Source organism: Grampus griseus, assembly GCF_964374135.1.
Source record: "Grampus griseus genome assembly, chromosome: 14".
Classification (NCBI taxonomy): Eukaryota; Metazoa; Chordata; class Mammalia; order Artiodactyla; family Delphinidae; genus Grampus; species Grampus griseus.
Window position 1 is genome coordinate 55167149 of NC_139008.1, and position 116085 is coordinate 55283233.

Below are 116085 nucleotides of genomic sequence, written 5' to 3' on the forward strand. Positions count from 1 at the left end.
TCTCTCCCAGCAGCCTCAGAAGCAGCGGATTAAAGCTCCACAATCAACTTGATATACCCTGCATCTGTGGAATACCTGAATAGACAACCAATCATCCCAAATTAAGGAAGTGGACTTTAGGAGCAAGATCTATGATTTTTTCCCCTTTCCTCTTTTTGTGAATGTATGTGTATGCTTCTGTGTGAGATCATGTCTGTATAGTCTTGCTTCCACCATTTGTCCTAGGGTTTCATCCGTCCATTTTTTTTTTAATTTTTTTCTTAATAATTAATTTTAATAACGTTATTATACTTTACCTTCGTTCTTTCTTTCTTTCTTTCTTTCCTTCCTTCCTTCCTTCCCTCCTTTAGACAACGAATCATCCCAAATTGAGGAGGTGGTCTCTGACAGCAAGATTTATGATTTTTCCCCATTTAACTCTTTTAGTGAGGGTGTATGTGTATGCTTCTGTGTAAGATTTTGTCAGTATAGCTTTGCTTCCAACATTTGTCCTAAGGTTCTATCCGTCCCTTTTTTTTTTTCTAAATAAGAATTTTTTAATTCAATAACTTTATTATACTTTATTTTATTTTTACTGTATCTTCTTTCTTTCTGTCTTTTTTCCTTCTTTCCCTCCTTCCTTCCTTCCTCCCTCCCTCCCTCCCTCCTTTCTTTCCTTCTTGCCTTCTTTCCTTCTTTGCTTCTTTCTTTCTTTCTTCCTTCCTTCCTACCCTCCTTTCCTTCTTTCTTTCCTCATACTTCTACTAATTCCCTCTACTTTTTCTCCCTTTTATCCTGAGCCGTGTGGATGAAAAGCTCTTGGTGCTCCAGCCAGGAGGCAGGGCTCTGCCTCTGAGGTAGGAGAGCCAACTTCAGGACACTGGTCAACAAGAGACCTCCCAGTTCCACATAATATCAAACGGCGAAAATCTCCCAGAGACCTCCATCCTAACACCAGCACCCAGCTTCACTCAACGACCAGCAAGCCACAGTGCTGGAAAACCTATGCCAAACAACTAGCAAAACAGGAACACAACCCCACCCATTAGCAGAGAGGCTGCCTAAAATCATAATAAGGCCACAGACACCCCAAAACACACCACCAGACGTGAACCTGCCCACTAGAGAGACAAGATCCAGCCTCATCCACCACAACACAGGCACTAGTCCCCTCCACCAGGAAGCCTACACAACCCACTGAACCAACCTTAGCCACTGGAGACAGACATCAAAAACAGGAGGAACTACGAACCTGCAGCCTGCAAAAAGGAGACCCCAAACACAGTAAGATAAGCAAAATGAGAAGACAGAAAAACACACAGCAGATAAAGGAGCAAGATAAAAATGCACCAGACCTAACAAATGAAGAGGAAATAGGCAGTCTACCTGAAAAAGAATTCAGAATAATGATAGTAAGGTTGATTCGAAATCTTGGAGATAGAATGGACAATAGAATGGACAAAATGCAAGAATCAGTTAACAAGGACCTAGAAGAACTAAAGATGAAACAAGCAATGAAGAACAACACAATAAATGAAATTAAAAGTACTCTAGATGGGATCAATAGCAGAATAACTGAGGCAGAAGAACGGATAAGTGACCTGGAAGATAAAATAGTGGAAATAACTACTGCAGAGCGAATAAAGAAAAAAGAATGAAAAGAACTGAGGACAGTCTCAGAGACCTCTGGGACAACATTAAACACACCAACATTCGAATTATAGGGGTTCCAGAAGAAGAAGAGAAAAAGAAAGGGACTGAGAAAATATTTGAAGAGATTATAGTTGAAAACTTCCCTAATATGGGAAAGGAAATAGTTAATCAAGTCCAGGAAGCACAGAGAGTCCCATACAGGATAAATACAAGGAGAAATACGCCAAGACACATATTAATCAAACTGTCAAAAATTAAATACAAAGAAAGCATATTAAAAGCAGCAAGGGAAAAACAACAAATAACACATAAGGGAATCCCCATAAGGTTAACAGCTGATCTCTCAGCAGAAACCCTACAAGCCAGGAGGGAGTGACAGGACATACTGAAAGTGATGAAGGAGAAAAACCTGCAGCCAAGACTACTCTACCCAGCAAGGATCTCATTCAGATTTGATGGAGAAATTAAAACCTTTACAGAAGAAATGAAGACAGCCTAAGAGACCTCTGGGACAACATTAAATGCAACAACATTCACATTATAGGGGTCCCAGAAGGAGAAGAGAGAGAGAAAGGGCCAGAGAAAATATTTGAACAGAGTATACTTGAAAACTTCCCTAACATGGGAAAGGAAATAGCCACCCAAGTCCAGGAAGCACAGCGAGTCCCATACAGCATAAACCCAAGGAGAAACATGCCAAGACACATAGTAATCAAATTGGCAAAAATTAAAGACAAAGAACAATTATTGAAAGCAGCAAGGGAAAAATGACAAATAACATACAAGGGAACTCCCATAAGGTTAACAGCTGATTTCTCAGCAGAAACTCTACAAGCCAGAAGGGAGTGGCATGATATACTTAAAGTGATGAAAAGGAAGAACCTACAACCAAGATCACTCTACCCGGCAAGGATCTCATTCAGATTCTATGGGGAAATCAAAAGCTTTACAGACAAGCAAAAGCTAAGAGAATTCAGCACCACAAAACCAGCTCTACAACAAATGCTAAAGGAACTTCTCTAAGTGGGAAAAACAAGAGAAGAAAAGGACCTACATAAACAAACCCATAGGGCTTCCCTGGTGGTGCAGTGGTTGAGAGTCTGCCTGCCGATGCAGGGGACACATGTTCATGCCCCGGTCTGGGAAGATCCCACATGCCACGGAGCGGCTAGGCCTGTGAGCAATGGCCACTGAGCCTGCGCGTCTGGAGCCTGTGCTCCACAATAGAAGAGGCCACAACAGTGAGAGGCCCGTGTACTGGGGAAAAAAAAAAAAACCATAACAATTAAGAAAATGGTCATAGGAACATACATATTGATAATTACCTTAAACTTAAATGGATTAAATGCTCCCACCAAAAGACACAGACTTGCTGAATGGATACAAAAACAAGACCCATATATATGCTGTCTACAAGAGTCCCACTTCAGATCTAGGGACACATACAGACTGAAAGTGAGGGGATGGAAAAAGATATGCCATGCAAATGGAAATCAAAAGAAAGCTGCAGTAGCAATACTCATATCAGATAAAATAGACTTTAAAATAAAGAATGTTACAAGAGACAAGGAAGAACACTACATAATGATGAAGAGATCAATCCAAGAAGAAGATATAACAATTATAAATATATAAGCACTCAACATAGGAACACCTCAATACATAAGGCAACTGCTAACAGCTATAAAAGAGGAAATTGACAGTAACACAATAATACTGGGGGACTTTAACACCCCCAACTTATACCAATGGACAGATGATCCAAGCAGAAAATTAATAAGGAAACACAAGCTTTAAACACAATAGACCAGAGATATTTAATTGATATATATATAGAACATTCCATCTGAAAACAGCAGATTGCATCTTCTTTTCAAGTGTGCATGGAACATTCTCCAGGCTAGATCACATCTTGGGTCACAAATCAAGCCTCAGTAAATTTAAGAAAATTGAAATCATATCAAGCATCTCTTCTGACCACAAGGCTATGATATTAGAAATCAATTACAGGGGATAAGTTGTAAAAAACACAAACACATGGAGGCTAAACAATACATTACTAAATAACCAAGAGATCATTGAAGAAATCAAAGAGGAAATCAAAAAATACCTAGAAACAAATGACAATGAAAACATGACAATCCAAAACATATGGGATGCAGCAAAAGCAGTTCTAAGAGGGAAGTTTATAGCTATACAAGCCTACCTCTACCAAGAAACAAGAAAAACCTCAAATAAACAATCTAACCTTACACCTAAAACAACTAGAGAAAGAAGAACAAACAAAACCCAAAGTTACCAGAAGGAAGAAATCATAAATATCAGAGCAGAAATAAATTAAATAGAAACAAAGAAAACAATAGCAAACATCAATAAAAATAAAAGCTGGTTCTTTGAGAAGATAAACAAAATTGATAAACCATTAGCCAGACTCATCAAGAAAAAGAGAGAAAGGACTCAAATCAATAAAATTAGAAATGAAAAAGGAGAGGTTACAACAGACACCGCAGAAATACAAAGCATCATAAGAGACTACTACAAGCAACTCTATGCCAATAAATTGGACAACCTGGAAGAAATGGACAAATTCTTAGAAAGGTATAACCTTCAAAGACTGAACAAGAAGAAATAGAAAATATGAATAGACCAATCACAAGCCCTGAAATTGAAACTGTGATTAAAAGTCTTCCAACAAACAAAAGTCCAGGACCAGATGGATGCACAGGTGAATTCTATCAAACATTTAGAGAAGAGCTAACACCCATCCTTCTCAAACTCTTCCAAAAAATTGCAGAGGAAGGAACACTCCCAAACTCATTCAATGAGGCCACAATCACCCTGATACCAAAACCAGACAAAGATACCACAAAAAAAGAAAATTACAGACCAATATCACTGATGAATATAGATACAAAAATCCTCAACAAAATACTAGCAAACTGAATCCAACAACATATTAAAAGAATCAAAACATTAAAAGAATCATGATCAAGTGGGATTTATCCCAGGGATGCAAGGATTCTTCAATATATTCAAATCAATCAATGTGACACACCATATTAACATATTGAAGAAGAAAAATCATATGATCATCTCAATAGAAGCAGAAATAGCTTTTGACAAAATTCAACACCCATTTATGATAAAGACTCTCCAGAAAGTGGTCATAGAGGGAACCTACCTCAACATAATAAAGGCCATATATTACAAACCCAGAGCAAAGATCATTCTCAATAGTGAAAAACTGAAGCCATTTCCTCCAAGATCAGGAACAAGACAAGGATGTCCACTCTCACCACTATTATTCAACATAGTTTTGGAAGTCCTAGCCACGGAAATCAGAGAATAAAAACAAATAAAAGGAATACAAATTGGAAAAGAAGAAGTAAAACTGTCACTGTTTGCAGATGACATGATACCATACATTGAGAATCCTAAAGATGCCACCAGGAAACTACTAGAGCTAATCAATGAATTTGGTAAAGTAGTAGGATACAAAATTAATGGACAGAAATCTCTTGCATTCCTATACACTAATGATGAAAAATCAGAAAGAGAAATTAAGGACACACTCCCATTTACACTGCAACAAAAAGAATAAAATACCTAGGAATAAACCTACCTAGGGAGACAAAACAACTGTATGCAGAAAACTATAAGACACTGATGAAAGAAATTAAAGATGATACCAACAGATGGAGAGATATACCATGTTCTTGGATTGGAAGAATCAATATTGTGAAAATGACTATACTACCCAAAGCAATCTACAGATTCAATGCAATTCCTATCAAATTACCAATGGCATTTTTTACAGAACTAGAACAAAAAATCTTAAAACTTGTATGGAGACAAAAAAGACCCTGAATAGCCAAAGCAGTCTTGAGGGGAAAAGAACGGAGCTGGAGGAATTAGACTCCCTGACTTCAGACTATACTACAGAGCTACAGTAACCAAGATAATATGGTACTGGCACAAAAACAGAAACATAAATAGATGGAACATATAGAAAGCCCAGAGATAAACCCACATACCTATGGTCAACTAATCTATGACAAAGGAGGCAAGGATATACAATGGAGAAAAGACAATCTCTTCAATAAGTGGTGCTGGGAAAACTGAACAGCTACATGTAAAAGGATAAAATTAGAACACTCCCTAACATCATACACAAAAATAAACTCAAAATGTATTAGAGACCTAAATGTAAAACCAGACACTGCAAAACTCTTAGAGGAAAACATAGGAAGAACACTCTTTGACATAAATCACAGCAAGACCTTTTTTGATCCACCTGCTAGAGTAATGGAAATAAAAACACAAAAATAAACAAATGGCACCTAATGAAACTTAAAAGCTTTTACAAAACAAAGGAAACCATAAAAAAGATGAAAAGGCAACCCTCAGAATGGGAGAAAATATTTGCAAATGAATCAATGGACAAAGGATTAATCTCCAAAATATATAAACAGTTCATGTAGCTCAATATTAAACAAACAAACAACCCAATTCAAAAATGGGCTGAAGACCTAAATAGACATTTCACCAAGGAAGACATACAGATGGCCAAGAGGCACATGAAAAGCTGATCAACATCACTAATTATTAGAGAAATGCAAATCAAAACTACAATTGAGGTATCACCTCACACCAGTTAGAATAGGCATCATCGGAAAATCTACAAACAGCAAATGCTGGAGAGGGTGTAGAGATAAGGGAAGCCTCTTGCACTGTTGGTGGGAATGTAAATTGATACAGCCACTATGGAAAACCGTATGAAGGTTCCTTAAAAAACTAAAAATAGAATTACCATATGACCCAGCAATCCCACTACTGGGCATATACCCAGAGAAAACCATAATTCAAAAAGACACATGTACCCCAATGTTCATTGCAGCACTGTTTATAACAGCCAGGTCATGGAAGCAACCTAAATGCCCATCGACAGACAAATGGATAAAGAAGATGTGGTACATATATACAATGGAGTGTTACTCAGCCATAAAAAAGGGATGAAATTGGGTCATTTGTAGAAAAGTGGATGGATCTAGAGGCTGTCATACAGAATGAAGCAAGTCAGAAAGAGAAAAACAAATATCGTATATTAACGCATATGTGTGGAACCTAGAAAAATGGTACAGATGAACCAGTTTTCAGGGCAGAAATGGAGACACAGATGTAGAGAACAAACATATGGACACCAAGAGGGGGAAGCGGCATGGGGGAGGGGGGAGGGGGTGTGATGAATTGGGACATTGGTATTGACATGTTTACACTGATGTGTATAAAACTGATGACTAATAAGAACCTGCTGTATAAAAAAATAAATTAAAAAAATATGGACCTAAATATACATATATATATACATATATATACATTATATATATGTATATATATATACATGTGTGTGTGTGTGTGTGTGTGTGTGTGTGTGTGTGTGTGTGTGTGTAAAAGAATCCTACTGCCAATGCAGGGGACATGGGTTCGAGCCCTGGTCCCAGAAGATCCCACATGCCGTGGAGCAACTCAGCCCCTGCTCCACAACTACTGAGCCTCCATGCCAGATCTACTGAAGCCCATGCGCCTAGAGCCTCTGCTCCGCAACAAGAGAAGTCACTGCCATGAGAAGCCTGTGGACCGCACTGAAGAGAAGCCCCCACTCACCGCAACTAGAGAAAGCCCATGAACAGCAACAAAGACACAATGCAGCCAAAAATAAATAAATAAATTTATTGTTTTTAAAAGTCCCTCGGCAAGTAGCATAGTAGGGCCAGGTAGTAAACAAATATCCATTGACTAATAATATTTAATGGGAAAAATACATTAATACGTAATGTATTATACATTAATCCTTTATATGGTAGAGGCAGTTTATAAAACTCTATATATGAACCTTATTATTATCAAAAATATTTTTCTGTATATTTTTCTATATAGAGACAGAAAAAAATGACTAAAGAAACTTACATCCAAATATTAACAAGTTTATCATTTCTGGAGAGTGGCTTATGGATAACATTTTGTGTGTTTCTGGGATTTTAACTAATAGACTTCCAGAGTTATATGCACCCCAATGTTCATAGCAGCATTATTTATAATAACCAACGTATGGAAGCAACCTAAGTGCCCATCAACAGATGATGCATAAAGAAGATGTGGTATTAATACACAGTGGAATACTACTCAACCATAAAAAAATTCCTTTGCAGCAACATGGATGAACCTGGACAGTATTATGCTAAGTGAAAAATGTCAGACAGAGAAAGACAAATATACTGTATGTTTTCACTAATATGTGGAATCTAAAAAAATTTTAATGGATGAATATAACAGACTGACAGATATAGAGAACAAACTAGTGTTTACCAGTGGGGAGAGGGGCAAGATTGGAGTAGGGGATTAAGTACAAACTACTATGTATAAAATAAATAAGCTACCAGGATGTATTATACATCACAAAGAATATAGCCATTATTTTATAATAACTATAAATGGAGTGTAACCTCTAAAAACTGAATCACTGTGCTGTACACCTGAAACTAACATAATATTGTAAATCAACTATACTTTAGTAAAAATAAATAAATGAAATTATAAAGAGACTTCCAAAGACTCAGCAGCTGGCAGGTGTGATGTGCTATGTTCTCTCACTTCCATCCTCCCCACTGCTACCTGATCACCTCAATGGCAAATAGATGGAGGGAACCTTCTCAAACCCAGAATCTCGACTTGTTAATGTCCCTGGTGTGGCCATCTGTCTCAAGTTCTCCCAGCTGGGTCCCAAGCAGCTGGACTGAAGGCACCACTTACCAGCGGTGCCATAAAATTCCCTCTTATTGCCCTTTGGTGTCTCCTCAGTAAAGGACTGTCAGAGGAACATAGGAACAGCTTGGCTTTCATTCAGGAACTCTCCCAAAAAGAGTGTGGAAGAACTCAGGTGATCCTTTGAGGAGGAGAGAGTGAGGTTCCCCGTGGGGCTCTCCATTCTACATCTTCTACCACTGATGTGCATCTTAGAATCGAGAAAAATGCATTTTAAAAAGCATTATAACGTATGTTGAAAACATACTGAAATAAGTTTTTTGTCTGAGTCCTGCCAAGCTTCACAATGCTGAGAATGATTTTCCTAGCATTTATTTTTGCTCTTTGGGAGTCCTTAAAGTGCAATCATCTTTGAATTGTCTATTCTGAATTCTTTTGTCTATATTTCCTCTCAGTTTCCTGGGATGGTTTTTTTTATCTCTACAATGGAGATAGAACACCTACAGAAATCTGTAAAAATATTACTTAAGGTCGTCCCTAATTTCTTTTTGTTTAAGTATTGTCTTCATTTTTTTAAAGTATTGTCCTTAAATATTTCAAAGGGTCTCTGAGGTGGAGTGTCTGAAGGCCAGCACCAACAAGGTGCTCTGGGTGACCATGACAGCCTTCACCAAGTGACCCTGCTCAGAACGAAGCGTCCTCCTTTCTCTCACAGGAGCCAGTCGTTTTTCTTCTGTGGACTTCTGATTTTCTGCAGTTTGCACTTCCCACACTATAATTGGCTTTTGTTTTATGAAATGGTGGGTGGCTTTTTCTTTTGTGTATGTATGCAGGATTCTGCTGGCCTTCCTCTTTCTGCCATACTGGCATTCCATTCCTTGTGGCCATCCTCACTGTTGCCTGTTTGGGTTCTGGTGTGCTTTGACTGTCAGAGTACCTCCAGGCTCCTCACATGCACATCTTTTGGATTACCTCAGGTTGAGTTTTTCCACATGTGCATGTACATCTAGCATTCTGCCTGCAATTCAGACAGAAGTCACAAAAAGGCCTTTAAGTCACCAAAGGTAAATATCTGTATCTGTTAGTACATTTTATACATAGACCTCAGTTGAGATGTATACTTAGCAAAATTATTTTTAAACTGAAATACACAGTAAATAATATAAAGTGCCCCTTGGCTCTTGCTTCCCATGTAACTCTATTGTATTATTACACTTGTTATAATTTTAACTATTAAATCATAAAAGTCCAATTGTTTCATATAGCCAGTTTGGGATGAGCTCCCATTCTAGTTATGCTGTATATAGTTTGAATTACATGGAAATTGTTCCTTCTTCCGGCCACCCCTGCCCATCTTAGTATTTTGCAAGGTTTAATTAGTTGTATACCCGGTACCCTTTACTTGCTACAGTTATTATAATTTGATGGTACCCTTTACTTGCTACAGTTATTATAATTTGATGGTACCCTTTACTTGCTGCAGTTATTATAATTTGATGGCAAAATAGACCTCTCATCATTGAAGGAGAGAGAAAAGATGTGTGTCTAATTGGTCCCAAGATTTTTTGAGCTGTGCCATTCATGGTACTCTTTGCCTATGCATCTCCTGTCAGGAATTTTTTTCGGTCTTACTATTTTTATCATTTCTATAGAGAAGAGGCTTGTGACCAGTACGAATCTTGAGTACAGTTTTATCTATATTCTTTGTGATGTATAATACATCCTGGTAGCTTATTTATTTTATACATAGTAGTTTGTACTTAATCCCTACTCCAATCTTGCCCCTCTCCCCACTGGTAAACACTAGTTTGTTTACCTAATTTACTCCACAAGTAAATTAATGTCTGCTCTTAAATAAATATCTACTTACACTTTCTTGGGGGAAAAAAATCAAATGTCAGTACTAGCAAATGTTGCATGTAAATCGTTAGCAAGTAATGACTACAACTCAGATAATCAAGAATTCTGTAACAGAAAGCTCTGCTATGTTTTAATTTTTATATACAATTATGATAATTAGCATATTGTAAGAATATAAAACTTTGCTTTGTAAAGTTTAGTTTTACTATTTCTTTATCACTGTTTATTGTATCACCATTGGTTTCATAATGTAAATACTATATATTGAGCAAATTAAATGTCAAATTTTTTATTACCATAGTTCATGTTACTAGTGGGGCTTTCAGGTGTTTAGAGCTTTTTTTGGTTAACATTCAGTGCAAAAGTTATAGATGCTGTATAATGCTAGAGTTGAATTTTAAGGGATTCCCTAATATGTATACTATCTTTTTATCTGAAGTAATAAATAAACTATGATCTTGAAAGTGCCGGAATCAGAAAAAAAAAATATTTCAAAGGGTCAAACTCAGGGTCAAACTTTTTATCATTTAGCACATATTTGTTTGGTGCCTTCTCTGTGACAAGTCCTGGGAAAAAGTGATGAATTAAAATATACACTCTTCTTGCCCTCCAGGAGCTTAGAGTCTAGTGGACTTCAATCTCACTCACCTCAGGAAGTGATGTTCCTTTTCTCCAATCCAGTCATCTGTCTATGCTATATGCTCTGTAAATTTCCCAAAATCAAAGTTTTCCGTACACACTAAACAGAGAGAGGTACAAGAGGAAAAGGAATTACGACAAAAGGAGAAGTTGCCTCACATATTGTCTTCCTAGTTATTGGTTTAACATCTACCTTTACAACAATATTGCAAACTCCATGAGGGCAGAGACCATATCTTCTTATTCATTGCTTTATCTCCACCACCTAGAACATTGTCTGAAATGGAGGAGGCACTCAACAAATACTGATTGATTTATTGAATGAATGACTGAATAAATGAACAAACTGAAGAACATTGCCTAACGGGGAATTCCCTGGCAGTCCAGTGGTTAAGACTCGGTGCCTTCACTGCCATGGACCTGGGTTCACTCCCTGGCCAGGGAACTAAGCTCCCACAAGGTGTGCAGTGTGACCAAAAAATGAAAAAAAGAAAAAAAAAGAATATTGCCTGACAAACGTAGGTGCTCATTTATGGATAGTTAGGTGAACAGGTGGTAGAGTAGATGAGTGGATAAACATATAGATCAGTTAACAGTGATGAGAAGGGTGCGTAGGTCAAGGAGTGGATGGATGGGTGGGTAAACAGATAAATTATTTATTGGTTGGTGCATATGTGGGTGGGTGATTTTAAAAATGGAAAATTTCAGTATAGTTATCAAGATCCTTGTGATAATGTTCAATTTGTAAAGAGGTTTGAATTTGCTCCAATCAGGAAGAACTCACAGAAACACCACCAGGGTGTGGACCAACCCAAGGAAGTGGCCTGAACATTCCTAAATCACTCCTCCACCCCCACCCCAGGTCATGAGGCTCCAGCAGCACACATGGGTTCATACCAGGTACATATCCTTATTTTGCTGCCCTCACCCATTCTCCCTACTGCCGGCAACAGTATCTATTTACTTATTGAAGAACCGCCCCCCCCCCCAAATATGATCTCATGAGTGTGCACATTACATAAGCTGGGATACTCAGATGTTTGCTCCTTGGAGTTTGAACCTGGAGCAGAAAAACATTGTATTTGTTTCCTAGGGCTGCCATAACAAAGTACCACAAACTGAATGGCTTAAAACAACAGAAATTTTTTGTCTCACAATTCTGGAGTGTAGAATTTTGAAATCAAGTTGTTGACAGGGCCATGCTCTCTCTGAAATCTGTAGGGGAGGATCCATCCTTGCCTCTTCTATCTTCTGGTGTTTGCTGGCAATCCTTGGCATTCCTTGGGTTTTAGATGTGTCACTCCAATCTCTACCTCCATTGTCAATGGCCATCTTCTCCCCACATGTCTCTGTCACTTCTCCTCTAATAAGGGGACCAGACATATTGGATTGGCCACACTACTCCAGTATGACTTTGTCTTAACTTGAGTACATCTGCAAAGACCCTACTTCCCAATAAGATCACATTTGCAGGTATTGGGTGCTAGGACTTCAACATATATTTTGGCGGGATACAATTCAACCCCTAACAGACACAAAGCCTGAAACTATATGGAGCCCATTCGTCTGAAGAGAGAAGCCTAAAGGGACTCCCTAGATCCATGATCTGCCATGGTTTCTGTGCTTTCCGAAGTCTAATGGGAGCTTTTTCCTGATTCTGTGAACTATACGTACCTAACCATATCTTTCAATTTTATTTGTTTACCCTTTTAAGACAGAATTGGTTTATGTTGCCTACAGCCAAAGTATCCTAACAGCTAGATGTAGTCTTCCAAGACAAATGGATTGAGTGTGGTGCACACACCCACACACACACACCTACACACACACACACAATCAGTCATCTCTCCCATCTCCCTTCCCCTTCGACCTCCATGAGTGAGATTGGCAAGAAGAGGCCAAAGGTTCCTTTGTCAACTCAAATGAAAACAAAAGACCTTTTATTTAAGGAGGGTGCCTCTCTCCCTCTGTATTTTAGTTCAAGAAGTTTGAATGGTTCACCAGCTGGATTATGTGGAATCCTTGCCTAAACTTATCACAGGGATATTGTGAAAACTAAGTAGGGGGAAGAGATTTGATAGCAATACATGACCTACGAAGTGTTATGCAATAGTGAAGGCCATATCTTTAATCGACGAGTATAGAGAGTAAACTTTAGATCCAGAAGACCCCTGTTAATAGTCAATCTCTTGCCCTGCTTTATTTTCCTTTGTAAACACTTTTATTACCTGAAATTGTTTTATTTGTATTTATTTATTTACTCACCTATAGTCGGTCTTCTCCACTAGAAGACAAGTCCCACAAAGGTGGGGTTTGGTTTCACTGGCTTCAGTCTCCACAGTGCCTGAAGGAGTGAGTGAGTGAACAAATGAATGACTGAAAGAAGCTGCATTGTCAGGACTGAAGACAAATCACTTAACTTGAGGTTTTTGTTATTTGTTAGATTATCACAGGAATTAAGATAAACAAAGACTAGTTATTCACAATGTAGTTTTGAGACCAGTGGCATCAGCAACATCTGGGAGTTTGCTGGAATGCAGGTTCTCAGGCCCCAACTCAGACCCACTGAGTCAGAATTTGCATCTTAACAAGATACCCAAATGGGGGAGGGGTGTTCTGAAGATGGCGGAAGAGTAAGACGCGGAGATCACCTTCCTCCCCACAGATACACCAGAAATACATCTACACGTGGAACAACTCCTACAGAACACCTACTGAATGCTGGCAGAAGACCTCAGGCCTCCCAAAAGGCAAGAAACTCCCCACATACCTGGGTAGGGCAAAAGAAAAAACGAAAAAACAGAGACAAAAGAATAGGGACGGCACCTGCACCAGTGGGAGGGAGCTGTGAAGGAGGAAAAGTTTCCACACACTAGGAAGCCCCTTCACAGGCGGAGACTGCGGGTGGCAGAGGGGGAAACTTCGGAGCCGCGGAGGAGAGCACAACAACAGGGGTGCGGAGGGCAAAGCGGGGAGATTCCCTCACAGAGGATCAGTGCCGACCGGCACTCACCAGCCCGAGAGGCTTGTCTGCTCTCCCGCCAGGGCAGGCGGATCTGCGAGCTGAGGCTCGGGCTTTGGTCGGAGCGCAGGGAGAGGACTGGGGTTGGCTGCGTGAACACAGCCTGAAAGGGTTACTGCACCACGGCTAGCCGGGAGGGAGTCCGGGAAAAGGTCTGGAGCTGCCGAAGAGGCAAGAGACTTTTTCGTCCCTCTTTGTTTCCTGGTGCGCGAGGAGAGGGGATTAAGGGCGCTGCTTAAAGGAACGCCAGAAACGGGCGCAAGCCGCGGCTAAAAGCACGAACCCCAGAGATGGGCGTGAGCCGCGGCAAAAAGCGCGGACCTCAGAGACGGGCGGGAGATGCCAAGGCTGCTGCTGCTGCCACCAAGGGGCCTGTGTGCGAGCACAGGTCACTATCCACACCCCTCTTCCGGGGAGCCTGTGCAGCCAGCCACTGCCAGGTTCCTGGGATCCAGGGACAACTTACCTGGGAGAACACACGGCGGGCCTCGGGCTGGTGCAATGTCATGCCGGCCTCTGCCGCCGCAGGCTTGATCCGCAATCCGCGCCCCTCCCTCCCCCCGGCCTGAGTGAGCCAGAGCCCCCGAATCAGCGGCTCCTGTAACCCCTTCATGTCTGAGCAAAAAACAGACGCCCTCCAGCGACCTACACGCAGAGGCGGGGCCAAATTCAAAGCTGAGCCCCTGGGAGCTGTGAGAACAAAGAAGAGAAAGGGAAATCTCTCCCAGCAGCCTCAGAAGCAGCGGATTAAAGCTCCACAATCAACTTGGTGTACCCTGCATCTGTGGATACATGAATAGACATGAATAGACAATGAATCATCCCAAATTGAGGAGGTGGACTTTGGAAGCAAGATTTATGATTTTTTCCCCTTTTCCTCTTTTTGTGAGTGTGTATGTGTATGCTTCTGTGTGAGATTTTATAGCTTTGCTTTCACCATTTGTCCTAGGGTTCTATCCGTCCGTTTTTTTTTTTTAATTTTTTTCTTAATAGTTAATTTTAATAACTTTATTTTATTTTACTTTATCTTCTTTCTTTCTTTCCTTCCTTCCCTCCTTTAGACAACGAATCATCCCAAATTGAGGAGAGCAAGATTTATGATTTTTTCCCCTTTTCCTCTTTTTCTGAGTGTGTATGTTTATGCTTCTGTGTGAGATTTTGTCTGTATAGTTTTGCTTCCACCATTTGTCCTAAGGTTCTATCTGTCCGGTTTTTTTTTTTTTAATTTTTTTTCTTAATAATTATTTTTTAATTTAATAACCTTATTATATTTTAATTTATTTTATTTTACATTCTTTCTTTTTTCCTTCCTTCCCTTCTTCCTTCCTTCCTTCCTCCCACCATCCCTCCCTCCCTCCCTCCCTCCTTTCTTTCTTTCTTTCTTTCCTTCTTTCCTTCTTTTCTTCTTTGTTTCTTTCTTTCTTCCTTCCTTCCTTCCTTCCCTCCTTTCTTTCTTTCTTTCATTCTTTCTTCCTACTTCTACTAATTCTTTCTCTCTACTTTTTCTCCGTTTTATTCTGAGCCATGTGGATGAAAGGCTCTTGGTGCTGCAGCCAAGAGTCAGTGTTGTGCCTCTGAGGTGGGAGAGTCAACTTCAGGACACTGGTCAACAAGAGACCTCCCAGCTCCACATAATATCAAAAGGTGAAAATCTCCCAGATATCTCCATCTCAACACCAGCACCCAGCTTCACTCAATGACCAGCAAGCTACAGTGCTGGACACCCTATGCCAAACAACTAGCAAAACAGGAACACAACCCCACCCATTAGCAGAGAGGCTGCATAAAATCATAATAAGTCCACAGACACCTCAAAACACACCCCCAGACGTGGACCTGCCCACCAGAAAGACAAAATCAAGCCTCATCCACCAGAACACAGACACTAGTCCCCTCCACCAGGAAGCCTACACAACCCACTGAACCAACCTTAGCCACTGGGGACAGATATCAAGAACAATGGAAACTACGAACGTGCAGCCTGCAAAAAGGAAACCCCAAACACAGTAAGATAAGCAAAATGAGAAGACAGAAAAACACAGCAGATGAAGGAGCAAGACAAAAACACACCAGACCTAACAAATGAAGAGGAAATAGGCAGTCTACCTGAAAAAGAATTCAGAATAATCAAAGTAAAGAGGATCCAAAATCTTGGAAATAGAATAGACAAATTGCAAGAAACATTTAACAAGGACCTAGAAGAACTAAAGATGAAACAAACAATGATGAACAACACAATAAATGAAATGAAAAATACTCTAGATGGGATCAATAGCAGAATAACTGTGGTAGAAGAACGGATAAGTGACCTGGAAGATAAAATAGTGGAAATAACTACTGCAGAGCAGAATAAAGAAAAAAGAATGAAAAGAACTGAAGACAGTCTCAGAGACCTCTGGGACAACATTAAATGCACCAACATTCGAATTATAAGGGTTCCAGAAGAAGAAGAGAAAAAGAAAGGGACGGAGAAAATATTTGAAGAGATTATAGTTGAAAACTTCCCTAATATGGGAAAAGAAATAGTTAATCAAGTTCAGGAAGCACAGAGAGTCCCATACAGGATAAATCCAAGGAGAAATATGCCAAGACACATAGTAATCACTCTGTCAAAAGTTAAATACAAAGAAAGCATCTTAAAAGCAGCAAGGGAAAAACAACAAATAACACACAAGGGAATCCCCATAAGGTTAATAACTGATCTCTCAGCAGAAACTCTGCAAGCCAGAAGGAACTGGCAGGACATACTGAAAGTGATGAAGGAGAAAAACCTGCAACCAAGAATACTCTACCCAGCAAGGATCTCATTCAGATTTGATGGAGAAATTAAAACCTTTACAGACAAGCAAAAGCTGAGAGAGTTCAGCACCATCAAACCACCTTTACAACAAATGCTAAAGGAACTTCTCCAGGCAAGAAACACAAGAGAAGGAAAAGATCTACAATAACGAACTCAAAACAATGTAGAAAATGGGAATAGGAACATACATATCGATAATTACCTTAAATGTAAATGGACTAAATGCTCCCACCAAAAGACCCAGATTGGCTGAATGGATACAAGAACAAGACCCATATATATGCTGTCTACAAGAGACCCACTTCAGACCTAGAGACACATACAGACTGAAAGTAAGGGGGTGGAAAAAGATATTCCATGCAAATGGAAACCAAAAGAAAGCTGGAGTAGCAATTCTCATATCAGACAAAGTAGACTTTAAAATAAAGACTATTACAAGAGACAAAGAACGACAGTACATAATGATCAAGGGATCGATCCAAGAAGAAGATATAACAATTGTAAATATTTATGCACCCAACATAGGAGCACCTCAATACATAAGGCAAATACTAACAGCCATAAAAGGGGAAATCGACAGTAACACATTCATAGTAGGGGACTTTAACACCTCACTTTCACCAATGGACAGATGATCCAAAATGAAAATAAATAAGAAAACACCAGCTTTAAATGGTACATTAAACAAGATGGACTTAATCGATATCTATAGGACATTCTATCCTAAAACAACAGAATACATATTTTTCTCAAGTGCTCATGGAACATTCTCCAGGATAGATCATATCTTGGGTCACAAATCAAGCCTTGGAAAATTTTAAAAAATTGAAATTGTATCAATTATCTTTTCTGAAAACAATGCCATAAGACTAGATATCAATTACAGGAAAAGAACTGTAAAAAATACAAACACATGGAGGCTAAACAATACACTACTTAATAACGAAGTGATCACTGAAGAAATCAAAGAGGAAATCAAAAAATACCTAGAAACAAATGACAATGGAGACACGATGACCCATAACCTATGGGATGCAGCAAAAACAGTTCTAAGAGGGAAGTTTATAGCAATACAAGCCCACCTTAAGAAACAGGAAACATCTCAAATAAACAACCTCACCTTGCACCTAAAACAATTAGAGAAAGAAGAATCAAAAAAACCCAAAGTTAGCAAAAGGAAAGAAATCATAAAAATCAGATCAGAAATAAATGAAAAAGAAATGAAGGAAACAATAGCAAAGATCAATAAAACTAAAAGCTGGTTCTTTGAGAAGATAAACAAAATAGACAAACCATTCGCCAGACTCATCAAGAAAAAAAGGGAGAAGACTCAAATCAATAGAATTAGAAATGAAAAAGGAGAAGTAACAAGAGACACTGCAGAAATAGAAAAGATCATGAGAGATTACTACAAGCAAGTCTATGCCAATAAAATGGACAACCCAGACGAAATGAACAAATTCTTAGAAATGCACAATGTGCCAACACTGAATCCAGAAGAAATAGAAAATATGAACAGAACAATCACAAGCACTAAAATTGAAACTGTGATTAAAAATCTTCCAACAAACAAAAGCCCAGGACCAGATGGCTTCACAGGCGAATTCTATCAAACATTTAGAGAATAGCTAACACCTATCCTTCTCAAACTCTTCCAAAATATAGCAGAGGGAGGAACACTCCCAAATTCATTCTACAAGGCCACCATCACCTTGATACCAAAACTAGACAAGGATGTCACAAAGAAAGAAAACTACAGGCCAATATCACTGATGAACATAGATGCAAAAATCCTCAAGAAAATACTAGCAAACAGAATCCAACAGCACATTAAAAGGATCATACACCATGATCAAGTGGGGTTTATACCAGAAATGCAAGGATTCTTCAATATACGCAAATCAATCAATGTGATAAACCATATTAACAAATTGAAAGAGACAAACCATATGATCATCTCAATAGATGCAGAGAAAGCTTTTGACAAAATTCAACACCAATTTATGGTAAAAACCCTGCAGAAAGTAGGCATAGAGGGAACTTTCCTCAACATAATAAAGGCCATATATGACAAACCCACAGCCAACATCATCCTCAATGGTGAAAAACTGAAAGCATTTCCACTAAGATCAGGAACAAGACAAGGTTGCCCACTCTCACCACTCTTATTCAATACAGTTTTAGAAGTACTAGCCACAGCAATCAGAGAAGAAAAGGAAATAAAAGGAATCCAAATTGGAAAAGAAGAAGTAAAGCTGTCACTGTTTGCAGATGACATGATCCTATACATAGAGAACCCTAAAGATGCTACCAGAAAACTACTAGAGCTAATCAATGAATTTGGTAAAGTGGCAGGATACAAAATTAATGCACAGAAATCTCTGGCATTCCTATATACTAATGATGAAAAATTTGAAAGTGAAATCAAGAAAACACTCCCATTTACCACTGCAACAAAAAGAATAAAATATCTAGGAATAAACCTACCTAAGGACACAAAAGATCTGTATGCAGAAAATTATAAGACACTGATGAAAGAAATTAAAGATGATACAAATAGATGGAGAGATATACCATGTTCTTGGATTGGAAGAATCAACATTGTGAAAATGACTCTACTACCCAAAGCAATCTATAGATTCAATGCAATCCCTATGAAACTACCACTGGCATTTTTCACAGAACTAGAACAAAAAATTTTGCAATTTGTATGGAAATACAAAAGACCCCGAATAGCCAAAGCAATCTTGAGAACGAAAGAAGGAACTGGAGGAATCAGGCTCCCTGACTTCAGACTATACTACAAAGCTACAGTTATCAAGACGGTATGGTACTGACACAAAAACAGAAAGATAGATCAATGGAACAGGATAGAAAGCCCAGAGATAAACCCATGCACATATGGTCACCTTATCTTTGATAAAGGTGGCAGGAATGTACAGTGGAGAAAGGACAGCCTCTTCAATAAGTGGTGCTGGGAAAACTGGACAGGTACATGTAAAAGTATGAGATTAGATCACTCCCTAACACCATACACAAAAATAAGCTCAAAATGGATTAAAGACCTAAATGTAAGGCCAGAAACTATCAAACTCTTAGAGGAAAACATAGGCAGAACACTCTATGACATAAATCACAGCAAGGTCCTTTTTGGCCCACCTCCTAGAGAAATGGAAATTAAAACAAAAGTAAACAAATGGGACCTAATGAAACTTCAAAGCTTTTGCGCTGCAAAGGAAACCATAAAGAAGACCAAAAGACAACCCTCAGAATGGGAGAAAATATTTGCAAATGAAGCAACTGACAAAGGATTAATCTCCAAAATTTATAAGCAGCTCATGCAGCTTAATAACAAAAAAACAAACAACCCAATCCAAAAATGGGTAGAAGACCTAAATAGACATTTCTCCAAAGAAGATATACAGAGTGCCAACAAACACATGAAAGAATGCTCAACATCACTAATCATTAGAGAAATGCAAATCAAAACTACAATGAGATATCATCTCACACCAGTCAGAATGGCCATCATCAAAAAATCTAGAAACAATAAATGCTGGAGAGGGTGTGGAGAAAAGGGAACCCTCTTACACTGTTGGTGGGAATGTAAATTGATACAGCCACTGTGGAGAACAGTATGGAGGTTCCTTAAAAAGCTACAAATAGAACTACCATATGACCCAGCAATCCCACTACTGGGCATATACCCTGAGGAAACCATAATTCAAAAAGAGTCATGTACCAAAATGTTCACTGCAGCTCTATTTACAATAGCCCAGAGATGGAAACAACCTAAGTGTCCATCATCGGATGAATGGATAAAGAAGATGTGGCACATATATACAATGGAATATTACTCAGCCATAAAAAGAGACGAAATTGAGCTATTTGTAATGAGGTGGATAGACCTAGAGTCTGTCATACAGAGTGAAGTAAGTCAGAAAGAGAGAGACAAATACCGTATGCTAACACATATATATGGAATTTAAAAAAAAAAAATGACATGAGAAACCTAGGGGTGAAACAGGAATAAAGACACAGACTTACTAGAGAATGGACATGAGGCTATGGGGAGGGGGAAGGGTAAACGGTGACAAAGCGATAAAGAGGCATGGACATATATACACTACCAAACGTAAGGTAGATAGCTAGTGGGAAGTAGCCGCATAGCACAGGGAGATCAGCTCGGTGCTTTGTGACCGCCTGGAGGGGTGGGATAGGGAGGGTGGGAGGGAGGGAGATGCAAGCGGGAAGAGATATGGGAATATATGTATATATATAACTGATTCACTTTGTTGTGAAGCTGAAACTAACATACCATTGTAAAGCAATTATACTCCAATAAAGATGTTAAAAAAATAAAAAAAAAAATTAAAAAACATTAAAAAAAAATAAAAAAAATAAAAAAATCTTCCAACAAACAAAAGCCCAGGACCAGATGGCTTCACAGGCGAATTCTATCAAACATTTAGAGAATAGCTAACACCTATCCTTCTCAAACTCTTCCAAAATATAGCAGAGGGAGGAACACTCCCAAATTCATTCTACAAGGCCACCATCACCTTGATACCAAAACTAGACAAGGATGTCACAAAGAAAGAAAACTACAGGCCAATATCACTGATGAACATAGATGCAAAAATCCTCAAGAAAATACTAGCAAACAGAATCCAACAGCACATTAAAAGGATCATACACCATGATCAAGTGGGGTTTATACCAGAAATGCAAGGATTCTTCAATATACGCAAATCAATCAATGTGATAAACCATATTAACAAATTGAAAGAGACAAACCATATGATCATCTCAATAGATGCAGAGAAAGCTTTTGACAAAATTCAACACCAATTTATGGTAAAAACCCTGCAGAAAGTAGGCATAGAGGGAACTTTCCTCAACATAATAAAGGCCATATATGACAAACCCACAGCCAACATCATCCTCAATGGTGAAAAACAAAGCATTTCCACTAAGATCAGGAACAAGACAAGGTTGCCCACTCTCACCACTCTTATTCAATACAGTTTTAGAAGTACTAGCCACAGAAATCAGAGAAGAAAAGGTAATAAAAGGATTCCAAATTGGAAAAGAAGAAGTAAAGCTGTCACTGTTTGCGGATGACATGATACTATACATAGAGAATACTAAAGATGTTACCAGAAAACTACTAGAGCTAATCAATGAATTTGGTAAAGTTGCAGGACACAAAATTAATGCACAGAAATCTCTGGTATTCCTATACACTAATGATGAAAAATCTGAAAGTGAAATAAAAAAAACACTCCCATTTACCACTGCAACAAAAAGAATAAAATATCTAGGAATAAACCTACCTAAGGAGACAAAAGACCTGTATACAGAAAATTATAAGACACTGATGAAAGAAATTAAAGATGATACAAATAGAGGATATAGGGAGGGGGCAGGGTAAGCTTTGAGAAAGTGAGAGAGTGGCATGGACATATATACACTACCAAACCTAAAATAGATAGCTAGTGGGAAGCAGCTGCATAGCACAGGGAGATCAGCTAGGTGGTTTGTGACCACCTAGAGGGGTGGGATAGGGAGGGTGGGAGGGAGGAAGATGCAAGAAGGAAGTGATATGGGAACATATGTATATGTATAACTGATCCACTTTGTTATAAAGCAGAAACTAACATACCATTATAAAGCAATTATACCCCAATAAAGATGTTAAAAAAAAAGATACCCAAATGATTTATCTGCACAGTATAGTTTGAGAAGCCTTGAATATGAAAGGTACATGAAACTGTTCATTTATTAAGGTAAATGAAACTGTAAAATAATAAACACATACATTGTCATTATTATAGTGTTGCCATATGTCCCTTGCTGTTTCAGTTGAGTGTCAAAGGCAGGTATCCCAAGGGCCTAGTAAAGCACAATATTTCATACAGGACAGTGAGAGTAACAATGCATAATAATCTTAGAGGAGCTCTGATATATTTCTAGAGAGAATATTCTGGCGAAAAATATTTACAATCATACCAAAACCCTTTACATTTTTACATACATGAAAAAAAATTTAACAAAATGTCCAGCATAGTCTTAAATTGGGGGAAAATGGAGACAATTTGAAACAGTAGATTTAATGGTTTAAAATAAATTATGTTTATCCAAACAGTAGAAAGCTTGCAATCACATTAAGTATTGTACAAATATATGTATTATTAATACAATAACTAAGCAAGACTCATGCAGCATAATTTTTTAAAACTATTTTATTTGTTTCCCATTCTGCCTGTTGACGTGAGAAAAGGTATTTATATTTCACTCCTTGGATGAAAATCAGGGCAACTTTTACAAAACACTTGGACCCTCTTAGATCATGAAAAGTGCTCCCAACATCAGTGGTCCTTTTAAAAAAAAAAATCTCACTTTGGTAAGAGATAGTCCAGTTCCAAGTAAAAATTTAAATGTCAATCTTCATTCAAGGTTAAAATTTCTCCTTCCTCCACCTGTGCTTCCCACAGCTTCACCACCTACAGTGCTAGTTCTTAAAGGATGGCTAGGAATTATACACAAAGAAAGGGTCAGGGAAGGCAGTACAGATGGAAGGAACAGTCTAAACAAAGTGAGAAGCAACAAAAAGCACACCTTCCTTGGTGGACTCTAAGGAAACCATCCTGCCAAGATAAAGTCCTCATAAATGGCAATAAACTCTCAGAAGCTGCCAGAAATTCAACCTATCAAAACTAAGTAGAATTTGAAATTTGCAAAAGGAATACTGCATGTTTGTGCCAATAGTATTGTGAGCTGTTGAGAGCATTGGTTTGAGAGTTAACCAGGTGTAAGTTCAAATCCCAAGTTTGCCACTTAGTAGCTGGATGACCTTGAGCAAATTGCTTAAGCTCCCTAAGCTTCAGTTTCCTCATCTGTAAAATGTCCCCTTAGGTTGTGAGGATTAAGTAACGTAATGCATACAAAGAACTAGACACTGTGCCTGGGACACAGATAGTGCTCAACAAAAGGCTAAATGTTGCCTTCATGACTCAGGAAACTGCAAGCTTGAACTTACCCTTCCCAGTGGTCAAGGATTGGAAACAACTGTCATTTGCAATTCCTACTGAGAAGTTGAGATTGCCATCTGCCCCTGCCCCCTTCCCAAGAACCATCCTCTTCCCAGAAAAATGCAAGAGAGGTATTCACTGTGGCCCTGGAAGCCACAGGGCAAGACCCAGTCTCAAACTGGGCTCAGAAAAAGAGAGACATTTCTTTCAAGTAAGTACTTAGAGAAGACAAATTTTTAGAGACCAGTTAGACTGGAGTCCAGAGAGCCCTTCCAGAAAGCTCTGCCTTTTCTAAAATAATCTCAGGATATTCTTGAGATGCTGGAGGTCAGGGAAGTGAAACCCAATAATGATGGATTACATTTTCCACCAGCCTGGACGAAGGGGAGAAGAAGTCATGGAAGAAGGAGTGGTTTAAAATATTTTTGAAAAATTATTCATTTTAAATTTGTTAACAAATTAAAATTTATACTTGATTAAAAGCAACAGTCCCATAACTCACTCCTTGCCATCCAGTGTCCTGTTCCCAGAGACAACTATTTCTAATTCTTTTAGCTCTTTCTCCTGGGTGTCAAGTCCATATCTCTATACAGTGAAGCCTCACTACTCGATGGGTCCATATTTGTGAATTTGTCTACTAGCTAAAATTTATTTGTAACTCCAGAATTAATACTCAAGGTGCTTTTGTGGTAGACAACAAAAAATTTGAGTCATCTCTAACATGCTTTTGCCCAGGTGAGGTAGAGCAAGGCAGTAGTCTGCCTTCTTGTTTCAGCTCTCACACAGATGTCTTCAAAAATAATCAATAAAAAATCTATAATAGGAAAATAAAAGAGTTTTATTTGACCCAAATTAAGGACTATGGTCAGGGAGACAGCCTCTCAGATTAATCTGAGGAGCTGCTCTGGAGAAGCATGGTTTTCAGCACAGTTGTACATCTTGTCAGAACAAAGAACATCAAACAAGTCAGGGACACCATCCTTTCAAGGTTTCAAAAATAAACAGATCAGCACATACACAGCAAGTCAGTATGTCCTTGACACCTAGGAAGGCAGTCTTATCACTGAAGGAATACCAGCATTGGCATCACAGGAAGAGAGGCATTTAATCTTTATTGTTAATGTGAACATTCTTTACTTCTAGTCAATGTACTTTTTTCTTTAATGATTAAAGCAGACGTACAATGTATGTTTGATAGACCACAAACAGGCTGTTTAGGTTAACATAAAATTTAAGTCAAATCATGTATAATCCAGAAACCAGACGTTCCCATACCTCAATATGTGAAAATTTCCTTCCATTATTTCTCCCTTCTGATTGAAAATCTTTCAATAGAAAGCACTGATGATCAAAATATTTGTCCCTCAATGTCAGGGTAGTTGCTGCCTGCCCTGGGTCCATCATGTCCCTCAGTGTTAGACTTCCGTTTTTGTTGTTTATACATGTAAAGAGATTTGCCTAAGAGGGAGGTGGCCCATCGTTCAAGCAGAGTGCCTTCACTGAGCAGGGCTGCAGCGGAGCAGAGCCTGAGTGCAGCTGGAACCAAGTGGAGCACAGCCCCAGCATGCGGCGGAGACAATGACCCTGCCTGGCCCTGCCCCTGAGGCAGACCTGGCAAGGAGGAAGACTGTCAGGTGCTCTCCATTCAGAGCCATGTCATCTGTGGCTACATGGGCAATCAGGCAGTCACACTCCCACTACATGTTTTGGGGTTCAAGATTGATGTAGTGAACTCTGTCCAGTTTTTAAACCACACAGGCTACTCACACTGGAATAGCCAAGTGCTGAACTCAGATGAGCTCCACGAGCTGTATGACGGGCTGGAGCTGAACAACATGAACAAATATAACTATGTGCTCACAGGTTACATGAAAGATAAGTTCTTCCTGGCCATGGTGGTGGACACCAGAAAGGAGCTGAAGCAGCAGAACTCCAGGCTCTTGGTCATGTGCGTCCCCGTGATGGGAGACAAGTGGAACAGAGAAGTTTCCATCTACCTCCCTGAGGACCTTCTTCTGGTTTACAGAGAGAAGGACATGCCAGTTGCAGACATCATAACCCCCAACCAATTTGAGACTGAGTTGCTGAGCGGCAGAAAGATTCATAGCCAAGAAGAAGACTTAGCAGTGAGTGATGGACGTGCTGCACTTAATGGGCCTCAACACAGTGGTCATCACCAGCTTAGACCTGCCATCCCCAAGGGGCATTAACTACCTGATCATGCCAGGGAGCCAGATGACCCAGATCCCTGACGGCACCGTGATGATGCAGAGCATCCTCATGGAGATGTGCAAGGTGGACACAGTCTCCATAGGCACCGGGGACCTCTTCACTGCCGTGCTCTTGGCATGGATGCACAAGCAACTCAACAGTCTCAAGGTGGCCTGTGAAAATACTGTGTCGGCCATGCACCATGTTCTGCAGCAGACCATCAAGTGTGCAAAAGCCAAGGCTGTGGAAGGACTGAAGCCCAGCCCAGCCCAGCTGTAGCTGAGGACTGTCCAGAGCAAGAAGGACATCAAGAACCCAGAGATCATCATCCAGGCCATAGTGCTGGGAGAGCCGTATGAACCCACCTCCTTAACACCCAGCGTTAGGTGTCTCCATTTCCATCCTTGTGAAAAATGTAACGTCTGCCTTAGAGCTGTGACCAAAATTTGACATTTTTTTCATTCATGAGAAAAAAAAAAAAAGAGATTTGCCTAGTTATCCACTTGGGGGGTGGGAGGGAGGGGGTGTCTAATCAGACATAGTGAACAAGCACAGACGTATGCTAATGGGGAAACATTTTATAGGCTATACATTTTATCAATTATGTTGAATTGTCACATAAACATTGTTACACCTGCTTTTCTTAAAATTTTATTTTGTTTATATTTTTATACAGCAGGTTCTTATTAGTCATCAGTTTTATACACATCAGTGTATACATGTCAATCCCAATCACCCAATTCATCACACCCCCACCCCTGCCGCTTTCCCCCCTTGTGTCCATACGTTTGTTCTCTACGTCTGTGTCTCAATTTCTGCCCTGCAAATCGGTTCATCTGTACCATTTTTCTAAGTTCCACATATGTGTGTTAATATACGATATTTGTTTTTCTCTTTCTGACTTACTTCACTCTGTATGACAGTCTCTAGATCCATCCACGTCTCAAAAAATGACCCAATTTCATTCCTTTCTATGGCTGAGTAATATTCCATTGTATATATGTACCACATCTTCTTTATCCATTTGTCTGTCGATGGGCATTTAGGTTGCTTCCAATGACCTGGCTATGTTACACCTGCTGTAAACAGTAAGCTTAAAGCAAGTAGTGATACATGTCCTGAGTAGCTTCATAGCCAGGAAAGGAATAACAATACATACTATGACAATGATAATCATTTGTAAGCAAAATGGGAAAAAAATGTCTGATCTTGTAGCCACTTCACTCTTTTGGGAAATTGTGTGTGTGTGTGCCTCTACTTCTCCAGAGCTGTTGATATAAGTGCAGCAAGTAGTGCGAGCAATAACGTAAATGGTTCCTTGTTTAACCAACAAAAATATGAGGCAATTCTGTTATCTAATATTATATGGGCTAAGGAATTTAGGGATGTCTGTTATGCTGCAATGCTTTTTTTCAGTTTCCTCAACTATTTGACCAATGGTGGGTGATAGATTTCTAATCATATCTCTGTTTACACATACTCCTGCATTAGGAACCAAGATTGCCAAAAGATTTTGTCATGAGATATCTTGGTATCTTGCTAACATGGATCTCTTGACTCTGTAATGAAGAGAGAAAGGAGGTTCATCTACTTACTTATGTATAGACAATGGAGTAACATATTATCCTAGTAAAAATAAAACTTCTATTTGCCAGCTAGTAAGACTATGTGCCCATCTTTAGGAAAGTGGATCAATTCCAATACCACACGAAGACAAAACATGGGGGAGCACAAGTGATCCCTCCTAGAGTGCTCTCATTGATAGCTTCATCAGTTGGAAGTTTTGTTAATGCGGTATTAAACCATGGGTCATTTCTCTTGTAGGCTTTCCAAAACCTATCTGTATGGTATTTGATGTAAGGGAGTTGCTGGCATAATTTTCTTGTGTTTTTCTCTTTAAGACATTTGTTAATTAAGTAAGGAACAGAGTGAGGTGTCCTAGGGTAAGTTGTGTCAGGTCTCTAAGGATCATGGATAGTATCAGACAAAGGATAGACAAATTAATATGTTAAAGAATTTGAACCTGAAAGGTTAGGCCAGAGGGAGGTCAGTCAAGGTGGGTGGTAATGTTAGAAACATCTGAAAAGTCATGATATAGGTGTTAGGAGGGGCCAAATTGGTCTTGTACTGATGGAGGAATTTGATGACAAATCCAACAGTCAGTTAGATTGCCTCCAGGAGCTATACTCTGTGACAACTTTACTAAAGAATTTTCTTTCCATTTTGAACATTGCATCAAAAGTATAGCTAGAAGTAAAACAATAACTTTCAATTTTGATAGGGAGATGAGTATTTGGTAAACAGTACAATTGAATTAATAGGATGAGTCTTACAGGCCCAGTCCAGATTCTTGGGTCAGCTGTCTACCATTGTTGTCATCTTTTTGTCCTGGTGTGGATGTCATCTGAGGTCAGAAGTCCTTTCTATAAAACACTCAGGTGCAGAGGCTTTCTTAAGTCAGAAATATTAATTCAAGAGTCAATTCCCGTAAGTTTCACTGTACATGAGCTACTTAAGAATACCTGATAAGGATCCTTTCATCTAGGTTGGAGTGTCCTTTATATGATGTCTTTTCCAGTAAGCATGATCTCCTGGATGCAGGTCATGTGGCATCTGATCTTCATCCAAAGATAGATTACTGTGATTAGCTTCAGAAGCAAGCTTAGAATATCCTTTCAATAATTCAATAAACTTTACAATAATGTAACATAGCAACAAAGAGGCATCTTGGATGTAGGTAGTAAATAGAAAACCTCGGTATATACAAAACTTCAATATCCACAAAGATATATTATGGAAAAATGATTTTTCTCTCTAAATTATCTTCATTTTTCACCAAATATAGTCAAATTAAGACTGATTTATTTTCAAAAATAAGTCTGATTTCAATAAACTTGGCCTGATTATTTACATAAGTGGAATTGATCGTATAGGTTCTTTTAAATTTGGCTTTGCTGGAACTTTTCAAGAGGAATCTCAAATTGAACTTTTAAAAGTCCTCTCAAGATGAGGAAAGCCATGCCAAGAACTTGCCATCAGATTCTGCCTGCAATACCTACAGATTTAGGTGTATACCTCTCTTCTTGAAGTCTAAAATATCTTGAGGTTCCTGCACCTGCCAGGAAGTGGTCTTCCTTATTCACCTGGAAATGCTGCTGGGAACCTAAGGATTTCCAATCTCTGGAGGGATCAAGTAGAGAGGAAAGATAAATGCTTCAATCTGCTTATAAAGATATAATTTACATAATTGCTGTAAGTTATAATTAGCTTAAGAGGAAAGGTTCCCTTATGTCTGGAAGACAAAAATTAAAAGCCAGTAATATTTCAGACAAAAAGTCATAAAAATTGTATTTACCAGTTCATTCAATCCCATGTAATTAATTTTTGTTCTGCTCAAGTCCAGTTTTTCCATTAGTTGTATTGACCTTGCCTGAAGATTGAAGGTGACAGTGACAGTGATAATTTCAAGAAATTTTCAAGTTTTTTTTTTTAAGATTCATATGATTTGCCCAATGAAGTGAGTGTCTTGATCACTGGGGATTGTGGAAAATATTCTCCAAGTGGAAAATACATTTTCTAACAGTTTCTTTACCATTGTGACATCATCAGCCTTGCAGAAAGAGAAGGCTTTAACCCATCACATGAAAAATGGGGTTCGTCAGAGAACTGGGAAGAATCCAGTAGCCATCTTGGGTTTCCCATAACCCTGACTGTTTAATTCACAGGTATTGCTTACCCACCTTAATATCTCTCATTTAGGAACAGACTGTTGCCTTGTTACAAGGACATCAGGGTGGCAAAATCCTGCCAATGAGGGGTCAATTTTCTTGCAGAATTGGAATGGATTTTATCTATACAGATTCTGTTGTTGTTGCCTTTGCATGAAAGTCATCTAGGGCATTCTCCTGATACTTGGGTTCAGTCCCTTTAGCATAAGCCTCAATTTTGATGACAACATAACATTTTATGTCAGGACATATAAGACTTCCAGGAATTTCATATAATTTCTGGAACTCATAATATACACTTATGTAGATATAACATGAAGAAGACTTAATATTACCTTTTATTTGACAATGCTTCCCACATAATTTAACATACTGAATAAACCTAATTAGTTTAATATCTCTCTTTGAGATGCTTCAGGACAAAAATCACTTTCTTTTCCCTTAGCAAAATGCATTTCCATTCTTCATACTTTCTTTTACTGAAAACACACATCTTATTTTCATTGTATACTGAAATATTTCCCTTATTATTTCTAATATCTTTAATTACCTATATATTATCAATTTTAACCTTTAAAAAAACCTTAATCTCTGGCAAAAACCAAGATGCAAGCAATTGTGAACTGTTTGTCATATCAGCATTTCCTGATTGGCAAACTTGTGAACATATTCCATAATCTCTAAAAACATACGTTTTCTCATAACCCAATTTCTTCCCTCAATGGGGTACAAGACGTCTTTCCAACAAACTCAAGCATCTTTAGTTTTTCTCTAATAAGGAGACAAAAGTAGGTAAATTTAGACTTTCTTAGCAATTAATGTTTTAGTGTTTTACCTTAATTGGAAGTGATCTGTATATTCAATGAACTCTTATCATTTAACTTAATCTAGGAAAATTCTGAAGTTTCAAGTCTGGAGAAACTATTTTTAGGTAGACATACCACAAAACAATCATTCTTAAAAAGTTCACTTAAAAACTTTTATCCCATTTATCCTCTATTTATTACTTACAAAAATATCATCTTACCAAGTTAATTTTCTTGTCGACAAATTTTGTAACAGAGATAATATGAGCTTATTGACTTTTAGTAAACCTAGGTAAAAGTATTATAGTTAATGTTTATGACTCTAAAGACATGTCTGTATTAATCAAACCAAAAACTTATACTTGTTTTCACTCATTAAAGATTAATCCTAGATCACATGATCTTTTAAAGATTTGGGAATAGTTTTTTGTTATATTTGGAAATATTTGATTTGGGGGTAGAGTTAAGATGGTGGAGTAGGAGGATGTGGAGTTTGTGTCTCCTCACAAGTACAAGAATGCATCAGAGCAATTCTCGCAGAGCACCTACTGAGCACTAATGAGGGACCTCAGACACCTAAGGGGATGGGAGGAATCCCCGCACAACCGGGTAGGATGTGAGAGAGAAGGAAGGGGTAAAGAAAAGTGGAGGCGGGATGGGACCAGCACCCCTGAGGTGGGGCTGGGAGAGAAGAGAGGGGATCACCAGGGACAGAGAGGGACCTTCAGGGGATAGGGGGTTTGGAGGGGAATGCAACAGTCAGTCAGTGGAGGGTAGGACAGAGTGGGACCTATGCACATGGTCCATGCCACAGCCCTGCACACCCCAGCCTAAGCTGTGTTCCCTGGTAGGGAGGAAGGCTGGGTGCCAGAGAGTGGAATTTGGAGGGTGGACCCAGGCAGGGGATGGCTGTTGGTGGTGGGGAGGCAGCATGGGGCAGCAGGAAGTGAGGCACCATTGATGAGTGGAACACAATTGGCAGGGCCTCCATTGTAGCACCCTTCCCCACCTGCTGGCCCAACCTCCTCGTGCAGTGGCACAGGTGCACACCTGATCTGGCTCATCCTCCCTTCAAGCCAGGTTCTCCCCTGCCTGCTCAGGCCCTGGTGAGCCTGCTAGTGTCCTGGGCCTGAGCCCCACACCAGCCAAAGCCTCTGCAGGCCACGTGGGTACTGGACCTGAGCCCTGCCACCACCAAAGTCTCCTCTGGCCATGTGGGTCCCAGTGGACCCAAGCACCGCACACCCCACAAAGCCTCCACAGGCTGCGTGGGTCCTGGCGGCCCATGTGTGTCCCCTGATGGGGCCTCCTCTGGCCTTATGGGTCCAGATAGACTGAGCACTGCCCACCTTCAAGGCCCTCTCTGGTTTCGCAAGCCCCTGCAGGCACACACATGGAAGCCTGCACCCCAGCTGGTTTACACAGGCACATGTGCTCTGGGCCAGCTTCAGGAGCAGATGCTGGTTGAAAGGAATACACACAGAGGTGAGGCTGACACAGCAGGTCCAGAGACCTACCTAGAGGTCTTGGAGGGCCAGCTGGGGAGGCAGAGTTGCATGCACTTCACCGTGGGAACAAGGACACTCATAGTGGAGGTACCAGGGAATTGTTTAAAATTAATTAATTTATTTTTTTTGCTGTTGTTGTGTTTTGTTTTGTTGTTTCATTTTCATTTTTTCTAATATATTTTTAACTTTTCTAATTTTATTTTATATTTTATTCTTTGTTATTGTTCTGTTCTTTTTTGTTGTCTGTTTTTTGTTGTTTTTTGTTGTTGTTTTGGTTTTCTGTTGGTTTGTTCTTTGGATATTTTTGTGTTGTTTTCTTTCATTGTGTTTTTTATTTTCTTTTGCTTTTATGTTCTTTTATTATTTCTTTTTTTATTTTTGTTTTTGTCATTTTTGTGTGTTTGTCCTTTGTTCTCTTAGCTTTTCTTTTATTTTCTTTTATTTTTTGTTTTCTGTTTATGTTAGTTTTGTTTTTATTATTGGTTTTGAACTCTCTTGTTTGTTTGGGTGTCTTCTGGTTTTATGCTTTCATTGTGATTTTTTTTTCTTGTTGTTGTTGTTTGCTTGTTGCTTTGCTTCTTGTTTGCTTGGATTTGTTTTTCTAATTTGTTTTGGGTTTTATTTGTCTGTTTGTTTTCTTTTCTTTTTTTGTTTGTGTGTTTGTTCGGTTTTGTTTTTATTATTTGCATTGGTCTTTGTCTGTTTTCTGTTTGTTTTTTACTTGCCATGCCATGCAACCTGTGGGGTCTTGGTTCCCAGGCCAAGGGTCAGGTCTGAGCCCCTGTGGTGGGAGCGCCAAGTCCAAGACACTAGACTAACAGAGAACTTCAGGCACCTGGGAATACAAATCGGTGTGAGCTCTCCCAGAGGTCCTCATCTCAGCACCAAGACCTGACTCCACCCAACAGCCTACAAGCTCCAGTGCAGGAAGCCTCAAGCCGAACTACCAGCAAAACAGGAACACAGCTCCACCCATCAACAAAAATGAGACAGTAGAAAAATATGTCACAGATGAAGGAAAAAGGTAAAAATCCACAAGACCAAATAAATGAAGAAGAAATAGGTAATCTACCTAAAAAAGAATTCAGAGTAATGATAGTAAAGATTATCCAAAATCTCAGAAATAGAATGGAGGCACAGATCAAGAAAATACAAGAAATGTTTAACAAGGACCCAGAAGAACTAAAGAAAAAACAGTGATGAACAACACCATAAGTGAAATGAAAATACACTAGAAGGAATCAATAGCAGAATAACTGAGGCAGAAGAATAAATAAGTGAGCTGGAAGATAGAATTGTGGAAATAACTGCCACAGAGCAGAATAAAGAAAAAGGAATAAAAAGAAATGAGGAGAGTTTCAGAGACCTCTGGGACAACATTAAGCTCACCAACATTCAAATTATAGGGGTCCCAGAAGAGGAAGAGAAAGAAAAATGGTCTGAGAAAATATTTGAAGAGATTATAGTCAAAAACTTCCCTAAGAGGGGAAAGGAAATAGTCAATCAAGTCCAAGAAACACATAGAGTCTCATACAAGATAAACCCAAGGAGAAACACACCAAGACATATATTAACCAAATTATCAAAAATTAAATACAAAGAAAAAATATTAAAAGCAACAAGGGAAAACAAAAATTAACATACAAAGGAATTCCCATAAGGTTATCAGCTGATTTTTCAGCAGAAACTCTGCAGGCCAGAAGGGAGTCGCAGGTTATATTTAAAGTGATGAAAGGGAAAAACTACAAGCAACATTAATCTACCCAGCAAGGATATCACTCAGATTCAACAGAGAAATCAAAAGCTTTTCAGACAAGCAAAAGCTAAGAGATTTCAGCACCACCAGACCAGCTTTACAACAAATGCTAAAGGAACTTCTCTAGGTGAGAAACACAATAGAAGAAAAAGACCTTCAAAAACAAACCCAAAGCAATTAAGAAAATGGTAATAGGAACATACATATTGATAATTACCTTAAATGTAAATGGACTAAATGCTCCAACCCAAAGATACAGACTGGCTGAATGGATACAAAAACAAGACCCATAAATATGCTGTCTACAAGAGACCCACTTCAGACCTAGGGACACATGCAGACTGAAAGTGAGGGGATGGGAAAAGATATTCCATGCAAATGGAAAGCAAAAGAAAGCTGCAGTAGCAATACTCATATCAGACAAAATAGACTTTAAAATAAAGTCTGTTACAAGAGACAAGGAAGGACACTACATAATGATCAAGGGATCAATCCAAGAAGAGGACATAACAATTATAAATATTTATACACCTAACATAGGAGCACCACAATACATAAGACAAATGTTAACAGCCATAAAAGGTGAAATCAAGAGTAACACAATAATAGTGGGGGACTTTAACAGTACACTTACACCAATGGATAGATTATCCAGACAGAAAATTAATAAGGAAACTCAAGCTTTAAGTGACATAATAGACCAGATAGGTTTAATTGATATTTATAGAACATTCCACCCAAAAGTGGCAGAATACAGTTTCTTCTCAAGTGCACGTGAAACATTCTCCAGGATAGATCACATCTTGGGTCACAAATCAAGCCTCGGTAAATTTAAGAAAATTGAAATTGTATCAAGCATCTTTACTGACCACGATGTTATGAGATTAGAAATCAATTACAAAAAAACTGTAAAAATCACAAACACATGGAGGCTAAACAATATGCTACTAAATAACCAAGATCACTGAAGAAATCAAAAAGGAAATAAAAAAATACCTAGAAGAAAATGACAATGAGTACACGATGACCCAAACCTATGGGATGTAGCAAAAGCAGTTCTAAGAGGGAAGTTTATAGCCATACAATTCTATCTCAAGAAACAAGAAAAAATCTCATATAAACAACCTAACCTTACACCTAAAGCAACTAGAAAAAGAAGAACAAAGAAAACCCAAAGTTAGTAGAAGGAAAGATCATAAAAATCAGAGCAGAAATAAGTGAAATAGAAATGAAGAAAACAATAGCAAAGATCAATGAAACTAAAAGCTTGTTCTTTGAGAAGATAAACAAAACTGAAAAACCTGTATCCAGACTCATCAAGAAAAAAAGAGGTGAGGACTCAAATCAATCAAGTTAGAAATGAAAAAGGAGAAATTACAATTGACACCACAGAAATATAAAGGATCATAAGAGACTATTATAAGAAACTATACACCAATAAAATGAAAAACATGAAAGAAATGGACAATTTCTTAGAAAAGTACCACCTTCTAAGACTGAACCAGGAAGAAACAGAAAATATAAACAGATCAATCATAAGTAATGAAATTGAAACTGTGATTAAAAATCTTCCAACAAACAAAAGTCCAGGACCAGGTGGCTTCACAGGTGAATTCTATCAAACTTTTAGAGAAGAGCTAACACTGATACTTCTCAAACTCTCCTAAAACATTGCAGAGGAAGGAACACTCCCAAGCTCATTCTACAAGGCCACCATCACCGTGACATCAAAACCAGACAACGATACTACAAAAATAAAACATTATAGACGAATATCACTGATGAACTTACACGCAAAAATCCTCAACAAAATACTAGGAAACAGAATCCAACAACACATTAAAAGAATCATACACCATAATCAAATGAGACTAATCCAAGGGATGCAAGGATTCTTGAAAATGCACAAATCAATCAATGTGACACACCATATTAACAAATTAAAGAATAAAACCCATATGATCATCTCAATCGATGCAGAAAAGCTATTGACAAAATTCAACACCCATTTATGTTAAAAAAATAAAAACAACCCTCCAGAAAGTGGGCACACAGGGAACCTACCTCAAAATAATAAAGGTCATATACGACAAACCCACAGCAAACATCATTCTGAATGGTGAAAAACTAAAACCATACCCTCTAAGATCAGGAACAAGACAAGGATGTCCACGTTCACTACTGTTATTCAACATAGTTTTGGTAGTCCTCGCCATGGCAATCAGAGAAGAAAAAGAAATAAAAGGAAAACAAATTGGAAAAGAAGAAGTAAAACTGTCACTGTTTGCAGATAACATGATACTATACACAGAGAATCCTAAAGATGCCTCCAGAAAACTATTAGAACTAATCGGTGAATTTGATAAGGTTGCAGGAAACCAAATTAATGCACAGAAATCTCTTCCATTCATATACACTAACAATGAAATATCAGAAAGAGAAATTAAGGAAACACTCCTATTTACCATTGTGACAAAAAGAATAAAATATCTAGGAATAAACCTACCAAAGGAAGGAAAAGACCTGTACTCAGAAAACTATAAGATACTGTTGAAAGAAATCAAAGACAACACAAACAGATGGAGAGATATACCATGTTCTTGGATTAGAAGAATCAATATTGTCAAAATGACTCTACTACCCAAAGCAATCTACAGATTCAATGCAATACCTATCAAATTACCAATAGCATCTTTCTCAGAATTAGAAAAAAATTTTTTACAATTTGTATGGAAACACAAAAGACCTCGAATAGCCAAGGCAATCTTGAGAAAGAAAAACAGAGCTGCAGGAATCAGGCTCCCTGACTTCAGACTATATTACAAAGCCACAGTAATCAAGACAATATGGTACTGGCACAAAAACAGAAAAATAGATCAATGGAACAGGTTAGAAAGCCAAGAGATAAATCCACTCACCTATGGTCACCTAATCTATGACAAAGGAGGCAAGAATAGACAATGGAGTAAAGACAGTCTCTTCAATAAGTGATGCTGGGAAAACTGGACAGATACATGTAAAAGAATAGAATTAGAACACTCCCTAACACCATACACAAAAGTAAACTCAAAATGGATTAAAGACCTAAATATGACTGGACACTATAAAACTCTTAGAGGAAAATATAGGCAGAACACTCTATGACATAAATCACAGCAAGATCTTTTTTGACCTACCTCCTAGAGTAATGCAAATTAAAACAAAAATAAACAAATGAGACCTAATTAAACTTAAAAGCTTTTTCATAGCAAAGAAAACCACAAACAGGACAAAAAGACAACCCTGGAATGGGAGAAAATATTTGCAAACAAAGCAACTGACAAGGGATTAAGCTCCAAAATATACAAACAGCTCATGCAGCTCAATATCAAAAAAACAAACAACCCAATCCAAAAATGGGCTAAAGACCTAAACAGACATTTCTCCAAAGAAGACATACAGATGGCCAACAAACATGTGAAAAGATGCTCAACATCATTAATTATTAGAGAAATGAAAATCAAAACTACAATGAGGTATCACCTCACACCAGTCAGCATGAACATCATCAAAAAAACTACAAACAGTAAGTGCTGGAGATGGTGTGGAGAAAAGGGAACCCTCCTGGACTTTTGGTGGGTATGTAAATTGATAGAGCCACTATGGAGAACAGTGTGGAGGTTCCTTAAAAAACTACAACTAGAACTACCATATGAAACAGCAATCCCACTACTGGGCATGTACCCTGAGAAAACCAAAATTCAAAAAGAGTCATGTAGCAAAATGTTCATTGCAGCTCTATTTACAATAGCCCAGAGATGGAAACAACCTAAGTGTCCATCATCGGATGAATGGATAAAGAAGATGTGGTACATATATACAATGGAATATTACTCAGCCATAAAAAGAAACAAAATTGAGTTATTTATAGTGAGGTGGATGGACCTAGAGTCTGTCATACAGAGTGAAGTAAGTCAGAAAGAGAAAGACAAATACCGTATGCTAACACATATATATGGAATCTAAGGGAAAAAAATGTCATGAAGAACCTAGGGGTAAGACAGGAATAAAGACACAGACCTACTAGAGAATGGACTTGAGGATATGGGGAGGGGGAAGGTTAAGCTGTGAGAAAGTGAGACAGTGGCATGGACATATATACACTACCAAACGTAAAATAGATAGATAGTGGGAAGCAGCTGCAAAGCACAGGGAGATCAGCTCAGTGCTCTGTGACCACCTAGAGTGGTGGGATAGGGAGGGTGGGAGGGAGGGAGACGCAAGAGGGAAGAGATATGGGAACATATGTATATGTATAACTGATTCCCTTTGTTATAAAGCAGAAACTAACACACGATTGTAAAGCAATTTTACCCCAATAAAGATGTTAAAATAGAAAATACTAGATGGAAAGTGCTTCAATCATATTTGTCTTAAAAAAATAAAAAATAAGAAAAAAAATAAAGCAGAAACAAACACACCATTGTAAAGCAATTATACTCCAATAAAGATGTAAAAAAAAAAAAAACTACAAACAGTAAGTGCTGGGGATGGTGTGGAGAAAAGGGAACCCTCCCAGACTGTTGGTGGGAATGTAAATTGATAACAGCCACTATGGAGAACAGTATGGAGGTTCCTTAAAAAACTAAAAATAGAACTACCGTAGGAGCCAGCAATCCCACTCCTGGGCATATACCCAGAGAAAATCATAATTCCAGAAGATACACACAAACCAATGTTCATTGCAGCTCTATTTACAATAGCCAGGACATGGAAGCCACCTAAACATCCATCAGCAGAGGAATGGCTAAAGAAGGTATGGTACATATACAATGGAATGTTACTCAGCCATAAAAATGAAAGAAATTGTGCCATTTGCAGAGACATGGATGGACCTAGAGACTTTCATACAGAGTGAAGTAAGTCAGAAAGAGAAAATCAAATATCCTATATTAATGCATATATGTGGAATCTAGAAAAATGGTACATATGAACCTATTTGCAAAGCAGAAATAGAGACACATGTATGAAATAAATGTATGGACACCAAGGGGGAAAAGGGGGTGGGATGAATTGGGAGATTGGGATTGACATATATCCACTATTGATACTAAGCATAAAATACATAACTAATGAGAACCTACTGTATAGCACAGGGAACTCTACTCAGTGCTCTCTGGTGACCTAAATGGGAAGGAAATCCAAAAAAGAGGGGTTATATGTATACATATAGCTGATTCATTTCGCTGTACAACAGAAACTAACACAACATTGTAAAGCAACTATACCCTAATAAAAGTTTTAAAAATAAAAAATAAAAAGAAATATTTGATTTGGGAATTCCCTGACAGTCCAGTGGTTAGGACACCATGCTCCACTGCAGGGGGCATGGGTTCGATCCCTGGCTGGGGAAATAAGATCCCACATGCTATGCAGGGCGGCCAAAAAAAAAAAAAAAAAAAAAAAGAAATATTGATCTGTAAGTGCTAATATTTAAGTCAACTAGTAGAGCTCTTTTAAAATTAATTTTATATCATCTGGAGGTAGAAACATCATATTTATAATGTGCACACAGACATACATACATCCAGCTAGACACAGAGATCTCATAGTTTTCCTGCTTGAGTTTTAAAAGGCCTCTTTTCCCTTTTTTTTTTTTTTTAAGTTTTAGGTTCTACTAATTGAGCCAGGGCTGTAGTCTCAGGCAATGTGGGCTATGTTTACATTTCAAGGACATGATAAGAGTTATAATTTCCAATATTCTCCTAGGAGTGCTTTTGTTCTCTCAGGGTCAGAATTTTAAAAAGATGTTTTATCAAGGCAGCTTATTCTAACTGTGCACACAAAAAAACAGTTTTGGAATTTCAAAAGTGTCCCATCCTGGCCATTGTAGGGCTAGATAAGTACTTGCAAGTATTAGCTCTGTACCAATTGTACATGAACCTAACTGGAGTTCCAGTGGGTGGCTTCCTGTCCAGGAGCTGGTAGGCATTAAAAGCACAATTTCCCGCCCTTAGTTTTGTTTTTTTTAGTTTCATTTTACTATAAAGGACAAATATTTCCAATATGCCACTTTTTAAAAAGAGGTCAGCCAACTCAGTTCACTCCAAAGTTCCTTCTAGGCTTTTCCTGCCTGGAAATTCCCTCTAGGTTCTCTGCCTAGTAACTTTCCCCTAGGTTCCTTCCACTAGGAAATGTACTGGTTTGTTATCTTAAGACTCCAAGTCTTAAGATAACAAACAGCTCAAATAAAATTCATGGACTGTCACTTAATGCAAGGAGACCCAGATATCAGGAAAAACTCACTGAAGCACCTGAAAGGTGCTGTGAAGCTGGAGGGGCTCACGGGGCCCGTTCTTTGTACCAAGCGCTGGTCCAAAGTAGACTCCAGGCGATTTCAGGTGGGTTTCTCTGACATGCTATGGGCTATGCCAAACAATGTCATTGGAAATAATCAATAAACAATCTATAATAGGAATAGAAAAGTGTTTTATTTGGCCCAAATTGAGGACAATAGTTGGGGAGATAACCTCTCCAATAACTCTGAGAAACCACTCTGGAGAAGCATGGTTTTCAGCACTTTTACATCTTGTCAGAACAAAGAACATCAAACAAGTCAGGCATACATTCTTTCAAGGTTTCAAAACTAAACAGATCAGCACAGCACATACACAGCGAGTCAATAAGTCCTTGGCACCTGGGAAGGGCGTCTTATCATCGAAGGAATACCAGCACTGCCATCCCAGGAAAGGAGGCATTTAATCTTTATTTTTAATATGGACATTCTTCTAATCAATGCACCCTTTAATGATTAAAGCAGATGTTTGGTAGACCACAAACAGGCTGTTTTATCGATAGTTTAGCATAAAGTTTAAGCTAAATCATTTATAAGCCAGAATGATTTCCCCGTACTTCAATATGTGAAAATTTCTTCCACTACAGAGATGACAAGAGGATGGAGATCAGTGGGCAGTGCAGTGTCCTGCAAAAAGCTCCAGCTCTGGGGTCACTTGGATGTAGTATGAATCTTAACTCTGGCATCTATTAGTGGAGCAGCCTAGGGTTAGTCACTTAACACTTCTGAACTTCAGAAAATTTTTAAAAATAGGATCTACAAGGATGAGTTGTTTTTAAATTTAAGATTATGATCTATGTGAGATATGTATGTGTGTGTGTGTGTGTGTGTGTGTGTGTGTCTGCACATATTTTCCCTAGGAGCAATGGTTCGTTATTGGCTAATTCAGTGTTCATGGCAACTTTATAGAACATAATTCCCATGAATAATAAGAATCAACTGTATATAATATGTTTCTACTACTAATTCTCAATTTACCAATTTTAGACATCATCTGTGGACTTCCACGTGTAATAGATGAGTATTAAGTTCTCTTATAAAACTCCCACCTCCCAATACAGTTATATTTAGACTTATTTTTATTTTAGTTCTTCTCTGGGTTACTTTTGTTACTTCAAGTAATATACTAAAACCTTGATTACTTGCTTATCAACCATATCTCTGGCATCCCACAATGTAACATGAGGCTTTTAGCACCTCTAACATTTGCCTTCATCTATTCTTTCTTTCTTCCACCCTCAAATTCTGTCACCTGTGCATTTATTTTTGCATTGTTGATGTTGACTGGAGGGCTTTTACCCCAACCGATTCTCTAAATTCTCTGACATAAATTGGGTGTTCTTCAAGTCAGTACAATTCTGACACTGGCCACCTGGAGTAGCAGCAGACCCCACAGGTTTAAGAACTCAGTCCCACAAGACTGCCCTCACTTCAGATGCCAGTTCCAAGAATTGCATCCCCAAGTTACCTGTACTCTGTCTGACTTGGTTACAAAGTCATGGGTTCCCACAATCCCCCTCCCTCAGTGCCCAATAATTTGCTAGAATGACTCACAGAACTCAGAAAAAACGCTGTACTTACTACTCCAGTTAATAAGAAAGGATACAAATGAACATGCAGATAAAGAAGTACGGAGCATGAGGTCCAGAAGGATGGCAAGTGCAGGGGCCTCTGTCCCTGTGGAATTGGGGTGCACCACCCTCCTAGCATGTGGATGTGTTCACCAATTCAGAAGTTCTCCAAAACCCATCACTGAAGGGTTTTTATGGAGGTTTCAATACATAGGCATGATTGTGGCAGTTAGTGATTAACTCAAACTCCGGCTCCTAATGATTAGAGGGTAGTACTGAAAGTTCCAAGATTTTAATCAAGGCCTGGTCTTTCTGGCAAGCAGCCCCCAGCCTGAGGCTATCCAGGGCCCTGCCAAGAGCCACCAGTTACAATGAAAGACACTCCTGTCACCCTTATCACTCAGGAAATTCCAAGGGTTTTAATAACTGTGTGTCAGGAACCGGATAAAGACCAAATATCTTTCTTATTATATCACACTGACAATGTTTACATTCTGTTTCATAACTATAATTAAGTCTTATTTGCTTTGTTTATAGATTAAGTTTTTAAATTGAAAAAGTTATATTTCCTTTTTCATGTCCATTTACTTTCCTGAATTTTCTAAATGAGTTTATTTTTTTTTTGCCCTACTTTTCTTTACCATATCCCAAATCTTTTTCCGAATTTCTCATAACATCAGATATTCTACGATGTCTTCTTTTGCCCCAGAGAACTCCTCCCAGGGCAGTCAATTCTCCTTTGCTTTTCTGGATTGGATCTACTGTTTCCTGCATCCTAGGTCTTCCTCTCTCTTGATTCACTTCCTTGTTTTCTAGAGCTCATTTTGAGAATGTTTCTAAGACAGGTTTTGTGAGAATTAAATTTTCTTAGTCCTAGCATGTCTGAAACATATTTGATTGATGGTCTGACTGGGTATAGAGTGTTCATTTGGGTTCTTTTGTAGATAAGCTGTTTTTTCTTCCTAAAAGCTTTTAGGTTTTTTATATTTCCACAGTGATCTTCATTTCATAATGCTGTACTTTGGTGTAGCTATCTCTTATTTATTTGATGGGTATCCAGTAAACCCTTTAAACTGGAGGTTCATGTTCCACATTTCTGGGCAGTTTCTCACATTATTTCTGTGATAATTTACCCCACTGTATTTTTGCTCTTCTCTTGTATTGACCCTCTAGGTTTCTTATCCTTTTACTCATTTTTTTGTGTTAAATTTTCTCATGTCAATTATTTCAATAAAACTGGAAAAAATAAATAAAATAAAATAAGGATTTTTAAAAGTTTGTTTCTCTCTTATATTGGGGGATTTCCTTAAATGTTTGATAGCATTTGAGAATGAGGATATAGTTTTTTTGATCTATTTGGGAGGTTTCACTGATACGCTTTGATTTAGGGTAATTGAGTGGGGAGTTGGCCTTAATACCAAGTAACGTTTTCAAAGGAAACATTTAACTTTTTTTTTTTAATAAATTTATTTATTTTAGTTTTGGCTGCCTTGGGTCTTTGTTGCTGCACGCGGGCTTTTCTCTAGTTGCGGCGAGCGGGAGCTCCTCTTCGCTGTGGTGCGCGGGCTTCTCATTGGGTGGTTTCTCTTGTTGCAGAGCACAGGCTCTAGGTGCGCGGGCTTCAGTAGTTGTGGCACTCGGGCTCAGTAGTTGTGTCTCACAGGCTCTAGAACGCAGGCTCAGTAGTTGTGGCGCATGGGCTTAGTTGCTCCACTTCATGTGAGATCTTCCCGGAGCAGGGCTCGAACCTGTGTCCGCTGCATTGGCAGGTGGATTCTTAATCACTGCACCACCAGGGAATCCCGGAAACATTTAACTTCTAAGGACCAGAGCCCTCTGGATTTGGGCCCGCAGGGTGGAGATCTGGCAGCCATATATTCACCCTGAATGTGACAGTGAGGGGACTGACTATTCTTTATAGAGACTTTCTATTCATTCCCTTGTTTTTGACAACACATTTCATATCCACTGTCTGTCACACCTGATATTTCCAGGACTTGAGTTTCTCTGAGAATATTCTGGAAAGCCTCAGTTACATTCCCATTTTCACTCCTAGACTATGGATTTCACTACTCTGCTTCATTACTAACCATTTTGTCTTCAATTTTCTATCTTCTAGGAAATCTTGAAATCTCTTATTGGCTGATGGCCTTTCTCCTGTTAACCTTTGTCATTGTAGGTTTATACCTTTTTATTCCTATACTATAATTTTAGCAGGGAGTCAATAGGAAGGAAAGATAAGTATGAGTTTTCAATCAACTATTTTTAACCAAAAATCGAAATATGAAGTTATATTTAGAAAAATAAAGGACCATGACCGTTCTCACACTCAGCATTCTGGATTTTTCAAAATCATACCTGCTACTATAATAATAGCTAGTGTTTATTGAACATATATTACAAGAAAGCAGGACAGAAATCATTCCAATATTTCTAGACCACCTTACACCTGCATTGGGATTTGGAAAGAGCTCACTGTGAACCTTTTCCTGCTAACCTGGGTGTAAACTGTCACATTTTCCCTGTGGTGCAGTCTGAAAAAGTTAATAAATTCCTACGGGTTCACCTAAGTGACAGTTCCTCCCCTTCTTTGGTCCCTTACCTCTGAGCAAGAAAGGAGGAGAGGTGAGCACAGTCTTACCTCACTGGGATGAAATGCAACAGCCTCAAAGTCTCCAATTCCTCCTCTTTCCCAGAGAACACCCCCACTCTTTCTTATTTACTTATTACTCTAGTAATAAATAAAGTTATTGAACATTTTCCATGTTTCAGGCTCTGTGCTCTGTGCTTCAGGAACATTCTCTCATTTCACAGCACCTTACGAGATGGGTATAATTACTCCCATTTTACAGAACCAGAAACTGAGATCAGACAGATCTCAGTTTCGTCAGAGATCCAGATTAAAACATGCCCAAGCCCTCTGATCTGTTCTGTCAGCAGTACCAACAGGTGAACCCAAATTTGTCAGTTTTTAAGTCCTGAACCATCATGCTATAAATTCACTGCCGGGGTAAAAATACCAGACATGGGCTCCAAACCTCAAGCCAGTTTGAAAACTCTGGGTTACAACAAACAACCATCTGTACATGGACTTTTCTCCCCCTGCTCACTGGAGGTCATAGCTGAATCCAGAACCCTGAACCCTCCTTATCCTCTTAGTTAGTTGCTTCAGGGTCAGAGCATGCTCCTGCCACCACCTTCCTCCTCCTCCTCACTTTGAATAATTTTAGACTTATAGTAAAGTTGCAAAAATGGTACACAGAGAACTTGTCTACCCTTGTACATAACCACAATACACTTATGGAAACCAGGAAATTAGTATTGAAATAATACTATTAACTAACCTACTGCCCTGTTCACATTTCACAGGCCTTCCCCACCGATGTCCGCTCTCCATTCGAGGACTAAATCCAGGATCGCACATGGCATTTAGTTGTCACTTGAGTCTCCTCTGATCTGACACAGTCTCTCAGTTTTTCTGTCTCTCATTCTCACTTCTGAAGAATATTAACTACTTATTTCATAAACTATCTTCCAATTTGGGTTTGACATTTTCTCATGATTAAATTGAGGTTGTATATTTTGGGCAAGAATACTACAGAAGTGATGCTGTGTCTTCTCAGGTGTGTGAGGTCAATATGCATTATTACAGATGATGTTCATTTTGATCACTTGATTAAGGTGATAACTGCCAGTTTTCTCCACTCTGAAGTTACCATGTATCTTTCCCTATGTAATTGACAAATACTTTGTAGGGAGATATTCTGAGACTACAAATATCCTGTTTCTCAACATACTTTTACTCATTTTATAATCCATCAATGATTCTTGCCTATGATTATCAGATGGAAACCTCAGGGACATCTTGTCTTTGCATCTCACTCACTTCCAAATTAAAGTTATGTCTATGTGTGCCCGAGCGAAAGGGTGTAGGTCATAGGCCTGTGCCCTAGCCGCAAGGGAGGTTGATAATTTGAGCTCCGATTTCTAGACTGAAATAATAACATAAGAATTTCTACAAATATGTAAAGAGGACTTTCCAAGGGTGGTAGGCAGCCATGAATATGAATGATGTCCACTACGATAACTAAGATATTTTAAAGTGAGAAAACAAAACACAGAAAAATATATGTATAGAATACTACCATATAAAAGTTAAATAGTCTATGCACAAAGACTATCTCTGGAAGGTTCAAGAGGAAATAGTAACAGTTTTCTCCGGGGAAGGGAACTTCATTATCAGAAGAGGACGAAGACTTAATTATCAGTGTATATTCTTTTGTACCCTTTGATTGAGATGGATGCTAAGGAAGGAAGAAGAAAGAAAGAAGGAGGGGAAGGGAGGGAGGGAGGCACCATCTTTCTTGCTCCTCTCACTCTCAACAGCAGGGAGCAAGGCCTCCTTTGCTCTTCCTCACACTTCTTCATCCAGTGCCTGTCGATACATCAAGACACACCTCTTTACCCTGTCAGGGAGAACATTTTAGAACTTGCCTGGGCATAGAAAGTGCTCATTATTTGTACAGCTGGAAAGGAGGGTGTAGCTATAATAGGCACATTCTGCTTCTTTGCACTCAATAGAACGTGTTGTCCACAAACATGAACACAACTGCTGAGTCCCAAGGACTCAGTGCAAACAAAAATACATTTTCGGTGACTCTTGTCATTTCTTAGTTGCCAGACTTGCAGAATGTTTATAAGCTGAATGCACAACACAGAAGTTTACATTGGGTAACGGCCTATTTGTTTTGTCAAATAAAAGCATCAACCCAGAAAAAACACCTCTTTTCTCCTTCTAGCAGCTTTCTCATTCTCTCTAAGTTAATTATAAAGAATTTTTTAAACTTTGAGGGCTCATGTGGTGGAAGTAGAAAGGTGTTAGAGGAAGAAAGTCACTTGTGCTTCACAGGTTGAAGTAGCCAGGATGGTCAAAGGCCCTCTACTGCTGTATTTCCCTTTTCTGTTCAGCGATTAAGAACATGGACACATCTCTCATCCACTCCAATGTACTTATTACCAAGCTCATACTGCTCGCCATATGACAGGCCAATAAATCGAGAAACAAGCTATTGGTGCAAGGAATAGCGAATTTACTTAGAAATCCAGCAGACTAAGAAGATGGTATACTAGTGTCCCAAAGAACCATCTTCCTGGAGTTAGAATTCAGGCTTTTTTTACAGTAAAAGAGGAGCAGTGTGGCTGGTTGTTTCAAACTTCTTGGTGCTGGAATCCTTTGTGCTTGCAGCTATCCATGTAAGTCAGGTCACCATGTTCCTGTAAACCTCCAACAAGGTTCCTGTAAACCTCTGTTCCACAACATTTTATCTCTACATGAATGAGAAGTGTTATATCTTTAAAGGGAGGCAGAGCCTTGAGAATGGGCTATCATGTACATTTCAGGTTTGTTCTTTTCTGTTACACACTCATATCCCACATGATAATGCAAACATGACTAACTTACCTATTGAGGGTAATGATTCTCAGGCCAGCTTTGCCATATATAAGTATCTGATAATAGTTATTGTTTCACTATTTGCACCATGAACATGGAAATTTTTAAGATCAGGAAATACATCTCTTGAAGTACAATAACTATCTGCTAACTAAAAAATACCTTAAAACATTTTTCTAGAGACTACAGTTTATTGTAGGCAACTAAATCTTCCAATTCCATCTCAAAACCCATCTCCTCTCTGAAGCCTTTTCTCATACTCCCCACCACACCACACAACTGGGAGAGGTACACACCTGGGAGAGGTACACATCCCTCCTCTGTATTCCTTCGTATCATATTATGATACGAAGATAAAGTCTGTGCCTAATCTGAGCATTCTCAGCACTTGTTTTGGTGTCTAGCTCACAGTTATACAGTGGCTGAATGAATAAATAAGCTTATTCATTGCTTGATGAGTATGTATGGATTAAATAACAGACTCAAAATGTTGATTCTGCTTGTTTTTTAAGAGGGATTACGGTGAGTATTGCTTGTTTATATATGTATGAAATTTTGAAGTCCAGAATATACTTTTTAATACACTTCTAAACTAGAACCTTAGGGGATGAGTTGGACCTGCATCACAATAATAACTAGGTAGTAAAAAAAAAGCCTAGGACATTCAATATGGATGAAACTAAAAAATATAATGCTGAACAAAAGAAACCAGACACAAAATAGCATACATCATCCAACTCCATTTATGTATGGTACAAACATCAGCAAAACCCACCTGAGGATTAGAAGTCAGGATAATGGTTACTCTTGGTGAGGGGTGGTAGTAACTAAAAGGTGGGATTAGGGGGCTTCTGGGGACTGGCAATGTCCTGTTTCTTGATCGGAATTTCATTACAACACAGGTGTGTTCAGTATGTGAAATTCACCAGCTGTATATTTATGATTTGTGTTCTTGCATATAAATATATAATATTTCCATTAAAAGGCTTAAAAAAGAATTTAGGCCAAGCAGAAAGCTTAAAACCAGTTAAATTCTTTAGCGCAATCCAGATATTTTCAACTAAAATGGAAAACCAATTTGGCGTAAAGAAAGCCGTTACTGCTTCCTGATCATATCCAAGATCCTGAAGACAGTCTATGGTCTAATCAACCATGCACAGTCTCCAGAAAGCAAGTCTTAGACACTTTCTGCCCCAAATAAGTGCATATTTGCTCAGTCGGTATTAGGCATGTGGGGAAGTCAGATCAGAAGACAGCTGACCACCTTCCTATCGTTGACAAACTACCAAATTAGGAAATTCAGTTTCAAATTTTTTAATCATTTTAATTATAAAATTCCATATTTGCTGACGGTTGTTCAACTGACCTTTTAAAATTAAATGTAAAGTACTTTCAAAACATAATAATGGCTGAATATGGTAATGTCCAAGCAAAACAAAGATTCCATTTCTAAATTTTACAACATCTTAAATTAATATTTAAGTTATCAAAAGCTTTATGTACTTGACAAAAATCGCTAAAGACTATTATACTGCATAAAACTCCTCCATGGACTGAATGCAGTTCTGGTGGTGGGAATTCCATCCCTTTACCCATTTTACAGATGAGAAAACTATAATTTCCTGTCTATTTTATAACCACTGACTGTATCCTCAAAGCTCAACCCCAGGCCTGGTGCATAGTAAACACTCAACAAAAGTGTGTAATTTGGGCGAAGGAGACTTGGAGAGGTTGTGTAACTTCCCCAAGGTCACCCACCCTTCCTGCTCTCTTCGGATGAATCCCACAGGAGGGTGAGCGGAGCGCTGGGTGGTGAATGTTAGGTGAGCCACCCAGACTTCCGCGAGGGGCGGGGCCTAGGGTTCCCCCAGGGTCTTCCATCGTGCATGTTTGGGGTGCCTCACCCTTCTCAGGGGTTTACACCACCCTCTTACTCAGAGATGAACCGCTTTTGTTTCTTCCACCTGGCGACCACAGGTCCTCCAGGCTCTCTAGAGGGGAGGCGGTTGTTCCCGCCTGAAGCCGGGGCTCCTGGCGCGTGGACGCACCCCGGAGTGTGAGTGACTGGTACACCCTGAGGGCGGGGAAGTAGCAGGACCTTAATCACCGGGCTAGTACTGGGCGGGCCTCTGGGAACCGGGAAACTGGAGGCGGTCTAAGGGAGGGTGGGCAGGATGAGAGGTCGCAAGAGGGGCACGGGGCTGAGCCTCCGCCGGGTTCTCCCCGCCCTCTCGCCGCGCGGTAGCCGGGCGACCACCCTTTGCCCGTGAAGTCTGCGGAGCGCCTCCTCCTAGGGCAGCGGGACCTGGCAGGCGGGGGCTGGGCGTGCAGCCGCCTGCCCGCTGTGCTGGCCGGCCTTGCCCCGGGGCCCGCGCGGGGCGGAGACTGGGCGGCGGGGGCGGGTGCCTGTCTAGGTGGCAGGTCCGCGCGCAGCCCTCGCCAGCCGAACCTCGCGGAGCAGCTGCCGCCACCGCGCGCCCCTGGCTCGGCCGCAGTGGCCTCTGGCCGGGTCTCCAGGGGGCAGCGACTCCGCACGCCGCAGGCTCCGGAAAGGAGGTGGGTGGCGAGGGGCCGGGACCAGGCTGGGAGGGGAGGCTGCGATGGGCGCCAAAGGTTCCCGAGACCCCCGCCCCTGCCTTTCTACAGCCCCTTGCACTTAAATGGCTGCTGAATTAAAAACCGCGTCCTCGGCTTGTGACCATCTTCTCCGTCCTTGCGTATCTGGCTGCGCAAAGTAAACTGTCCGTCCAGCCGCGGGGGGGGGGGGGGGTAGGGGGCAGGTTTATGCCCACCCACCACACTCCCCTGGGCCCCAAGACCCTGCAGAGTTGGCAAAAGACAGGCCAGAGGCCTTTATGGGGGGTAGGGGGCAGGTTTTTACCCACCCACCACACTCCCCTGGGCCCCAGGACCCTGCAGAGCTGGCAAAAGACAGGCCAGAGGCCTTCGGACCCACTCACTCTCTGATCTTCCAGGGGAAGCGTTGGGTCTATTTCCCCCCATCTTTCTCTCTGTCTGCCTGCCTGCGTCTGTCTGTCTTTCTTGATTGAGTTTTCTGTAAAGGACCCGAGGAAGTGGGCAACTGGGCTTCCCCAGAGGAAGGCAGGTCTGGTGGTGCGCTTTGCTTCTTGTTCTTGTCTTTAACTTAGATGTGCTTTCCTCAACAAGTAACAGCTTGCTGAACGTGAGAAGTTCGCTCAAAAAGGCGCAGAAAAGATAGGAGAGGAATGTGGGGAAACCAGATTGCCTAATTTTAGCCAGAATTTCGTTGTAAGGGAATCACCATTTATTGCCTAAATGAGAAGTGTTTTGATTGCCCAGGTTAGGAAAAGAAAAAACCCTCTGTCTGATTGCTCACGAAACAAGCAGTAAGGGTCACCTTAAAAGTAAGGTTATTTTCTTTATGTACAAAACATTTTAAATAACAGAGCCTCAAATCATAGCATTTTAGAAATTGTAAGGATCTTAAAGTCAAATACTTCAATGGCGTGTTATGAGTTTGTCTATGAAAGAGTTATCTTTATTGTGTCCTCACTGGGAAAGATTTATGTTAGTAGGAATGCTTAGTGAAGGTACTGAGAGTTTAGCTCAGAGTTTTAAGAGTTGTACAATATATCCTTGTAGCTTATTTTATTTTTTTTTAATTTTTTTTATTGGAGTAAAATTGCTTTACAATGTTGTGTTAGTTTTGGCTGCTTATTTATTTTATACATAATAGTTTGTACCTCAATTTCCTACCCCTATCTTGCCCCTCCCCCCTTTCCTCTCCCCACTGGTAACCACTAGTTTGTTCTCTATATCTGTGAGTCTGTTTCCTTTTTGTTATATTCACTAGTTTGTTTTATTTTTTTAGATTCCACATATAAGTGATATTGTACAGTATTTGTATTTCTCTGTCTGACTTATTTCACTCAGCATAATACCCTCCAAGTCCATCCATGCTGTTGCAAACGGCAAAATTTCATTATTTTTTTATGGCTAATATTCCATTCCACATCTTGTCCACTCATCTGTTGATGGACACTTAAGTTGCTTCCATATCTATTGTAAATAATGATGCTACGAACATTGGAGTGCATGTATCTTTTCTAATTGGTGTTTTCAGTTGTTTTGTTTTGTTTTGTTTTGTTTTGTTTTATTTCTGATATATACACAGGAGTGTTATTGCTGCGTCATGTGGTAGTTCTATTTTTAGTTTTTCGAGAAACCGCCATACTGTTTTCCAGAGTGGCTACACCAATTTACATTCCCACCAACTGTGTAGGAGGGTTCCCTTTTCTCCACATCCTTGCCAACATTTGTTATATGTAGTCTTTTTGATAATAGCCATTCTGACAGGTATGAGGCAATATCTCACTGTGGTTTTAATTTGCATTTTCCTGATGATTAACATGTAGAGCATCTTTTCCTGGGCCTGTTGGCCATCTATATGTCTGCTTTGGAGAAATGTCTATTTAGGTCTTCTGCCCATTTTTTTAATGGGCTGTGTTGTTTTTGCTTTTGTTTTTTACTTGAGCTGTATAAGCTGTTTGTATATTTTGGAAATTAACCCCTTGTCTTTCGCATCTTTTACAAATATTTTCTCCCATTCCATAGGTTGTCTTTTCATTTTGTTTATGGTTTCCTTTGCTATACAAAAGCTTTTAAGTCTAATTAGGTCCCATTTGTTTATTTTTGCTTTTATTTCATTTGCTTTAGGAGACAGATCAAAAAAAATATTGCTACAATTCAAGTCAAGGAGTGTTCTGCCTATGGTTTCTTCTAGTTTTATGGTTTCTGATTATATTTAGGTCTTTAATCCATTTTGAGTTTATTTTTGTATATGTTGTTAGAGAGTGTTCTAATTTCATTCTTTTACATGTAGCTGTCCAGTTTTCCCAGCACCACTTATTGAAGAGACTGTTTTTTCTCCATTGTATATTCTTGCCTCCCTTGTTGTGGATTAATTGACAAGTGTGTGGGTTTATTTTTGGGCTCTCTGTTCTATTCCATTGATCTATGTGTCTGTTTTTGTGCCAGTCCCATACTGTTTCAATTACTGTAACTTTGTAGTATAGTCTGAAGTCAGAGAGCATGATTCCTCCAGCTCTCTTCTTTTTCAAGATCATTTTGGCTATTCGGGGTCTTTCATGTTTCCATACAAATTTTAAAATTATTTGTTCTAGTTCTGTGAAAAATGCTGTTGCTATTTTGATAGAGATTGCATTGACTCTGTAGATTGCCTTGGGTAGTATGGTCATTTTAACAATACTAATTCTTCTAATCCATGAATATGGTATATCTTTCCATCTGTTTGTGTTGTCTTCAATTTCTTTCTTCAGTGTCTTATAGTTTTCCACGTATAGATCTTTTACCTCCTTAAGTTGGTTTATTACTAGGTATTTTATTCTTTTTGATGTAGTGGTAAATATGATTGTTTCCTTAATTTCTCTGATAATTCATTGTTCGTGTATAGAAGTGCAGCAGATTACTGTATATATATTTTGTGGTCTGCAACATTACTGAATTCATTGATGAGCTCTAGTAGTTTTCTGGTGGCATCTTTAGGATTTTTTTATGTATAGTATCATGTCATCTGCAAACAGTGACAGTTTTATTGCTTCCTTTCCAATTTAGCTTCCTTTTATTTCTTTATCTTGTCTGATTGATGTAGCTAGGTCTTCCAATACTATGTTGTATAAAAGTGGCTAGAGTGGGCATCCTTGTCTTGTTCCTGATCTTAGAGGGAAATACTTTCAGCTTTTCAACATTGGGTATGATTTTAGCTGTGGGTTCATCATATATGGCCTTTATTATGTTAAGGTACGTTCCCTCTATGCCCACTTTCTGCAGACCTTCTCAGAGGTCACCATAGACCTGGCTTAATAAGTGATCTAGTTAGTTTGAAGGGAGGAAATGAGTCCTGGAGCTAATTTTTCAAGTAGCTATTGCAATTTGAGGGTGTGAGAGGAAGACCAGCATTAGCTGGAGCTTGTTATGAATGCAGGGTTTCCACATCCACCCCAGACCTGCTGACTAGAACCTGCATGTTAATAAGATCCTGCTGAATAGGATCTGCATATTAATAAGGTTCTCAGGGTTCATGTGCACTTTCCATTAGAGAAGCCCTTTCCTGGGCCGTTTGCATGCACAGATGTTTCTCAAAAACAGGCCTTATGAAAACATAGATTTCTCATAAGCTGTCTTTACCTGGAAAAATGAAAAACACTTGTTATCACTTAAATGACTGATTTTTATTTTAAATCTTAAGATAGCCAAGAGAGGTAGTATCATTTGCTTTCTATTTAAGAGAGAGCTGACATTTTTAAGTTCTGCCAATTTGGATCCCAGTGTTCCTATTACCCCAGAACACTCAGTTCTGATACTGCTTAGCTTCTTTCATCATAGTTCCTCCAACGAGGAGAACACTATGGGTTTGAAGTTCTCACCCCTAACTGTACTTTGAAGAGTGGGTTTGAATGTCTGTCACTCCTGTTTTAAATCTGTTGCTAAAGGTGTGTCCAAAAACTTAATTGATGCACTTGTTTATCAACCTCTATATGATATAAAACAGTTATTCAAGTAAATCAAATATGTGGCAATAACTAATGACCTGCATCTCTATGTGCTTAAGATAAAACTATGCTATATGACTAAAAAAGAAACGGTTTTGCTCTATTTTTATTTTTTGAATTTTCATACCAGAAGATGTCATCAGTATTTGTGGGAGGAATGTAATAATACATATGTATATACATTAGAGATAAATTTTTTTTAATATTTATTTATTTGGTTGGGCTGGGTCTTAGTTGTAGCAGACAGGCTCCTTAGTTGTGGCTCAAGGGCTCCTTAGTTACAGCTTGCTGGCTCCTTAGTTGTAGCATACAAACTCATTGTGGCTTGCATGTGAGATCTAGTTCCCTGACCAGGGATCGAACCCTGGCCCCCTGCACTGGGAGCACTGAGTCTTAACCACTGCACCACCAGGGAAGTACCAAGGTAAAGATTTTAATTTCCTTTTTTAAAATCAGTTCTACTGAGGTATAATTTGCATACAACAAAATACATCAAAGTGTACATTTAAATTCAATGCATTTTATTGTATACAAATTATACTTCAATAAAGTTGATTTTTTTTAAGTGTCAAGGATTGCCATGATTTGTTACCTATTGCTAAAGTAGTTCAGAGAAGGTCAAGAAGAGTCAGTAGAGAGGGATGGATGCACTGGGCAGGCACAGAAAATAGCCAGGTGGACCTGGGAGGGTGGAAAAGTGAAGTACATAAATTTAGAAGGCCTGAGATAATTTTATAAGACTTTTTCTCTTTAAAGTTAAGATGCTGAATTTAATATCAGGAACCCTGTGGCATTTTTGAAGGGGGGCTAAAATGGGGGAAAAAATGTTTTGCTCTGCAAGGTCTGCTTGGCGAGTCCCACCCTCCTTCTGATCTATCTGCCTTTTTACGCAAAGACACCTGCATTTGCCACAATGCTCTCATCCAGTGACTTTGCGTCTGCTTCTTGGGAGCTCGTGATCCAAGTTGACCATCCAAATGAAGAGGAGCAGAAGGATATCACACTGAGAGTGTCTGGAGACCTGCACATTGGGGGAGTGATGCTCAAGTTAGTGGAACAGATCAGTAAGTTGCTGCTTCTTTATGGTTTCTCTACATTTGAAACCCTCTCTGTTGCATCACCACTAAATGGCTGAACTGGATTGTCTGACCATCTAAATTTTTTTGATCATCCATCTTGTAATGGTCCCTGCCTGCAAGAGGAAGAGAAATGCCTGAAGGAGCCCAAACCACCCCCTGACCCCCAATGTGAAAATTTGAGTCTTTGGTGGCAAACGAAAGCTCCCCAGTAGGTGTAAAAACCTATTTGCACAAGAACAGGACCCCTTCCCTTGTGACTTTAGACCACACCTGGGGCCTTAGATTATTGTGTGATTCTCTGTTAATGCTTGATTGCTCCGAGATGCAGGCGGCCTGGTGCCAATATGTCTTTTAACATTGTCCACCATTTGCTACTTACCCTGTTTAAAACAAGGAAAGAAGTCTTCAGGGTCAGAGTCTTCACATCACGAGTCAACATGAGGTACCTAGAATTTAATAATGTTCTATTTTCTTTTTATTTATTTTTTGTCTTCTACTTAAGACCACAGATGTTAGCTTATCATTTACACTAATGATATAAAGTATTTTTAAGTAAGCTTTCATTGGAGTATCATATACGTACAGAAAAGTGCACTTATTATAAGTGTACAGTTCAGTGAATTTTCACAAAGTCATATAACCACCACCCAGATCAAGAAAGAGAACATTACCTGTTCCCCCACCCAAGTCCCGCACCTAACCCCTCCCAGCCACTGCCCCACCAAGGGTAACCACTGTCCTGAATTCTTACTCCATAGGAGTAAACTGTACAGTAAACTGCATATAAGTGGAATTATACTTATATAAGTATAATTCTTAGGCATCTGCTTTCTTTCCTGCCACATTATGTCTGTGAGATTTAACCATGGTATTGCATATAGTTTGGGTTCATTGATTCTCATTGCAGTATAATATTCCATTGTATGACTATGCCACAATTTATCCATTTACCTGTTGATAGATATTTGGGTTGTTTCCATTTGGGGGCTTTTACAGATAGTACCTGTCTTTTGGTCTATATAGTACACGCATTTCTAATGGGTATATAGCTCAGAGAAAAATTACCGAATAGGACTTTCCAAAATAGTTATAGCATTTATACTTCTAACAGCACTGAGAGAAACATTTTCTAATTTAAATACAGAGAAAGAAAGAGGGAGAAACTATTTTTTAAGTAAAGAAAAATACCGGTGGCTCTTAATTTAGCAAAATAAAAGATTGAATATTGACTCTAACATTGGCAAAGGGGAAAGATTCAACCTAGATACCAAGGGGCATTGAAGAAGGGGAAGAATTCAATGTTGATGCTACCATTAAGAGAGAAAATATTCAGCTCTGATTTCAGTGTAAACACTTTGGAAATTGGGAATATGGTGGAGCTAATAAGAGATGGACATTCCTGAGAAGAGTGAAATGTCAGCTTCCCAGTACTTCTGCGTGGAATTTGATTGGGAGCTGTTGATATTCCCTTGTGGAAAGATTCATTTCTATTAGAGAAATAATCTTGATTAAACAGAGGTGATGCTCCTGGCCTTCCCAGAAAGGACCATGGCACCAAGGGACTTGGGAGAAGATAACTTTAGTATTTCATCAGGAACAAAAATTGTATGTCTCTCTTCCTTCCATAGTATTTAAATATAAAGAAGGTAAGGTTCAGTCTGTCTCCTACCTGCCGTGCCGTAGGGACTTTGACAAGAAGCCAAGAATGATGAAACCTTGGGTTGTAAGAGGAGGTGGGAGCTGAAGACCAGCGTTGGCTTCAGTTTTGCACACAAGAGACTTGACTCTGGGGTGCGAGTGCTCACTCTCACTTTACTGCACTGTGTTCTCCATTCTTGCAGACATAGCCCAGGACTGGTCAGACTTTGCCCTTTGGTGGGAACAAAAGCACTGCTGGCTTCTGAAAACGCACTGGACCCTGGACAAATGTGGGGTCCAGGCAGATGCAAAGCTTCTCTTCACCCCTCAGCATAAAATGCTTCGCCTCCGCCTGCCCAACGTGAAGACAGTGCGACTGCGAGTCAGCTTCTCAGCCGTGGTCTTCAGAGCGGTCAGCGACATCTGCAGAGCCCTGAGTGAGTTTCCGCAGGCGCCTGCGCCCTCTGGACTCTCAGCAGAGGAGGACAGGAAAATACGTGCACTTCTGTCCACAAGCAGTTGGCTTTACAGAACATGTGCCTTATTAGGAGCATACTTTTTGAGCCCAGTTCTGGAGACTTTAGCCATTTAAGTGAAGTTAAACCAAACGGAAAATTATTGGAATAAATCAGATTCACTTCCACAAAGCTTAAAACTATTTCAAAGAGATTTGTAAACAGAAGAGACAACCCCATTAAGATTTCCCCCCGCAAAACTCATTTCTCTAAGCCATACTGAAATCATCATTATATTTAAGACAAAAAAAGCATTCCATTAAATTATTATCACCATAGAGCCAATGTGTCTTTATTGTTTTTGAGATAATGGTGATGCAATGTCTTAATTGCTTCCCTAACATTTGGCTCCAGTAAATAACTCTGTCCGCAAACATCATTTGTGGAGTTTATTTTAAGCAGGAAAGTACACTTAATTATGGATCAGAAACTTTAACAGCCATTAGAGACAACACTGTCCAAACATTTCTTCTTCCTGGGACTTCCATAATAGGAGCAAACCCTGGGTCAGGAAGGTGTTCTTATTTTATATTTTTTGAAATAGTGTGTAGGTATATTCTTGAGTTCCAAGGCAAAGATTTAGTATTTGAACACAGTATATACGGTATGTGAGTGAGTGATCTATCTCCCCATTAAACTGTAAACTGCTCATTCATTCCTTCAACAAATATATACGTATTGGTTTGGCAGGCACTAGGATGAGTGCTAGGGATGGGTTAAGCAAAAAAAACAGACCAAAATCTCTGCCCTCCTTGAGCTTACGGTGTAGCATACAGAGACAGAAAATAAATCATGTAAAAAAATAAGATGTTAAAAGGAGATAGGTAGTGGAGAAAAAAAGGAAAAAGTATACAGTGTACACAGGATTGAGAGTGCCAGTGTTGGGTAGGGCAGGTTGGTATAGTATTAAATAAGGTGAAGACAGAACCATTTCTTGAACATGTCTGTGTTCCTAACACCTAGGAGAATGCCTGGCACACATCAACTGCTTAGTAACTGCTTGTTTGGTTTTTTGTTTGTTTGTTTTTTAACACCTTTATTGGAGTATAATTGCTTTAAAATGGTATGTTAGTTTCTGCTTTATAACAAAGTGAATCAGTTATACATATACATATGTTCCCATATCTCTTCCCTCTTGCGTCTCCCTCCCTCCCACCCTCCCGATCCCACCCCTCTAGGTGGTCACAAACCACCTAGCTGATCTCCCCATGCTATGTGGCTGCTTCCCACTAGCTATCTATTTTACGTTTGGTAGTGTATATATGTCCATGCCTCTTTATCGCTTTGTCACCGTTTACCCTTCCCCCTCGCCATATCCTCAAGTCCATGCTCTAGTAGGTCTGTGTCTTTATTCCCGTCTTACCACTAGGTACTTCATGACCTTTCTTTTTCTTTTTTTTTTCCTTATATTCCATGTAAATGTGCTAGCATACAGTATTTGTTTTTCTCTTTCTGACTTATTTCATGCTGTATGACACTCTAGCTCCATCCACCTCACTACAAATAACTCAATTTCGTTTTTCTTCATGGCTGAGTAATATTCCATTGTATATATGTGCCACATCTTCTTTATCCATTCATCTGTTGATGGACACTTAGGTTGCTTCCATGTTCTGGCTATTGTAAATAGAGCTGCAATGAACATTTTGCTACATGACTCTTTTTGAATTATGGTTTTCTCAGGGTGTATGCCCAGTAGTGGGATTGCTGGGTCATATGGAAGTTCTATTTTAGTTTTTTAAGGAACCTCCATACTGTTCTCCATAGTGGCTGTACCAATTTATATGCCCACCAACAGTGCAAGAGTGTTCCCTTTTCTCCACACCCTCTCCAACACTGATTGTTTCTAGATCTTTTGATGATGGCCATTCTAACCAGTGTGAGAAGATATCTCATTGTAGTTTTGATTTGCATTTCTCTAATGATTAATGATGTTGAGCATTCATTCATGTGTTTGTGTGCAGTCTCTATATCTTCTTTGGAGAAATGTCTATTTAGGTCTTCTGCCCATTTTTGGATTGGGTTGTTTGTTTTTTTGTTATTGATCTGCATGAGCTGCTTGTAAACTTTGGAGATTAATCCTTTGTCAGTTGCTTCATTTGCAAATATTTTCTCCCATTCTGAGGGTTGTCTTTTGGTCTTGTTTATGGTTTCCTTTGCTGTGCAAAAGCTTTGAAGTTTCATTAGGTCCCATTTGTTTATTTTTGTTTTTATTTCCATTGCTCTAGGAGGTGGATCAAAAAGGATCTTGCTGTGACTTATGTCATAGAGCATTCTGCCCATGTTTTCCTCTAAGAGTTTGATAGTTTCATTTAGGTCTTTAATCCATTTTGAGCTTATTTTTGTGTATGGTGTTAAGGAGTCTTCTAATTTCATACTTTTACATGTATCTGTCCAGTTTTCCCAGCACCACTTATTGAAGAGGCTGTCTTTTCTCCACTGTATATTCTTGCCTCCTTTATCAGAGATAAGGTGACCATATGTGCATGGGTTTACTCTGGGCTTTCTATCCTGTTCCATTGATCTATACTTCTGTTTTTGTGCCAGTACCATACTGTCTTCATTACTGTAGCTTTGTAGTATAGTCTGAAGTCAGGAAACCTGATTCCTCCAGCTCCATTTTTCGTTCTCAAGATTGCTTTGGCTATTTGGGGTCTTTTGTGTTTCCATACAAATTGTGAAATTTTTTGTTCTAGTTCTGTGAAAAATGTCAGTGGTAGTTTGATAGGGATTGCACTGACTCTGTAGATTGCTTTGGGAATTGAGTCATTTTCACAATGTTGATTTTTTCCAATCCAAGAACATGGTATATCTCTCCATCTATTTGTATCATCTTTAATTTCTTTCATCAGTGTCTTACAATTTTCTGCATACAGGTCTCTTGTCTACTTAGATAGGCTTATTCCTAGATATTTTATTCTTTTTGTTGCAATGGTAAATGGGAGTGTTTTCTTGATTTCACTTTCAGATTTTTCATCATTAGTGTATAAGAATGCCAGAGATTTCTGTGTATTAATTTTGTATCCTGCTACTTTACCAATTCATTGATTAGCTCTAGTAGTTTTCTGGTAGCAGCTTTAGGATTCTCTAAGTAGAGTGTCATGTCATTTGCAAACAGTGACAGCTTTACTTCTTCTTTTCCGATTTGGATTCCTTTTATTTCTTTTTCTTTGATTGCTGTGGCTAAAACTTCCAAAACTATGTTGAATAAGAGTGGTGAGAGTGGGCAGCCTTGTCTTGTTTCTGATCTTAGTGGAAATGCTTTCAGTTTTTCACCATTGAGGACAATGTTGGCTGTGGGTTTGTTATATATGGCCTTTATTATGTTGAGGAAAGTTCCCACTATGCCTACTTTCTACAGGGTTTTTATCATAAATGGGTGTTGAATTTTGTTGAAAGTTTTCTCTGCATCTTTTGAGATGATCATATGGTTTTTCTCTTTCAATTTGTTAATATGGTTTATCACATTGATTGATTTGCATATATTGAAGAATCCTTGCATTCCTGGAATAAACCCCACTTGATTATGGTCTATGATCCTTTTAATGTGCTGTTGGATTCTGTTTGCTAGTATTTTGTTGAGGAATTTTGCATCTATGTTCATCAGTGATATTGGCCTGTAGTTTTCTTTCTTTGTGACATCTTTGTCTGGTTTCGGTATCAGGGTAATGGTGGCCTCGTAGAATGACTTTGGCAGTATTCCTCCCTCTGCTATATTTTGGAAGAGTTTGAGAAGGGTAGGTGTTAGCTCTCTTCTAAATGTTTCATAGAATTCGCCTGTGAAGCCATCTGGTCCTGGGCTTTTGTTTGTTGGAAGATTTTTAATCACAGTTTCAATTTCAGTGCTTGTGATTGGTCTGTTTATATTTTCTATTTCTTCCTGATTCAGTCTTGGAAGGTTGTGCTTTTCTAAGAATTTGTCCACTTCTTCCAGGTTGTCCATTTTATTGGCATATAGTTGATTGTAGTAATGTTTCATGATCTTTTGTATTTCTGCAGTGACAGTTGTTAGTTCTCCTTTTTCATTTCTAATTCTATTGATTTGAGTCTTCTCCCTTTTTTTCTTGATGAGTCTGGCTAAGGTTTATCAATTTTCGTTATCTTCTCAGAGAACCAGCTTTTAGTTTTATTGATCTTTGCTATCATTTCCTTCATTTCTTTTTCATTTATTTCTGATCTGATCTTTATGATTTCTTTCCTTCTGCTAACTTTGGGGTTTTGTTTGTTCTTCTTTCTCTAATTTCTTTAGGTGCAAGGTTGGGTTGTTTATTTGAGATGTTTCCTGTTTCTTAAGGTAGGATTGTATTGCTATAAACTTCCCCCTTAGAACTGCTTTTGCTGCATCCATAGGTTTTGGGTCATCGTGTCTCCATTGTCATTTATTTCTAGGTATTTTTTGATTTCCTCTTGGATTTCTTCTGTGATCACTTCGTTATTAAGTAGTGTATTGTTTAACCTCCATGTGTTTGTATTTTTTACAGATCTTTTCCTGTAATTGATATCTAGTCTCATAGCATTGTGGTCGGAAAAGATATTTCATACAATTTCAATTTTCTCAAATTTACCAAGACTTGATTTGTGACCCAAGATATGATCTATCCTGGAGAATATTCCATGAGCACTTGAGAAAAATGTCTATTCTGCTGTTTTGGGATGGAATGTCCTATAAATATCAATGAAGTCCATCTGGTTTAATGTATCATTTAAAGCTTGTGTTTCCTTATTTATTTTCATTTTGGATGATATGTCCGTTGGTGAAATTGGGGTGTTAAAGTCCCCTACTATGATCGTGTTACTGTCGATTTCCCCTTTTATGGCTGTTAGCATTTTCCTTATGTATTTAGGTGCTCCTATGTTGGGTGCATAAATATTTACAATTGTTATATCTTCTTCGTGGATCGATCCCTTGATCATTATGTAGTGTCCTTCTTTGTCTCTTGCAATAGTCTTTATTTTAAAGTCTATTTTGTCTGATATGAGAATTGCTACTCCGGCTTTCTTTTGATTTCCATTTGCATGGAATATCTTTTTCCATCCCCTCACTTTCAGTCTGTATGTGTCCCTAGGTCTGAAGTGGGTCTCTTGTAGACAGCATATATATGGGTCTTGTTCTTGTACCCATTCAGCCAGTCTGTGTCTTTTGGTGGGAACATTTAATCCATTTACATTTAAGGTAATTATTGATATGTTGGTTCCTGTTCCCATTTTCTTAATTGTTTTGGGTTTGTTATTGTAGGTTTTTTCCTTCTCTTGTGTTTCTTGCCTAGAGAAGTTCCTTTAGCATTTATTGTAAAGCTGGTTTGGTGGTGCTGAACTCTCTCAGCTTTTGCTTGTCTGTAAAAATTTTAATTGCTCCATCAAATCTGAATGAGATCCTTGCTGGATAGAGTAATCTTGGTTGTAGTTTTTTCTCCATCATCACTTTAAATATGCCCTGTCACTCCCTCCTGGCTTGCAGAGTTTCTGCAAAAGATCAGCTGTCAACCTTATGGGGATTCCCTTGTGTGTTATTTGTTGTTTTTCCCTTGCTGCTCTTAATATATTTTCTTTGTAGTTAATTTTTGATAGTTTGATTAATATGTGTCTTGGTGTGTTTCTCCTTGGATTTATCCCGTATGGGACTCTCTGTGCTTCCTGGACTTGATTAACTATTTCCTTTCCCTTATTAGGGAAGTTTTCAACTATAATCTCTTCAAATATTTTCTCAGTCCCTTTCTTTTTCTCTTCTTCTGGGAACCCTATAATTCGAATGTTGGTGCGTTTAATGTTGTCTCAGAGGTCTCTGAGACTGTCCTCAGTTCTTTCATTCTTTTTTCTTTATTCTGCTCAGAAGTAGGTATTTCCACTATTTTATCTTCCAGGTCACTTATCCGTTCTTCTGCCTCAGTTATTCTGCTATTGATCCCTTCTAGAGTATTTTTCATTTCATTTATTGTGTTGTTCATCGTTGCTTGTTTCCTCTTTAGTTCTTCTAGATCCTTGTTAAATGTTTCTTGCATTTTCTCTATTCTATTTCCAAGATTTTGGATCATCTTTACTATGATTATTCTGAATTCTTTTTCTGGTAGACTGCCTATTTCCTCTTCATTTGTTCGGTCTGATGGGTTTTTACCTGTTTCTTCATCTGGTGTGTGATTTTCTGTCTTCTCATTTTGCTTATCTTACTGTGCTTGGGGTCTCCTTTTTGCAGGCTGCAGGATCGTAGTTCCCGTTGTTTTTGGTGTCTGTCCCCAGTGGCTAAGGTTGGTTCAGTGTGTTGTGTTGGCTTCCTGGTGGAGGGGACTAGTGCCTGTGTTCTGGTGGATGAGGCTGGATCTTGTCTTTCTAGTGGGCAGGTCCACATCTGGGGGTGTGTTTTGAGGTGTCTGTGGCCTTATTATGATTTTAGGCAGCCTCTCTGCTAATGCATGCAGTTGTGTTCCTGTCTTGCTAGTTGTTTGGCATAGGGTGTCCAACACTGTTGCTTGCTGGTCGTTGAGTGAAGCTGGGTTTTGTTGTTGAGATGGAGATATCTGGGAGATTTTCACTGTTTGATATTTCGTGGAGCTGGGAGGTCTCTTGTGGACCAGTGTCCTGAAGTTGGCTCTCCCACCTCAGAGGCATAGCGCTGATGCCTGGCTGGGGCACCAAGAGCCTTTCATCCACACGGCTCAGGATAAAAGGGAGAAAAACTGTGCTTCCCTGGTGGCGCAGTGGTTGAGAGTCCACCTGCCGATGCAGGGGACACAGCTTCATGCCCCAGTCCGGGAATATCCCACATGCCACAGAGCAGCGGGGTTCGTGACCCATGGCCGCTGAGCCTGCACGTCCGGAGCCTGTGCTCCACAACGGGAGAGGCCACAACAGTGAGAGGCCCGTGTTCCACAAAAAAAAAATAAATAAAGAAAGGAGAAAAAGAAGAAAGAAAGAACGAGGATAAAATAAAAGTAAGATAAAATAAAATAAAGTTATTAAAATAAAAATAATTATTAAGAAAAAAAATTTTTTAAGTGAAAAAAAATTGACAGACAGAACCCTAGGACAAATGGTGAAAGTAAAGTTTTACAGACAAAATCTCACACAGAAGCATACACATACACACTCACAAAAAGAGGAAAAGGGGAAAAAATAATATATCTTGCTCCCAAAGTCCACCTTAATTGGGATGATTCATTTTCTATTCAGGTATTCCACAGATGCAGGGTACATCATGTTGATTTTGGAGATTTAATCCTCTGCTCCTGAGGCTGCTGGCAGAGATTTCCCTTTGTCTTTGTTCGCACAGCTTCCGGGGTTCAGCTTTGGATTTGGCCCCACCTCTGCGTGTAGGTCACCTGAGGGTGTCTGTTCTTCGCTCAGAGAGGACAGGGTAAAGGAGCAGCTGATTCGGGGGCTCTGGCTCACTCAGGCCGGGAGTAGGGAGGGGTACGGACGCGGGTCGAGCCTGCGGCAGCAGAGGTCAGCATGATGTTGCACGAGCCTGAGGCGCGCTGTGCATTCTCCCGGGGAAGTTGTCCCTGGATCACGGGACCCTGGCAGTGGCAGGCTGCACAGGCTCCTGGGAGGGGAGGTGTGGATAGTGACCTGTGCTTGCTCACAAGGCTTCTTGGTGGCAGCAGCAGGAGCCTTATCGTCCCATGCCCGTCTCTGGGGTCCGCGCTCTTAGCCACGGTTTACGCCCGTTTCTGTAGCTCCTTTAAGCGGCACTGTTAATCCCCTCTCTTCGCGCACCAGGAAACAAAGAGGCAAGAAAAAGTCTCTTGCCTCTTTGGCAGGTCCAGACTTTTTCCCGGACTCCCTCCCTGCTAGCAGTGGTGCACTATCCCCTTCAGGCTGTGTTCATGCCGCCAAGCCCAGTCCTCTCCCTGGGATCCGACCGAAGCCCGAGACTCAGCTCCCAGCCCCCGCCTGTCCCCGCGGGTGAGCAGACAAGCCTCTCAGGCTGGGAAGTGCTGGTAGGCACCTGCCCTCTATGCGGGAATCTCTCCGTTTTGTCCTCTGCACCCCTATTGCTCCGTTCTCCTCCGCGGCCCCAAAGCTTCCCCCCTCCGCCACATGCAGTCTCCGCCCGTGAAGGAGCTTCCTAGTTTGTGGAAACCTTTCCTTCTTCACAGCTCCCTCCTACTGGTGCAGGTCCCGTCCCTATTCTTTTGTCTCTGTTTTTTCTTTTGCCCTACCCAGGTAAGTGGGGAGTTCCTTGCCTTTTGGGAGGTCTGAAGTCTTCTGCCAGTGTTCAGTGGGTGTTCTATAGGAGCAGTTCCACGTGTAGATGTATTTCTGATGTATCTGTGGGGAGGAAGGTGATCTCTGCGTCTTATTCTTCCGCCATCTTCCTCAACTCCAGTAACTGGTTGTTGACTGAGCAAATGAATGGAAGCTTCCATTACAAAACATAAGTTCCAGAATTGTCCCTGATGCATGGTGAGCAAATGACAAGCACAGGGCACCTTGCTTTCAGTAATATTCTAAAGAAAATTTGAAAACAGAGTAAATGAGTAAATAAAATTCTACATTTCACACACCACAGTGGACTGGAAGCACACATTGTAGCTGAGGCCGAAAACTTGGAAGTTTTGAAATAAACAGAAATATTCATACATTCTTTTCTTTTCCAGATTACACCTTCATGGTAGTTCTAAAGGACTCAACTTGGCATTTCTAATAAACCCTTTTTTTTTTTTCTTTTTGACCATGTCACATGGCTTGTGGGATCTCAGTTCCCCAACCAGAGATTGAACGCAGTCCACAGCAGTGAAAGGGCCGAGTCCTAACCACTGGACCACCAGGGAATTCCCTAATAATCACTTTTTATATGTGACCAATTGAAACTAAATCAAATTTAGCAATAGGATGATTTTTTCCCTCGAAGAAAAGACAAGACACAAATCTTGAGCTTGGAGATATCGGTGTTTTGTTTTGTTTTGTTTGTTTGTAAAGCTTCCACTGGAAATTTTGATTCATTTCCGGGTTTTGTGCATAAATTATGCATTTGGAATGGTCACAGGTGTGTGTTGCAACCTGACAGTCAGGCTTGGTTAAAGGGAGGGAATCGAGCCCAGTTGCCAGCCTCAGCCTCAGCACCAAGCAGTGTTTGAACTAAGAGGTAGGAGGACCTATGGAATCAGTGCATTTACCTCCAGGAAAGCTGCCCAGAAACTCTAACATCCACATTCCTTGGCTTTTACCTAGGATCCTAGCAGTGCAGTGTGTTTATAAAGTTATCAGTGCTGATTGGAAATGGCAGTTATAAGTATATTTGATTAATGGAGGAAAATGGGGACTATCTTCTTAGTTTGAGTACTCCAGAAGCAGACCTGAGATAAGAATTCAAGTACAAATATTATTTATTTGGAAGGTGATGCCAGGAAATACTGGCTGGGAGTGGGAAACTGAGACTGGGAAGAGAAGGCCACTAATGAGCAAGTATCACTGATCAAGTCACACTTTGGGCAACTGGGGACCTCTGGGAGGCAGTGTGGACATGTCTTGGGGCTGTGCCACCCAAGGGGCAAGGGAACTGGGGTGTTAATACACCATTCTCATCAGTCATTGAGTCATCAAGGGCTGATCTTGGGGAGCATTAATTCACTGAACTCATGTGGCCAGTTGCATCTGTATCTGAGCAGTGTGGACTCTGGCATCCAGAGCAAGCCCTTGGATAGAGAGACACATCCTAGCTGCCATTGGAAGGGGGTCAGAGCTCACTGAAATGGTGATGGCCAAGGGGTGGGCGGGGCACCTACCATGTCTGCCTCGGGGATGAAAGTAGCTGTTGGGCAGAGAAAGGCTCTGAAGACCGCTGTTCCATAAAGAAAAAAGATGGGGTCTTTTGTTGTTGCTTAAAAACCTAAAAACAGAAAAGGAAGGAAGGGAGGGAGGAAGGAAAGAAGCAAGGAGGGAGGGGAAAACGTAGTCAATAGATGACACAAGCATAGCGAAATGCTGAGAGCAGTTTAAGCAGAGTGATGATCACAGGAAGGAGCCACTATACTATTCCCTTCACATTGGATATGTTTGAAATATTTTCACAGTAGATTAAAAAACAAATTAGAAATTTTCCTAGACTGAATCTCTCTCCACTATCTGACCCCCACACACACCCATTTTGGGAGTCACTTATCCCCTTCAATTTCTTCAAAAGGAATGCGATTTAGTTCCATTTATCTCTCAGGAATTTCCTGAGAAATGGTTTCAGGTGCCCAACATGACTCTTGAGTCTTAGAAGGAATTTTCTTTTTACTTTTTGCATGTCTTCTTTCTTTTTTATATATTTTTTAGATATTAGAAGAGCAGAAGAAGTTTCCTTGTTAAAGCCTTCTGGTGAATATTTTAAAAAGAAAAAAAGAAAAGAAAAAAATAATAAGGAGCCCATAATTGAAGATATTTTAAGCCTGGAGTGTTCTCCAACAAATTCGGGTCCGCCAGGTAAGATTTATGATAGGTGTTTTGTTGTTTTAATTCATTATTAAATCCAAGCATTTCTTAAATTCTTAAGTCCCAAGAACTCTCCTCCCCTCTGGTCACCTTTCTTCTCTCCCCCAAACAAAGAAGGACTAAAATTGAAGATTCCAGTGATGAGGATAGAATATCCAACTAATTTTAGAACTAACAGAAATTTTTTGACAAGGTATGTTGTATGGCTCATTATTTTAATTGTATGTATTAGGTCACGGATGAATGTAAAACTTTAGTAGAATTGGCCATGAATTTGGGGAGTAAAGGAAATTTGTTAGATCACTCAGATATACTTCTCTTCCTGATCCTACCTTCATATCACTCTTTCCTGAACTCAATTTAAATTTTGAGTTGGGCGTGTAACAGGAGGGGCAGTAAAAATTCTGTAAAGGCATCATCCTTTTATTTTTACAGTCGTACATCAGAGCTATTGCAGACCACAGCAATAAAGAAAGTCACACGAATTTTTTTTGTTTCCCAGCTCATATAAAAGTTTACACTCTAGGGCTTCCCTGGTGGTGCAGTGGTTGAGAGTCTGCCTGCTGATGCAGGGGACATGGGTTCATGCCCCGGTCCAGGAAGATCCCACATGCTGCGGAGCAGCTGGGCCCGTGAGCCATGGCCGCTGAGCCTGCACGTCCAGAGCCTCTGCTCTGCAGCAGGACAGGCCACAACAGTGAGAGGCCCGCGTATGCAAAAAAAAAAAGCTAAAAGTTTACACTCTACTGTTACTATTAAGTGTGCAATAGCATTATGTCTTTAAAAAAAATGTACATACCTTAATTAAAAAATACTTTATTTATAAAAATGCTAACATAATCTGAGCCTTCAGCAAGTCGTAACAGTAACATCAAAGATCACTGATCACTGACCCCCATGACAAATATAATAATAATGGAAAAGCTTAAAATATTAGAATTACCAAAATATGACACAGAGACACGAAGTGAGCAAATGCCATTGGAAAAATGGTGCCAATAGACTTGCTCAACACACAGTTGCCACAAACCTTTAATTTCTAAAAAAACAAAAAACCAGTATCTGCGAAGCACAATAAAATAAGATATGCCTATATATAAGAATTAATCTCGGTCGGAGGAAGATGGCGGAAGAGTAAGACGCGGAGATCACCTTCCTCCCCACAGATACACCAGAAATACATCTACACGTGGAACAACTCTTACAGAACACCTACTGAACGCTGGCAGAAGACCTCACCTCCCAAAAGGCAAGAAACTCTCCACGTACCTGGGTAGGGCAAAAGAAAAAAGAAAAAACAGAGAGAAAAGAATTGGGACGGGACCTGCACCAGTGGGAGGGACCTGTGAAGGAGGAAAGGTTTCCACACACGAGGAAGCCCCTTCGCTGGCAGAGACTGCAGGTGGCGGAGGGGGGAAGCTTCGGAGCCGCGGAGCAGAGCACAGCAACTGGGGGGTGGAGGGCAAAGTGGAGAGATTCCCACGCAGAGGATCGGTGCCAACTGGCACTCACCAGCCCGAGAGTTTTGTCTGCTCACCCGCCGGGGCGGGCAAGGCTGGGAGCTGAGGCCCAGGCTTCGGTTGGAGCGCAGGGAGAGGACTGGGGTTTGCAGAATGAACACAGCCTGCAGGGGGTTAGTAGTGCACCACTGCTAGCCAGGAGGGAGTCCGGGAAAAGTCTGGACCTGCCAAAGAGTCAAGAGACTTTTTCTTCCCTCTTTGTTTCCTGGTGCGCGAGGAGAGGGGATTAAGAGCACTGCTTAAAGGAGTTCCAGAGACGGGTGCGAGCCGCGGCTAACAGACAGGCATGAGTTGCTAAGACTGCTGCTGCCGCCACCAAGAAGCCTCTGCGAGCACAGGTCACTATCCACACCTCCCTTCCGGAGAGCCTGTGCAGCCCGCCACTGCCAGGGTCCCAGGATCCAGGGACAACTTCCCTGGGAGAACGCACGGCATGCCTCAGGCTGGTGCAACATCCCACCCTCCTCTGCCGCTGCAGGCTCGCCCTGCATCGTACCCCTCCCTCCTCCCGGCCTGAGTGAGTCAAGAGGCCCCGAGTCAGCTGCTCCTTTAACCCCGTCTTGTCTGAGTGAAGAACAGACAACCTTCGGTGACCTACACACAGAGGCAGGGCCAAATCCAAAGCTGAGCCCCGGGAGCTGTGCAAACAAAGAAGAGAAAGGGAAATCTCTCCTAGCAGCCTCAGGAGTAGCGTATTAAATCTCCACAATCAACTTGATGTACCCTGCATCTGTGGAATACAAGAATAGGCAACGAATCATCCCAAATTGAGGAGGTGGACTTTGAGAGCCAGATTTATTATTTTTTCCCCTTTTCCTCTTTTTACGAGTGTGTATGTGTATTCTTCTGTGTAAGATTTTGTCTCTATAGCTTTGCTTTTACCATTTGTCCTAGGGTTCTATAGTTCCTTCGTTTTGTTGTTGTTGTTGTTTTGGTACTTTTAAAAAAAAATTTTTTCTTAATAATTATTTTTCATTTTAATAACTTTTTTTTTTTTTTTTTGCGGTATGCCCACCTCTCACTGTTGTGGCCTCTCCCGTTGCGGAGCACAGGCTCCGGATGCGCAGGCTCAGCAGCCATGGCTCAGGGACCCAGCCGCTCCGTGGCATGTGGGATCTTCCCAGACTGGGGCATGAACCCATGTCCCCTGCATCGACAGGCGGACTCTCAACCACTGCACTACCAAGGAAGCCCTTATTTTATTTTATCTTACTTTATTTTATTTTACTATCTTTCTTTCTTTCTTTCTTCCTTTCTGTCTCTTTCTTTCTTTCTTTCTTTTTCTTTCTTTCTTTCTTTCTTTCTAATTTTTCTCCCTTTTATTCTGAGCCATGTGGATGAAAGGCTCTTGATGCTGCAGCCAGGAGTCAGTGCTGTGCCTCTAAGGAGGGAGAGCCAACTTCGGGACACTAGTCCACATGAGACCTCCCAGCTCCACATAATATCAAATGGCAAAAATCTCCCCGAGATCTCCATCTCAACACCAACACCCAGCTTCATTCAACAACCAGCAAGCTACAGTGCTGTATACCCTATGCCAAACAACTAGCGAGACAGGACCACAACCCCATCCATTAGCAGAGAGGCTGCCTAAACTCATAGTAAGTCCACAGACACCCCAAAAAACACCCCCAGACATGGACCTGCCCACCAGAAAGACAAGATCAAGGCTCATCCACCAGAACACAGGCACTAGTCCCCTCCACCAGGAAGCCTACACAACACACTGAACCCACTTTAGCCACTGGGGACAAACACCAAAAACAACGGGAACTATGAACCTGCAGCCTGCAAAAAGGAGACCCCAAACACAGTAAGATAAGCAAAATGAGAAGATAGAAAATCACACAGCAGATGAAGGAGCAAGATAAAACCCACCAGACCGAACAAATGAAGAGGAAATAGGCAGTCTACCTGAAAAAGAATTCAGAATAATGATAGTAAATATGATCCAAAATCTTGGAAATAGAATAGAGAAAATGCAAGAAACATTTAACAAGGAATTAGAAGAACTAAAGAGGAAATAAGCAATGATGAACAACACAATAAATGAAATGAAAAATACTCTAGAAGGGATCAATAGCAGAATAACTGAGGCAGAAGAACGGATAAGTGACCTGGAAGATAAAATAGTGGAAATAACTACTGCAGAGCCAAATAAAGCAAATAGAATAAAAAGAACAGAGAACAGTCTCAGAGACCTCTGGGAAACATTAAATGCACCAACATTCGAATTATAGGGGTTCCAGAAGAAGAAGAGAAAAAGAAAGGACTGAGAAAATATTTGAAGAGATTACAGTTGAAAACTTCCCTAATATGGGAAAGGAAATAGTTAATCAAGTCCAGAAAGCACAGAGAGTCCCATACGGGATAAATCCAAGGAGAAACACACCAAGATACATATTAATCAAACTGTCAAAAATTAAATACAAAGAAGACATATTAAAAGCAGCAAGGGAAAAGCAACAAATAACACACAAGGGAATCCCCATAAGGTTAACAGCTGATTTTTCAGCAGAAACTCTGCAAGCCAGAAGGGACTGGTAGGACATATTTAAAGTGATGTAGGAGAAAAACCTACAACCAAGATTACTCTACCCAGCAAGGATCTCATTCAGATTTGATGGAGAAATTAAAACCTTTACAGACAAGCAAAAGCTAAGAGAGTTCAGCACCACTAAACCAGCTTTACAACAAATGCTAAAGGAACTTCTCTAGGCAAGAAACACAAGAGAAGGAAAAGACCTACAATAATGAACCCAAAACAATTAAGAAAATGAGAATAGGAACATACATATCGATAATTACCATAAATGTAAATGGATTAAATGTTCCCACCAAAAGACACAGACTGGCTGAATGGATACAAAAACAAGACTCATATATATGCTGTCTACAAGAGACCCACTTCAGACCTAGGGACACATACAGACTGAAAGTGAGGGGATGGAAAAAGATATTCCATGCAAATGGAAACCAAAAGAAAGCTGGAGTAGCAATTCTCATATCAGACAAAATAGACTTTAAAATAAAGACTATTACAAGAGACAAAGAAGGACACTACATAATGATCAAGGGATCGATCCACGAAGAAGATATAACAATTGTAAATATTTATGCACCCAACATAGGAGCATCTCAATACATAAGGCAAATACTAACAGCCATAAAAGGGGAAATCGACAGTAACACATTCATAGTAGGGGACTTTAACACCCCACTTTCACCAATGGACAGATCATCCAAAGTGAAAATAAATAAGGAAACACAAGCTTTAAATGATACATTAAACAAGATGGACTTAATTGATATCTATAGGACATTCCATCCAAAAACAACAGAATACACGTTTTTCTCAAGTGCTTATGGATCATTCTACAGAATACATCATATCTTGGGTCACAAATCAAGCCTTGGTAAATTTAAGAAAACTGAAATTGTATCAAATATCTTTTGTGACCACAATGCTATGAGACTAGATATCAATTACAGGAAAAGATCTGTAAAAAATACAAACATATGGAGGCTAAACAATACACTACTCAATAATGAAGTGATCACTGAAGAAATCAAAGAGGAAATCAAAAAATACCTAGAAACAAATGACAGTGGAGACACGACGACCCAAAACCTATGGGATGCAGCAAAAGCAGTTCTAAGAAGGAAGTTTATAGCAATCCAATCCTACCTTAAGAAACAGAAAATATCTCGAATAAACAACCTAACCTTGCACCTAAAGCAATTAGAGAAATAAGAACAAAAAACCCCCAGAGTTAGCAGAAGGAAAGAAATCATAAAAATCAGATCAGAAATAAATGAGAAAGAAATGAAGGAAATGATAGCAAAGATCAATAAAACTAAAACCTGGTTCTTTGAGAAGATAAACAAAATTGATAAACTATTAGCCACACTCTTCAAGGAAAAAAATGGAGAAGACTCAAATCAATAGAATTAGAAATGAAAAAGAAATAACAAGTGACACTGAAGAAATACAAAAGATCATGAGAGATTACTACAAGCAAGTCTATGCCAATAAAATGGACAACCCAGACGAAATGGACAAATACTTAGAAATGCACAACGTGCCAACACTGAATCCAGAAAAAATAGAAAATATGAACAGAACAATTACAAGCACTGAAATTGAAACTGTGATTAAAAATCTTCCAAAAAATAAAAGCCCAGGACCAGATCACTTCACAGGCAAATTCTATCAAACATTTAGAGAAGAGCTAACACCTATCCTTCTCAAACTCTTCCAAAATATAGCAGAGGGAGGAACACTCCCTAACTCATTCTATGAGGCCACTATCACCCTGATACCAAAACCAGACAAAGATGTCACAAAGAAAGAATACTACAGGCCAATATCACTGATGAACATAGATGCAAAAATCCTCAAGAAAATACTAGCAAACAGAATCCAACAGCACATTAAAAGGATCATACACCATGATTAAGTGGGGTTAATTCCAGGAATGCAAGGATTCTTCAATATACGCAAATCAATCAACGTGATACACCATATTAACAAATTGAAGGAGAAAACCATATGATCATCTCAATAGACGCAGAGAAAGCTTTTGGCAAAATTCATCACACATTTATGATAAAAACCCTGCAGAATGTAGGCATAGAGAGAAATTTCCTCAACATAATAAAGTTCATATATGACAAACCCACAGCCAACATTGTCCTCAATGGTGAAAAACTGAAAGCATTTCCACTAAGATCAGGAACAAGACAATGTAACTCACTCTCACCAGTCTTATTCAACATAGTTTTGGAAGTTTTACCCATAGCTATCAGAGAAGAAAAGGAAATAAAAGGAATCCAAAACAGAAATGAAGAAGTAAAGCTGTCACTGTTTGCAAATGACATGATACTATACATAGAGAATCCTAAAGATGCTACCAGAAAGCTACTAGAGCTCATCAATGAATTTGGTAAAGTAGCAGGATACAAAATTAATGCACAGAAATCTCTGACATTCCTATACACTAATGATGAAAAATCTGAAAGCGAAATCAAAAAAACACTCCCATTTACCATTGCAACAAAAAGAATAAAATATCTAGGAATAAACCTACCTATGAAGAAAACAGACCTGTATGCAGAAAATTATAAGACACTGATGAAATAAATTAAAGGTGATACAAATAGATGGAGAGATATACCATGTTCTTGGATTGGAAGAATCAACATTGTGAAAATGACTCTACTACCCAAAGTAATCTACAGATTCAATGAAATCCCTATCAAACTACCACTGGCATTTTTCACAGAACTAGAGCAAAAAAATTCACAATTTGTATGGAAACACAAAAGACCCTGAATAGCCAAAGCAATCTTGAGAACGAAAAACGGAGCTGGAGGAATCAGGCTCCCTGATGTCAGGCTATACTACAAAGCTACAGTAATCAAGACAGTATGGTGTTGGCACAAAAACAGAAATATAGAATCAATGGAACAGGATAGAATGCCCAGAGATAAACCCACGCACATATTGTCACCTTATCTTTGATAAAGTAGGCAGGAATGCACAGTGGAGAAAGGACAGCCTCTTCAATAAGTGGTGATAGGGGAACTGGACAAGTATATGTAAAAGTATGAGATTAGAACAATCCCTAACACCATACACAAAAATAAGTTTAAAATGGATTAAAGACCTAAATGTAAGGCCAGAAAGTATCAAACTCTTAGAGGAAAACATCGGCAGAACACTCTATGACATAAATCACAGCAAGATCCTTTTTGACCCACCTCCTAGAGAAATGGAAATAAAAACAAAGATAAACAAATGGGACCTAATGAAACTTAAAAGCTTTTGCACAGCAAAGGAAACCATAAACAAGACCAAAAGACAACCCTCAGAATGGGAGAAAATATTTGCAAATGAAGCAACTGACAAAGGATTAATCTCCAAAATTTACAAGCAGCTCATGCAGATCAATAACAAAAAAACAAACAACCCAATCCAAAAATGGGCAGAAGACCTAAATAGACATTTCTCCAAAGAAGACACACAGATGGCCAACAAACACATGAATGAATGCTCAACATCATTAATCATTAGAGAAATGCAAATCAAAACTACAATGAGATATCATCTCACACCGGTCAGAATGGCCATCATCAAAAAATCTAGAAATAATAAATGCTGGAGAGGGTGTGGAGAAAAGGGAACACTCTTGCACTGCTGGTGGGAATGTGAATTGGTACAGCCACTATGAAGCACAGTATGGAGGTTCCTCAAAAAACTACAAATAGAACTACCATATGACCCAGCAATCCCACTACTGGGCATACACCCTGAGAAAACCATAATTCAAAAAGAGTCATGTAGCAAAATGTTCATTGCAGCTCTATTTACAATAGCCAGGAGATGGAAACAACCTAAGTGTCCATCATCGGATGAATGGATAAAGAAGATGTGGCACATATATACAATGGAATATTACTCAGCCATAAAAAGAAACGAAATTGAGTTATTTGTAGTGAGGTGGATGGACCTAGAGTCTGTCATACAGAGTGAAATAAGTCATAAAGAGAAAGACAAATATCATATGCTAACACATATATATGGAATCTAAGCAAAAAAAATGTCATGAAGAACCTAGGGGTAAGACGGGAATAAAGACACAGACCTACTAGAGAATGGACTTGAGGATATGCGGAGGGGAAGGGTAAGCTGTGACAAAGTGAGAGAGGCATGGACATATATACACTACCAAACGTAAAATAGATAGCTAGTGGGAAGCAGCCGCATAGCACATGGAGATCAGCTCGGTGCTTTGTGACCACCTGTATGGGTGGGATAAGGAGGGTGGGAGGGTGGGTGACACAAGAGGGAGGAGATATGGGAACATATATATATGTATAACTGATTCCCTTTGTTATAAAGCAGAAACTAACACACCATTGTAAAGCAATTATACTCCAATAAAGATGTAAAAAAAAGAAAAAAGAATTAATCTCTAGCTTGCTTGCAACTCTGAGGGCTTCTTGCATAGTATATTCCAATGAAAAGAATGAAAAGGATTATTTATGCTTTCCTTATGCAAAATAGAGTCAGATGATTTATAAACCGTCAACTAGCTGGTTTCTTAAAATTTTAAATACTGTGATTTGTTTAGGGGATTTGTCAAAAAAATATAGTGTATTCATGCATTCTGCGAGAGCTCCAGTTTTCTAATAGTGCCAGAACTCACTACTGAAATAGGAGAATTTTGAATTATTGAGAAGGAGATAGTCCCACGTCTGTCTGGGTTGATTTTGGAAATTTTTACAGCCTATGAGTTCCCAAGCTTCCCAGGAGCTAAATATTCAGACAGGAGTTTTACCTGTGTTTAACTTCTCTCCCCATCACTCATGACTTATCTGATTATTTTCAATGTTAACAAACATTTAACTTCAAAATCCATTTTAGTACAAGCAATATTGGTAATTATTTTTCTAAAGATTCCTACCCCAAATCTCATATCCTAGTTCATTCTCTTCTTTGCTTTGCAGTAAGTCCTGGCTTATACAGTAGAACCATGACCCCCACATATGACCCCATCAACGGAACGCCAGCGTCATCCACAATGACTTGGTTCAGTGACAGCCCTTTGACTGAACAAAACTGCAGTATCCTCGCATTCAGCCAGCCCCCTCAGTCACCAGAAGCTCTTGCTGACATGTACCAGCCTCGGTCTCTGGTTGACAAAGCCAAGCTTAACGCAGGGTAAGGACATGACTTTGTTTTGCGTCTCTGTGAACTGATGTTGATATAGTAAGAGAGATGCTGCAGGGATGGGGGAAGGGGTGTTTCATTTTTAAGTTAGCATACCTAGGGATTGTATACTATTCACAAAAGTCAGTGCTGATTTTAGCAACAAAAGGGAAAAATGCAGCCTTTCATCATTTCAATACATTTAAAGTGTAACAACATTTACTCACTGGGTTAATTCAACGGTTTACTGTATGTGAATACTAATTCTTTGACCGTACACGTGTGCAAAGTGTATTTTATGGAATGTAGAACAGCTTATAAGTGGGTTGGTCCCCATGGAGCAGCAGGGGAGACCCAAGGTGACCTCACTGTCTTTCGTAGAGCACTCCTCCATTCTGTGATCCAACAAGTGAGTCCTTCAGCTTTTGTATGAAGTGGTCTCAGAAAACACAATTTATTTCTCAAACCACCATCTATTTCACTCCCTGTTGTCCACCAAGTCAAGTCAAGTTTGTTAACAGCATTCCACTCCCTGTGAGATCTGGTCCCGAAGATATCCATCTGTCCATCCTGCTGTGCTGTCATGCACCCCATCCCCCCACGTGCATGCTCACTCTTGTGTCACCGCCTCACCTCCAGCTTTTCCCCTGCTCCAGAACCCTCTCCTTCCCTCCTCCTCTACCAGCCTGTCCCTGTTTGTCCTTTAAAGCCCAGCCACATACAGTCTCCTTCTGAGATGTCACCATTCAAGATCAGTCACTTCCCTTGAGTTCTGTTCTTTGGCTCCAGTGTTACCTTGTTCCTTTAGTATAAGGCTTGGTTACCCCACAGGACTGTCAATTCCTTTAGGTTGGAGACTGCATCTTGGTTATTCTTATTCTCCCAAAAGGGAATATATAATATGTAATAGAATATTACATATATGAATATATATAATCAATATATATAAACATATATAAAATACTTGATAGAAGTTCAAACCATTTTCCTTCAGTGGTATTGGATGCCCTTCATTCCCACCTTGTTTTGTTGTTAACTTTTCATCACACCTCACCATTGCCAGTATTTATTTTTCAAACACTAGAATTGTGCTACCCAGTACAGGAGTCACTAGCCGCATATGGACATTTACATTTATGTTTGAATTTAATTAAAATTAAAATGTGGCACTAGCCACATTTAAACCTTCAGTAACCACATGTGGCTAGTGACTACTCAGTTGGGCAGGGCAATATAGAATATTTCCATCGTTACAGAAAGTTCTACATAGAACTTTCTGTAAGATAGAGTCAGTTCTGGGTTGGACCACCTAGTGTAGAAGTGGTCAGCAGTCAGCAAATACATGCAGAACAAGTACATGCAATAGTCACCAAGCGCAGATTCTAATTCTGGCTCCACCACGAGGCATGTGACCTTGAACATATCACTTAATGTTGCTGAGGCTCATTTTCCTCATCCGTAAAACTGAGAAAATAAGAACTGCCCTGGGGGACTTCCCTGGTGGTCCAGTGGGTGAGACTCTGTGCTCCCAATGCAGGGAGCCCGGGTTCAATCCCTGGTCAGGGAACTAGATCCCGCATGCTGCCACTAAGAGCCCGCATGCCACAACTAAATATCCCGCCTGCTGCAACTGAGTCCACATGCCACCACTAAAGATCCCACATGCCGCAACTAAGACCTGGTGCAGCCAAAATAAATTAAATTAAATTGTAAAAAAATTAACTCAAAAAAAAAATAAAAATAAGAACTGCCCTGGCTCCTTCAGTTGGTTACTTTAAAGTGTCAGTGAGAAAATATATACATACAAAAAAGCACTTGGAAAGCTGTATGATAAAATGGAGATATAAGCTATTATCAAGTCATCTCCCTTACTGAGTTTTGGTTATATTACTAACCCGGACTTTGTCCAAGGGTGTATATATACACACATATACATGTAGATATACATGTATATGTATATAAAAACACATTGTATAATACTATAATTATGTATGTAAAATTGATTGACTTTTAAAACTCATCCTGTTGTTTTCCAGTTGGCTAGACTCCTCACGTTCCCTTATGGAGCAAGGCATCCAGGAGGATGAGCAGCTGCTGTTACGATTCAAATACTACACTTTCTTTGACTTGAATCCCAAAGTAAGATACTTTTTCTGTATTCTGTCTCTCCCTTTTTTTTTTAATGTGAATGCATGAAAGTGTAAAATCGAGTTATTTAGTTTTCAAAATTAGGATTAATTTATGTAACCTTCTGTTTAGCTCTGTAGGGTTAGACCAATAAATGTATACTGGTCTCTGGATTTTCATCTGTTTGTCTCTAGCGAGCATGGTAGGCTACCCCTGAGTTAGGGGAGTCTCTAAGGCATGTGCTGTCCCTCTCCATTCACGGTGAAGCAGGAACAAAAAGAGAGTGACTCACAGAGTTGGAGCCCTTCATGCTTAGGAAGGAGGGAGTTGTCAAGGCCCAGGTTAAAAGGGAAGGGGTTTTGGCAAAGAAGCCAGGACCTCATGATAGCACACACCTGGCTCCCCACTGCGGTGCTGAATGAGTCTTGGGTGATGAGACAGAGGGATTATCTGGATAAATAAAGACCCCCAGCTGGTTTCCAACTCTCATTTTAAGTGCACATCTCCCACCTGAAGTTTCCTAGGACAGCTGAATGGTGAAATAAGTCCTCTGAACATCTGCCCCTTCCTTGTCCCAATTCTCCCTTTTGTAGAGTTGTGAATCGGCACTTAAAGTGGCCCAAAGTAGAAAACACACACTGGGTCACCAGTCCTCTGAGTGCACAGCATGATGGTATCCTTCCCATCCCAGTTCCGAGCTGACTGCTATTCTTCAATTATCACCGGGCACTTGTTCAAGGGGCCTGCCTCGGGTCACCTTTTCTGCACCCGTTCCTTCCTCATCCACGGCAGTGTTTCCGCCTCTTGTGTCACTGTCTTCTGCTTGGTCCTCATTTTGTCTGGTCTCCAGAGGCCCATCTGGACTCCCACTGCTTACCTAACTGGCATCTGCTTCAAAATAAGCCCTCTTCCTTGTTTCTGTGGAGCTCTTGCTCAGTCTTTGATTGAGATCCAACTTACTGCCCATGGGCCTAACTTGCATCTGGAGTACATCACTTCCAGTGAATCATGGTAAGAAAGCAAACTTTGGCTCTTCTTTGATAAAATCTTCAGGAGAAATTACTGTTACGGCTTCTCTTAACCAATTGTTTTGATTTTCTTAAGGGCAATGTGAATTATACAATTATTCAGGTTTTCCTTTTTGTGTTGCCTTCTAGAATCAAATCTTTACACTTTCTGTAACATCATTTTTTAGCCTCATTCCTGACTCAGCTTTACTCTTTCCTTGCCTAGTTCCTAGGTAACTTAATCTAACTTGTTGTATGCTATCTATTCTAATAAACTGCCTTAAATTTTTTTCTGAAACTAGATAACACATAAATAAAACATACTTATGCATTTTCTAATTGCTAAGTCAGGAATGTGGCCCCAACTTATCTCTTCAGCCTTGTGCCCCTGTTGTTTTATTTATTCAATTATTTATCGAACAACTACCATGTGCCAAGAACTAAAATAGAAGTTGAGGGCCCAAAACTGCTGGACGTTAGAATAACGTTTTCAAATTTATGAAATAAAATACATAGGATTACAAAATGGAACTATATTGAACTATAGTAACCAAAATATTTTTCAAAATGGATATAAGTAACATATCTGTTTAATTAGTTGATATCAAAGTGATGATGAATGTGAGCATTGTTTGAAAATAGCAACTGTGATGCAATATGAAAAATCTGTGATTCTGGTAGTCATGAAGTCACAAGTGCTCTGTAGTACTGTGGTTTGTGGCCTACATTCACCATGGAAGGAAATGCTAAATTTCCATTAAAAGCCGGTGCAAATGGAGGTGTAGTTTTTTCTAATCCAGGCTTATGGACCACCTGATTTAGACTCCCAAATCCAAGAATCGCAGATTCAGAAACCCTGCCCTAAGATCACATTCCGGTCTTATTCCTTCCAGAAAGGAGCTTTTCTCTACTCTTGGTCACACTGGCCCATCTCTTCTCTGAGCCACAACTGAGTATAATTTCAGGACTCACACCTCTAATTGTACCACATTCATGGATTTTCTCTAGAAATAAACTTCAAACTCCTTGGAGTTATGGAGCACTTCTGATATTTCCTTTACCCTCAACCCCTACGTGCTGCAAGGATGCTGGGAGAGTCAGACTTTCCTAGTCGCCTCCTCCAGGATGGGATCAGCTGGTCCTTGGAGACCCTCCTATCAATTTCCTTGCCAAGAGATTCCCCATTAAAACCCTTGCTTTGGCAATTGAGCTCAATGTTGAAAGTAAGCTCAGTCATCTACTGCTTAAAATAATAGTCAGGAACATGTAAGTGACATCACAGTCAAGGAATTCAGACATGGCAGATCATCAGCATAAATATCAAACATGGAGGGGCAGTGTTAAAAATGTGTTGTCTAAAAAGTAGAAGATTAAAAGGAATCATTCTTCCAGAAGGGTACAAGAACCCGGAAGGCAAATGTTACTAGGGCTGTTGTCCTAGGCTCTTTGCCTCCAGCCCCTGCTTGCTTAATTGGTAAGGAGTTCTGTATCCATAGCCTATGAACAAAATGTATCTCAATCTAACAGCCAAATAGCAGCTGTCAACCCAAAGGTGACAGGAAAACTCAAGCTGGTGAGATAGGACTTTGGGGTGCAGGATGATTCCCCAACCACTCTAGAGTTGTGGCAGCCCTCCCTTCTCTGCCCTCCTAAAGTACAGAGTGCTATAAATGAAACCAAGTTTAAGGCTCCTGGGTAGAGGGATATAGAAACTTAAGATAGAGTTTGTGCTTTCAAAGAATCTACAATCAAATCAAGAAGAGCAAAGATAGCACCCATGAAACCACTGCAAACATACAAGGTACCCTACATTTAGGAGTTAAATCATATAATAGGACCAGGGAGCTTCTCTTCTCTGGCTTTCAGAGGAGAGATCCAAGCAAGCTATAGAGCTGAGGCAACAGGCACTGATTAAAATCTCAGATGTATGAAAGTACTAGAATACATTTCAAATATGATATACTTTAAAAATGCAAAATCCAGAATCCATAAATAAAAGATTGGTACATTTTAATTAAAAAAATGAAAATTTTATGCATGACAAAAAAACTATAAATGAAGTTTAAAAAAGTCATTGCAACACATACTACAAACAAAAGGCCAGTCTCTAATATATCAAGAGCTCTTCCAAATCGATAATAAAATACCAACAACCCAGTAGACTAATAAGCAAAGGATGTGAACACATAGTTCATAGAAAAGGAACTACAATGGCTCTTATAAGGTCTTATACTGGCAAAGATCAAAAAGTTTCATGCACTATCTGAGTTAGCAAGAGTATGGGGAAATAGGCTCTCTCATACATACACTGCTTGTAGGTCAAATTATGAATTAATCTAGCCTCTATGGAAGGCAATTTGGCAATACCTATCAGAATTACCATTCTGCATGGCTTTGACCCAGAAAATCCACCCCTTGATATTTATACCACAGTTATACTCAAATATGTGAGTTGATATGTCTGTACACAAGAACAGTTATTACATTATTTGTTTTAGGGAAAAATTGGAAACCACCTAAACATCCATCAATAGGGAACTGGTTAAATACGTTATGGTCCATTCATATAGTGTTTTGATTAGGAGGAATGAATCAGCTTTCTTTTGATGGGGAGCATATTCAGGGAATATTACTGAATGAAAAAGAACAAGGTACAAAACAATCGGTAGAGAAACTACACTTTGTGGGGAACAAGGAAGGGAAAGAGACTGACTTTTTATTGTACACCCTTTGTCCCTTTTGAATTCATTCAAAATGAATTCCATCATTATATACTCTTTTGCCCCATTTAAGTGCATTTTAAAATGTGTGCATTTAAAAAAAACAAAAAAACTTTTGTGACTCCAGTAGTTTATAGTATTTTTTTAAATGTTCACTAGAGAAAAGGTACATCAGTTTTAATAAGAGGCCTAGAAGATACTAAAACTTGCTATCCAACTGGGGACTTCCCTGGTGGTCCAGTGATTAAGAATCCACCTTCCAATGCAGGGGACACGGGTTTGAGCCCTGGTCCGGGAAGATCCCACATGCTGCAGAACAACTAAGCCTGTGCGCCACAACTACTGAGCCTGCGTGCCGCAACTACTGAGCCCACATGTCACAACTACTGAAGCCCGCACACCTAGAGCCCATGCTCTGCAACAAGAGAAGCCACCGCGATGAGAAGCCCACGCACCTAAACGAAGAGTAGCCCACGCTTGCAGCAACTAGAGAAAGCCTGTGTGCAGAAATGAAGAGCCAGCACAGCCAAAATAATTAATTAATTTAAAAAACTTGCTACCCAAGTTTTTAGGGAATCACTTAAGAGTGATTAGATCCAAATAGTAATCCTTTCCTGAGAGCATGAAAACTATGGGAGGTAGGTTTTGTTATTTTTTATATTGTTGGTTGGTGGAAGGAGGGAAGGGTTTACTGAATTGACTAGATAGGGAGAAACAGGGATTCAAGCAGTGGGGTTGGCAGAAACCACGTGCTTTGGTGGTTTCTATTTTCAATTAACCAGGAGACAAAGGAAATTGAGGGCCAAGGAGAGGGCAGCAGTATCCAGTTCCCACCAGGGAAAAATTTGTTTCTGAGTAGCTGAAACCACTGAAAGAGTTCTCAGGAAAAAAGCTTTTGGGACACCTGTTAATGAATGAACCTGTGAAGACCCAGGACCTTGTGCTGTCCCAGAGCCTCAGTGGGAATGTGAACAAGCCTCCAAAGAGGAAAATCCAGAGCTCTGTGGATGCCGCAGAGGAATCCAGGTTCCTCAGCAGGAGCCAGGCTGGCCCGGCATCTTCTCTTGATGTTAGTCTGTAAATGCAGGCAACTCTTGTTTAACCAATATTCTGTCGAAGAGTTTTTTTTTAATCTGGCTTGGGGTGGAGGGGAGTTAAGTATTTTTAGGTGAGAAAGCTCTTATTAAATTTTTTAAATCTTTACTGACTGCATTTGAGAGAGAAGCCTTACAGGGTGATTTAACTTACTCTCACTAAAACCCCTACAGCAGACAGAGAGGGAGAAATAGATGATTGATTGATTGATAGATAGATAGATAGATAGACAAATATGACAGTTTGTTAGTCCAATTCAGATTTCGGCAACCGCACATACTATTTAGATTTTGTGTTTCAGCTGTGAATTAAAGGCAGGGGCCTATGGGGGAGTGGGTTGGGGGTTGCTTGCCTGGTTTTGGTGTGCACTGTGTGTGTGGTTTGTTTAGTTGTCATGTCTTTGGATTACAGTATAATTGACATGCCATAAAATTTACCCATTGTAAGTGTACAATGTGATTTTCAGTGAATTTATACAGTTGTGCAACCATCACCACAATCTAGTTTTAAAACACTTGTGTCACCCAAAAATGTTTCCTCATACCCATTTGTGGTCAGTCCCTGCCCCCAGCCCCAGCCCGCACCTGGTGTGCTTTCTGTCTTGAGTTTTGCCTTTTCTAGAAATTTCACATATGGAATCATACAGTGTGTAATCTTGTATCTGGACTCTCGGCATGATGACTTCGAAGGTTATCTGTGTTTTTGCCGGAGTGGTGTCCTATCGTGTGGAAGGACACATTTGGATACACTTGTTTATCCATTTTCCAGCTGAGGGACATTGGGTTGTTTCTGGTTTGGAGCTGTTATGAATGATGCTACCATGAATGTTTTTATGTGTGTCATATTTTAGTTTGTTTTTGGAGGATTCTGGGGCAAACTCCTGAGGGTTTCCGTGACACCTGTCGAAGTTCACAAAACAAGGACAGACTTTCTTAAGATTCTTATTATTCCAGCCTCCTGAAAACCACACCCCTGGATCTGCATTTGCCCTCCTTTCCAAGCAGCTTTAGAAATGCTGAGAAGGAGGGAGCCTGTGGACAGGTCACGGTCCCACTGGCCTAAGAGCAGCACCGCTTGCCAGGCTCGGGCTCACTGCGGATTTTGACCTTCCCTGTCACCTTTTTCCCTAGTGTGCATAAAGTTAATGCAAAACGAAAAACAAACTCATGCCAACCAACCCGTGATAAACCTGTTTAGGTACTCTATCTTTCTATTTCTCCCCCATGTTATCTTTAACAGTTTATCGTTTTTAAAGGATACAGTAAAGTATAGCCTCAATATGAAAAAAAAAAAGAAAAGAAAATCAAACATAGGAGAGTTATTGTTTAATTGGTACAGAATTCCAGTTTTGTAAGATGAAATGAGTTCTGGAGACAGATGGTGGTAATGGTTGCACAGCAACGCAAGTGTACTTAATGCCATTGAACCATACACTTAAAAATGGCTAATACTAAAAAGGAATTATTTAGAGTAAAAATGGAAAATAGTCCTTTACCATGACCTTTCTCCTGAGAACTAGCCACAGTTAACAGCTTAATGATTAATCATTCATGCAGATTTTTTCACATACATTTATAAACGTATTTTTGAACAGATTTTCAGGATCTTTTCTTCCTACATAAATAGGATCATGTATTTGCTGTGTAGCTCGCTTCTTTTTACTTCATAATATATCACAGCCATCTTTTCATGTCAGCATATGTGTCTGACTCACTTTTTAACCAGTACAAAATAATCAGAGGAAAGGCTATAGTTTATCAGGACCTGTGGGTTGCTTGAAATTTTTCCTCTTTCAAAAACTGTGAACATTCTTGTACAAGTGTCTTTGATGAGTGCCTTGCATTTCTTTAGAATAGTAACTGTGGACATGCTCATGAAAGGGCAAAAAAAACATTTAAATATCCCACCGAAGTTCTTCCTACTGATCTCATACGTGTAAGTGCCCGTTTGCACCACATCCTCACCAATACCAGCCATTACCAGCACTTACAGCCTGGGTAAATCTCATAAGAAAATAGAAATTATGTCATCTTGTTTTTGGGGTTTTATTCTAATAAATTTATTTATTTATTTTTGGTTGTGTTGGGTCTTCGTTGCTGTGTGCAGGCTTTCTCTAGTTGCGGTGAGTGGGGACTACTCTTCGTTGTGGTGTGCGGGCTTCCCATTGCAGTGGCTTCTCTTGTTGTGGAGCATGGACTCTAGGCGCACGGGCTTCAGTAGCTGCAGCACGTAGGCTCAGTAGTTGTGGTGCACAGGCGTAGTTGCTCCACGGCATGTGGGATCTTCCTGGACCAGGGCTCGAACCTGTGTCCCCTGCATTGGCAGGCGGACTCTTAACCACTATGCCACCAGGGAAGCCCCATGTCTTCTTGTTTTAATTTGAATTCTCTGATTACTAGTGAGGTTGAGAATCTTTTCTAATGTTTATGTGGCCATTTTGTTTTCTTCTGTGAATTGCCTGTTGATATATATATTTGCCTCATCTTCTATTGAACTCTTTATATTTTTCGTATTTATTTATAGGAGCACTTTGTGTGTAATGGATATTACCTTTTTTTATTGCAGATATTTCCTTTCAATCTATACCTTATAAACATATAATCTTATTCAGGGGGTTTTTCACTTAAAAATGTTTAGTTATTGGGCTTCCCTGGTGGCGCAGTGGTTGAGAGTCCACCTACCGATGCAGGGGACACGGGTTCGTGCCCCGGTCTGGGAAGATCCCACATGCCGCGGAGAGGCTGGGCCCGTGAGCCATGGCCGCTGAGCCTGCGCGTCCGGAGCCTGTGCTCCGCAATGGGAGAGGCCACAACAGTGAGAGGCCCGCGTACCGCAAAAAAAAAGAAAAAAAGTTTAGTTATTGATTGTCAAGTCAGCCTTATACAGCATAACCTAAAGTTTTCCTGTCTTGCTTAGAAAGGGCTTCCTTGCTGAAAAATTACAAAAAGTTTTCTCTCATGCTTCCTTCTAATAGTTTTGATTGTTATCTTTAGATTTTTTTATAACTGCTTTTAGATATATAATTCACATAATACCATGCATTTCACATACCAACATTTCACCCATTTAATATGTACAAATCAATGGTTTTTAGTATATTCACAGAGTTGTGCAACCAACACCACTATCTAATTTCAGAGCATTTTCATCATCCCACCAAGAAGTCCATCACCCATTTGGAGTCTCTTCCCATTTCCCTCCAACCCTCCTAATCCTAAGCAAGCATCAGTCTACTTTCTGCCTCTATGGATTTGCTTATTCTGGACATTTCATGTACATGGAGTTATACAATATACAAACTATGTGGTACTTTGTGACAGTTTCACTTAGCGTAGAATTTTCAAGGTCTATTCATATTGTAGCATGTATCAGTATTTCATTTCTTTTCATTGCCAAATAATATTCCATTATATATATATGTATTTATGCATTTGTCAGCTGACGGACATCTGGATTGTTTCTACTTTTTGGCTATTATGAAAAATACTGCTGTGAACATTCATGTACAAGTCTCAGTTTTGTTTTTTTTTGACTTTTTAAAATTAATGTAAAATATACAAAACATAACATTTGCCATTTTAACCATTTTTAGGTCTACAATTCAGTGGCATTAAGTACATTCACAGTGTTGTGCAACTATCACCACTATTTTCAGAACTATTTCATCATCCTGTACAGAAACGCTGTACCCATTAAACAAAGCTCCCCATTTTCCCCTTCCTCCAGCCCCTAGTAACCTCTATCCTACTTCCCGTCTGTATGAATTTGCCTAGTCTAGGTACTTCATGTAAGTGGAATCATACAATAATTGTCCTTTTGTGTCTGTCTGATTTCACTGAGCGTAATGTCTTCAAGGTTCATTTATGTTGTAGCACGTATCAGAATTCCTTTCCTTTTCAAGCCTGAATAATACTCCATTGTATTCCATTGTATGTATTGGATATACATTACATTTTGTTTATTCAATCATCTATTGATAGATATTTTGGTTGTTTCTAGCTTTTGGCAATTGTGAATAATGCTACTATGAACATTGGTGTAATAGTATTTGTTTGAGTCCCGGTTTTCAATTTTTTTTCAGTATATACTTATGAGTGGAATTGCTGGATCATATTCTATGTTCAGCTTTTTCAGAAACTGCCAAACTGTTTCCCATGGAGGCTACACCATTTTACATTCCCACCAGCAATGCACAGGGGTTCCAATTTGTCCACATTCTCACCACTATTTGTTATTATCTGTCCTTTAGATTAGATTCATCCTAGTGGATGTGAAGTGGTATCTCATTGTGGTTTTCCATGTTTAGATTCTTTACTCTATCTGTAATTTATGTATTTTGGATGTGTAAGATTGTTTTGTGATTTTTCGATTTTTGTTCTCCAAATTGCTTGGCATTTTTAGCACTGTTATAGTGCTGAATTCTTTCTTCCCCTGCTGATAAAATGCCATTTTCTTTTATATTAAATTATATACATACATAGGTCTGTTGCTGGATATTGCTTTACTGACATTTTGTGAATTGCTATACCAATACCACACTATTTTAGTTGCTGCCACTTTATTATATATTTTAATATCTGGGAGGACAAGTGTCTCCCCAGCATTGTTCTTTTTCAAAATGTTCTTGGAGATATTTGAACATTGTCTCTTCCAGCCCAACTTGATCAGCTTGCATGAAGTTCCACTAAAAACCCCTGTGAGATTCTGATTAGATTTACAGAGTCTACAGATCAGCCTGGGGACCCCTTCTCCTTATACTACTTATCACATAAACCATTTCACTACCTGTGTTTCCCAACAATAGAAGTGTGATAAGAAAGGGAAAATACTGGAATCTAAGATGGGTCAGTTTGGCCCCTTCAAGAAGCTCTGGAAAATATTTTGAGAAAGAAAGTTCTTAATTCAGAAGTAAAATGAGCTGGGGCAGTGGAAAGATAGAGGGGTTTCTTTCCGTTACCTGAACTAAAGTTTATTGCATCTGATTAACAAGGATTGGCCTCAGTTATTCTAGATCTTTTGTACTGTGGAATGTAAATATGCCCCCTCATACATACACACACATATATCTCTTTCTTTCTCTAGTACGATGCTGTCCGAATAAACCAACTTTATGAACAAGCCAGGTGGGCCATTCTCTTAGAAGAAATTGACTGCACGGAGGAAGAAATGTTGATCTTTGCAGCACTACAGGTATGGGAACCTCGGTACCTTTCTCTGAAAGGAGACAAAGCAAATTTGTTCTCCTTAAAGTTTCATTTTCTTCATACTGATTGTTTTTCTTTGAAAAAGAGCTGAAAATGAGGGTAGTAAATTATTTAAAATATTCCTCATAACCCATCCACATGCACATCTTATAAGGCATCAGTCTTGCCGTCCTCATCTCTTCTGCACTACAAGGTCAACCAGTGATGGGAAAGAACTGAGTTGGAACATGACTAACCATAAATCTCAAAATAATTTAAATTATATTTCATTTTCCCTACATAGCTGGGGGATCTCCTTCCAGGAGATGTTCAGTATTGCAGGGGAATTGTCTTCAAAGAAGAAATGGCCGATGGATTCCCTTGTGTTTATAACATTCCTAAAACCTCTGTTTTTGTTGTAGTATCACATTAGCAAACTGTCATTGTCTACTGAAATACAGGATTTTACAAATGAATCTGAGGTCGACGAAGTAGAAGCAGCACTTTCTAATTTGGAAGTGACCCTGGAAGGTGGAAAAGCAGACAACACTTTGGTATGAATTTTTCTGATAACTCGGAATTGTGGCTTTGCTCTGATTGACAAACATAGATGAGTTTTTTTATTGTTATGAGGGAATATTTTGTCTGATTTTGAAAAATAGAAAATACTCTCTTCATCTGACAAACTTAAACCTAGCAAGAACTGACTAGCTTTTCTCAGGTCGCTCTGTAAGAGACGGTAAGGTATTTTCATCACTCTCAATGACAATTCTTTCATATTGTATTTCTTCTTAAAGATAAGCTAGCTTGTATGAGGGAAAGACTGCTGAGGGCTCCATTTCACTAGTGTGGAACATGAATTGGCCCTTTAACTTAAGTCTAGAAGAATGAGGTAGCTGTGAAAGTAGAGAAACCATATGATCTGTTGACTTAGTCATACATTTCAACTGGGCAAGGTTGGACATTGTAAAATGTTCCTGAACCTTTTGACTTTAGTAAATAAAGAAAAACTCTCCAGTAAAACATAAAGAAATAACACTGTTTTATCATCTTTATTGCTCCTTATCCAAGAAATGTGGCTGAATGTCAGCTTTATAATTGCAGTGCCCCTCCTTGTTTGATTCATTCATTGGGAGCCACTCTTTTGTATAACTTCTTCAGTCATTAGTTTAATCACATTGAATCAGAGAGGTAGAGTCATTGTAATTGGCTATAAATAGTAATAGATAAAAATGAGTCATTATATAGTTTTGTATTTAATGTGTGTTCTATTATGGTTAAATTCCTTAAAATAGGAAATTGGTATCATGCCAAAGCAAATACTTCATACAAACTGAATTCCCAGATTCTGTAGAGATTCAGGCCCTGAATCACATTTGTTAGAGACATGGGCCCCATGAAACTCGACTTCTCTTTTGTCTACATCCTCCACTAAATACTTACAATGGAAAAGTCATCCTTCTTAGAATAAATAAAAAATTCCCTTCTCACCTTCCTCAGTATTTTTTTTGATGCCAAACAATAGTCTTTTCAGTTTGAAAAAAGGCACCAACCTACACTGCAGAATGAACTTTAAACGAGATTCCTTCTGAGAGTTTAATCAGTGAACTAGATATAGCAAGACTTATCCACTCTGATATAAACATTGTAAAATATTTTGTTTATACATAAAAGTAGTAGTTTTTTTATAAATTTATTTCTTTTATTTATTTATTTTTGGCTGCGTTGGGTCTTTGTTGCTGCACGTGGGCTTTCTCTAGTTGCAGCTATCAGGGGCTACTCTCCATCACGGTATGCAGGCTTCTCATTGTGGTGGCTTCTCTTGTTGAGTAGCATGGGCTCTAGGCACGCAGGCTTCAGTAGTTGTGGCACGTGGGCTCAGTAGTTGTGGTGCACGGGCTTAGTTGCTCTGCGGCATGCGGGATCTTCCCGGACCAGAGCTCGAACCCGTGTCCCCTGCATTGGCAGGTGGATTCTTAACCACTGCACAACCAGGGAAGCCCCAAATTAGTAGTTTCTAACTCAAATTTTTAACTTGAGTGATAGTGTGTGGTAGTTTTTAAAATCTTTTTTCCTTTGTGTAATATATGACACAGAAAAGTAAAAAATACAAAAACGTACAGCTTAACAAATTAGTATTAATTTGTCACCCAAGTCACCACCCAAATCAAGAACTAGAACTTTACCAATCACCCCAGAAGTCCCACATGTGCCCGATCCTAGTCCTAACCCTCCCCCACCTCACCCCCAAGGTAACAACTGGAAATGTAGCTGGTGTGACTGAGGAACTGAGTTTTTCAATTTATTTAATTTTAATTAATTCTAATGTAAATAGCTACACATGGAGGGTGGCTACAGTGTGGGACAGTGCAGGTACAGAGTATCAGCACCACCTGTCTAATTACTGCTTGTCAAATGTTATCTGCTTTTCCTCAGGAGGACATTACTGATATCCCTAAACTTGCAGATAATCTCAGATTATTTAGGTAAGTCACCCTTGAAGAGGAAAGAAGTTACACAAAATCTTGCAGGTAAAGAGTCTAGGAGTTTAAATTGAACATCCATTAGGCAGGTTCATTGTTCAAAGGTGAGAGCATGAGCTTTGGCATCAGGCAATGGATGGAGTCCTAGCTCCACTATGCACATCAGCTGGGTGACCTCAGGTATTGTCCTTATGCCTCAGTTTCCTGATCTATAAAGTGGGGATATACCTTCCCTTAGGCTTGTTGAGAGAATTAAATTAGATGATGCATATGAAGCATTGAGCATGGTGCCTGGCTGATTAAATGGTGGTAAACACCACCATTGTATCACTGGTGTCAGTGATACTGAACACATATGCCAGACTGGAATTCTTTCTATGGTCCACCTGCTCAGGACTCTCACACTATTTGAAAGCTCTTTCATGGTTTAAAAATCAGTTGTCTCTAGAACTTTGATCCTGGGCTTATAGAGAGTAGTCACCTTAGTTTATCTACCTTCACCTGTTAAAGTATTTCTGATAAACTCCCCAGTCACCTCAGGTCAATCTGAAACTGTTAAAAAGGCAGAGAAGTTTTTTACCTTCTTCATGGGAAGAAAGGGCTGCCACATTTGTGATGGTGCCAAGGTGGGTTAGGATGAAAAGAGTAGGGTCCTTTTGAAGTTTTATCAGTTACTTTATCGTTTGTTGACTTTTCTTAACAAGCTGACACTTCACTGAGTCAGTTGGCTTGAAAAGAAACACAAGTCGCTTTTTTTAACATATGATGCAAAGAAAGACTTGGAAAGAATGAACAATGAATCAGCTATAAATGAGAAACAAGCGTCTGAAGGTAACAATATTTGTCACTGGGTTTCTACAAGGTTTTTTTTTTTAGTGTGATTTTAGCAGATGGTTCCAAACAATAGGGTCATTCATTTAACTTCCGTGGCATAAATAGTTGCAACCATGCATATTGTTATAGTCAGAGCTACAGAAAAAAAATAAGGATTTGAATCCACAAATATATCTTAATAAATTATTAATAGTTGTTCTTAAAAGAAATTCAGTTGCCGTTTTCTCTATATAGAGCAAATTGAGTTCTTCGCAAACCAAATAATGACAATATTCTTCCTATAGATGTTTTTGATGAAGGAAGCGATATCCTGAAACTAAGCCCTGAATCCGTATCACTTTAGGGTGATTATTATGCTAAAACTCACAAAGTTGTCCTCATATTTCACCAGTGGCCACTTTATCTACCAAAGGTTTCAAGGCATTGAATGTATAATATAATATGGTTTCTGGAAGAAAATAATAAAGGAGGAAGCGGGGTGGGGGGGGGATGAAACAGAAAAGGAGAAGGAAAGGGAGGAAAGATGTTGGAGAGTGGAGCTCTGCTGCTAGTGGGTGTGACCCTTATAGACCCTTCATTTCTCTGGGCCTCCTTTCCTCCGCAGGAGAAGAGCATTGAACTAACCCTTTGATTTTTAATTTTTTTTTTCTTTGACAGTGAAGCTCTTTTTTTCCCCCTAAACACATCTATTGAACCACTATATAAACAGTGAACTTCACTTCCTAGCAACATGACCTCTGATCTGATGCAAATCTCAGTCTCACTATAAATTCATTTGAATGTTGGGTAAGATAAAAAGAATTGTCAATACAAAGTTGATCTTGAAGTGAGACTGGGAAATCTCAGCTTGCAGGAAACGAAGAGGGAACTAGTTCTACAAATGAAGCTTCAGCTGCACAGGGGGGTTTGGCCATGAACATTGATTCTCATGGCTCAGGGCTGGAATTTTAATCCCCACACAGGATTCAAGGTGGGGCTGCCTCCTGTAAAGTTATTAGCCAGGACTGAAGCTGCTGCCTAAAGCCAGAAACTTGCAAGAGCTGCCTTCTCTGCTTAACAGGGAGTAGAAAAACTGCCTATCAGTCAAAGGAAGAGTAAGTTCATCCTTGCATAGAGTGCTGTGTGGGGAGATGAAATGTCTCTTGAAAAGTCAGAGCCAAGGTCTGTGCCACACACAGATGTAGATCTAAATTTAAATGTCTTATATGATAAGAGAATTCTGAAAAATAAAACACAAACTGGTCCAGAACCACAAAAGCTATGAAACCCTAGCAAATGTAATTGCAAAAATACTTGGAGGGAAATATTCACAATCTAGCATGCGTGGACCTTCTACAGAAAACAGCAACACCCCCAAAACAAACAAACAAACAAACAACCTCCCAATAAAAATTACTGACCATGTGAGTTCATGAACCACCATAAAGAAAAGTCAGTAGGTCCAGTAAATAAGCGGATTAGCCATTTTAATAATTTTAGGTAATAGAACAATATGAAGAAACCATAAAATGAGTATGTTTAGAATCATTAAGTACATTGAAAGGTAAAAATTGTAATGAAAGGCAGTATTAGAAACTCTAAAAAAGAAAAATATAGTCATAGAAATTTAAAATTGAATACATGTATTAAACATCAAGTTCAAAACACAAAGAGAGGACTTAGAAAGGTAGAAGTGGAAGATATGGTATAGATAGAATGAGAAGGTTCAACTAGGAGTTTCAGAAAGAAAAAAAGGGGAGAAGCAAACATTCCAAAGAGAATGCTTATTTTCCATAATTGTTGAAGACAAACTCCTTAAATTCAAGAATCACAAATCCCAACAAAATAAATCAGTATAAACGTACATCTTGGTGTGGCCAACCATTGGTAAGAGAAAATCTTTGAAGTCAAAGAGAAAAGATAGATTTCCTATAAAGGAAAAACTGTTCTTGTTGGCTGGAAGATATCTTGAAAGGGCTAAGAGAAGATAACAATCAATCTAGAACTTTATGCCCAATCTCTCAACATTTTACTTGCTACAAACGCTTAAATATAAATCAGGCAAGATACAATCCTAATAGTCAATTACATATTTAATAAAAACAATGATTTATTCCCAAACTGTAAGGTGTAACCACTGTTGGAGAAACTACCTTGGAATAAATGGCTCCACAGCAGGGTTATAGGGAGAGGTTACAAATAAAACTCATTCATGGAGTCATTCATAATCAAGTTACTGTAGCAAAGAAGTTCCAGTCAGACATACCCAATGTGCTATAGAAGACTGTCAGTGTGATTTAGTTCATAAATAAGAGACTCTTAAATTTGGTAGAATCTTTACAGTATTTTTAAAGAGATGGAGGGTGACTACGAAAATCTTTAGTCCTACTCTAAGGCTCACTGGTTATCACATGCAAAATTACCTGTTAAGAGTTATACTTAAAAAAAAAGAGGGACTTGCCTGGTGGCTCACTGGTTAAAAACCCACCTGCCACTGCAGGGGACACAGGTTCGATCCCTGGTCTGGGAAGATCCCACATGCCACGGAGCAACGAAGTCCAAGAGCCACAACTACTGGGCCCACGTGCTGCAACTACTGAAGCCCATGCACCTAGAACCCGTGTTCTGCAATGAGAAGTCACTGCAATGTGAAGCCTGCTACCGCAACGAAGAGTAGCCCCTGCTCACTGCAACTAGAGAAAGCCTGCGCACAGGAACGAAGACCCAACGCAGCCAAAAAAAAAAAAAAAAAGTTCCAAATCTATGACCTCTCTGTGATGATAAGTGGCCATCAGTAGTGAGCCTCCAGATACTTTCAAAATAATAAATGCACTTAATCTGTCATTTAGGAAAAGGTGATTGTAAAATGAGTGAGAAAATAACCAGTTTTTGAAAGATGTTAATGCTGTGAAGAGAACATTTTGGGTTTTGGGGGGGGGATTTTTTGCTTTTGCTTTTTTTTAACATCTTTATTGGAGTAAAATTGCTTTACAATGGTGTGTTAGTTTCTGCTTTATAACAAAGTGAATCAGTTATACATATACATATGTTCCCATATCTCTTCCCTCTTGCATCTCCCTCCCTCCCACACTCCCTATCCCACCCCGCTAGGTGGTCACAAACCACCTAGCTGATCTCCCTGTGCTGTGCGGCTGCTTCCCACTAGCTATCTATTTTAGGTTTGGTAGTGTATATATGTCCATGCCACTCTCTCACTTTCTCAAAGCTTACCCTGCCCCCTCCCTATATCCTCAAGTCCAGGCTCTAGTAGGTCTGTGTCTTTATTCCCATCTTACCCCTAAGTTCTTCATGACCTTTTCTTTTTTTCTTAGATTCCATATATATGTGTTAGCATACAGCATTTGTTTTTCTCTTTCTGACTTACTTCACTCTGTATGAAAGACTCTAGGTCCATCCACCTCACTACAAATCTCTCAATTTCGTTTCTTTTTTGGCTGTGTAATATTCCATTGTATATATGTGCCACATCTTCTTTATCCGTTCATCTGTTGATGGACACTTAGGTTGCTTCCATGTCCTGGCTATTGTAAATAGAGCTGCAATGAACATTTTGGAACATGACTCTTTTTGAATTATGGTTTTCTCAGGGTATATGCCCAGTAGTGGGATTGCTGGCTCATATGGTAGTTCTATTTTAGTTTTTTAAGGAACCTCCACACTGTTCTCCATAGTGGCTGTATCAATTTATATGCCCACCAACAGTGCAAGAGTGTTCCCTTTTCTCCACACCATCTCCAGCATTTACTGTTTGCAGATTTTCTGATGATGGCCATTCTGACCGGTGTGAGGTGATACCTCAATGTAGTTTTGATATGCATTTCTCTAATGATTAGTGATGTTGAGAATTCTTTCATGTGTCTGTTGACAATCTGTATATCTTCTTTGGAGAAATGTCTATTTAGCTCGTCTGCCCATTTGTGGATTAGGTTGTTTGTTTTTTTGTCATTGAGCTGCATGAGCTGCTTGTAAATCTTGGAGATTAATCCTTTGTCAGTAGCTTCATTTGCAAATATTTTCTCCCATTCTGAGGGTTGTCTTTTGGTCTTGTTTATGGTTTCCTTTGCTGTGCAAAAGCTTTGAAGTTTCATTAGGTCCCATTTGTTTATTTTTGTTTTTATTTCCATTTTCCTAGGAGGTGAATCAAAAAGGATCTTGCTGTGATTTATGTCATAGAGTGTTCTGCCTATGTTTTCCTATAAGAGTTTGATAGTGTCTGGCCTTACATTTAGGTCTTTAATCCATTTTGAGTTTATTTTTGTGTATGGTGTTAGGAAATTTTCTAATTTCATACTTTTACATGTACCTATCCAGTTTTCCCAGCACCACTTATTGAAGAGGCTGTCTTTTCTCCACTGTATATTCTTGCCTCCTTTATCAAAGATAAGGTGACCGTATATGTGTGGGTTTATCTCTGGGCTTTCTATCCTGTTCCATTGATCTATATTTCTGTTTTTGTGCCAGTACCATACTGTCTTGATTACTGTAGATTTGTAGGATAGTCTGAAGTCAGGGAGCCTGATTCCTCCAGCTCCATTTTTCGTTCTCAAGATTGCTTTGGCTATTTGGGGTCTTTCGTGTTTCCATGCAAATTGTGAATTTTTTGTTCTAGTTTTGTGAAAAATGCCAGTGGTAGTTTGATAGGGATTGCATTGAATCTGTAGATTACTTTGGGTAGTAGAGTCATTTTCACAATGTTGATTCTTCCAATCTGTGAACATGGTATATCTCTCCATCTATTTGTATCATCTTTAATTTATTTCATCAGTGTCTTATAATTTTCTGCATACAGGTCTTTTGTCCACTTAGTTTATTCCTAGATATTTTATTATTTTTGTTGCAATGGGAAATGGGAGTGTTTTCTTAATTTCACTTCCAGATTTTTCATCATTAGGAATGACAGAGATTTCTGTGCATTAATGTTGTATCCTGCTACTTTACCAAATTCATTGATTAGCTTTCAAAGTTTTATGTCAGCATCTTTAGGATTCTCTATGTAGAGTATCATGTCATCTGCAAACAGTGACAGGTTTACTTCTTTTTTTTCCAATTTGGATTCCTTTTATTTCCCTTTCTTCTCTGATTGCTGTGGCTAAAACCTCCAAAACTATGTTGAATAAGAGTGGTGAGAGTGGGCACCCTTGTCTTGTTCCTGATCTTAGTGGAAATGGTTTCAGTTTTTCATCATTGAGGACAATGTTGGCTGTGGGTTTGTCATATATGGCCTTTATTATGGTGAGGAAAGTTTACTCTAGGCCTACTTTCTGCAGGGTTTTTATCATAAATGGGTGTTGAATTTTGTCGAAAACTTTCTCTGCATCTATTGACATGATCATATGGTTTTTCTACTTCAATTTTTAATATGGTGTATCACGTTGATTGATTTGTGTATATTGAAGAATCCTTGCATTCCTGGAATAAACCCCACTTGATCGTGGTGTATGATCCTTTTAATGTGCTGTTGGATTCTGTTTGCTTGTATTTTGTTGAAGATTTCTGCATCTATGTTCATCAGTGATATTGGCCTGTAGTTTTCTTTATTTGTGACATCTTTGTCTGGTTTTGGTATAGGGGTGATGGTGGCCTCGTAGAATGAGTTTGGGAGTGTTCCTCCCTCTGCCATATTTTGGAAGAGTTTAAGGATAGGTGTTAGCTCTTTTCTAAATGTTTGATAGAATTTGCCTGTGAAGCCATCTGGTCCTGGGCTTTTGTTGTTGGAAGATTTTTAATCACAGTTTCAATTTCAGTGCTTGTGATTGGTCTGTTCATATTTTCTATTTCTTCCTGGTTCAGTCTCGGCAGGTGCTGTCTACAAGAGACCCACTTCAGACCTAGGGACACATACAGACTGAAAGTAAGGGGATGGAAAAAGATATTCTATGCAAATGGAAATCAAAAGAAAGCTGGAGTAGCAATTCTCATATCAGACAAAATAGACTTTAAAATAAAGACTATTACAAGAGACAAAGAATGACACTACGTAATGATCAAGGGATTGATCCAAGAAGAAGATATAACAATTGTAAATATTTATGCACCCACATAGGAGCACCTCAATACATAAGGCAAATGCTAACAGCCATAATAGGGGAAATCGACAGTACCACAATCATAGTAGGGGACTTTAACACCCCACTTTCACCAAGGGACAGATCATCCAAAATGAAAATAAATAAGGAAACACCAGCTTTAAATGAAACATTAAACAAGATGGACTGAATTGATATTTATAGGACATTCCTTCCAAAAACAACAGAATAGATATTTTTCTCAAGTGCTCATGGAATATTCTCCAGGATAGATCATATCTTGGGTCACAAATCAAGCCTTGGTAAATTTAAGAAAATTGAAATTGTATCAAGTATCTTTTCTGACCACAACGCTATGAGACTAGATATCAATTACAGGAAAAGATCTGTAAAAAATACAAACACATGGAGGCTAAACAATACACTACTTAATAACGAAGTGATCACTGAAGAAATCAAAGAGGAAATCAAAAAATAACTAGAAACAAATGACAATGGAGACACAACGACCCAAAACCTATGGGATGCAGCAATAGCAGTTCTAAGAGGGAAGTTTATAGCAATACAGTTCTACCTTAAGAAACAGGAAACATCTCAAATAAACAACCTAACCTTGCACCTAAAGCAATTAGAGAAAGAAGAACAAAAAGCCCCCAAAGTTAGCAGAAGGAAAGAAATCATAAAGATCAGATCAGAAATAAATGAAAAAGAAATGAAGGAAATGATAGCAAAGATCAATAAAACTAAAAACTGGTTCTTTGAGCAGATAAACAAAATTGATAAACCGCTAGCCAGACTCATCAAGAAAAAAAAGGGAGAAGACTCAAATCAATAGAATTAGAAATGAAAAAGGAGAAGAAACAACTGACACTGCAGAAATAAAAGGATCATGAGAGATTACTACAAGCAACTCTATGCCATGAAAATGGACAACCTGCAAGAAATGGACAAATTCTTTGAAATACACAACCTGCTGAGACTGAACCAGGGAGAAATAGAAAATATGAACAGACCAGTCACAAGCACTGAGATTGAAACTGTGATTAAATATCTTCCAACAGACAAAAGCACAGGACCAGGTGGCTTCACAGGTGAATTCTATCAAACATTTAGAAAAGAGCTAACACCTATCCTTCTCAAACTCTTCCAAAGTAAAGCAAAGGGAGGAACACTCCCAAACTCATTCTACGAGGCCACCATCACCCTGATACCAAAACCAGACAAAGATGTCACAAATAAAGAAAACTACAGGCCAATATCACTGATGAACATAGATGCAAAAAATCCTCAACAAAATACAAGCAAACAGAATCCAACAGCACATTAAAAGATCATACACCATGATCAAGTGGGGTTTATTCCAGGAATGCAAGGATCCTTCAATATATGCTAATCAATCAACGTGATACACCATATTAACAAATTGTAAGAGAAAAACTATATGATCATCTTAATAGATGCAGAAAAAGCTTTCGACAAAATTCAACACCCATTTATGATAAAAACCCTGCAGAAAGTAGGCATAGAGGGAACTTTCCTCAACATAATAAAGGTCATATGTGACAAACCCACAGCCAACGTTGTCCTTAATGGTGAAAAACTGAAACCATTTACACTAAGATCAAGAGAAGGACAAGGTTGCCCACTCTCAGCACTCTTATTCAACATAGTTTGGGAAGTTTTAGCCACAGCAATCAGAGAAGAAAAAGAAATAAAGGAATCCAAATCAGAAAAGAAGAAGTAAAGCTGTCACTGTTTGCAGATGACATGATACTCTACACAGAGAATCCTAAAGATCCTGCCAGAAAACTACGAAAGCTCATCAGTGAATTTGGTAAAGTAGCAGGATACAAAGTTAATGCACAGAAATCTCTGGCATTCCTATACACTAATGATGAAAAATCTGAAAGTGAAATTAAGAAAACACTCCCATTTACCATTGCAACAGAAAGAATAAAATATCTCAGAATAAACCTACCTAAAAGACCTGTATGCAAAAAATTATAAGACACTGATGAAGAGAACATTTTGAAACAATTTTTTGGAAATGTTTCCATTGCCACAGTGTTGCCAATAATGATACTGCCTATTAAAGCAATATTATCTGCTCACCTTTAAAACCTGGAAACAGAATTTTTCTGTGTTAAAGCATCCAAATTAAGAGTGATAGTGTATTTTAAACCCACTTATTAAAAATATTAAAGAGCAACATATCCTGATCAATTTGCATATGTGAATGATTGGCATCAGCAAAGATGGAAATTAGCAGCCTTGTTTCAACAAACAACCTTCACAAACAGGTAGATGGCATTAAAATATGAATAGTGTGATTTAGTAAACAGGGCCAACAGTGTGCTTCCTCCACTGGGGTTTGTATAACTGAGCAATAACCTCCCTTCTTGAAACAAACCAAACTTTTCACATATATTTATTTTTAATTTAGGTTTATACAAGTTTTGTAATGTATATATTGTAATATATTACAAATAAATAATTGTAAATATGTTAGGGGGTAGGTACTCAAAATATTTTAAGGATTGGGTGTGCCACATTTTAGTTTGGAGATCACTGGTCTGGAGTTGTGTTTCTCAAACGAGGGAAACATGTTAGGAAAGGTTACTTAAAATGAAGATGCCTGGGCCCTAACCTGGACCTGCTGAATAGGAAGGATTCTCTGGGACTGGGCCCAGGCTTGTATATCTTCAACAAGTTCCCTCCCAATTCTGATGAACACCAGAATTTGAGAACTATTTTTCTAGAAAATAAAGCCCAGCTCCTTAGGTGGACATTCAGAGTCCCACCGTGGCCCTCGTCTGCTTGCTGTTCTGGTCCCCATCAGCCCCACACATGGAAATGCTGTAGCCTCAGAAACTGCCTCTTTGCCCATTTCCATGGCTCAGCCCGGCACCCAGCATGAGGCAGATGTCCAAGAAGTGTTGACTCAACTCCTACCAGCAAGGTACCAGGCTCTGACTCGTCTCTGCATTTTGCACATGCAGTTGCCTGAACTCTTTTTTTTTTTTAATTTTATTTATTTTTGGCTGTGTTAGGTTTTTGTTGCTGCATGTGAGCTTCCTCTAGTTGTGGTGAGTGGGGGCTACGCTTCGTTGCGGTGTGCGGGCTTCTCATTGCTGTGGCTTCTCTTGTTGCGGAACACGGGCTCTAGGCACATGGGCTTCAGTAGTTGCAGCACGCAGGCTCAGTAGTTGTGGCACATGGGCTTAGTTGCTCCATGACATGTGGGATCTTCCCAGACCAGGGATCAAACCCATGTCCCCTGCATTGGCAGGTGGATTCTTAACCACTGCACCACCAGGGAAGTCCCTGAACTTTTCTTTTTGAAATTTCTTTTCCCTGTTCCTCCCATCAAATTCTTATTGATCCTTCATTCTATGTTTAAATATTGTGTACTCTGTTACTCACCACTCCTATGTCCTTGTGGTATGACTTACCACATTTTATTATATTTATTTACTTATACATTTCCCTCTTTTAATTACAAGCTCCATGAGTATTTGACACTGTCTCTTCTCTTTTTTTTTTTTTTTTTTTTTTTGTCATACTTCAGGTAACATTTATTGATTGCTTGTTTTGTTTTTTGGTTTTCTGAAATTTATTTTTATTGAGATAACATTGATTTATAACATTATATGTTTCATATGTACAACATTATATTTCTACTCCTGTATACCCTACAGTGTGCTCACCACCAAAAATTTAGTTTCTATCCATCACCATACAGTTGATCCCCTTTACCCATTTTGCCACCCCTGCCCCACCCCTACCCCTCTAGTAACTACTACTCTGATCTCTGTTATCTAGGTGTTTGTTTTGGTTTGGTTTGGTTTGTTCATTTATTTTGTCTTTTGTTTTTTTATTAGTTCTTTGTATTCCACACATGAGTGAAATCATATGGTATTTGTCTTTCTCTGTCTGACTTATTTAACTTAACATAATACCCTCAAAGTCCATCCATGTGGCCACAAATGGCAAGATTTCATTCTATTTTGTGGCTAATATTCCATTGTGAATATATATGTATATATTCATATACATATACATACCACATCTTCTTTATCTGTTCATTTATCGATGGACACTTTGGTTGTTTCCATATCTTGGCAATAAATAATGCCACAGTGAACATAAAGGTGTATATATCTTTTCAAATTAGTGTTCTCGTATTCTATGGATAAATACCCAGAAATGAAATTGCTGGGTTATATGGTAGTTCTATTCTTAATTTTTTGAGGAATCTCCATATTTTTTTCCATGGTGGCTACACTGGTTTGCATTCCTACCAACAGCGTATGAGGGTTCCCTTTTCTCCACAACCTCACCAATACTTGTTATTTCTTGTATTTTTTATAATAGCCAATCTAACAGGCATGAGATGATTTTAACCTTGTAGTTTTGATTTGCATTTCCCTAATAATTAGTGATGTTGAACATCTTTTCATGTACCTGTTGGCCACCTGTATGTCTTTGGGAAAATGTCTATTCAGCTCCTCTGCCCGGTTTTTAATTGGGTTGTTTGTTTTTTGTTGTTGTTGAGTTGTATGAGCTTTTTATATATTTTGGATATTAATGCCTTATTGGATATACCATTTGCAAACATCTTCTCCCATTCAGTAGGTTGTCTGTTCATTTTGTTGATTGTTTCCTTTGTTGTGCAGAAGCTTCTCAGTTTTATGTTATCCAATTTTTAAATGTTTGCTTTTTTTTCCCTTGCCTGAGGAGATTTATCTAGAAAGATATTGCTAAGACCAATGTCTTAGCAATGACATAGGCATACTGCCTATGTTTTCTTCTAGTAGTTTATGGTTTTAGATATGGTTAAGACTTACATTCAAGTCTTTAATCCATTTTGAGTTGTTTTTTGTGTATGGTGTGAGATGGTGATCTCGTTTCATTTTTTGCTTGTAGCAGTCCAGTTTTTCCAGCACCATTTATTGAAGAGACTATTCTTTCTCCATTGTATGTACTTTGCACCTTTGTCATAAATTAATTGTCCATAACCGCATGGGTTTTTCTGCCAATACCATGCTGTTTTGATTACTATGGCTTTGTGATTTAGTTTAAAATCAGGGTGGGTGATACCTCCAGCTTTGTTTTTTCATTTGTTTGTTTGTTTTTTGTTTTGTTTCATTTCATTTTGTTTTGTTTTGTTTTCCCCCTTAGGATTGCTTTTGCTATTCAGAGTCTTTTGTGGTTTCATACAGACTTTAGAATTTTTTATTCTATTTCTGTGAAAAATACCTTTGGGATTGCATATAATCTGTAGATTTCTTTAAGTAAAATGGACATTTTAACAATGTTAATTCTTCCAATTCATGAGCATGGAATATCTTTCCATTTATTTGTGTCTTCTCCAATTTCTTTCAACAGCATCATCTAGTTTTCAGTGTACAAAAAACTGTCTCATTCTTGTGTGCACCATTCCCCACCCAGCCACCTTCTCCACTCCTCCTTCCCTGCCCTGCCTCAGCCTCTGGAACATCATTAGTTTTGAGGATATGCAAAAGCAGCTGGAGGATGAACCAACCTGGAAGAAAATAGTAGAGGGAATTTAAGATCTTTTGATACTCTTAAAGTCCAGTTAAAATAGAGAAGCAGAGTTTCATTCTTAATTCTGAATAGAAATATTTAGATGCCTAGGACTAAACTGAGACTTCACTGTCTTTTGATTGTAGGCTGTGTCTTTAGATTTTACTTTGAAAATATTAACTTTAGAGAATCTGATTCTTAGACAAGTAATCTTTTAAATATATTCCTTAGAATTATACTACCTACAACTTTCAACATGATAAATACTATTTTAAGGTAGTGATTTTCTAAATCCTAGAAATATTAACTCCGTATAATGTTTTTCAGTTTTATTGTGTGATTTTTATATAATAATCTCCTGTAATACATTGGTTTTTTAATGAACATATTCTCCCTTATCCTGGTGTTAAGGATAGCACATGTTTAGCTAATGAAAGACTAGTACTGACATGTTAAAAGACTTACCCTAAATTATATATGAGTGCAGTTAAGCCCAAGCTTCCTCTCTTCCTCTGTTCTTGAATGCAGAAATCTACCCCTCAGACATGAGATACCCTGATGCACCCCCAAGGCTGGGATTGTTCCATTGAACCACATACAATTCCTATTACCTTTTCTCTGTCCATCTGTATCCCCTTCCCTACTCCCCAGCTTGATCTCTTGTTTTCTATTTTGAATGACCCAGCTGAGGCCTGCCATTGGCATTGCCAACCTTGTCTAGCCCAGAGTACAAAGTTTTCTGGCCCCAATGGATATAATGGTTGGAGGTCTTCCCCCAAAATATTTTTAAATTGAAGTATAGTTGATTTACAATGCTGTGCCAAAATATTTTTTAATAAGAGTGAGTCTATGTAGATTAGCTGTAGATTTTGGTGATTTCCATGGCTCACTAGGAATTTTCTCATGGTTTCTCTTAAGGGTCAAGAGGAAAGTACAGAAAAGTACCTTTATATCTGATTTTTATGTCTGATAATCTGAAGATTGTGTTGTCCGTATAGACAGCTTTTTCAGATTCAAGAAGTAAACTGAAATTTTAGATGTCACCAGATTCATGGATGTTTCTCACATCATCATCATAGTAATAATAATAATAATTTGTTGAGCACTTCAGTTTGCCAGGTACCTTATAGAGATTACCTCTTTCCATCCTCACAAAAGCCCTATGAACTGGAGGCTGATACTCTCCCATCACACAGAAGCAGTACATGTGGCCCAGAAAGATGAAGTGTCTTTTCCAGGGTCACACATTTATACAGTAGCAGAGCCAGAGTGTAGCCCCAGGTGGTCTAGCTCCTGAGATTTTGCGTTAACTTCTGCATCTCATATCAAAACCCCATTTTCAGTTTTTAGAAGTGAGTTAGCAATTTGAAAATTATTTTTAAAAATACAGAGGATGTTGTTTCAAAGGGTCCCTAGAGCATCTTGATCCACTTGAATTTGCAATGTGTCCTACATTTCTGGATGCTTTTTCAAATGCTTACTGTACTTTAATTTGCAGGCCCAAGAAGCTAATATTAAAAGCTTTCAAACAATATTGGTTCGTCTTTAAAGACACGTCTATAGCCTACTTTAAAAATAAGGAACTTGAACAAGGAGAACCAGTAGAAAAACTAAATCTTAGAGGTAAGAGGGTCCAATATCTTGGTATGGCTTGTCACGGCCCAGCAGGCGGATGAAAGCCAAGACTCCCACCACTGAAGCAGGTTCACTCCCAGAGGAACCTCTTATGTCACAGGTTGTCAGTGACCGCCTGCCTGCAGCTCCTCCTCCCTGTGAAACATGGACCTGAAATGCAAACCAGTGAATGGTTATTTGTGTTATGCTGTCCCTTCTTTCCCAGTGTGTCCAAGTCTCTGAAGTGGTGGTAATTGGTGTCATAAACATAGTACATTAGACATTGTTGGATCCTGAAAAACACTCTGAATTCCAAAACAATTATGTCTAATTCAGTATCACTTTTGTGCCTGATTTCTGAAAGTGGCCGTGAGTGTACTGGTAACTCCATTAACTAAAAATTTAATTAACTAGTGCACTCAATTCCCTTATCATTGTGACAATCAGAGGATTCCCTCTGCTTTAATTCATTTCAAAGCTTATATTCAATAACTGATTATACGAGTTAGAATAGCCAAATCAACCTGAAAAATGAATTCAACTGATGATTATTTAAGAAATCCATAAAAGCAATATTTTTATTTATCCATGTTATGTTCATAACTTATCTAGTTATCCTTTAATTAATGTTATCAGCCTGCTCCTCAGTTTTTCAGAAGAGAACCAAATCTGAGGAGCTTATGTTCAAAGTCTTTATTTTAGATGCACATCTGATATTTGTCTAAGAGATCTCTCAGAACTCAGTTCTGTCCTTGCCTTTTATCACTCAGGCTGTGAAGTTGTGCCAGATGTAAATGTAGCAGGGAGAAAATTTGGAATCAAGTTACTAATCCCGGTTGCTGATGGTATGAATGAAGTATATCTGAGATGTGACCACGTAAGTAAAACCACAAAAATGGTAAGTCACCTCACCTTTATTAAGCCTCAGGACAAACTATCTCAGGTGTTTTCTCAAATGAGGGCACTCATCAGTCAGCTATTGCTTTGTAACAAACAATCACAAAAATCACACAGACACATACGAATAAACGTTCTGCAGGTGGGCTGGGGATTGAATGATCCAGGCTGAGGGCATCTGGGCAGATCTGCTTCAAGCCATCCACCTGGCTCGGCTGGCTCCTTATCGCAGGCTGAGCTCATGGGATTTATTCTGGGTCCCAGGCTGCCTGGGGAGGAGGCTCTTCTCATAGTGATGGCAGAAGTGCCAGAGGGGAACTGGGAATGTGTGAGACCTCCTAAATCTTAAGCTTGCAGTCAATCGGTAGGTACACTGTCATTTCCACCCATGCTCCGTTGACTAAAGCACATCCATGGCCAGGCCCAAAGTCAAGATATGGGAAATTACACTCTAGCCCTGGTGGGAGGGACTGTAAAATTACATGGCAAGAGGTGTGGATGCTAGGAGGGTGAAGATTGAGGCCAGTGATTCAGTGAACCACACCTACTGTTGCCCTGAAGAATTAATTCGATTCTGCACCTGCATCCCCTCGGCTTCTGGGACCACTCCCCTTTGCTCCCTGAGGTAACAAATGAGCACTGACATTAAAGAACAATAGAAGCCACCACTAACTGGTTCAGCACCACCAATGGACCTGATTCCTGCTATGGGATTAGAATCTTTACTAAGGATAGGCCAGGGCAGAAATAATATGAGAAGTCAGTTAATGATTTTTCCTCATTTTCTTCTGTCATAGAGATAAGATGTGATATGAAAATGGAAATATGTGTCAAGGAGGCTATCGGGTAGTTTGGGTTTTCACCTGTCTGTGCCCCACGGAGCTCCTTTTTGTCCTTGGTTCATCTTTTTTTTTTTTTAATTTATTTGGTTGCATCGGGTCTTAGTTGCGGCAGGTGGGCTCCTTAGTTGCAGCTCATCAGCTCCTTAGTTACAGCACACGGTCTCCTTACCTGTGGCTCGCAGGCTCCTTAGTTGTGGCATGCAAACTGTTAGTTGCAGCATGCATGTGAGATCTAGTTCCCTGACCAGGGTTCGAACCCAGGACCCTGCATTGGGAGCATGGAGTTTTATCCACTGCACCACCAGGGAAGTCCCTCCTTGGTTCGTCTTTAAATGCAAAGTTCTCCACATGAAATTTCTTAAAGTTGACATTCATATTCTCTAGCCCCGTGGTATCTAGAAATTCAACACAGGACTCAAAAGCTCTCATTGGACTTTAAATTACATGGTTAACAGTCAGTCTGAATGTGTGCCACTTCATATCTTTCCTTGCTGGGAAGGTGACGGTTTTGTATCATAGAGATGAAAGCCCAGGTCCTGCTCTGTTCCCAGCATGGCTGCTTTGCATTTGAACTTACTTCTCAGCTCTCTGGTGTTTGCTGCAGGAGAGTCAGTATGCCCAGTGGATGGCTGCCTGCATCTTGGCATCAAAGGGCAAAACCATGGCGGACAGCTCCTACCAGCCAGAGGTCCTTAACATCCTTTCATTTCTGAGGATGAAAAACCGGAACTCAGCATCTCACGTGGCTTCCGGTCTTGAAAACATGGATATGAACCCGGAATGTTTTGTGTCACCTAGGTGTGCAAAAAAGCACAAGTCTAAACAGGTACTACTAATCTGGTTGGGGTGATTGTCTGCAGCAAATTCTGTATTTTCTGAAATAAAATAAATAATTTAAATGACTGAGATCATCATCATGAAAAATCAGCTGATAGGGAAATTTGACTATGAACTGGGTATTAGATGATATTAAGAAATTATTGTGAATTTTGTTAGCAGTGACTAACTGCTAACTGAACATGGCAATATTCTCAGAATAAACCTAATTTAAAAATAATGATTTAATCCCCACAAATTAAAATTTTAAGTTATGCTTCCATAAGAGTGGGGTTGAAAGTTACACAGATAAACTGATTCAAGTAGAACCATTGTCCATGGAGACCACAGACCCCAGAAAGAACTCAGGACTCTTCATCTACATAAAGCTTAGATATTTATGTGTTGGTCCATCTTCCTGTTTCTCCACAGTGATTTGCATGTATTATAGAAAGAGAGAGAGAGTGAATGAATGAATGGGAGGAATTGTCTTTGTGGAGCTGTAGTTGGGCCTTGCATTCATTCTTCTTGTTGGGGACCCGGGGCCAATGGGATGATTGCTGTAGAGAGTCAGTGCCTGCTAAGGAGAATTTGACATCTCCCACTTCTGCTTAGCTGGCAGCCCGCATCCTGGAAGCCCATCAGAACGTGGCCCAGATGCCCCTGGTAGAAGCCAAGCTGCAGTTCATTCAGGCATGGCAGTCTCTACCTGAATTCGGCCTCACCTACTACCTTGTCAGGTGATTACAATGCTCACTTGCCTCTCTCACTTTCTGTTCAATTTTAAGTGGTTTCATGGAGCCCAGTTTATTCTCATTTGGGCTAGAATGTAGAACTCTTTCTTTTTTTTTTTTAATTTTAGAATACTGTCCTTTCACAAATGGCCCAAACACTTTTGGCTGCTCATGACAATCTTCCATACCTCTGTTCACAGTGCCTACCAGATCTCTCTGCTTCTCCTGGGTCCCCTAAGTTTTCAGCTTAGCAGCACGAGTGATCCTTTTAAGATCTCAGTCAAACCACGTCAGGCCTCTGCTCACCACCACTGAAGGCATTGTGTCATACTCAGAGTAAGAGCCAAATCCTTACAGTGGCCCTACAAGACCTTAGTGCTGGAATTTCACATCCTCTCCCCTCCTTCACTGTGCCCAGCCACACTGGCCTCCTAGCAGGGCCTTGAGCCTGAGGAAAAAAAAAAACTCTGGCTTTCACACTGGCTGTGCCCTCTGCCTAAGATACTTTTTCCCCAGATATCCACATGGCTCACTCCCTCACAAACATTAGTTCTTTGATCAAATCTCCCTTCTCACTGAGATCTTCCCTCTCGATTTAAAATTGTAACAACCTCATTGCCAGTATTCCCTGTCCCACTTCTGTGCCTTATCCTCCTTTATGACCTTATCTGGCATGTATATTTCACTTATTCATGACCCTGTCCCCCAACTAGAACACAAGCTGCATGAGGTCAGGAATCTTCTGTCTGTTTAGGTCACTGCTGTATTCCCAGTGCCTAGAAGGGTACCTAGCATACACAGTTCATGCTAATTTGAATTAACTGACTTGACTGCCTCTTATTTTGCTTTCCTCTGATGTCAGTTTCACTTAAATAATGTCTGCAGGACAGCCTACTCTCCAGCCTTCATATTCTATCCTAATGAAAATGCCCTTCTATAGAAAGTTAATCCCTCATTGTCTGTTCTTCAGAAATGATTTGAACTGTTGGTGTTCTCTTTAAGAAGTTGTATGTGAATGAACATCATGTTACAGGAAGCAGTTTCATATTTTAATTATTTTTTTTTCAGATTTAAAGGAAGCAAGAAAGATGACATCCTGGGAGTTTCATATAATAGATTGATTAGAATCGATGCAGCCACTGGGATTCCAATTACAACATGGAGATTTACAAATATGAAACAGTGGAATGTAAACTGGGAAATCCGGCAGGTAAAGTGAAAGTTTTTGGTACATTCAGCATTGAGCCTATAAATGTGTGTTCCCTCAGAACTGCAGCTTATTTTGATTTTAAGAAGGTGTTATTATACTTAGAACTCAGAAACCACAAGCATGTGGTAATTGTCTGCTAAAATAATCACATGCAGTCCTGAGCAGTTTCCTAGCAAGCACAGACCAAATGCTTTTGAATTAACACAAGTTGGCTTAGTCTCCATACAGACAGACTCTAAAATTGCTGAGCAGTTTGATTAATTTCTTTCAACTCAGTGTATGATTATGTAAGATTTAGGCTGACCATTACTTAGCTGAAACTACCTGAGATGTAAATATCATACAAAATAAATACAAAACAGGCGTCATCTGACTGGCTGCCAAGAGATGTAACTGGTTGAGAACTCAGAGGCGCAACTGCCCACCTGGAGAGCATTCCAGTCCCAAAGGGGAAAAGTATCAGAGAAGCCAGCGAAGTACACAGGGGTCATGGAGGAAACTTAGCCTCTGAGTTCAGGAGCCCTGAGCCCCCATCGTCCCCGCCCTAGGAACCAGGTCAGGCCATGCCTGCATCACAGGACGTGCTAGACCAAGTCAGACACACCTGAGTGTCCTGATGATTTAAAACATTCTGTTGTTGCTGATATAGGATCTTTATCGCATTCCTTTGGCATTCCCATTTTTCCAGTATAAAGCTGTCAATGTAGAGCGAGGATAAGTGACTCACATTTTTCTTTTTTTAAGAACCATGGATTCCTCTCAGCAGGGCTGTTGACCATCTGGACTCATTTGCAGAACAATGTTCTGAGATTAGATGGCCTCTAAGGCAGTGACTCGAAAACCTTGTACCCCCAAGGTCGTGTAAATCCGACTCTGGGAAATGCAAATCAAAACTACAAAAAATGAGGCACCACCTCACACCAGTCAGAACGGCCATCGTTAAAAACTCCATAAATAACAAATGCAGGAGAGGATGTGGAGAAAAGGGAACCCTCCTACACTGTTAGTGGGAATGTAAGTTGGTACAGCCACTATGGAAAACAGTATGGAGGTTCCTCAGAAAACTAAAAATAGAATTACCATATGATCCAGTATCATATGATTACCATATGATCATTACCATATGATCCAGCAATCCCACTCCTGGGAATATATCCTGACAAAACTCTTAATTCAAAAAGATATATGCACCCCTATGTTCATAGCAGCACTATTCACAATAGTCAAGACATGGAAACAACTTAAATGTCCATCAACAGATGAATGGACAAAGAAGATGTGGTACATAGGTACAAAGGAATACTACTCAGCTATAAAAAAAAGAACAAAATAATGCCTTTTGCAGCAACATGGATGCAGCCTGAGATTATCATACTAAGTGAAATAAGTCAGAAAGAGAAAAACAGGGCTTCCCTGGTGGTGCAGTGGTTGAGAGTCCGCCTGCCGGTGCACAGGACACGGGTTTGTGCCCCGGTCCGGGAAGATCCCACATGCGGCGGAGTGGCTGGGCCCGTGAGCCATGGCCGCTGAGTCTGCATGTCCAGAGTCTGTGCTCCGCAACGGGAGAGGCCACAACAGTGAGAGGCCCATGTACCGCAAAAAAAAAAAGAAAGAGAAAAACAAATACCATATGATATCACTTGTATGTGGAATCTAAAATATGACACAAATGAACCTATCTACAAAACAGAAACAGACTCACGAACATAGAGAACAGACTGGTGGTTGCCAAGGGGGAGAGGATTGGGGGAGGGATGGAGTGGGAAGTTGGGGTTACAGATGTAAGCTTTTAAATATAGAATGGATAAACAAGGTCCTACTGTATAGGTTATAGAGAACTATATTCAATATCTTATGGTAAACCATAATGGAAAAGAATATTTAAAAAAGAATGTATATGTGTATAACTGAATCACTTTGCTGTACAGCAGAAGTTAACACAACATTGTAAATCAACTACAATTTAAAAAAAAAATGATCCAACTGTGCACCTTAAATAGGTCTGTTTATTATACATCGGTTATACCTCAATAACACAGTTTGGAAAAAAAAATCTGACTCTGGGAATTACTGAGATCAGTGATTCTTTTTTTGTTTGTTTGTTTTTAAAATAACATTTATTTTTTAAAAGTTAACATGTGCATAATAGGAAACCGAAAAACACAAGAAGCAAAAAGCAAAGTCATCCATAATCATAAGCAGTTTACCGTTTGATGTGTCCTTCTAGGTCTCATTTGTGTATCTATACAACTAAGCATCCATTTTCATATAAGTAAGATCATACAGTTATGTACTGTGCTTTTTCAGACATCAGGAATATTTACCATTTCAACGTCCCAAAGCTATTTGAGTATTTTGATAACCAAGAATACACTACACCAACTCAATCTACAAGGAAAAAAATGTAATCCTGCCTTGCTTGGCAACAAAAATTTCATAAAAGACAAAAATGGCAACAGGCCTCTAGATAAAGATATTGGAAGAGTTATGATTAAAATACCACATTTCCTTAATGTTCCATTAAAAATGAGACAGAAAGCAAAATATAAATACAAACACATCCACATACATGCCTCCCTTTATACTTCCTTCTGCCCCTCTGCTGCTAACCTAATGAGCTAGTCCTGACGTACATTTCTCAGAGACGGTTTAACAATTCCATATCCAAGATGCTGCTTTTTTTTATCAGTTGTAACAAAGATATTTACCAATTGGTTAATTCATTAGCTCTACTTTTTATCATACATTGTCACCTCAGGATATCTAAAAGCTTAGATGTTGCAAAATAAAGAATGAGCCTTGCAAAAGACTTTTGCTGGTGTGTACTATTGAACATTTCAATTTATCCATTGCTCTATATGTTACATGCCTTTGGTTTAACTTTACTGTATATATTATGTACATACTGGACAAATGGGTCCTAATTTTATAATATCTAGTCTCTAGATATTAAAGGGGTTGCCAATGTATGACAAAAGTAGAGTTGGTAAACTAACACATTTTGTACACTTTTGTGTTAAAATTCATTGAAAGGCCGTCTTTTGAAAAGGACCTTTGGAAATGAAATTGTAAATCACATCTAAGTGACACATGTGCCTGTACTCACCCACTGTTGGATGATGGAAAGAAGTAATTGGGAGAAATGAAGGGTTCTAGACTAGAATGTTTCTGTGTAGATCAGTGATTCTTAAAGGTCCCCAGCTGATTCCACTGGGCAGCCAAGGTGGAGAACGGGTGAAGCTTCAGTTTCTTCCAGTGTTAGAGTTTATGACTTCCAGCTGGGAAGGAGTGAGGGCCGTGGCTGTAGGAAAATTCACATGAGCCTTTTTCTCTCCACTAAAAAATCTGCAAAGCACTCTGCCCCTCCACACAGGGAGTGCTTAGACAGTTCTTTCATCTAAACAAGAGCCAGACAGGAAATATCTTTTGTGTTGAGCGTTAGAATGTTTTGCCAGGTGTGCAGCAAAGCTGACACCACAAGAGGGCGCCCAGAGAGCAGAGACGTTTTCTGTAAGCTTTGATGCAAGCAGTGGGTTATGCAGGGTTTGGGGAAACCCATCTGTCAGCACCTCAGGAGTCCTCAGCTCTGGGACCATCTCCAGCCAAGCGGCTTCTTTCTCATTCGTCTTTGTCAGAGCTTAAGTATACCTGTGCCTTCCTCTTCCAGGTGGCGATCGAATTTGACCAGAACGTCTCCATCGCATTCACCTGCCTGAGCGCGGATTGCAAAGTCGTGCATGAGTACATCGGGGGCTACATTTTCCTGTCCACCCGCTCCAAGGACCAGAATGAAACTCTCGATGAGGACCTGTTCCACAAGTTGACCGGTGGCCAGGAGTGAACAAAGCAGGCCTGCTGGACCTACACAGAGGGCAGTCCTACCCGGACGTTGGGTCAACAGCCTGCACCATGTGTACATTCCAGGCTGACAGCATATATTCACCACTGGACACCCAGACCCTCGCCTCATTTCCAGCACCCTGCCTAGCACATCCCTCTCCTCACTCTGCCCTCTGCTACCCGCTGTGGAAGGGGCCTCAGTTAACCTCTTCTGTAATGCGGGGCGGGAGAGAGGACACTGCTCGGCATTACTCCAAGGCTCCACCTGTAGCTATGACCTGCAGAACCTGCAAGTGCATGGCTAGAAGCTGTCCGTGTGCTTATCTGCTTTTTTGCTAAGTCAAAGGAAAGACAGGTTAAAAGCACATGTAGCAAGGACAAATCTTATTCCCCAAACTCAGGTATGAAAAGAAATGTCTTTCCTTAACAGAAGTGCCTTTAACTACCATCTTGTGAAAATGGCAGAGGGAGCCCCCGCATACACTTTTGTCCCATAGGTCAAAGTCTGGGGGTGAAGGTCTGGGGAAAGGTGGAGTTACCTGGTACCAGTTGGTGACAAGGGGTCAGAGTAGTGGCCCTCAGTGTCATCAGTCCCGAGTGACATCTGCCAAGGTGACCATTGACCCATCTGGTCTTGGACATCGGTTACTGCCCCATGTGCAAGTCCCATTCCATTCCTGGGGAGCCTTCAACCACAATTAAAGGGGATCCCTTAAGTCCTTCTAAAGACACAGTGACACAAGTGTTCAGGGAAACCCATTTCTCAAACCCACTCCATGTCTCAACAGCTTCTACTCTGGGTTGAGGCTCAGGAAGATGGGCTTAGTTCTCTCTTCATAAAAACCACCTCCCAGCATCAAGGTTTCCAGTGAGGTCTCCATCCCAACCAGTCAGGGAGAGAAGAACAGAACACAGGGCAGCCCCGTACCCAAAGACCACCAACTTAAGGGCTCTCAGCTTCCCCAGGGGCTTCTGTCTACTTAGGGCCTTTGGCTGGTCTGTGGGGTAGGGAAGCCTTGCTTTTATCACTACCCAGTGTTCTGGATTTGTGTCTGTTTATATGACTCACAGCCTTTCCCCTGAAGGCCTTTGGCTTTGTAAATCAAAAGCAGATAATGGACTTCTTTTTTTCTCTACTTTTTGCTCTGTTGTCTCTGCCTTGAGACATGAATGTGGGCCAGTTAACAGCTGCCTCAATTGTCATTTTCTGTTTTGGTTCATCAGTGTTGGGAGGATTGAGTTTTAAGAAGGTGAAAGGCAGTACTGGGGTTAGAGGGAAATATCAGATGTATTTTAGTATGTTTTTATAAATATTCTCCTGTCACACAAAGGATGTGGGTTGCAAGGGTAAGACTGAGACTCTGTTTCCATTTTGAAGTTATTTTAGGATGCAAACCTCAGGGGGCCTGGCTGGATTTCAGATGCCCAAAAACATTGGCTGTTGCTTTATTTTCTAACAAAACTGTTTGAGAAGAGAGATCTCTGCAATTCTGGGGGCCACCTCGAGACAGCCTTGGCTGGGGACCCTTGGGCCCTGAGCCAGAAGCTGTCACTGGAAATTCCTCTTTCAGCCTCTCCTTAGAGGTGAATGTTATTGAAGAATCTTCAGGCAACTGAACTTCTGAGGCCTAGCTTAAAGCCTGGATGTGGCTTGGGCACTTGGAAAATCTGATCCATGTCAAAAAGAACTGAGTTTGAAACGTTCTGTACAGAAACCAGTGCCAAGTGAACTGCGTTGAACTTGGTGGTCATTTCTCCATAGTCCTGGGCTCCATTATTTTAGAGCCTAGCTGGGCCCGACATTAAAGTAATGCTCCTTGATGTCACAGTTTCCCTGTCTGCTGTCAAACGCAGCTCTGCCTAATTTACCAAAGCTAAACCTTTGGTTCAACCTTCTGCCTTAGCTTTTCCTGGCTGTCTGACATTTCCATGAAAACACTCAGAAGAGCTGACCAGTTTAACCAGACTTTCAGGGGAGCATTTCTTCCACAACTCCACAGTCACATCCCAGAGGAATAAACAAGCATGGCAGGAAAACCTTAAACACTGCTATTCCAAAGAGCAACTTAAGGACTTTTTTTTACATTGGGTGCAAAGGTCACCTGACTTCCTATGATGAAATTTGAAATGAATGTGTGCCTTTCAACCCTGTTTGATTTCTTATCTACAGTACATGGGGAATTCTGCATTTTTTTGTCTGTTATTTTATATGACTTTTTAAATTAAATGGTTTATATGGATTTGAATATGGTCTAGTTGTGTCCTCTCCAGTCTGTTGCCTCTAAAAAGGCGAATATTTTCTCCATTATGAAAAAGGAGTACAACTTTCAGGTTTAACATTTGCTTTTCCTCACAATTCCAATATCTGAGCTATTCTCTGCAGTGAGATTGACTTAGAAACCTCACTTAACCCTTGGTTTCAACTCTTTTCTCATTGACTGTCACTAGATTTCCTGACATATCGTGAGCTCTTTTTATCCGGGTCCACCTTTTAGAAAAAGCACGATAGAGCAAAAAAGTAGCCAGAGGCAGAGGGACATCAGAGGGCCTCTGATTTGATGA

General features: G+C 39.5%; 1 protein-coding gene and 1 pseudogene across 2 annotated transcripts; both read left to right on the forward strand.

Moving 5' to 3' along the window:
- The first annotated feature begins 13515 nt into the window (after positions 1–13515).
- LOC309832734 (pyridoxal kinase-like) lies at positions 13516–26410 on the forward strand (annotated as a pseudogene). The gene is made up of 2 exons: positions 13516–13526; positions 25359–26410. The product of its transcript is annotated as a pyridoxal kinase-like (transcript).
- Positions 26411–49498: 23088 nt separating this feature from the next.
- On the forward strand, positions 49499–115774 carry FERMT1 (FERM domain containing kindlin 1). The gene is made up of 15 exons (XM_082671640.1): positions 49499–49671; positions 54565–54733; positions 56590–56823; positions 67159–67305; positions 76347–76560; positions 78585–78687; positions 88580–88687; positions 89103–89234; positions 91117–91166; positions 105069–105193; positions 105955–106061; positions 107528–107749; positions 108355–108479; positions 109542–109683; positions 113351–115774. The coding sequence occupies exons 2-15, from the start codon at positions 54583–54585 to the stop codon at positions 113522–113524; spliced, it is 2034 nt and encodes a 677-aa protein (XP_082527766.1). The 5' UTR covers positions 49499–49671; positions 54565–54582; the 3' UTR covers positions 113525–115774.
- The last annotated feature ends 311 nt before the right edge of the window (positions 115775–116085 follow it).

What these genes read in the sequence shown, in the direction of transcription:
- FERMT1 (XM_082671640.1), top strand. Translation starts at nt 54,583, where the DNA reads ATGCTCTCATCCAGTGACTTTGCGTCTGCTTCTTGGGAGCTCGTGATC. An exon ending in GAAAAGCAGACAACACTTTG is followed by an intron (nt 89,235 to 91,116) that starts GTATGAATTTTT and finishes GCTTTTCCTCAG; the next exon opens with GAGGACATTACTGATATCCC. An exon ending in TAAACTGGGAAATCCGGCAG is followed by an intron (nt 109,684 to 113,350) that starts GTAAAGTGAAAG and finishes TTCCTCTTCCAG; the next exon opens with GTGGCGATCGAATTTGACCA.